The 121896-nt window shown below is 48.2% G+C and overlaps 2 protein-coding genes and 2 long non-coding RNA genes across 6 annotated transcripts; 1 reads left to right on the top strand and 3 right to left on the bottom strand.

Moving 5' to 3' along the window:
• The first annotated feature begins 243 nt into the window (after positions 1-243).
• Cdc42 (cell division cycle 42) lies at positions 244-40611 on the top strand. Of its 3 annotated transcripts, none has more exons than XM_028875383.2 (6): positions 244-352; positions 23405-23559; positions 26616-26688; positions 30897-31006; positions 31109-31306; positions 37669-38536. In XM_028875383.2, exons 2-6 carry the CDS (start codon positions 23455-23457, stop codon positions 37756-37758), a joined length of 576 nt encoding a protein of 191 aa, XP_028731216.1. In that variant the 5' UTR covers positions 244-352; positions 23405-23454; the 3' UTR covers positions 37759-38536. The 3 variants fall into 3 exon arrangements, with proteins under 3 accessions (XP_028731216.1, XP_028731213.1, XP_028731215.1); XM_028875380.2 differs by lacking the exon at positions 37669-38536 and adding an exon at positions 39125-40611 and having other exon boundaries at positions 258-352; XM_028875382.2 differs by lacking the exons at positions 244-352; positions 37669-38536 and adding exons at positions 6022-6044; positions 39125-40611.
• LOC119087469 lies at positions 13975-15702 on the bottom strand. Its single transcript, XR_005090942.1, has 2 exons — positions 15473-15702; positions 13975-14450 (listed from the first exon to the last, which is right to left on the bottom strand). It is a non-coding gene; the product is annotated as an uncharacterized LOC119087469 (long non-coding RNA).
• Positions 40612-47567: 6956 nt separating the features above from the next.
• Positions 47568-52440, bottom strand: LOC119087468. The gene is made up of 4 exons (XR_005090941.1): positions 52361-52440; positions 52129-52240; positions 51383-51441; positions 47568-47927 (listed from the first exon to the last, which is right to left on the bottom strand). It is a non-coding gene; the product is annotated as an uncharacterized LOC119087468 (long non-coding RNA).
• A 10062-nt stretch (positions 52441-62502) lies between these two features.
• Positions 62503-84903, bottom strand: Wnt4 (Wnt family member 4). Its single transcript, XM_028875384.2, has 5 exons — positions 84760-84903; positions 72474-72709; positions 66255-66386; positions 66025-66167; positions 62503-65424 (listed from the first exon to the last, which is right to left on the bottom strand). Exons 1-5 carry the CDS (start codon positions 84834-84836, stop codon positions 64957-64959), a joined length of 1056 nt encoding a protein of 351 aa, XP_028731217.1. The 5' UTR covers positions 84837-84903; the 3' UTR covers positions 62503-64956.
• Between the last annotated feature and the right edge of the window lie 36993 nt (positions 84904-121896).

Genomic DNA, 121896 nt, shown 5'->3' with positions numbered 1-121896 from the left:
TACAACGCTTTTCTTCATAAAGTTTCAAGGATTAAAATAAACTTTAGTGACAACATTGTGAACATTTCTGTTCATAGTTTTATTACGAATAAAATCACTGTTAAATGGTGCAGAGAATAAACCTGACCATGGGAGGAACCCACAACCCGCGCGAGCGCAACACGACACGGGCGGAGCTATCGCTAAGCCCCGCCCACCAGGGCCATACCGGCCCCTTCTTTCTCTTTGCCCCTCCCACTTCCGCGGGCACCCAACTGTGCGTCCCCTGCGTGCTGACGTCAGGCGCGTGCCCCTGTCCGGCAGCCGAGGAGGCCCCGCGCAGTGCTGCCAACGCCCCGGCGGAGAAGCTGAGGTGAGTGCGGGGCCCGGGTAGCCTCCCCGCGGGAGCGTGTTGTGCACCGCCCGGCCCCAGTCGCGCGCCCCCCGCCCTCCCTCGGTCCTCGAGGATGCTCGCGGTCGGGGTCATCCCGGTGCCTGCGGGCCTCGAGGGAGGGATTGCCGGGTTCGCGTGCGGCCGCGGGCCCGGGTTCTGAGGGGGACGAGGCGGGGTCGCGGAGAGGCTTGGGGCCCGAATGGCAGCGAGGCGCGGCCGGGGATGGCGGCGGCGGAGGGCGCAACGCCGCCGATCTGTCAGTGGCCGCGAGTTTACCAGGCACACCCATCCCACCCGCTCCCCTCCCCCTCCGGCCGCCCGCGGGCCCCGGGGGCGCGGGGACGCGGGACAGCGGACGTAGGGCCGGGTCTCGGGTCGGAGGCTGGGGGCTGCCGCTACGTAGTCGGCCTGGACTTCCTGCTTCCCGGGCCCCGCCGAGGACGCGTTGCGGCGGGCGGGGGAGGGGAGCGGAACTGCGGCCGCAGGGCCGGGCCGGGGCCGAGGTGACGGACCGGGCGGCTCTGCGCCTGCGCCCCTCGGCGGTCCCCAGCCCCGCGCCGTGCCCGTCCTCTCCTGCCCGGGGCTCCCGGGGCTTCCACAACTGGGCCGGCCTCCTTCCCTTCCGGAACCTGCCCAAGTGCCTCCCGAAACCCCGCCTGGCCGCTTGCTCGGTTCCTCCTTACTAGCAGGAAATTTTTTCTTTGTTGGTTTTTTTTTTTTTTTTTTTAATTCCTCTTTCCTCCCCTTTAAGTCCGGGAGAAATGCAGTGTGGAAGATTACGTCATCGCAGCATAAGGGGTGAGAGTTTTAACTCCTACAAGTCAGGGCTCACCAAATTAAGACAACACCTTGCAGCCTTAGTGGGTGACTCCACTCAGCACATCGGTTCAGAATAAGGTGGTGGGTTTTTTTTTGTTGTTGTTGGAAGTCATGTTGCCTGCGTTGATGGCTGCCTGAGATGCACCTGAAGTACGAGAAGGTTTAAAATCCTAGGTTATTTTTGGCCAGGGGATACACACTGCAGCCACTTGGTTAGGCATGAACTTTAAAGGGTCCCTTGGCTGTACTCGCATGAACTCTCTTGTGGGAGCAGTTCTTTGCCACACTGACTAATGTGACTTAACTTGACGTCAGGAACTTAAATTCCGTGTGTGGTGCTAAGAGTGAGCCGAAAAGAGAATTTAATTATACACCTGATTAGTCTTTGTTAGAATTGCATGCTTTAGTTTTACCATTAAAAACGGCTTTTGGGTTTATTTTTTATTTTGAAACAGGGTCTCCATATTTAGTTCTGGCTAGCCTTGAACTTAAAGGGACATTCCTTCCAAGTCTCTCTTTACAGGACTTATTTATGTTCTGTCAGGGGAAACTGACAGAAGTAGTCTCTGCCTCCCAAGTGCTAGGATTACAGGCACAAGCTACTTAAATTACCACCCTTGGTTTTAATTTTTAACCCCCAAAACTTGAGTAATATTTTTAGGCTTCTTGTATCACCAGAGTTGGGTCCTTGGATTATAAAACGCAGCAGTGTTGAATATTAACGTTGCAGACTAAATGAGCTCCAGTTGTGTAATGCATCCTTGTAAGGGTGGCTCATGTTTGAGAAAGAATTTTCCCATTACTGCTCGTTTGTATAGAAAATGGCATTGTTTGTTAAGAAACACTAGAGTGCTGTATCCAAATTGGCTTTCTGTAGTTTGTAGGTATGGTGCTAAATCTTCCAAAATACAGTTAGCTGTAATGTGACATAGGAGTATAAAATTGGAGCACTTATCTACTACTGTATTTTTTAGTCTTCTATATTTAAAAAAGTTTGTGTGGGCCAATTTGTATTTATTTATAAAGTTTGTATGTGTACCAATTTGCGGTTTTTTTTTTTTTTTTTTTCTTTTTAATTAAGTAACTGGGTTGGTGAGATGGTTCAGTGGATAAAAGCACTTGTCAGGCAGGCCTGACTACCTTAGTTGGATCCTCAGAACCCATGGTGGAAGGAGAGAAGCCTGATTCTCAAAAGTTGTTATCTAGCCAGATTGAGGGTTCATGACTTCAATCCTAGGTCTTGGGAGGCAGAGGCAGGTGGATCTCTGAGTTCAGGGCTCGCCTAGTCTACATAGAGTTCTAGGACAGCCAGGGCTAGAGAGTCCCTGTCCTGAAAATAACAAAAGTTGTCCCTGATAGTCATACTCTTGCCATCGTGCATGTGTACACACTTAACAAATACATACAGTAGTAGCCGGTCAGTGGTGGCGCACACCTTTAATCCCAGCACTCGGGAGGCAGAGGCAGGTGGATCTCTGTGAGTTCGAGGACAGCCTGGACTACAGAGGGAGTTCCAGGAAAGGTGCAAAGCTATACAGAGAAACTGTCTGGAAAAACAACAACAACAACAAAAACCCCCCAAAAAACCAAACAAACGAAAAAACAAAACAAAACAAAAAAACAAATACACACAGTAATAATAAATAAAAATTAATAATTAGTTTGAATTTTTTAGTTTTAGACTGAGGCAAGGAAATAAGAGATGGTAGTTAATTGAGTATTAAAAAGGAACTTTAAAAAAAGCATATATATACCCACACACACACACACACACACACACATACATACATACATATATATGCACAGTAATTTGTTCAGGACCCAAAGGTGTCTTGTCTTCTGTTAAATTCTCTTAAAATATTTTCATATTGTGACCAACCCCCTGTGCTTAGTAAACATTTCCCCTCTCCAGTAATCTGAGCAAGCTCAAGACTAAATCCTGAAGTTTACAAAACGTCAAGATTTATTTTCTTAGTTTTTTTTTGCATTTGAAATATTTTTAAAAATGTTTTTATTCTTTTATATTTTCATTCCTGTATACAAAGTGTTTTATATTTTGATCATATTCATCCCTATTTCCCTCCTCTGCCACCCAACCCTCTCCCCAACATGTTCCCCTCCCAACCCTCCCCATGTGTCCTCTTTTGTGAGCTGCTGAATCTAGTTAAAGCTGCTCCACTTGTCATCTCATGATCTATGAAAGAAGCATTTCTAGTTATTTTTATGTGTGCCCTGATAAAAATATTTTATCTGAAAGCCATTAAATTTGGAAAATAATGTACTCTTGTCTTTTTTGGGAAGGAGCACTAATAGGGGCTTGGAAGCTCAGGTCAGACTGCACTTTGATTTATAGTGCTACAGTTTAAATGGAGTTCTCATTTTAGCTTTTTTTTTTTTAAAGGATAAGAAATATTTAATCATTTTAGGCTACACGATCTCTTATGAAGGGGAACAGTTCATATTGGGTGCATTTTTCTCCCATAAACAGCTCTCTTTGTCCCTCAATGTTAAAGGGCTATTCTGTATTTCTATGATAGTGCCGTTTCAGTCTTTGCAAATGTTTGCTCTAAGTTTCCCCTGATAGAACATAAAATTCTGTGAATCAAGGGCTTTGACTTGGTATGGTCATCCTGTATCCCTTTAATAAATATTTGTTGGAGGAGTGAGATTGGTAATGTCTGAGGGTTACCATTCTCATTTTCTGCACATCCTATAGACCCTCTTGTTTTGTTTCCTGAGAGTACTTTATTTCCCTGGCCAACCATATCCTGTTCTGGACTCACTGAAACTATTGCTAAGCTCCTTGCTTGACCTCATCTGTCTGCTCAGTGCAGTGTCTTCTGCAGCTGACTATCTGGAAAGTTTGCCATCAATTAGGAAATCTCTGGTAATTATTCTCTTACTCTCCTAAAATGTATCCAGACTTAACGCCTGTTTCCTCATCTTCCTGTATTTCTTTGTTTGCAAATAGTAGCTTATTTCGGCTTCCCTCTTCCCCCTTGCAGTGTCAAGTTTCCTGGTCATGTGATGTTTTGCCCCTCCTGAGTTTCTACTTTTAGTCCTCATCTCTTCTGTCCAAAGTATTTTACTGAAGCATTTTTTAGTGTTTATTCATCTTTGTCTGCCATTGCTGGTGTTGTAAGTTCAGGGTGTCAGAGTTCCTCTTCACTAGTTACCCTGAAACATTGGTCTCAGACTGTATTTATTCCATGAAGAGACTACAAATATTTTGTCACCTAAATGTGTCCTTCTTGCAGTTGAGAAAAATTAAACTGGTCAAGGTAGCACATTCCTATAATCTTAACACTTGGGGAGTACAGGAGGGTGTAGAAGAAGTTTAAGGTCAGCCTTGGTGATATGGAGTTCTAGGCCAGTCTGAATTATATGAGATCATGTCTCAAAAAAAAATTAAGTTTTTAATTTTAAAAAATTAAGAGTCTCATTAAGTTATCAAGTTGGCCTTGAACTTGCCATACTCTTCCTCAGTTTCTCTCAGTAGTTAGGATTACAGATTTGAGCTACCTGACCCAGCTGAGGGGGGGGGGGGGGAGGGGGAGAGTTAGCGAGTTGGTTTATTTATTTTGTGTGAATGAGTGTTTTATCTGCATTTATGCTTATATGTGCACCATGGGCATGCCTGGTGTCCACAAAGGCCAGAAGAGATGGTTGGATCCTCTGGAACTAGAGTTAGGGCTGGCTGTGGGTGCTGGGAACCAACTTGGGTCCTCTGCAAGAGTAGCAAGTGCTTTTAACAGCTGGGCCATCTCCAGTTTCTTTTTAAATTGAGTACCTAGGCTGCCATGTTGGTGCACTGTCACAGGAAGAGAACCTCTGACTTGGCTGTGTTGCTCATTATTTTCTTTAACACTTCCTGCTTTAACACATCATTTTCTTGAGGCTCTTTATTTCCATCTGCTGTTTTAGTTCTGCTGCGGTGATTTCTGGAGATGCTGCTGCTTAGAGGGGTTAGAAGCATAGACTTTGGAGCCAGACTGCCTGAGTTGAAATCTTTGATCTGTCATTTATTAGCCATGTACAATCTTATGTCATGCTTTGTGACTTCAGTTTATCCTTTGAAAAGTGAAGCTAGCAAGCCTGTCAGGTAACTCAGGCCTGTAATCCCAGCACTTAGAAGGAGGGTTGGAAGATCTGGAGTTTAAGATCATAAGCCTTGGCTGTAGAAGTTAGATGCCAGGCTGAGCTACATGAGACCTGTTTCAAATAAAAATCAAAACAAAAAATAAGGCTAGTAACAGCACCTGCCTCACAGTGTGGAAGATTGTATCAGTTAATGTATATGAAATGTTTTAAGACTCATCACCTGCAGGCAGAGCTGTGTAGGTGTTTGCTCTCACTATTACTACCTCTTAGGCCCCACCCCCTGACCTTAGAAGCTGTGTTTACTTCACATCTAAATGTTTTTATAACAATCCCTCCCACAGACTAATCTATTGAATCCTAAAAATTCCAGGTGGAGATTGTTATCTCCTTTACATTTTTATTTTCCCTACTGTTACAGAACCAAATACTGCTGGGGCTGGTGGTGTGGCCCAGGATAGTTATTAATGTGGCCCAACACAAAATCATAACTTAAAATCTGTGCATGTGTGTGTGATTTAAAATTGTGTGTGTGTACACTTCTGCCACAGCTCATGTGAAGTTTAGAGGACAACTTTGTTGAGTCTGTTCTTATACCATTAATGTGGGTTCTGGCTATTGAACTCAAATCATTAAATTTGCATAGTAGAAACTATTTTCCTTTGAGCTATCTAGCCAGTCTCAGTCTCAGTCAGTCTCTGTCTCTGTCTCTCCCCAGAGCTGAGGATTGAACCCAGGGCCTTGCACTTGCTAGGTAAGCGCTCTACCACTGGGCTAAATCCCCAGCCTCTCTCTCTTTTCTTTCTTTCGCTCATGAATCCCAAGTAGGCCTTGAACTCTTTTTGTAGTTGGGGATGACTTTGAACTTCTGGTTTTCTTGTTTCCACCTCCCAAGTGCTAGAATCAGGGGCATGCACTACTATGCCAGATTTATGTGGGTTTTGGAGATCAGGGCTTCATGCATGTTGGGCAAGTACTCCGTTAACTGAGCTACATCCCTAGCACAGAGCCCATTTTAAAACAACAAAACAAAACATATCTACTGTTTGTCGTGGTACAAGCCTTGATCCTAGCATTTGGGAAGCGGAGGCAGGCAAAGCTTCCGGTGGGTGCTGCACACAACACACAAGGTGCAGGCAAAATACACATATACACAAAGGCAAATAGTTCTAATGTGTCTGGTTTAAAGGGATTTAGGGACTGGGCAAATAGATGAATGGGTAAATCAAGTGTGAGGAAAGCCAGTGGTCATGATATCCTTACCTGTAATACCAGCTTGAGAAGTCAGAGATGGGATTCCCCAGAGCAAACTGATGAGCAAGACTAAGCATGTTGGTGAACTCTGTATTTGACTGAGAGACCTTGCATTAGTGTACAAAGGTAGAAGAGAGAGAGAGAGAGAGAGAGAGAGAGAGAGAGAGAGAGAGAGAGAGATTCCCAGATAACAACCTCAAGTGCTTGAACACACATGAAACATACATAGGCACATACGTACATACCACATACAGGAAACAGAAAAGAGAGCTAAGTATATGTTGATGGTGGAGAGGGAGGAAGATAGAAATGAATTTGGGTTTCCCACATCAGAAGGCATTTGTGCTGAGATTGGCATTGTGTCAACATCAGGGGATCCCTCCTGAGAACCAGCAGGGAACAGTGTGCTTTCCTCCCACATTAGTAAAGTTTGGGAAACAGTCTGTTAGTGACGCATGCTCTTTCCATCCAAAACAATGAAGTGTTCTGTGTGCTGTCAGTGTATCTTAACGCAAATGCAAAATTAAGTTCTGCATTTTTATATAATTTGTTAAGGTATATGACAAGTCACTAGAAGTACACAATAACCAAAAAAAAAAAAAAAAACCACACACACACCACACACACTTTTTTCCCCATCACCAGTGCCTTCAGCTTTCTGTGCTTGGTCTGTTTGGCATCTCCATTTTTTTGTATTGTTTTTCCTATTCCATTACAAAGAGGTACTTTCTCCCCTCTTTGTAGAGGACTTGTAGACAGCCCCATGTGTCTTTTAGCTCTTGTTCTTCACCTCTGTACTTTGGCTTTATCACCTTCAGCATTCCCATCAGCCTTTGTTTGGGCAACACCATGATGTAGATGTTGAGCACAAGATATGTGCATGACTTCGATTTATCTGAGGGTAGTTTTTTTTTTTTTTAACTGCTGTGTCTAATTTCTTTTCGATTCTTTATGCAGATAGTAGTAGATCAGGAAGCTAGAGGAGTATATTATAAAGAGTTTATTTTGAGTTCAAAGAACAAGTTTTGACTTGATGCATATCTAAACCACACTCATTGTCTTACTAATTTAGGAACTTCAGGACCCTTTGTGTGCTTGCTTTGTGACAGTTATAGTTCCTAGTGTTGGTGGTGGACCAGCGACTAAAGAACAAGACAAATCTGTCATAAAATTTACATCGGAGTTACAGATAAGAATTTGAAGAAAATGAAGAGGTGGCTAAGACTTGGTAGCATGTGTCTTTATCCACTGAGCCATCTAGGCCCAAGTATGTTCCTCCCTTCTTCCCTCCCTCTTTCCTTTTTAAAGGAGAGGCACAGGGTCTCATGTAGCCCAGGTTGACCTCAAGTTCACTGTGTAGCCAAGTTTGAACTTGAACTTCTGACTTTGCTGCCTCCACCTCCTGAGTGCAGGGTTTCAGGTTTTCACAGCCATGACAGGTTTTCTGTGGTGCTCAAGATAGGGAGCTTGAACTCAAGCTTTGTGTGTGCTAGGCAAGCACACTACCATCTGAGCCTTGTCCTCAACCCTTAGTTTTCTTTTTATCTGTAGCCTTTACCTGTTATTTCATCTAACTAGAGATTTATTCTTTCTAGACTGTCTTCCATGTCTGCTACTGTTTTGAACACCTTTTAGCACTTGTTGATAATGTAAATTTTTAGCAATCTGAGAATAATAATTTAACAATTTTGTTTAAAGCCAGTAAAGGTGATATATTTTGAGCATTCTAACATTATATAAAGTACAGTCTGTCTATTCAGTAAGTTACTGAAGTTTCTGTCTTGCTCAGTATACTGCTATAATAGGCATTTAAATGTCTTGCTGACTTTCGTAGTTAATATAACAGAAGCCCATTACAAGAGAGGTTGTTGTTCCTAACTTAAATCCTGGTAGATCAGATCTTAGTTGCTTAGATTTTATTTATTTATTTTTGAGACTTTTTTTTTGTAATTATTTTTTTCTTTTTGGATACAGTTTCAATGTGTAGCCCTGGTTGGCCTGGAACTTGCTGTGTAGCCCAGGCTGCTGCCTACCTCTGCTGGAATTAAAATCGTGGGCCATTAATACCAAGCCTGTGTTACCATGTTGATATTCTTCACAGTTTAAGAACGTGTAACATTTAATCTTGTTGTGTGGTATTACTTATTTTTCTGTTGCATCAGCTGTCTTGCTCTTACAGTATTCCATTGTAAGTGTATGTGTTTAACAAGGAGTCATGCAAGATGGCTTTGAATTTCTAATTCTCTTTCCTCCACATTTGGAGTACTGAGATTACAGGTGTCTTCCACTGTGCTGGGTTGATACCCTTCTAGGGATTGAGTTTAGTGCTCTGTGCATGCAGGATACGCTACCAAACAAACCTTACCACTAGTCCCTTTGTCTCTTTTTAAAAAATTTAATTATTTTTTTTAAAAATTGAATGTGTATGAGTATTTTGTCTGCATGTGCCTGGTCCCTGCAAAGGCCAGAGGAGGGTGTCGGATCTCCTGGAACTTCAGTTGCAGACTGTTGTGAGCTTCCATATGGGTGCTGGGCATCCAACCTGGGTCCTCTTGAAGAGCAGCCAGTGCTCTTAACTGCTGAGCTATCTCTCCAGCCCCCCATTGTTTCTTGATAAACTATTCTTCCTTTTGGAAAAATGATCTGAAATAGAATTACTGAGAGGAATGCTATGAATATTTTTTATGGCTCTTAAGATATCTTTAGGGGCTGGCCTTGCAGCCTGCTTCTTAAAATTTTATGTATTAAGAAATTCTAGCTGGGCGACAGTGGTGCATGCCTTTAATCCTAGCACTCGGGAGGCAGAGCCAGGCAGACCTTTGTGAGTTCAAGGCCAGTCTGGTCTATAGAGCGAGATCCAGGACAGGCACCAAAATAACACAGAGAAACTCGAAAAACAAAACAAAACAAACAAACAAACAAAATTCTAATGACACTGTAGAGGTTTCAAGGACTACCATGAAAATATCACAGATTTATCACTAATTACAGTTCTGGAGGCTAGTGGTCTAAGATTGTATTAATATTGGTTGTTCTCTTTTGAGGGCTTTTCCTTTATAAATGGCCAACTTTGAGTGTTATCACACTGTTGTCTCTCCTTCCTCTCCCTCTCCTGTGTGTGTGTATATGTATGTATGTATGTGCACGCGCACTTGCCCCTGTGTATGTACATTCCTCTTAGTGCTCGCTGCTCAACCTGAAGCTCACTGATTGGCTACGCAAGTGGTGTTGCCCCAACACCCCCACCCCGTCCCATTTTACTTTCTCCTCTCCCCAGCACTGGGAGTACAGATGCACTCCTTTTTTTTTTGTTTGTTTGTTTGTCTGCTTTTTGAGACAGTTTCTCTGTGTAGCCCTGGCTGTGCTGGAACTCACTCTGTAGACCAGGCTGGCTTCAAACTCAGATCCACCTGTCTCTGTCTCTTAAGCACTGGGAGCAAAGGCATACGCTACCACTGCCTGGCCAGATGCACTGCGCTTTTAATGTGGATTCTGTGCATCCAAACTTGGGTCTTATGTGTGAGCAGCAAAGCACTTTCTTTCTTTTTTTTTTTTTTTTTCCGAGACAGGGTTTCCCTGTGTAGCTTTGTGCCTTTCCTGGAACTTGCTTGGTAGCCCAGGCTGGCCTCGAACTCACAGAGATCCACCTGGCTCTGCCTCCTGAGTGCTGGGATTAAAGGTGTGCGCCACCACCGCCCGGCGTAAAGCACTTTCAAAAGTAAGCCATTTCCTTATCAGCACCACCACCTCCAAACACACACACACACACACACACACACACACACACACACAGATGCAGGGTTTCTCTATGTAACAGCCTGACTGTCCTGGAACTCCTGAGTGCTGAGATTAAAGGTGTTGTCACCACCTCAGGGCTACTTCCTTCCATCATTTTAAAGACAGTCTTACTCTTAGTCATGGCCTAGCCTGGTTATTGCTATGTTGCTCAGACTGGCCTTGAAGTTGCAGTGATCTTCCTGCTTCAGTTTACCAAGTGCTAGGATTACACATGTATTCTACCATGCCAGTTTTGTTGAGGGAGTGTGATGTCTGTGCTGGGAATCATACCTACACTTGGTTCTGCAAATGCTCTGTCACTGTGTCAATGATAACCTTGTTTCTAGTCTTCTTTCCTTATAAATATACTAGTCATGGATAGGGCCCACCCATATGGCCTCATTTTCTTTAATTACCTCTTTAAAGGTAATGCTACTAAAGACTTTTTTCTTTTTTTTTTGAGACAGGGTCTCACTCTGTATCTCTCTGCCTGGCCTGAATTCCCTTCATCAGTCTGGCCTTGAATTAACAGAGGTTTGCCTTCCAAATGCTAGTATTAAAGGCATGTGGCACCATGCCTTGCACAGAACAAATTCTGAAGTAGTAGAGGTTGACTTCAACATACACATTTTGGTGAAGACCTCGTTTTCTCCATAGCAGTCAGTACAGTTCATGCCTTAAAAAATTTTTATGGCATTTCTTTATAACTTCTGTACAGTTTTTTGGTTTTTCGAGACAGGGTTTCTCCGTGTAGCTTTGCGCCTTTCCTGGAACTCGCTTTGGAAACCAGGCTGGCCTCGAACTCACAGAGATCCGCCTGCCTCTGCCTCCCGAGTGCTGGGATTAAAGGCGTGCGCCACCACCGCCCTTCTGTACAGTTTTATATTGGGTGTATAGTTAGTCTTGCCTTTTGCTCCTATAAGCAAGGCTGATGTGTGAACTCCTTGTTTTATAGACTATTATTATTATTTTTTTTGAGGTAGACTTATCAATGGAATTTCCAGGTCAAAGAATATATGAAATTTGGATTTTTTGCCCTGGCATGGGAGATTTCTTGTTGGTTTTGACATACATGTAAACACATGCACAAAAAACTTATTTTTACTTTTAGGTGTATGGGTGTTTTCTTGCATGTGTATCTGTATACCACACATGTGTGTGGTGTCCCACAGAGCCCAGAAGGCATTGGATCCTCAGGGACTGGAGTTACAGGTGGTTATGAGCCCAACAGATGGTGATGGTAATTGAACCCGGATCCTCTGGAAGACCAGCCAGTGCTTTTAACTGTTGAGCCATCTCTTCAACCTCTCACATACTTTGAAAATAAGCTTTGGTTAGGTGCACACACGTTTAATCCAGCAGGCAAATCTCTTGAGTTACAGGCCAGGTAACTCATAGTGAGAGCCTGTCTTGAAACAAAAAACACCCAACACCACCACTACCAACAACAGTAACAAAAACAAGCTCTGGCAGATATTATTTTAAAAGGTTTCCCAGATTTCTTTTTCTCCCATCTGTTCTGACATGCTTCTCATATTGGAATGGACTGATTAGGTAGCCATGTTCTCCTTCTGTAATATTTTCCACATACTGTGCCCAGCTTAGTATTATTGCTCTTGTAGTGATGGACACTAGTTTTGGTCAACACAAAACAGTATTCTGTTTCAGATTTCCTCACTGTTGAGACACTTGTTGGCAAAAGTGACCCAGTTTGCTCTGCCCTTTCTGGTCGTCTTCAGAGTCTGCCTATACCAGCTTATATTTTGCACTTTGCATAGCAAGTTGGAGCCTAGAGTTGACCCACTCTGGAGACGTTTTTGTTGTCTTTGTGGCTACCATTTTCCTTCTTAGGTGTGGATGGCCTTTAATCAAGGCTGCTGCCAAGATGGCTGAGAAACTGAAGTCTGGTCCTGGTATTTTTTTAAAGCAAGTGTTTGTGTAGTAGGCCCTAATAGTTTGAGGACAGTTCTAACTGTAATCTCCTCATCAAATAGTTTGTTAATATTTACTTCATTTTCAGGAATGTATATTTGTCTTTTACTTCATGGTATAAAATCCATCTTGCTGTGACAGATTGCTTAATTAAGAGTCTTTTAAGTTGTTTTTTTTTTTAAATTAAAGATTTATTTTTATTTTATATGTATGGGTGTTTTGCTTGCATATGTGTCTATGTACTATGTGTACATTGCCCACAGAGGCCCCTGGAGTTGTAGTTATAGATGATTTTTAGCCACCATATGGGTGTTGGGAGTCAAACCTGGGTCCTGGAAGAGCAGCCAGTGCTTTTAACCACTAAGACATCTTTCCTGGCGCCGTTTGCTTTTTGAGACAGGGTCTTACTCTGTAACCCAGGCTCTCTTAGAATTCACTATCTTGCTCATACTGGTCTTGAGCCCACAGCAGTCCTCCTTCCTCAATTTCACACGTGCTGGTGGATTATAGAATGCCATTGTGGCTGCTCTTACCTGAATTATTTCACACGGGTAATGGGCATGCATACCTGAGGGTTAAGTACTGTATATGGGAGTAATCCAGTTAATTCTCACCGGCTATATGGTGATACCGCTGTGTTCCTTCACAAATGAAGTGATGACATTCGCATTGTACAGTCACACACATGTGGCTAATGAGTTTTATGCCATTTGATTTGAAAATTAATGATGCAGCTGGTGGTAGCGCACGCCTTTAATCCCAGCACTGGGGAGGCAGAGGCAGGCGGATCTCTTGAGTTTAAGGCCAGCTTGGTCTACAGAGTGAGTTCTAGGACAGCCAAGGCTACACAGAAAAACCCTGTCTTGAAAACAAAACAAAACAAAAAACCAACTCATGATGTTTGCTGCTAGTCTATCCTTGGGCATATATGGGAACTAGATTTTTGTGACTAAATAATACTGTGTCCCGTCCCGTGTCCGGCCCCCCCCCCAGTAAAATAGACTATAATCCTTTCTATACCACTCCTAGTCATTCGGCTACAGATTACAGATACAAAGTTTAAGTTGTGTCTGAGATCAGAATGAGATTTTCCAAAGGAGTGGTCAGATTTGACAACCTTGGCAGGTGCAAATAAGGAGAGTTTTGAGTTCTCCTTATTAGTAGTTACAGCTATAGCATAGGGCTGTTTTGGTATCTGTAAGTTTAAATTGGGGATAACTATAAGGTTCCGGTTACTTAGCCCTGTGCTGGTGCTATACTAGTTGCTTTATATGTATTAGCTTGTTTCTTTTTGTAGCAATTCTGTGAAGTAACTTCATGGGATATATAGGACCCTATCAGGAAAAATAAACAGGCTGGTGAGGTGACCCGGCAAGCCTGACACCTGAGTTTAGATCCTGGAATCGATGGTGGAAGGAACAAACTGAGTGGTAAAAGTGGCCCTCTGACCTCCTCGTGCACCATGGCACACGAACACATTGTACACACATACATACAATTATAATAAATAAAAAAATCTAAAAAGTTAATGTTATTTGTCTTTGAAAATTTCATGCTTCCCCAGTATTTATTACTTTAGATAACAAACATTTTAAAGGTATTAAACATTTTAAATTTTTTCTTGCTCTGTATTGCATTAGATGCTGTGAGAGGGAGACAAAGAGGAGCCTAGTCCTTTCAGAGAGCAAACTTGTATTAGAATGAATGAAAGTGCCTGGGGATAAGGTAGCTTGATTGTGTGATTTATTCAGTGGGTGAATACCTACTATGTGGCCAATATTCTGGACATAAAGCAGAGTCCTTGCCCTTGAGGATTTAGTGGAAAGTATCTTATTTTTAGTACCTTTGCTCCTTCCACCATCATGTGGATCCCAGGGATGGAACTCGAGTTGTCAGACATGGTAGCAAACACAATTTACTCAACCATCTTGTTGGATCTGTCTCTCTTGCTGCAGCAGTATAAGTAAACAAGATAATTAAAAATTACAACCATATTATAGGGAAAATAAACAGTGCTATAGAGTGTAAGGAGGAGGTATATTAGTTACTTTTCTATTGCTGTGATAAAACGTCATGATCAAGATCACTTACAGGAGAAAGGGAGTATATGGGCTTCTGTTCCAGAAGATTAAGAGTCCACTGGGAAGCATGGCAGCAGCAGGCATAGCATCCGGAGCAGGAAGCTCAGAGCTCACGTCTTAAACCACAAGCAGGAAGCCGAGAAGGAGAAAACTAGGAAAACTCAAAGTTTCTTCCCTGCACCCCAAAAAGACTTCCTCCAGCAAGGCTACATCTTCTAAATTTACCCAAACAGTGCTACCAAGTCTTTAAACTTCTGAGCCTATGAAGGACATTCTCATTCAAACCACCACTGGAGGAAACTATGACTTTGGATCAGGTGGTCAGGAAAATTTCCTGAATACGTGATTTAGACTGAGATATGGGAAATGATGAGAATCATCTGCCAGACCAGTGGGAAGGAGGTGGGAGAGTTGACTCAGTGGTTAAGAGCACTTGATGCCGTAGCAGAGGACCTGGGTTCAATTCCCAGCACCCAAGTGGTGACTCAAGACTACCTAATTGCAGTCCCAGGGAATCCAGTGTTCTCTTTTAGTGCCCATATTCACTTGCACACGTGGTGGTACACATACATGCAGACAAAACATGTATACAAAAAAAAAATCTTAAGAAAGTTATTTTGAAACGAATAGTGAGAAGCCGGGCAGTGGTGGCGCACACCTTTAATCCCAGCACTCGGGAGGCAGAGCCAGGCGGAGCTCTGTGAGTTCGAGGCCAGCCTGGTCTACAGAGTGAGTTCCAGGATAGGCACCAAAACTACACAGAGAAACCATGTTTCCAAAAAACAAACAAAAACAAAAATCAGTGAGAAAGGGAATGTTGTTAAAGACAGGCAGCCTGGCATGTCTGAAGACACAGGAGGCCTGAAGCACGGAGAACAAAGGGTCAGGGGAAAAGATGAAAGATTTAGAGCCAAAAAGGGCCTTGCTGTGGAAACTGTTTGGGCTGTGATAGTGAAATACCAAGGACTAGGTAACACAGAAGCTAATTTCTCTTAGGCTGGAAGGTGGGATATTCAGGATCAAGGCAGATTGTTTCTTGTGGGGCTGAGTAAACAAATGATGCTTTCTTGTTGCTCTTTTATCCACTAGTTAGTACTTAATCCTCTTCCCAGAGGTCCCTCCTGATGCCATTACTTACCACAGGATTTAAGGTTTTGTCATGAGATTTGGAGAGGGATTCAAGCATTCAAACCATAGCAGGAGGTCAGACAGCTGGCAGCTTTTGAAATCTAGAAGAAGTAGGGGAGGTTTTGCAGAGGTGAGGTTTTGGGTGGAAGGAAGGTTGGGTGATGATTTGAAAAAATCCTCCCGCCTTATATTCCTTTCTCTGCCTAGCCACATCACCTCCTGTCTCAGCCTTCCTAGTGCTTGGATTAAAGTGTATGCCACCACTGCCTGGCTCTGTTTCTCTTTTAGACTGGATTAGTCTTGTGTAACCCAGTGTGGCCTTGAACTCAGAAATGCAGATGGACCTCTGCCTCTGCCTCCCAAGTGCTAGGATTAAAGGTGTGTGCCACCGCTGCCTGACCTCTGTCTGTGACTAACTCTGGCTGGCTCTGTCCTTTGATCTTCAGGCAACTTTTATGTCTTAGATTACAAACAGTGTATCACCACACTCAAGGGTTTATCTCAGCTGAGGAAATAGTCTTTCCACCTTCAGCAGAAGATGTACTCACTTCCCACCCCCTAAAATACTGCCTTTTCTACCTTTGACTGGGGAAATTAATCTGTCATTGTCTGCTAAACCAGCAGTGACTTTCCCCGAAGATGATGCCAGGCAAGACAATACTGATGTCCTTCAAGGTTACCAATTGTGCCTCTTGACCTATAAGCAAATTAAAGGCTTGGAACTTTGGGCTGGAAAAGCCATTAAGTGTTCAAGGCTCAGTGTTCAAGGCTTGTTCTGTAGAAGCTTTGAAGGTAAGAATGTTAAGAGCAATGCAGACAATGGAGGCTTGCCTGTGAAATTTCAGAGGGAAGTTTGAGAGTCCCTTAATGACTCTGTCAGGGCTGTTTGCTATTTTGAGTTAAGAATTTGTGATTCTGCTTTGCTGGGGCTGAAGAATCAGCTGTGATTAACAAGATAGTAGAACCACTAAAGAAAAACCTTTGTTTTGTGGGATATTTGATGCTGGTCAGCTGGGGAATAGTGCATATTTGGGGCTCAGTGTTGGTCTCTGCTGTTGGCAGATCTGGCACTCAGCAGCAGCTATAGCCAGGTCAGCCTTGGTGAGTGGAACTCCATGTTGTCTATCCTATGCATAACCCCCATCTCTGTCACCATGGCCACTTTGTTCATGGGACCATTGGGCAACAACAGGGATGGCTAGAGAAAGAGGCTGACTGTCCAGAGAATGGACCATCCTATCTACTTGATTATCCTCTGCTGAAGTCATCTTTTGATGAACATTTACATGGGACACAAGTGTCTTCACATCCTTTGTCCATTTGGAGAAGTCCATTACATCTTCACCAGATGTTTTCTCATCAATTTTCCAATCATTCTCTTTCTAGTCCCTAACCAGCCAGCCAGTCTATTGGCTATAACAAATGAATAATCTTAACATCTGGTCATTTTTCCTTCCAAACAAAATGAATGACCATGTGTACTGCTGGAAGTTCTGCCGATGGGATGATTTCCCTTCACTGGTGTTTTTCAGGGTTATCCTGAAAAAGGATATCCAGAAGGGTTGCAGCTGTCCACTTCTGTGTGGAGCCTATGTAAGGTGTAGAACCATTAGTAAACCAGGCCCAAGTCTTCCTAAGAGAGTAGAATTGTTGCCTCCCTTCTCTCTTTTGCTTAGTGGGGATTGAACCTGAGAATATGCAAGTTAGGCCTGTGTTCTACTTCTGAGTTCCTGTTGATCTTTCTGAATAACTGCTGAGAAAGGCATCAGTCATCAGTGATGTCAGGAAGAATATATGGAAGTGATAAATCCATACTGTCTGTACCCAGTAGGCTTGTTGTCTCTAGGGGGCATGAACTTTGTTCCATACATTAGAGATGGCTTTGTATGGTATAAAGTTTGGCACATATCAGATTCTCAATAAAATCTGTTGAATGAGTGAAAAAAATTATAGAGGGAGAATTTTAATTTCCATTCTCTTAATAAAATGTTTTATGGTATCTTCATACATTATTGTGTATTGTTTTCTTTCTTCCTTCCTTTCTTTCTTTCTTTCTTTCTTTCTTTCTTTCTTTCTTTCTTTCTTTCTTTCTTTCTTTCTTCCTTCCTTCCTTCCTTCCTCCTCTCTCTCTCTCTCTCTCTCTCTCTCTCTCTCTCTCTCTCTCTCTTTTTTAAGATTTATTTATTTAGTATACAGTATACAGAAGAGGGTGCCAGATCTCATTATAGATGGTTGTGAGCCACCATGTGGTTGCTGGGAATTGAACTCAGGACCTCTGGAAGAGCAGTTCAGTGTTCTTAACCTCTGAGCCATCTCTCCAGCCCTGTGTATTGTTTTCAAACTGTTTTGAAATACCAAGTTGAAAATTATATAGCTTATTTAAATATTTAACAATTGATTTGAAAAAAAAGTGCTGGGGATTGAAATCAAGGCTTTATGTGAAGCACATTGTCTACTACTGAGCTGTACTTATTTAAGCAAGCCCCCACCCTCCCATTTTATGGTAGCCCAGGCTTGCCTCAGATATGCAGCTGGGATGGCCTTGAAATTCTGACATACATGCTTTTGTTTTCTTAGTGCTAGGATTATAGGCATTTGCTATCATGCCTAGCGGGTTTTGTTTGTTTGTTTGTTTGTTTTTTGTTTTTGTTTGTTTATTTGATTTTTTTTTTTTTTTTTTTTTGAGACAAGGTTTCTCTATGTAGTTTTTGATGCCTGTCCTGGATCTCACTCTGTGGAACAGGCTGGACCCGAACTCACAGAGATCTGCCTGGCTCTGCCTCCCAAGTGCTGGGATTAAGGGTGTGCACCACCGCCATCTGGCAAAAGGTTTAATTTTTTTAAGTATATGAGTGCTCTGTCTGCATATACACCTGCATACAAGAGGAGGGCCATCAGATCCCACTGCAGATGGTTGTGAGCCACCATAGGGTTGCTGGGAATTGAACCACTGAGCCATCTCTCAAGTTATGCCCAGCTTTTTGTTTTGACTTTTGAAGAATTCCTGTTTACTGATGGTTCTGAAAACTATAAAGTTAAAACAACTCTATGTGTGACATAAATATGCATGAATGTGCACTCACATGTACATTTTCATTATATAGCCTAGATTGGCATCAAATTCACGATCCTTTTGCTGAGATGACAGACATGTACCACCATTTGTGTAAAGTTTAGAGTTGGAAAAGAATGGCGTGATACATATATATTAGCTTTCTGGCTTTGAGGCAAGTCTTTCAAGCCATACTTTTCTCCTTTCCTCTTTTTCTCTATGGAGCCTAAGGGCTATACAGAACACTGTCCTGGAATTTGCTGTAATGTTCTATTCCTGCCTCTGCCTCCCAGGTGTTGGGACTGTGGGTGTGAGCTGCCTCACCTAGTGCTTATTCTTACCTAGACCTTCCATTCTAACTTTCTCATTCTTTGTCTTGGTTTTTTTGAGTAATATTTGGAGAATTAATACAATAAGTTGAAATATGTAATCCAGTGTTCAAAAACAGTTAACAGTGTATTTCTTGTTTTGGGAAAAAAGGTAGCTATGGTGGAGGTATAGAAGAAACGTTTGGGAACTGAGGATGTAGTTCAGTTACCTAGCATGTACAAAATTCTGGCTTCTATCCCTGTCTCTGAGGCCAGTTGGGGATACATGAGACTCTGTCAAACTTGTTTTTTTTTTCAAGACAGGGTTTCACTGTGTAACAGTCTTGGCTGTCCTGGAACTCATTCTGTAGACCAGGCTATCCTCAAACTCAGAGGACTCTGCCCCTACCACCCAAAAGCTGGGATTAAAGGTGTTGTCACCACCTTCCGGCATCAAGCTTTTTGGGAGGAATTCCCAAGCAGTGTTGTGTTCTTAGTAGGATATTTGCACCACCTCACATGTTGTGTGATGTAGAGCCAAAGAGGACAGTGTGCATGCATGTAAATTTGGACTGTTTTATAGTATGAGCACTTTGTGTGTGTGTTTATGTGTACATGTGTGAGGCCAGAGGTGGATGTCAAGTGTCTTTCTCACTTTCCATCTTTTATTTTTGGTCCCCCACCCCGGGGTTTCTCTATATTAACAAGCCCTGGCTGTCCTGGAACTCACCATCTAGAGCAGGCTGGCCTCCCTCCTGAGTGCTGGGATTAAAGGTGTGCACCACCATGCCTGACTGTAAAAAAAAAAAAAAAAATTTTAAAGCTGTATATAGATATCTACCACAATTTATGCTAAGGTTATGTAAACTGCAGTCTCCAAGGATTAGACAGGAGAGAGAGAGACAGAGACAGAGTTTTGGTTTTATATATTCTACCTAATCTGGTAGCCAGGCTAGTTGGATTGGCAAGAAAGACTTGTGGAATTGAATAATTATTTTCTGATTTCCTGTAGTGTCTCCTCTTTCTTGTACCTAGATAAAATGGAGTGCTTTAGGGTCAAGTGTATTTAAAATGAAAACATTTAGTAGTATTTTGGGTTAGTGTGAATGTAATATCTTTTTCTCATGCCATGTCAGTTAATGTAACTTTCCTAGCATACTAACCTATTTCACAAAACTGCCCTCACCTCAAGAGCTAGCTGCAAATGGGGTGCCAAGACTGTTTACCTCTTCCTATTTGACTATGGATTTGGTGGTCACCATGGTTCAGTGTTTTGGTACACATGTCTGAAACTCACCAAATAGGCTAGTATGGCTAGCTAGTAAGCTCCAGTGATCAGCCTTTTTCTACTTCTTTAGCTCTGGAATTGCAGATGTGTACACCATGCATAGGTGTGCTCAGCTTAAAAAGTTTTTTCATTCATTCATTCATTATTCATTCATTCAGTGTGTGTGTGTGTGTGTGTGTGTGTGTGTGTGTGTGTGTGTGTTTGTGTGATTTCATAGAGTGTCATGTCACATGTGGAGATCAGAGGACAACTTGGAAAATTGGTTCTTTGCTTCTATGTGGGCTCCCAGTGTTGAACTCAGGTCATCAGAATTAGTGGCAGTTGTCTTGACCTTTTGAGCCATCTTGCAGACCCCTAGGTGTGTTCTGGGAAACAAACTCGGGTCCTTGTGCTTAAAAGGCAAGCATTTTATTGACTGAGCCTCCCTTATCTTTTGAGACAGTCTTGCCTATGTAATCCTAGCTGGTTTGGGATTTATTCTGTAGCCCACATTGTCCTCAAATTCAATATTTTCCTACTTCTGCTTCCCAAGTGCTGAGATTATTGTTATGACCATGTCCAGCCCATATTTCTGTGAGTAATGGGGCAGTTTATATCGCCTGTGACTGCTGTTGTAGTTTTATATTTTATGTGAGTTTTATATTCATTCATCATCTTATAAACGTGTCAGTCTGTTCTAAGTGTTTAAAGTACAGTGATGTGTGAAATGTTCTAGGCACCTGTACAGAAGTATTAATGAACATTTCTAAATTGTGATTAAATGTTGTGAAGGGAACTAGATTTAGAAATACATAGACATGGCATCCAACCCTTGGGTTTATATTTGAATTAGTAGAGATATCTATCTGTCTTTTTTTAAATTTATACATTGATTGGTTGTTTAGGGGGGAGGCCTATATGTGCCATGCATGATATACATGTGGCTGTCAGATGACAACTTGTGGAAATCACTTCTCTCCTACCATGTGGGTCCCATGGATTGAACTCAGGTCATCAGGCTTGGTGGCAAGTGTTTTCTTTGGCTGATCTATTTTACTGGCCCAGAGGACTATCTTTTCATGTTTAATAAGATGGCAGCTCTAACCGGCAAGAAATTGTAACCTCCCCCCACCAGGGATTATGCAGATGATTTATTTATTTCTCTCCAAGCCGTTGGAAGTATTTGTTCCTTTGTGGTTGGGGGAGATTACTCAGTTGGTAAAGTACAAGCATGAGGACCTGAGTTCAATCTCCAGAACCCACAAAAAAGTTGGTACTCGATGCTCAGTTTATCTTTTCTACTTGGTGAACACAAGGCCAATAAGAAACCCTGTTTCAAAAAAGCAAACTAGGCCATGTGGTGGTGGTGGCGGTGGTGGCACACGCCTTTAATCCCAGCACTTGGGAGGCAGAGGCAGGCAGATCTCTGTGAGTTCGAGGCCAGCCTAGTCTCTAAAGTGAGTTCCAGGAAAGGCGCAAAGCAACACAGAGAAACCCTGTCCCCCCCCCCCCCAAAAAAAACACCCAAAAATAAAACAAACAAATAAATAAAAATAAATAAATAAATAACAAGCTGCATGGCAGCTGCAGAATTACACTTGAGCCCATCTTATGGCTTCCACACTTTTGCACACAAGTGCATATGTACTTATATACAGATATACACACGTTCACAGACACACAAGGATTTCATATCTTGATTTCGCAGATGTCAAAAAAATTGGAGGGGCACTGAAGAGATGTGCTCAGTAGTTAAGAACTCTTGTTCTTGTAAAGGATCTGGCTTCCATTCTAGCCCCATGTGGCGGCTCACAACTTTCTCTTCTGACTTTCCTGGCCACCAGACATACATGGTAGGTGCATGGGCATACACATGAGCAGAACACTCATAACAAATCTAAAATATTTTTTTGAGGGGAAGTATATCTCAGAGTTAAGTGTAACAAATTCTTTGTTGTTGTTGTTTTGTTTTGTTGTTTGAGATAGGGTTACCCTATGTAGTCCTGGCTGTCCTGGAATTCGCTCTGTAGACTGGGCTGACCTTGAACTCAGATATTGGCTTGCCTCTGTCTTCCAAGTGCTGGGATTAAAGGTGTTCACCACCACTGCCTGGCAAAATTTTAATGCCATAGCCACTTGCAATTTTTTTTCTTTTTACAGTAAATTCTTGGCACATTTGTAATAATGTGTTTGCACTGCTGTGGTGTATTAGTGAAGGTCTGAGGACAACCTTGAGTAGTAGTCCTTATCTTTTACCTTGTATTTTGAGTCAGGGTTTTTCTTGTTCACTGCTTTGTGTACCATCTAGGCTGCAAGCTTCTGCCTCCCCCTTCCTGGAGGGGCACTCTGGGATTACTGGCACTTTCACTACTGCACCTGACTTTGATGTGGTTCTGGAGATCTGAGCTCAGGTTGTCAGGCTTGTCTGGGAAAGTGCTGTGCTCTCTGAGCTATCTCCTCAGCCCATGTAATTATATTTTTAAATAAATCACTATAGTTAGAAGAGCTGATATTTTCATTTTTAAAATGTAGGTTGAAACTCTTCAGGCCATGAGTAATAACTAGGCTAACTGATGCTACCATGGCTGCTGACTAGAGATTACCTGATCATTGTCCAGTTCCTAATGCTCACATATTCTGGGGTTAATGGACTGTGCTGCTTGGTACTTAGGTTCCGGGATGCTGCTGCTCTAAGGCTGGGTAATGAACCATTGTTTACAGTGTTCTTTGTGTTGCAATTGATCTTGCATATAGTACATATGTGGTCATACTAAAGTAAGCTTTCACAAAATTCATATATCACATGGGACTCTTTCTCCTATCTCTTCCTTTTTTTTTTTTTTTTTTTTTTTTTTTTTTTTTTTTTTTTTTTTTTTGCTTTTTTCGAGACAGGGTTTCTCTGTGTAGCTTTGCGCCTTTCCTGGAACTCACTTGGTAGCCCAGGCTGGCCTCGAACTCACAGAGATCCGCCTGGCTCTGCCTCCCGAGTGCTGGGATTAAAGGCGTGCGCCGCCGCCGCCACCCGGCTCTTCCTTTTTGTTATTAGAAAAAGTAATTAAAAAAAAGAAATATACTGATTACTGTTCTACTTTGGATTTTGATACTTAAGACAAAACAACCAGGTCCAGAAACTTAGCAAATGGACCCTTGCAACTGCTGCTCTGAGCAATTGCTGTATTTCTTTTTAGAGGTTTTTAGCTATATCAGTAATGCTAGTTCTTTTCTTTGATTGGCTGAACCTGTTACTAGTTGAGAGGAAAAAAATATGTATATAAATAGAAGTCAATAGAATAATTGTCTTTAATTTCTTTGTAGGTCAACATCTAATTTGAAATATTAAAAGTGGATACAAAACTATTTCCGCAATGCAGACAATTAAGTGTGTTGTTGTCGGCGATGGTGCTGTTGGTAAAACATGTCTCCTGATATCCTATACAACAAACAAATTTCCATCGGAATACGTACCAACTGTAAGTATAAAGGTTTTCTGATGGTGAAAGGAATTTTAATGTCATCTCATTCGAAAAAAACTTTGCCTGCCTGAACTGAAATATTTTTGCCCTTTAAAAAAAAATTAAATTTCATTATCTTTATTTACTTTGTGGGGTGTGTGTATGTATGTACATACCCCACCTGCCTTGGCACTTGTATGGAGGGTTGAGGACAACTTGAAGGGATCTCTTTTGATCATGTGGGCCCTGGGATTGAACTCAGGTTGTCATGTTTGGCAGCAAGTGCCCTTACCATCTCAGTTATTACACCAGCCTATTGTTTGCTATTTTTAAAGGTTTCTGACTTCTCATGGGTAATTACTTACACTTTAAAATTGAAATTAAACAGCTGAGGGTGGAGGGATAGCTCCACAGGTAAGAGTACTGGCTGCTTGCTTTTCCCAAGAAAGAAGAAGTTTCTTTGAGGGGTGAGAATTTAAAGATATAATTTGATAGCTGGGTGGTGGTGGCACACACCTTTAAGTCCAGCACTTTGGAGGCAGAGGCAGGTGAATCGCTGAGTTTGAGGCCAGCATGGTCTACAGAGTTAGTTCTAGGACAGCCAGGGCCACACAAAGAAACCCTGTCTCAAAAAAATCAAAAAGAAAAAAAAAGTAGTTTGGTACTAAAACTACATTTTTGAGTTGGCCCATTAATCAGAAGATATTTTGAAGTTACAAGGGTCTTTATGAGATAAGATGTAAATCTTAGGGGCTGGGGAGATGGCTCAGAGGTTAAGAGCACTGGCTGCTCTTTCTGAGGTCCTGAGTTAAGTTCCCAGCAACCATGTGGTGGCTTGCAAACATGTGGTGGCTCACAACCCTCTATAATGAGATCTGATGCCCTCTTCTGGTGTGCAGGCAGACATGCAGGCAGAACACTGTATACATAATAAATTTATTAAAAAAAAAAAAAGATGTGGATCGTGTCTCAGGATGAGACATCCATTGGGAAACTTGTGTCTGAGCTTTTACTTGTAAATGTGATTTCCAAATCTTTCAGGACTTTATTTGATGTGAGCTTCTGGGTGTTTTGTATGTATGTGTATCGTCAGGGAAAGATCAGCAGTGGAGTAAATTTTTTAGATGGGCCTGTTTAGGTAAATAGGCCAAAGTATATTCTATATCTGTGGTGTCTACATGGAAATTGATTTGGTATACAGTGCATGTTTATGCCCATCTGTGGACTGAGTTACCAGTTAGAGGACAGAGATTAGAGCTGAAGAATTTTATACATCATCTTATCTTCCATGGGAGAGAAAAGTCAGCTCCAACCTGCAGTTGAGACTTGGAAATCAAGCTTTTCTGATACCTGTTTTTTTTGGAGACTGGGTCTCAACTGTGTAGCCCTGGCTTTCCTGGAACTTGTTGTGTAGACCAGACTGGCCTTAAACTTACCGAGGTCTGCTTGATATCTCTGTCTAATGCTTCCTGATTTCTGAATCCCCCCCACCCCTCCAGGCAAGGTTTCACTACATTGTTCATGTTGGTGTCTAGGATTCAAGTGATTCTTCTGCCTTAGCTTCCCAAGTGGCTCATCTGGATAGATGCTACCTGACACATTCGGCATATTCCTGTTTTTTTGTTTTTTCCTTTCCTTTAATCAATTACTTACTTACTTATTTTTTTAAATCTATTTATTTATTTATTTATTTATTTATTTATTTATTTATTTATTTATTTATTTATTTATTTTTGAGACAGTGTTTCTCTGTGTAGCTTTGGTGCCTGTCCTGGCTCTCACTCTGTAGACCAGACTGGCCTCGAACTCACAGAGATCCACCTGGCTTTGCCTCCTGAGTGCTGGGATTAAAGGTGTGTGCCACCTCCGCCTGGCTATTTAGTTACTTTTTAATTGTGTGTGCATGATGTCCATATGCCCACAGAGGCCAGAGGTGCTGGATTCCTCGAGCTGGAGTTACAGTGGTTGTGAGCCTCCTCATGTAGGTTCTGGGAACTGAATTCTGAAAGAACAGTATGAGCTCTTAACCACTGGGTCATCTCTCCAGCCCAGTTTCAGTTCTGAATTAAAAGTAGCTGTCTGTGAATAAATAATTTCTTTCTGTTTTTTTTTTTTTTTTTTTTTTTTTGATTTTTCGAGACAGGGTTTCTCTGTGTAGCTTTGCGCCTTTCCTGGATCTCGCTCTGTAGACCAGGCTGGCCTCGAACTCACAAAGATCCGCCTGGCTCTGCCTCCCGAGTGCTGGGATTAAAGGCGTGTGCCACCACCACCCTTCAGATTGAACATTGTTGAAGCAAAGCACTGTCTTAAGTTTTTTAGACTTGAAGGGGATTATTTGAAAATTTTTATTATTTATTTTTGAGACAGTCCTTAAATTCACCAAGTAGGTCAGAGTGACCTTGGTTGGTTTTTCTTGCTGCTGCTCGTGGCTAAGTGCTGGGGATTCTGGGGTGTTCCACCATACCCAATTTGCTTTTTCCTTTTTCTTTCTTCCTCCCTCCCTCCCTTCATTTTAAGATTTATTTATTTATTTTTTATGTATGAGTGCTCTGTCTGCATGTACGTCTTTATGCTAGAAGGGCATCAGATCCCACTAGAGATGGTTGTGAGCCACCATGTGGTTTCTGGGAATTGAACTCCTGACCTCTGGAAGAGCAATAGTGCTCTTCACCACTGAGCCATCGCTCTAGCCCCCTCCCCTTTTTTTTTAAAGCTAGTTTATTTTCATTTAGCAAAGTGTTTTATTCAAAAGCTTCCCAATACTACTAGTTGTCAGAAAGAATGAAAATCACCTTTTATTTACTGCCTAATCTCATTGAAGATGGATGGAAGGGTCCTCTAGAGTTGGATGCCTGGTTTCTGTGATACCACTTATGATTTTGTGTTCCTCACGTAGTAGGACATCCCAGGACACAGTCTCTCATTTTGTTATCAAGAACCATTCAGCTCATGCAAGGGCGTAGTTGGTGAGATTGGTTACATAGAAAGATGAATTTTCTTCTTGGGAAGGAAATAAGTGGCTAGGAATTGTACTATCTCACTTACTAACAATGTTGTATTTGTTTTGTTTTTAGGTTTTCGACAACTATGCAGTCACAGTTATGATTGGTGGAGAGCCATATACTCTTGGACTTTTTGATACTGCAGGTGAAAACTTAATGTCTCATAATATTTTGATCTGTAACATTAACAGTTGCTACTGGATGTCTTCTTTGTACACCATGAAATTAGTATATTAGTAATTCACTTATTTTTTGTTATTAGCAAGGGGATTTAATCTAATCCCAGGATTTAGGAGGCAGAGGCAGGTAGATCTCTGTGAGTTTGAGGCCAGTCTAGCCTACATAGTGAGTTCCAGTACAGCCAGGGCTGTGTAGAGACCCTACCTCAAAAGACCACACTCAGAAAGATAGTTGACCCTGGACGGCTAATAGGAGTTTGGAATACCCTGGGTGGATGGTATGGTAGAGGATACAATATGGTCTGAGAGTCATTAGGTAAACTCTAATGGGTTTGGAGGCTGGAGAGAGACTAGGGGACTGAGCTCAGAAAACATGTCTGCTGATTATTTCCTTTCATCCCCTTGTTCAAATCTCACAATTGAGGACTAGAGATGTAGCTTAGTTGGTAGCATACTCCCCTTGCATGCATGAGGCCCTGGGTTCAATCCCCATCATTACCACATAAATTTGGTGTGGCTGTAGTCACAGCAGAAGCTTCTCTGGGCAGAAGCAGGAGGATCAGAAGCTCAAAGTCATATATAGCAAATTGAAGGCCAGGCTGGGCTACATAAGACCCTGAAATGAAGTACTCTGTTTCCTAAATATGACCAAGGTTGTAAATGTCATATTTATTATTTTTATCTATCTATCATTCATTCATTCATTCATTGTTTTTTTTGAGACAGGGTTTCTCTGTGTAGCCTTGGCTATCCTGGAACTCTTCTTTGTAGACCAGGCTGGCCTCGAACTCACATAGATCCACCTGCGTCTGTCTTCCATTGCTGGAATTAAAGGCATGTGCCATTATACCTGGGCAGTTGTAAGCATTTTGAATCAGACCTTCAGAATGTGTTTTACTTTTTGAGACAGTATTCTTGTGTAGTCTAGGTTAGTCTTGAATATAAAGTCTCCCTGCCTCAACTTCCTGACTTTGGGATTATAGGTGTGTTCAGATAAAAAGTTGTTGAGTATAACAATAAAATTCATTTTGGTAAGTGTTAAGTTTGATGAATTGTATTGACCTCCACCATAATCAATATATCTACCTTATCTGTGGGTCTGTTTTATCCATTCATCTATATCATATCTATCTATATCTATCCAGCCACCCACTCACTCATCCATCCACCCACTCACCCATCCATCTGTCCATCTATTATCCATCCATCTATCCATCCATCCATCCATCTAATTTTTAATATCCTAAAATTTTGCTTGTGCTTTTACAGCTTTTTCTTGACCTTAACAGCCACAGATGGACTTCTAGGTTCCCACTATTTGGCTCTTCTAGGATTTCTTGTGAATCTTTTATGTTTGACCTGTGAGAGCCATCCATGCATGTATATCATGGTTCTTTGTTTTTGTTGCTGAGCACTATCCTACTCTGAATTCAGCATAATTGTTTATTCACATGTGAGCTAATGTGTTTGGGTTCTAGATATAAGCTCTTATTAACATTGGTGCTATGAACTGCTTATGTTTTATCTGATGTCAGTAACGTTGATGAACATAGGTTTACAAATCCCGCTTTCAGTTCTTTTAGTTGTGTATGCCTGTAATTGGAGTTGCTGGATAGTGTGAAAATTCTGTTTTTAGTTATTTTAGGAATCTCTTTTCAAGAGCTGTCCCAACTTATGTTCCTGCCAATAATGTGTGAGGGTTGTATTTTCTTTGGAGAAATGTGAGTCCTCTGGCTTTTTAAATTTTTTTTTTATTTTTTTTTTTACTTTTTCATGAATTGGATTTGTTTGTAATTTGGTTGAATATTAGGAGTTCTGTAGATAATAATCTCTCACTCGTATCAGGATTTGCAGGCTATTTCTCCCATTCTCTGGATCGCTATAATTTTTTTTTCAGATTTTATTTTTATTTTATGTATATGGGTGTTTTGCCTGCATGTGTGTCTCTGCACCACATGCATGCAATGCCTATTGAAGCCAAAAGAGTGTGTTGTATCCTCTGGAACTGGAGTTACAGATGGTTGTGAGCTGCCATGTGGGTGCTGGGCACCAAATTCTAGTCCTCCAGAAGAGCTGCCAGTGCTCTTAACTACTGAACCATCTTTCCAGCTCCTGGATTGTTTTTTTACTGTGCTGATACAGTCCTTTTGAGGGATGAGTTTAGATTTGAGCCTAGGGCCTGATACAGATGAGGTAAGCACCTGCCAGTAAATTATACTGTTCTGCTGGGTGGTGGCACATGTCTTTAACCCCAGTACTCGGCAGAGGCAGGCAGATCTCTGTGAATTTGGGGCCAGCTTGGTCTACAGAGCAAGTTCTAGGACAGCCAAGGATACACAGAGAAATAAATATGTACTCTCTTGATACTCCTTTATATATATAAAAAATTTTTTTCTGTGTAATATTAGGTAAGGACCAAACTTCATTATTTTTGTGACTACCCAGTTTTCCTAGTACTTTTTATTTACTATTGGATCCTTGTCAAAATTGTTTTGTATTATTTATTTCTGGGTTTTCTTTTTCCTTGGTCTATTTGTCTTTAACTCAGTATCATGTTCTTTTGCTCACTGTAGCCTTTTAGTAAAGTTTTTAAAAATTAGAACTATTCATTTTATGGTGTATGTGGGTATTTTGCCTACATGAATGTATGTGCATTCTTAGTGCCCCCAGAGGTCAGAAGCTGGCATTGGATCCCTAGAGCTGGAGTTACAGATGGTTGTGAACTACTGTGTGGTTGCTGGGAATCAAACCCAGGTCCTCTGGAAGAGCAATAAGTGCTCTTTACTGCTGAGCCCCTCTCCAGCCCCATTTATTAAGCTTTGAAATAAAAAAAAAAAAAAAAAAAAAAAGGGTCTTCTAGCATTGGATATGTAGGGTAGAATTGATGGTATCTTAATATTTGATCATCTAGCATATGAGTATAGGATGTCTTTCCATTTCTTAGGGCTTCTTTACTTTTTGCCCTTTTCATTTTCCTGGTTAATTCCTAAGTATTTTATTCTTTTTTTTACATATCTATTGATTCTTGCCAAGTTCGTTTTTCTTAGGCCTTTCCAGTTTCAGATATGGGCTTTAACATGCATGTGGCAAGTATTTGGCTTAGTTTGATTGTTATTATGGATAGTGGTTGTCTTCACTAAGAGCTTTATTGAGATTAGTATTTTGTTAGGTGGTTTCACTGTGATTGTTACATAACCAGAAGTAGATTTGAATTTTCTTTTGAATCACACCTGTAGCAGTAGTTTATTGTTACTACATTTTTTTTATTGATTTACTAATAAAGAACTAAAAACTGGAAATAAAAGCAAATAATACTCCAGTTTCCTTGCCGTTTAAGTTATTGACACATGTAAATAGAATTACCTCAGGAGTATTGTCCAAAGAGCATATAATACTAAGCCACACCTTTGAGTAGGTAACCTTTGAGTTTTGTTGCTAATGGCCAGTATGCTGTGAACTGTATGTACACTTGAAGTATTGACAGAGCTGTGATTCCCCCCTCCCCCTCTTTGTTTTTTGAAATAAGAGTTTTGCTATGTCATTTTGACTGGTTTGAATCTTGCTTTGTAGACCAGGCTGGTCTTAAACTTGTGATTCTCCTGCCTCTGCCTCCTGAGTGCTGAGTTTATGGATGTGTGTTCCACTATCCATTTCTTTTCCTTTTAAATATTTAAATTTTTTTCCTTATGTGGAAGTACATGCCATAGCATATGTGTTTGAAGGTCAAAAGGGGGTAAACTTAGGGTCGTTGGTTCTTTCCTTTTACTATCTGTTTCCTGGGGATGGAACTCAGTTGTTAGGCATGGTAGCCTAACTCATGGCACTACCTTTACCCACTGAGTGATCTTGCTAGCTCTGCCCTATCCATCTTTGACTTTTTTTGTGGGGGTGGTGGTACCTGGTCTCATGGTCTCATGTTGCTCACACTGGCACACACTCAACCTTCCTGCTTCTGTCTCCCTAGTGCTGAGATTATAGTTTTGTGTCAACCATGCCTGGTTTTAATGTGGTATAGGGTTGAACCCAGGGCTCTGTGCATGCTAGGTATTCAATACCTACTAAAGAGCTATTGCCTTAGCTCTTGACCTGCAAATTTCCTTTTCTTAGACCTGTGATTTTAATGCCACGTGGCCATCAGATTTCAATTGCTGACTTCTCCTAACTTTTTCTTTAGGGCAGGAGGATTATGACAGACTACGACCACTGAGTTACCCACAAACAGATGTTTTTCTAGTATGTTTTTCAGTGGTTTCTCCATCCTCATTTGAAAATGTGAAAGAAAAGGTGAGTTAGACTCTTTCCCCTGTACAGATGTTCTTTCTGTTGTCCTGTTACAGTTTAAGAGGCTTGCGGATTGACAAAAGCATTTTGAAATCTTCCTTTTAGTGGGTGCCTGAGATAACTCACCACTGTCCAAAGACTCCTTTCTTGCTTGTTGGGACCCAAATTGATCTCAGAGATGACCCCTCTACTATTGAGAAACTTGCCAAGAACAAACAGAAACCTATCACTCCAGAGACTGCCGAAAAGCTGGCCCGGGATCTGAAGGCGGTCAAGTATGTGGAGTGCTCCGCCCTCACACAGGTAAGGGCTCTGGAACCCATATCTCCCTGTAGTTGTTCTTTTTATTATTATTATTTTATTTTTTGAGTATTAGGATAGCAGTGGCTCTTTTCCTTTTTTTCTTTCGTTTTCCCTTAAAAATTAAGAAACAATTACGTCTGTGAATGTATACTGTGAGTGCAGTTCTGCAGAGTGTGTAAACTGACAACATGACCATGCAAGGCATGACTGAGAGGAAGGTTTTTATTGTAGATATGAGGGAGAGTGTAGCCAGAGGCATCTGGATGCATCCAGAGCAGAGAGAGAAAACTGTAGGCTGAACATGGCCAGCAGATTAGACTTGGTCATGAGAAGAGAGAGATGGGTAGAGTGAGAGAGAAAGAGAAAGATGACCAAGACAGGGGGTCAAGAGAGGACATAGTGGAAAGAGCAGTTGAAGCTATGGGGAGGGAAGCTTCTAACTGGAGAAGTTTAGGGTAAGCAGTGGGGTGAGAAGAGCCAGGATGCTAGCATAGACTCTGAAATGTGTAACAGGTACTTGTGATAGTGAGGGAACATGTAGATGGGCATGTGCTTTGATATGCTAAGGAGCACCATAGATTGCTGCTTGTCCCTTCTGCCTTTGATAAGGAATTGACTTCTTTGGTAGAGGGGAACTGCCAGAATTTGAACCTTATGTTCCAGCCTTTTGTTTGTGATAAGAGGCAATATAATCTCTTCTGTAACTGCGTCTTAGCTGAAATTAGGACATTGTTGTCGGAGACCAAGAAGGCTGGAATGTTGGTTTAAGGCTGGGGGAGTAGGGGAGGCTACGCTGCTTTGAGGCTGGAATGCTAGTCCAAAGCTTGAGCCTATCAGAAATTCTGTCAGCAGTGTTTAGTTTACATCAGCTTTCAGCAAGTCCAGGCTTTGCTGGTTCTGAAGGACTGCCTGAGGCTGGCATGTTTGGAGCACTTTGCATTCTGTAGTTGTTTGGAAATCTGCGGGGACAGATAGAGGCTAGGAACAGAAGGGAGAGATATGGAGCTTAGGGGAGAATCTTTATCTTGGGTATAGACTTGAAACTTCCAGGCCTATGGTCCTGGTAGTTGGGGGCAAGGGGTGGTGGTGGAAGGAGTCGCAAGACCAGAAAGAGAGAGCCCATCCTCAGGTGTAGCTGGAGTTCTCTCCAGTCCTGCTCAGTCTCAGACCCTCAGCCACTCAGACCCAAATAAACACACAGACACTCATATTATTTAAACTGTTTGGCCTAATGGCTCAGGCTTCTTGCTATCTAGTTCTTATATCTTAAAATAACCCATTTCTATTAATCTATACGTTGCCACACGGCTTGTGGCTTACTGGTACCTTACATCTTGCTTCTCATGGCAGTGGTGGCTGGCAGCGTCTCCTGACTCAGCCTTCCATCTCTCAGAATTCTCTCTCCTTATCCCGCCTACATTATACTTCCTGCCTGGCTACTGGCCAATCAGCGTTTTATTTATCAACCAATCAGAGCAACACATTCACAGCATCTCCAGCACTCAGGGATAGGCAGTAGGCAGGAAAGGTTAAGCTGTTGATTGACAGGAATACTTATTTGGAGTCTGGTTGACCTCTGATAGGTGGATCCAAGTCTTGACTCCATGAAGCTTACATGAATTTTTTTTTTTTTTTTTTTTTTTTTTTTTTTGGTTTTTCGAGACAGGGTTTCTCTATGTAGCTTTGCGCCTTTCCTGGAACTCACTTGGTAGCCCAGGCTGGCCTCGAACTCACAGAGATCCGCCTGCCTCTGCCTCCCAAGTGCTGGGATTAAAGGCGTGCGCCACCACTGCCCGGCGAATTTTTTTTAAAGTTTATAAAAAGATGAAAGTTTTAGCATTACAACTATTTATAATCTCCACTGAAGTCCTCCTTGTAGAAAAAAGCAGTTAGCAAATGTCTATAAGCCAAAGATGTTTAAGCTCAGTGAGAAATACTTTTAAGTCTATATTAGGAAACAACCAAAAGAAGTTAAAAAATTTGAGCCTGTGACTATAATAGCAGCCAGTGCTTTACCAGGTCTAGGTCAATAGCTTATTAGAACTCCGCTGATTAATATTAAAATTTCTAATTTTTGAAGTCTTCCCTCCCACCCTCCCAAGACAGGGTTTCTCTGTGTAGTTTTGGTGCCTGTCCTGGATCTCTCTCTGTAGACCAGGCTAGCCTCGAACTCACAGAGATCCTCCTGGCTCTGCCTCCTGAGTGCTGGGATTAAAGGCGTGTGCCACCACTGCCTGGCGTCTTTTTTTTTTTAGCTTTTAGCTTCTCTGGTGTGTAAGGATATCAGATCCTCTGGAACTGGAGTTATAGACCGTTGTGAGCTGCCATGTGCTGGGAATTGAACCTGGGTCCTCTGAGAGAGCAGTCAGTGCTCTTTAACTGCTGAGCTCTCTCTCCAGCCCCCAAATTTTTGAAGTCTTGATATAACAAATAGTATATTGAGAGGGAAAGAAATCTGAAACATTTCTCATTTTTCATATACCTTAAGTCACTTCCTCAGACTTTTATAACTTGCATTTACACACCTTAAATCACTTTTTTTAGACCCTCACAACTTAAGCTTTCACATTCTCAGACCTTTACAACTTGTACTTACTGGAGTTTCAGAAGTTGTGAACCGCCTGTAGTGGGTGCTGGGAATGTAACCCCAGTTCTCTGGAAGAGTAGGAGGCTCTATTAGCCACTGAGCCATCTCTCCAGCCCCCTTTTTCTTGAGGTAGTGATTTGCTATGTAGTCTACGCTAGTGTGGAATTTGTGGCAGTCTTGACTCAGTCTCCTCAATCCTGGGGTTACAGAATTGTACCACCAAGCCTGGCTTTACAGAGTGGTGTTCAGCCGTAATAGTGCTCAAAGCTGTCCAAGAAGAACATGCCTGGCTTCAGTATGTTGTTTTGTGAGAGGGCTGTGTTTATGGAGAGCCTTGTTAGTCTCTTACAGATCTGGCATTGTTTCTCTTCCATGTTGTACTCTTGTATGATTTGGATAGTCAAGATGAGTGCATTTTTTGTCTGTCTGTCTGTCTGTCTTTAGATACTAAAATCTTTCTTCCTTCCTAGTTCTGACAAGTGATATAGGGTAATTCAACTGGGACAGAAAATTAATAATAATATTTGAGGCTTTTGAGTCAAAGGAGGTGTGGCTACTGTGTAGACTACTTTTGTCATAGTCCTCAATCATTTATTATCTATTATCTCCAATTCTGTGGTTTGTTTTTTCCCCCCTATGATTTATTTTTATCTATTTTATGTATATGGCTGTTTTGTCTGCATGTATGTCTGCACACCAGAAGAGGGTATCTGATCCCATGGGACTACATTTACAGATAATTGTGAGCTACCATGTGAGTGTTGGGAATTGAACTCAGGCTCTCTGAAAGAGCAATCAGTGCTCTTGACAACTGAGCCATCTCTCCAATTTCCAGTCCTGTGTTTTGAAGGGTATTATTTCCCTTTTGGAATTTTTCTGACATTTCTGAGTGATATGACTAGAAGTATTCTTAGAGACAAGTTCAGGGAGCAGTGAGTGAGAGTTTAACATGCGTGTGCATTTCAGTCTTCTGAGGCTTTAGAGCATTGTGTCTTAGTTCCTTTTCTTCTTGCTCTAGCAAAATACCTTGACCAAAGCAACATACAGGAGAAAGGTTTCTTCTGGCTCACAGGGTAAAGTACAGTTCATCATGGCGGAAGCCAAGGTACAGGAACTTAAGCAGCTGCTCACATGCATTCAGTCAAGAGACAGAAAAAATGAATGTGCTAGTTAGTGCTTAGCTCACTTTGTCCTTATTGAGTCCCAACTCCTCTGCCCAGGGAATGGTTCCACCCACTTTAAGAAGGGTCTGCCCACATCAGTTAATGTAATTAAGTTCATCCTCCACAAGCATACCCAGAGGCCATTTCCCAGGTATGTCTGGATTCTGTTAAGTTGATAGTTACTAATCATACATTGTCCATTCCTGGTTTTAAGTGTGGTTTTAGGAACAAAGGAAAGAATTTGGAAATAATTAGCATTGGACTCACTGATTTACATACCTAATTAAAATAGAGGTTACTAGTATATTATTAAATCCAATTATATTCATTGTGCTTTTTTAGGTATTGGTCATTTTTAATACTGTTGGGTTCTTGATCAAATGTTTTTTTATCAGTGATATATGTATAATTATGCATACTTAGATTTTTATGAGGAATTCAGTGTATATAAGACCAGATGCATAATTTAAACTCCAAGCTTTTTGCTTGATTTTGTATTTAAGTGTAAAGCTTTTGTACTTAACCAGATTTCTGTAGGGTAACTTGAAGGCACAATTTCTTAGTTCTACATCCCCCAGCCCAGTTTAGTAGTTGATCTTATTGTAGAAGCAAATATTGAAAAATTCATAAAAACTTAACCTTTCCACAGAGTACAGACTGAGACAATAACCAAATAGTGTTCTAGTACCATCCCTTGACAAGTGAAGGCAGACATAGGGTGTGTGTCTGGTAAGAAGTGTGTGGAACCTGACAACATATATCTGAGGTATGCTCTCTGTTCCTCAGATGTGGGTTCCTTTGGGGAAGGAGAGAAAAGTAGGCCATGTGGACCAGTTTTAGGTCACGGGTGAAGCTTATTTTAGACAGTTGGATACTTCATGTAAGATTTCCACAATGTGAGCAGATTATCAAGTTATTTAGAACTGGAAGCATGTGGAAGATACTTAGGAGGAACATTTTTCTTTCCAGATTCTGAAGTTAGGAGAAAAAAGATAGAAAGGGGGGGCGGGGTTGTGGGTTTGTGTAGTAGTTTAAACTTCAGGTTCTGTTTGTTGACTCCTCTATAACTAAAAGTTTTATGTAACAAGGTACTAGTAAAGCCAAGATTAGCCTTGTTTCATAAGGTATTTGTTGATCTTTTCCTGAAGTAATTATACAAGAAAGGATTGCTGTTTTGATTGTTAAAAAATTTTTTTTGAGACAGGTTTCACTCTGTGTAGCCCAGGCTGGCTCCAAGCTCAGCGTCTCCTCTCTGCCTCCTAAGTGCTGGGATTAAGCCACTTCACCTGGCTAGGAGTTCTTCTTCAGTGGGGTATACCCTACTTTCTAGCAGTCCTCTTCCTCTGTTTATGTCCTTGCAAGTATTTCCCTCCCACCGTCTCGTTTCTTCTTACTTGCCTGTGAGTGTTCATACAGATGTGTGGACAGATAGCAGAGGTACTTTAGTGTTTACATAGTATTTCTACCAGAAAAAGGAGGTAAAAGAAGAAAACATTCAGATCTCATTTTTTGATTGCTCTCATTTATTTTGTATTAAATGGATTGTGTGGGTATGGTCCTCTGGGGTTAGGTAGGGTATAAGGAGGGAAGCCTGGGTAGTCCAGTAGATGACACCACTGGGGCTATGTTCTGGAACTTTGGGGACATTTTTTACCTAAGATCAAACTGACCTAAAGAACACGTGAAACTGCTCTGGGTAGTAAACCTGTGGCCTCAAGGGTAGGAGCTGTCTGGGTTCGAGAGTTCCACTGCTGCCAATTGCAGTATCCTTGGAGTTTCTGGCAGAGCTGTAAGTGTATTTGTAGTCTAGTCCCTGTAGATGTCAGGACGGTCTGTTTTCATTCCATGCTACATGCGCTGGACTCATGCAGACATCTGAAAGCATTGGACTGCTTGCTGACTCTCATTCTGAGACCCCATTCTTTGTTTCCTTATGACTTGGGTGGTGGTTCCTTGCTCTAATAACATTGCTGAGTACCTGAAGTGCATGCTGTTTCTGGGGTTCATTCTTTATAAACTCCTTCCAGTTGCTGCTGCTGTTGCACAGGGAATCCTCCTGAGTGGCTGGGAAACTGACTTACTAAATCCCGATTAATCCCATCCAGATATGTCACTGGACCTAGAGACATGTAGCATGCCTGTTAGTTGCTGTTTGTGCCCTTCAGTTATTCAGGGGCTGAATTCACAAAAGCCTGGAATTCTAATAGATTGATTTCCAAAATATGTATGTCATCATCATCAATAGTAATGTTGGGGGAAATCTCACTTTTTCCAACACATCTATCTTGTGTTTAGATAGCTATTTTTCTCTTCTTGAGATTTTTATACCAAAATGTAATATTAGATTTCAGTATGTGATTCTTTAGAAGTTTACATACTGTATTTTTTATTATTTTTTTCCCTTGCTTAGTTAACTTTTTTTGAGGTGACATTTCTGTCCAGTTATCTACCCTCTCAGTACTCTCTCACTCAAGAACGAACATTCTAATGTCTCCTTTCCTTAAACACATTGCTTCTGTGAATTCAGCTCTTAACCCAGACTGCTATTGTATCTGCTAGTCTCTAATCCTCTAACCTGGCTGCTATTCTCTCTCCTCCCCTCTGTCTTGTAGAGAGGTCTGAAGAATGTGTTTGATGAGGCTATCCTAGCTGCCCTCGAGCCTCCGGAAACTCAACCCAAAAGGAAGTGCTGTATATTCTAAACTGTTTTCTCCTTCCCCTCTTTGCTGCTGCTTCCTGTCCCACTACTGTAGAAAGATCATTTAAAACAAAGGAATAAAACCATCCTGTTTGAAAGCCTCTGCGTCTTCTTACTCAACACATTAGAGCAAACTGTATTCATTTTTGATCATGAATGCAATATCTTAGAATATTTTTTGTGATCAGTAGTCACATTAGACTTGTTTAACTTTCTGCTGCTTGAGTTGCCTGATGCTCAGAGCCTTTGGTTTGAATTATTATTGCGAAAAGGAATGTGGTTTGGCATTAAGAATGATGTCTTGGAGAAAATAAGAGTTTTAACACTTCTAGATGTTAGTTCTAGATGGACAAAGTATTGCTAAACATCACTTTACTCAGTAATTACTGATTGTTAATTGTAATTGCATGACAAACTATGAAAAAGGTTGACTTGCTAGTAGAGTGTATTGGGGAAGGGAGGATTCTCCTGTGGTTTTCCTGTGTGCAGTGAAACTTTGTGTTGCTCTTGCTTTGGCTGTTTGTGCTGTAGGTGGAGTGTTTGTCATTCTGGGATGGGGACAGTATCCATGTATCTGCTACTGCTTTATGAGTTCATTGTTGTTACACATTATCTCCTAATCCTAACATCCATTCAACAGTTGACTCAAGGTTTGCTGATGTTGAAATGTAAAGCTACTGCCTTTATATATTTCTGCTTTTGATTTTACTGTTGTGAGGGAAACATACAATTGTGGTTATCTTTACATTTTGAAATTAAAAATATACAATTGTTTGTATAAATGCCTGGTGAAGCTTTATTCTTACTGCACTGACCGGCTCTAACTTCACTTTTGTATCAGGTACTCACCTCTGCTTACCTGAATCCCCTTGGCTCTGTCTAATTAGTGGGATAAAGGGAGTTGAAAGTGAATATATTTATAGCTGCCATACCCTTGCTGCCCACCCCCTGCCTTTCATGTAACATGGATGCCACTGCCTAGGTGTATTCTCTGTTTACATACTGCTGCTCCATTTGAATGCAGAGCTGCTTCCCTTGTTCCTATGTACAGTATTCTAGCAATACATCACACAACTCATCGAATGGTCAAATGACATGTGCTTGTTTGCTTCTTGTGATACATACTGATTTGCAAAAAACTCAGAGGACCACTCACGAGTATCTGCTCATCTGTGCCAGCATTGCTGAATCTCTCCTGTGCCCTGACGAGACAACTGGGTGAAGCAAGATTGTTAGGTCAAGTTTCAGGGTTATTAATATTTCTTTGTTTGCCCGCTGTCTTTGGGGTTTGTCTGTTTTAAACATGAACTCCAGCTCTGTTGTTAAACTGAAAATCAGATTGCCCATTTCTTCTTTCTACCCCTTTTCAGAAAGGCCTAAAGAATGTGTTTGATGAAGCAATATTGGCTGCCCTGGAGCCTCCAGAACCGAAGAAGAGCCGCAGGTGTGTGCTGCTATGAACGCCTCTCCAGAGCCCTTTCTGCACAGCCGGTGGTGTCCTCATACTAAAAGCAATGTTTAAATCAAACTAAAGATTAAAAATTAAAATTCGTTTCTGCAATAATGACAAATGCCCTGCACCTACCCACATGCACTCATGTGAGACAAGGCCCATTGGTATGCCCCCCTCCCAGTAATAGTTAATTTTGAATAATTGTGTATTGTCTGAAAAGTGATGAGTGCTAGTTTTTGTTTCCTTGTTTAAAAAAAAAACAACAAAATCCCCACCAATGTTTTGTTTTGTTTTTTTTTTTGTTTAAAAGCAAGGCATGCTTGTGATGACTTTGTAACAGACTAATTCAAATTGTCAAAGCTGCTCCCTGGTTCCATTTTGGAGAGTAATCTGGGGCATCTTAGGTCCCCGGAACCCCAGCTCTTCTCTCCTTTTGGGGTGTGTGTTTCTTAGTCTTGTTTTTTAAAATTTGTTAACCAGTGGACAGCCCTTAGGGAGAAGGACAGATTATTTCCACATTCCACTCCCCAGGTGTAGTTTAGCAAATGTGTCCCCACCTGGTGCTCTTAGGAAGGAGTGTAGAATGCCTCGTTTAATAACATACTCCTTCTTGAAAGTTGCCTTTTCTCTCCACCCTTGAGTGGATCCAGTCTTTGATGAAACTCATGAAGGTGGATGGAAGCTGTCTGGCCTCTCTTTCTAGGATGCACTCTATATGTAACTGTGACTTTCAAGGGGGTTTGTTTGCCATTTGCTGATTTGGGGAGGGGGGATAATTTCTAACTTCTTTCATTGATAAATGAAAAAAAAGTATTGCACCTTTTGAAACACACCAAATGGATTGAGTTCCTAATTAAAAAAAGAAGTTCTTTTGCCCCTGTCAGTCATTTTCTTATATGCTTAGCATAGATTTACAGCTCACTGTAGTGTTCCCAGGTTCAGCTGAAGACCTGGTACATAGGGTTCCTGAAGGGATGGTGCTAGAAGACAAGTGGTTCCTGATGATCACCATCTCCTTTCAGGTGATGAGGTTACAGGCCTGCTTCATTAAGAAGCCATGAGCATGTGGGGTGGGGAGCACAGCATACTTAATCAACATGGGGACCAGTCAGGGCTATCCCCTTTTTTTCTTCCATGCCTGTGAGGAACCCTTGAACAGCTGGCTGAAGTTCTCTCGCTCAAGAAAAATGGTAAGAGTCTCAGGACTCTTCATAAGTGTTAATAGAGATTTTATCAGATTATTTTGTTTGCAGGTTCCAATTTTAAAAAATGTTTAGGTAATCTCCTTCCCCAGTCCTAATCTTGTGGATTCGTCAGTGCTGAACCAATGCTTTCTTGTGTCTCAGTTCTTTGTATATGAATTCTTTTCAGATGTATTAAACAAACAAAACCCTTCACAAGCCAGCCTGAAGGTCGTTGTTTTCCCTCGCCTCTTACTTTTCAGGTATTTAGAACCGAGGATGTGATTGTTACATGACATCAACATCAAACAGATTTTGGGATAAAATTTTAAAGCTTTAGTTTTGTTTTCTGGCAATAAGCTGGTGTTGTTTTCCTCCATACGTTCAGGTTTATTCCTTCCCTCCTAAATTGTTAGCTAGCTCAGAAACTCCTCACCTTGTATGCTGAGTAGGTCAGAGCAGTTGTTAGTGCAGAAATATTTGTGAAGATTTCATCTCATGTTGGAAGGAAGCACTAACATACTCCTATAGTGCAGTGGGAAAGTAGACCATTTGTCCCAGCCTGTCTGCACTGGTGGCTTTCAGATTTGATTACTTAACAAAGTACAACTTGCATAGTGAAATCTACAGATAGTGTTCCAGGCATTTCTAAAATGCAGTCAAGTTTGAGTTCCTAGATAGTTTTTCCTCTCATATTAGAAAATTTTGTTTTGTCTATATGATTCATTTTCTTTGGTCGGTAAGAATGATATATTTACCTTAGTTGCATTATATCTATTTGTTTGGGTAGCTTAAACTTGGTCCAGTTCAAGTTTGGCATGACTGCATTGTGTTAAAAATAAGCAGGGTGGGGTGGGAAGGAGTTTGAAAGAGGCACAGTGAAGCTTTACTAGTTTTTGGGTTTTTTTGGTTTTGTTTTTAATTACTTTTTTTTTTTTTTTTGTAAGTATATGTATGAGCATGGCATGGCACATGAACTCTCCTTCATAGGTAAATCCCATGATTAACCTCAGGTTGTCAGGCTTGGCAGCAAGTATCTTAACCAGTTGAGCCATTAGCTGCTTTCTTGCTGACTCCTGCTTTGCATGTTTAACCAGTGCACCTTGCTTTTTGACCAGTCTAGGGAGGGGTAACTGGATTTTGCAATGATATTTTGGAGAGCAGAGATGTCTGTCCCAGTATCTTAGTACAGTAGCTATGGGTCCTCCATTGTGGCTCTGTACCTGTCTTAGAATGGTACTTAGCCCAAGATTTGGCTGAGGATAGTTATTGGATAAGTAAATCCCCACCACCACCACCACCACCACAGACACAGTTTCTCTGTGTAACTTTGCACCTTTCCTGGAACTCACTCTGTAGCCCAGGCTGGCCTCGAACTCACAGAGATCCGCCTGCCTCTGCCTCCAAGTGCTGGGTTTAAAGGCGTGCACCACCACGGCCCAGCAAGTACATGATTTTAAGAGTGAGTACACAAAAGCAGACCATGTGATTGAGGAAAAAAAAAACATTTTTTTCCCCCTGGTTTTATATTTTGGGACAGGGTCTTGCTATGTGGTCCCAGCTGGCCTGGAACTTGCTATGTAGTCCAGGTTGTATTGAACTCATAGAGATCTACCTGCCTTTGACTCCTGGGTGCTGAGATTAAAGGTGTGCACCATAGCTCCTGGCATTGATGGTAGATGTATACACATGAGAAGAATAAGGGTGACAGGTAATTGAAGTTAACTTTAAGTACTTTTCATTCTGGCTTCTTCATCTTAGAAGACATGTATGGGTAGCAAATGGATGGAGATAATGTGGTGTTTTTTTTTTTTTTTTTTACTTAAATACTGTTTTCTTTGACTCAAGAAAACAAGTATTTGTTTAGTCTTTATGAGTAATACTGCTCTGTAGTGTGTGGTGGGTTAGACTCATGGCATTTTCAACACTAAAGACAATTTAAATTTGTGTGTATGTCTATGTGGCTGTGTCTTTGAAGGGCTATACATACAGGAGTGCAGATAACCTGTTCAGGCCAGAAGAGGGCATCAGAATCCCTGGAGCTAGAGTTACAGGTAGTTTTGAGCTACCTAACATGGGTCTTGGGAATTGAACTCTGCTATTTTGTAAGAACAGTGCTCTGTCTTAACCACTGAGCTACCTCTCCAGCCAGTTGACAATATGGCTTGATCATCTGCAAATATGTTGGCAAATTCATAGATATCCTGGGATACATAATAGCAGACTTAGCTTGTAGCAGAATTTACAATATTAATACATCACTCGTGTTCTAAAGAGTAGTTTACTGGGGCTGGGGATGTAGGTCTGTTGGTAAAGTGCCTGCTCTATATGCATGAAGCCTTGTGTTCTATCTCCAGCATGGGAGGTAGAGGTCGGAAGATGAGGTGTTTAATGTCATCTTCACCTGCCTATAGTGAGTTCCAGGTTAGCCTGGGCTACAGTCTCAAAAACAAATACTCTGTATACAGTGGTCCTCCCTAAAGATTGAAAATCAAGAATGGTGGCATATGCCTGTAACCTAAGCACCCGGGAGGTGGAGGCAGGAGGATCAGAAGTTCAAGGTCATCCTTGGCTATATATTAAGTTTGAGACCAGTCTGGGCAAATGAGGTCCTGAGACCTCACTCCTGCCCCGACCATACCTTAAATTCCCCCATACCCAAACAAACAAGCAAAAATCAAATTCAAAATTTGATCCTTGCTGATCCTGGCTTTCCTCTTTAGATGAAGTCTCTTATGTAAATAGGGAAGGTACCATCTTATTTGGTAATAACAGCTGTAATCTTTGAGGAATGACCAGTTAATCAGACTATCTCTGACTGAGTATGAGGAAAGGAGCTTCCAATCACACTCCTATTTTAGCTTTCCTTGTTCTTTGTAAATCATTCCCTGTGTTCACCAGCTTCAGAGCATGGTGACATAATTATACATAGAAGCTGAAGACCTCACCGTGTGTGTTCTTTTCTTGCCACTGCCTTGTAAGGAATTTCTCTGAGTCTCTTCAAAGTGCCCCACTTCTTTTTAAAGCCCATTTTAGTAGCTGTGGCCATGGTAGTGTGCTGTAAACCACAAGGAGGATATAGTTTAGTGTTTACTTTCTCAAGTTGGATCATTTGCACACACCTCCAGTTTCAGGTTGTATTCAGCTGGGTCCTATATTTCTCACTCCAGAACCAGCTCTAGAGAGCAGTGACTGCCTATGAGGGACTTAATCATGAGCAGCATGTGGGGGTAAAGGGGGCCACATTTAAGTACATTGAATTGTTCTTACTCTGTTGATTGGAGGTTGCCAAAGTGCTAAGCTAGCTCAAAAAGTGCTGTTCATTCATTCTCAGCAGTCATTGGTAAATTTAATAAGTAGCATATTTAAAAGCACTTCATGCAAGCTAGGTGTAGTGGTGCACACATTTAATCCTAGCACCCAGGAAGCAGATCTCTGTTATGAGGCCAGTCCGGTCTACACAGAGTTTCAGGACAGCCAAGGCTACATATACTCTGTCTAAAACACAAAACAACAAAAGAAAAAACCCTTAATGCACTAGAGAATATAACAGAATTAAGTAGCTAACACCTGCCTTTTGGTTGGAAGTTTCTTTCCCTTATGGTTTTGACAGCTGCCTCTTCTTGAATAAGCATATGCTCTCATCCTCCTTTGAACCGCTCCCAAGACAGTCCAAGGCTTGCCTGTGTACATGCCATGATACATTCATTTTCCAGTATCTAGTGAGGATGTGTCCCATTTGGGGCACTGGAAACACTGGAAAATGAGTGCCAAGCAATGCCTATGTAAGCTGGCAGGGTAAAGATGTCAGTACCCCATAGGTTGTTATCCACTGTATTTGCTGTACATGTGCTGCAGTACCCATAGTTCTCTGCAGGCCATGATTGGCATGTGGCCCGCTGTCAACCCCCTGTAAGACTTTGAAAGACACTGGGTAACTGTACTAGTAATATTCTTCCCTCCCTCCGTCCCTCCCTCCCTCCCTCCCTCCCTCCCTCTCTCTTTCCACACTGGGATTAAAGGTGTGTGCCACATCAGGCTTTTCATTGTATTTTTATGTGTTTGGGTGTTTGCCTGCATGTGTGTTTGTGCACCACATACATGTAGTGTCTGGGGAGGCCAGAAGAGGGCGACAGATCCCCTGGGCCTAGAGGAATGGGTGCATCACCATGTGGGTGATGGGAGTTGAATCTGAGTTCCCTGGAGGGGTAGCCAGTGCTCATAACTGCTGAGCACTGCCCTACCCTGCTGAAGTGGTTGTTACTTTCTGTCAAATTTAGGTAGGAGAATTTAAAGCAAGTTAAGGACAGCTGGGTGGGTGAACAGTTTTGTGATTCTTTCATAGTCCTTGTATTTTGTAATCACAGAATTGAGAGTGGTTCATATAATCCCTTAATTGTGTGTGTAGTGAAGAAAATGAGACAATTTAGACATCTTTTCCCTGCACAGCTGTGTGACAGCTGGGTCCACATTCCTGGCTTCCCCTTTATAGTGTTTGCTTACAGTTTATTAGTCCCAGGCTTGAGTAGTAGGGCCCCATCCTAGTCCTCAGCACTGAGTACTGCTTTCCATCTCTGCTTTTTCCTAGATTCTTCCTACTGTCTTGCTGCCTTTGGGTACTATGGGCATTAGAACTAGCTATTGACAGAATTGTTAAATTTTGTGACGGTGGATATTTGGCTATTGAAACTATATACATTCGAGTCCTGGGTTGCAGGAAGACTGAGATATATGCCTGAAGGGGAGGTTTAAAATAATTGTGCAGATTAGTGAGGCCAGGATGTAAAGAAAGCCCTGCAGTAAGTGGCCCTCATTGCACTCTTTCTGAAGTAGAAGGGACAGGTTTTGAAGGGAAAGGTGATATAGTAGTCTGTTACCTATTAGAGTACACACCAGAAGCAGCCCTGGCTGCTCTTGTCACATCCTGTCTAGCCACATTCTCTGTGAGCTCTGGTCTCTGGCCACTGTTCTCTGTAGGAATCACTGACCCTCAGGCAGAAGCGCATCCCTGTGATGAAGCTATTTTGTTGATCCTATTGAGTTGCCCTCTGGCTTCTGAGTTGTCTGTCTTGCTTATTCTGCTCCTTTCACTGGAGTATACCATCAGAGACCAGGGGCCCCAGTATGCTGAGCCTAGCCACTCACCCCCAGTATACCAACTAAAGGGATGAGTAGTGCCAAAAGCCAGCAATTAAGCTAGCTGGTGAATACTGGAAAGGGGGTACAATGACTCCCAAGTCCTCCTTGCGGGTAATGACTTAAGCTTTATAAAAATAGGAAGGATTGGGCAGGGTCCAGAGGTACGCATAATTAAGCCACTGGTGTGGTCTGCTTGGTCAGTGAATCAGTTCAGGTTCTGCTGGGTGATTTGGTGAAGTTACTGCTTGAGGCTCTGTTCTGGTTCCCAGGAGATTACAGGTCCTGTTGAGGGTGATCTCATTATGGTGTGATCTATTTGGGAGGCTCTGATGGTCTGGAATCTAAGGTAACTTAGATTGAGACAGTGACTGAAGCTTCCTGGTGCCTTTATGGAGGTCTGGAATAGGACACTAAAAGCTGACAGTGAGGTGCCTTAATTACCCTTATCTTTGTGTCTTTAGCCTCAAAGGAGAGTGAGATAGGTATCACTGGCAGGTCAGTGATTAATGTGCCTGTAGCAGAGTTAAGCATCACTTTGACCTGAAAAAACCCATACAGCTGAAAGCAAGCTGACTTCTGTCCTGTCTTAGTTAAGTGTGGTGTAAGTGCTTTAAGCCAAAGCACCTTCTAGAACCTGACAGTGTGCTGTGAATTTTCATGGAAGTTGGTGTATTTTCTACTCAGGAATATTTCAGTTCACTCCCAGAGAGAACACAGTAGCAAATTCCTGGTCGTGTGAATTAGGGTTAGAAGTGAATATGAATTAAAGCTGTTCTCATAGGCTAAGTTGGGCTTCTAGGAAATTCATGGAAGCAATGGTTCGTTCCTTTGCTGAAGATCTCATCTCTGTTATCTGTCTCACCTTACCTCGGCACAATGGCAGGCCCATCATGTTCCATCAGCTGGTGGGAAATTGTAGGTGGCTTGAATTTTTTTTCCTGATTATTTAGGGTTAATAATTTTTACTTTCTTTGTTCTTCCTATTTTTGTTTTGTTTTGATTTTTGATTTTTCAAGACAGGGTTTCTCCGTTTTGCCTTGGCTGTCCTGGAACTCACTCTGTAGACTAGGCTGGCCTTGAACTCACAGATCTGTCTGCTTCTGCCTCCTGCTGGGATTAAAAGGGTACATTACTACTGCCCCCCAGCTAGGATTGATTTTTAGTTGTAAAGGATTAAACAGGTAGTACCTGTTTTGTGGTAGTACCACAAGAGTGGATTAATTTGTGAGCTGTAACTTAGGTATCTGGCATAAACTGGAGGGTGTTACCGAGCTAGTTCTCATCATGAGCTTTGGAGCAGCTTTAGGAAGGGGGGAAGGCCTCTGCTAACACCACACTGTCTAGCTCTTTAGAATGATTCCTAGAGAGACTTAGCTCAGAACCTAGACAAGAGTTTCTGATAAGAGCTTCTTGGATGGTTGAGATTAGCACCATCTAGTGGTAAATTTAGGTTAAAATGGTGGTTGAATCCAAATTATAATTTGGATGTGAGTTCTTCCTTATGGGTGTTTTTTGTTTGTTTGTTTGTTTGTTTTTAAATCAGTGACAGAAAGTAATAGAGCTGCCTTTAGTGACTTGCTGGACTGAGAAGACTAGTGAATTGTTCAAGATGTCAAGAGTTAGTTTAGAAATTCCATAGGCAATCAAATGTAAAATCCATGGAACTTCTAATGTAGGAAAGTTGTGCAGAGCCTTGACTGTGCTGTTTAGTCTTGGCATAGTGTGTGAGTGTCCCCGATACTTCAGTAGGTTGTTGAGAGATAATGGTTGAGTCTGTACCTGAGTGTGAGGACTAAATGAGATCATAGCTTTTAGCAGTGTGTAGATTTGCATTGCAGGGGGAAGAACATGGTGTGTGAAGTTCTGGCTGGCGCCACTGTGGTGTGTCAGAAATTTTGTGTTTTCTCTAGCTAGCTATAGACTCACTCACTTGTTCTTCCTTGAGTCAGAATCTCATTAATTCCAGACAGGAACTCTTGTAGCCCATGCTGACCTTGACCTTTTTTATATAGCTGAGGATGACCTTGTCCACCTGCATGCTATGATTTTAGGCATGAACTGCCACATTGTTTATACAGTGCTGGAGGTCAGACATGGGGGGTTGTGCATGGTAGGCAAGCAGTCTACCAACTGAGCTATACCCTCAGCCTCAGTCTTTTTTTTTTTTTGAGAAGAATGTTAACAGTGCAAGGAAATTCCACTTCCTTTAGGAAGAGCCTGATGAGAGGTGGTATTTCTCTCTAGCTCTTTAATAGAAGTACTTCATGTGCACAGTATTTAGTTGGCTTCTGTCCTTTTTGGTGTCCCTGGATAATCAGTGTCTGAAGATCAGACAAGCTGTGTGGTATTCTGTGTCTCAGAATGGTAAGGACCGTCTTCAGGATGGCTAACACAAGGATTCTGCTGGAAAGAATAAGAAATGCTTAAAACCACACGTCTCCTAAATGCCTTTTGTGTAGAGAAAATGTATTTTTAAAAAATTGCTGAGAGGTCTTTGGGATAGAAACTGGGATGAAAGCTGTCAGAATGAAAGTAAGTGGAGAGTTACTGAACACTGTAGGAGAAATCATGGTTGGATATATGGAAGGGGGTAAGATGAACCAGGAAGGGCTTCTGCAAAAAATGAACCGTCAGCTCTGGAGATGACATGGTTGTCGCTTGTACCACTGCTCCCACCAATGACATTTCATTGTCCTTTTAGTTGACATGCAGAAATAATGTGATGTATGAGTGTGTAGGTATATGAGTAAGGTGCATCGCTAAGAATTTCTGGGTGGGAGCCTGAACAAATGGGGGAGAGCCTGGGCATGTTGAGGGGAAGCCAAGAGTTTTGCTCCACCACCACATGAGGACAGATATGTGTAGTGGGGAGAGCTGACTCTCAAGGGCCTGCAACTAAAGAGGGGAGTGGCCCTTAACATTCGGGACCGTAAGAGAAACAACACGCGTTTGCTGTAATAGCTGTGTTGACTGAGTGCAGAGTATGCATCACACTAAAGTTTATAACAGCCGGTGAAGTTGATAATGCAGATACCTTCATAGACTAGAGAAGGACTCTGATCTGAAATTCCCTAATGTCTGCAGCCAGAGTTAGAACAGATCTTTCTGACTTGGAACATGTGGGTTTGACTAGTGTTCTGTGGAAGTAAAATCCATGTGACTAATCACACAGCTGAAAATTTAGCCTGAGCATCTCACAGTGGTCAGGGCCGACAGAGCGCTGGAAAAGGCTTCCTGTGCAGGGCAGGTAAATAGGAAGCAGCGTTTTAGAGAAGGAACCATAGGGCCAATGCTAGAGCAGGGCACCCTTTCCTTTCCCTGGCTTAGAGCAGTAGTTCTCATCCTGTGGGTCATGACCCTTGACAAACTTCTGTCTTCAAAGCATTTACAATTCATAACAGTAGCAAAATTACAGTTATGAAGTAGGAAGGAAAATAATGGTGTGGTTGGGCATCACCACAACATGAGGGACTGCTTTAAAGGGTCACAGCATTAGGAAGGTTGAGAACCCTTGGAATAGAGGATCTTGAAAGGGCTGAAGGTGTAGCTGAGTGGAAAGCAATTGCCTAGCATACCCAAGGCTTTGGGTTGGTTTGATTCTCAGCACTGGGGAGGTAGGGATGAGAGCAGGCCGGGCCTAGGTGAGTCCCCGAGGCTGGGAATGGAAACCTGGCCCTAAAGCCTGCTTGCCTCCCTCCCTTCATTTGTTAGCCCCGAATTAGGTTGACAGTTGGGCTCTAGCTGCATGTTTCCCAACAGAGGCTCTCAGCCATTTTTGGTTTACTTGATCCTCTCACATCCCTGAGGAGAGAGGCAGGGGTAGTCGGTGAGAGTGAAGTTAGACATCGTGGCATTGTAGTGCTGTGCAGATTGCATACATAGGCTTGGGGCTTGATTTGGCTTGATTACTCCTCTGATCTCGAATTTGAGGCCAGTAAACATTTCCCATGCAAAGTGGAAGTAGTTATGTTTTGCTGAGGGTAGAGAATTGCTTTCTGTAAGGCTGGAAAGTGGGTAGCATCCTCACTTTTCCTTGTCATTGTCAAGCAGGGCCAGAAAGGTCTGTTGACTGACTCCTGCCCTTGGGCTACTCCGTGAATGAGGGATCCTTGTGTTTGTTCTTTCTCTCCCCCCAACCCCATCTCCTCTCCCTATATCTTCCTCTCATCTCTAACCAGTTTTGGAGGTGTGGGGAATGTGCCTGAAGTTTTAGACTTAACCTGGAGCCCTGATGCCAGCTGTCTGGCTTTTGTGGAGCATCAGAGGACTGTCCTGTCCTGGTCTGATGGAAGGGGATTTGAGGCTTCCTTTCTGAAGCACTTGTAAAAGGAAGCCCTTTCTTTATTAGTTAAGGGAATAGGGATAGTGGAGTTAGTTAGAGCCATCCCTCTATCTGAATAGTAGACAGTACCTGCCTGGCCTCTGGGGAGCTGAACTCAGTCCACACTCACTGCTTTGCTGCTGTAAGGACTCTGTCCTCACTGCCAGCTTCTTCCAAGACCCCCAGCAGCCTCAAGTGCTGGCTATGCTTTCTGCTGCAGTGTGGTTTTTGATGTTCCCTGCCACTTCTCCCACTGTGCTGACAATACCACTGGAAAAAGCTCTGGGAGTTGGAGACTTTTTGATTTGTGTGGTAGAACCCCATTACAGATACAAAAGCTAGTGTGAAGCAGCTCATGGAGGCTCATCACTTTTGCTCTGCACTACTGCCCCAAGCAAATTGAGCTGTGTGCCCCTGTGCATGGGATTTTTTTTTTTTTATATATATTTTTTATTTTACAATACCATTCAGTTCTACATATCAGCCATGGGTTCCCCTATTCTCCCCCCTCCCACGCCCTCCCCTTACCCCCAGCCCACCCTCCATTCCCACCTCCTCCAGGACAAGTCCTCCCCCGAGGACTGTGATCAACTTGGTAGACTCAGTCCAGGGAGGTCCAGTCCCTTCCTCCCAGACTAAGCCAAGTGTCCCTGCATAAGTTCCTGGTTTCAAACAGCCAATTCATGCAATGAGCACAGGACTTGGTCCCACTGCCTAGATGCCTCCCAAACTGATCAAGCCAATCAACTGTCTCACCTATTCAGAGGGCCTGATCCAGCTGGGAGCCCCTCAGCCTTTGGTTCATAGTTCATGTGTTTCCATTCATTTGGCTATTTTTTTTCAATAATTGAGTAAAACTGAAATTTATTATATGCCACAGTCGTCCTAGAGACCTCCATGCTATATATATATAGCCTTTATGGTTCTATGGGTTGTGGTCTGATTGTTCATTTTATATCTAGAATCCACCAATGAGTGAGTACATACCATAACTGTCTTTCTGGGTTTGGGTTACCTCACTCAGGATGATTTTTTCTAGTTCCATCCATTTGCTTGCAAATTTCATGCTTTCATTGTTTTTCTCTGCTGAGTAGTACTCCATTGTGTATATGTACCACATTTTTTTCATCCATTCTTCTGTTGATGGGCATCTAGGTTGTTTCCAGGTTCTGGCTATTACAAATAGTGCTGCTATGAACATAGCTGAGCATGTATCTTTATGGTATGTATCAGCATTCTTTGGGTATATGCCCAAGAGTGGTATGGCTGGGTCTTGAGGTAGTTCGATTCCTAATTTTCTGAGAAACCGCCATACTGATTTCCACAGTGGTTGTACAAGTTTACATTCCCACCAACAGTGGAGGAGTGTTCCCTTTGCTCCACATCCTCTCCAACATTGGTTGTCATTGGTGTTTTTGATCTTAGCCATACTAACAGGTGTAAGAGATTTAAATACCATTGGTGTAGGCCTTACTCTAGCTTCTTAGTTACCCCCACCCTCTGTTTTAATAGCTTGGGTTAGCCTGGAACTCACCATGTAGAGAAGTCTGGCCTTGAACTTATAGAGATCCAGTTGCCTCTGCCTTCCAAATGCTGGGATTAAAGGAGAGAATGAAGAATATTTACTAGCTCTGGATAGATAGCTTCTGATACTGCTACTTCTACTCCCAAGCAGGCATATGCTACCATGCTTGGTTTATGCTGTGCTGGGAACCAAGCTTGGGGCCTGGTACATGCCAGGCAAGTACATGCACTCACGAATATTTACAACCACAGCTGTTAGGGAAGTTTTTGTTTGTTTGGCTTTTTGTTTGTTTTGTTTTGTTTTGTTTTTTGAGACAGGGTTTCTCTTTGTAGCTTTGGTGCCTGTCCTGGATCTTGCTCAATAGACCAGGCTGGCCTCAAACTCAGAGATCCCCTGGCTCTGCCTCCCAAATATTGGGATTAAAGGTATGCGCCACTGCCTGGCTTAGGGAAGGTTTTACATACTTAGAAGAGACCCAGGCTTACCTTTAGTCCCTCAATTTCTGAAAAGACAGCTTGAATTTGAATAATGCTCATTTAGGGGTAGGACTAACTTGGGTCATGCAGCCCTGATTAGGGGACAGGACTGTGGGTTCTCCTGAAGGAGGTTTTGCTATTAAGAACTTAGTAGAACTTAAACCTATCACAGGAAACAGGAACTCTGGGGAATTTCCCCTGACTACGAAGGCCAGCTAGACTCCACCCAAATCTTTGGAAGACTGAGGTGAGGGCAGAATCAAGAGCTGGGACTGTTACCTTGCTGGGCACTGAGGCTGTCTTCCTGATGTCTCGCTCTGGCCTGACTTAGCACATTCAGATGTTATCCCCACTAGTACACGGTGCTTCTGTTAGAGTGGACAGAACACACCTTCAGGAAAGCGAAAGATGGGGTAAAGAAACAGTAATGTGATAGTGTTCAAAATTCATAGTAATTCTAAAATCATACAAAGTCAGGATCATGAGAAACATCCCCAATCTACCCCATTACCTTTGGAGACTCAGCCTATCTGTAATCCTAAGTCTAAGGCATCAGCTGGCAAGAAGCCCCTTTTCTGCTCTGGGTTTTCTTCATACAGGCATTCTAGAACATTGTACCTCATAAAGAAGCTCCAGAGCCCTTGAGCTATTCCTTTCGAAGCCTCTGCCCCTTCTTTGTAGTCTTAAACAGCCTCCAGGCTGTCTATTACCATAAGTTTTCTCAGTTTGGAAGTTTTATGTATGTATACAGGGTGTGATGTATTACGTAGTGTTTTGTGTTTGGCTTTCTCACTTAGTGTGTTTTCAAGGGCCCTGTGTATTGTAGCATGTGTGTGTGCCTACTTCATCCCCTGTCTGCATGAATTCAAGGCAAGCTCTGCTACTAAGTCCTAGGCCCTGCCTGCTTCATTCTTTACATCTGGCCTGTGACTGTCACGTTTTGCTTATTGATCCATGAGTGGGTAACACTATTTCTATCCGTTGTGAACCCAAGTACACATTTTTGTATGGCTTTTAATTTTCAAATGGGGAAATTGAGTGGGGCGATATGCACATGTGTATTTGGGGCTGGAGGAAGCTGGTGTCATCTGTTTGATGACACTGGCCAGAGGGATCAGCAACATGTAGGGACTTGAAGAAGAACTAAAATTGCTGTGGGTTTGGAGCCTCCTTTCTCTTCAGAAGCAATTGTGTTGCCTGAGGGAGACTTTGGCCATGTGTTTTCTGCTGTCTTCTGCACCCTGGGATGACTTTCCCTAACTCAGCCATTCTCAACCTATGGGTAGAGACCCCTTTGGGATCACAATAGATATTACAGTTCATAACAGTAGCAAAATTAGTTATGAAGTAGTGATGAAATAATGTTATGGTTCGAAGGGGAGGTCACCACAACATGAGGAACAATTAAAGGGTCACAGTATTGGGACCGTTGAGAACCACTACCTTAACTGAAAAAGGGTATCTGCCTGCTTTGCAGTGTTGTGAAGTAATGAAGGTCAGACATCCTCAGTACCCCTGTCTGAATGGCCTTGAAGTAGCTCTGTAATGATGCAGAATATCCACTAGGTGGCAGAGAAGCAGTAAGAAAAGGCTGGCCGCTGTTGCCCAGGTCTCAAGCTTACTAGTTTGTTTTCTCATTTCTAGTGAGAGCACAGACTCCAAAACTACTGTGAAAAGAGCCCCCAGCCGTTCTTTGACTTCTGAGGAGCCCCACTATCCCCCCCCAACCAAGGATCCCATTTCCAGTTCTCAAACAGATTGCTTGCCAATCCTCTAGTCCCCAGTCTGCGTGATTCTTGTGAATTAGTTTGCCTTTTAGGTAACTTGCAGCCAGGATCATCTTTTTTTAAATTGAGTCATGCTGAGTTTTTGATGTCGACTGCCCCTGGGGAGCTTTTTGTCTGAGACAGCCTCTGTTGTAGACAGACTTAGGAATAATGAAATGTAGGTGGGGATTTAGGAGGAATTGGTTTATTTCAGGGCTGGTTGGAATGTGCATGCAGGACTCTTGAGAACATGCATTCAAACCCTCCGAGCAGACAGCTTCTGTGTTCTGTTTCGGTTCAAAGCCAGAGTGGGGAAAATAAGGAAGATGCTTAGCCTTATTTTCTTGAGCCACTCAGGATTTCCTACAGTTTGGTTTCTCTTAGTGGCCTTCTGCTCTCAAGGAGGGCAGTTGTGTACCTAATAGAGTGGAAGCTCCCTGGTTTGCAAAGTCCTGTAGATGGAGGTTGAGAAGAACAGGGATGAGTCTACATGGCTAGATCTGCAGCTGGAAGCAGCCTCAAGATAGCAATGGTCCCATGAAGAAGGGTTGGATTAGGGAGACACTAAATCTCTACCGCCGAGGCTCTGCTGTCAAGTGAACTGAGAGTGTCTGGGCAGCCCTGGAGCTTAGACTGACAGAAGTAGACAGATCTTGGCCCTTTCTGTGCCTCAGCAGGTCTGCTCCTGCAGTGCACCAGGAACCAGCTGGCTCTGGGCTCATGCTGTGTGATATGTCTGTTGTCTTAGCAGGTGTTTGAGCCTCTGCTTGGCACTTTTTAAAAATGGCTGGACTAGGAGGATCATTCCCAGGTTTTTGTGCATGTTGAACTAATGTGATTTTGAACATAGTGAGTTCAGATGTTTGACAAGAAGAAAAGCAGGGAGAGGGGGACATCAGGAATGCAAAAGAAAACAGCAAGGAAAAAGCACATGTGGGCCGTGATGTCATCTGTTTATAAAGCTGTCACAGGCTGCTTTCATGTTCATCTTTGCAAGGACTGGTATGGCCAATGGAACAGGTGTTTATTTTGCAAATGAGAAACTGGCTTAGAGTTGAGCTTTACAAGATTTTACAGGTTGAACCTGGGCCTGTAGGTTTTGTGCCTAGCTCTCCCTCTCCTTATACATGTGTGTGATGTGATGCCTCTTTCCAGCCCCTGAGGTTAGAGGGTCAGGCATAACCTTTCAAGTCACAGTGTGCCAGATTCATCCTTGGCTCTTCTCATGTCTCCGTGTTCCCTTCACAAAGTTGTCACTCACCCTAGTGACAGGCTGTTGCCATTACTTGGTCAGATTGAGGTGGAAGTGACTCATGGGCGACCAGGCTGTGGCTTTGGCTTCTGGATTTGCCTCCCTTGTATGAATTTTCTCCTTCAGATGTTAAAGAGGAGCCTCCCTTGCCACTGAGGTTGAGCCATGGGAAGCTAGGGAAGAGGGAGCATCGGGAAGAGGAAACAGCATTGGAGTTACTTCAGGAGTTACAGGCTTCAGAGTAAGGCGCTCTGAGTTAAAAGCATGGCAAGAATGGGTCCATAGCTTCAAAGCTGGGCAAAATAGTGTCAGGTGTCTGCCATCCATAGGTAGGACTTTAGAAAAGCCTGTTTACCTCTTGGAGGTTTTGTTCTTCATTCCTGAAAGTTAGATCCTATGGTGTAGGGCAGTTGAGAGCAAGAGACCTGTGTGCAGAGAATGGTTGTCATGCCATAGTTGTGGCATGAGTGATCACTCTAGTTAGCCACCCTTTCCTGTGCATTGCTAAAGGCTGGGCCCTTGATCACCTCATGCTCTGCTGAGCTGGGAACAGGAGTCCAGCCCAGGCCTGGCTCTTGGGAAGCTAACCCCATGGGCTGTAGAATCTGATGAAACTGTACTTTCCCAGGAGAAGGGGGAGGATGTCTTTAAATTGCTGGCTGCTGAGTCCTGGGACAAAGGGGAGACAAGCCCCAGGGCTGAGACAGTCATGTCTTTATTATCTCAGATGTCTCAGGCCTGTCCCCCCTCCTGGAGATATATGGCCGGGAAGGCTAGCTTCATGGCCTCGGCGTGATTCCAGGTCCTAGGAATGTCTGGCTGTTTTATAGCAAACGGGATCACGCACAACAGCCCAGCATCCAGGCATCTCCACCCTAGCAAGCTCATTCTCCCTGCCAACTTGTAAAACAGTGGGACCTACAGCAGTGACACAGGCCCCATGGCTCATGGGGGTCCCTGCAGCTTGGCACAAGACAACAGTCCTGGGCACTAGTGCGCCCATCCGAGGCGATGGGCACAAGGCCAGCAGTGAAAAGCCTCATTGAACCTCGGGCCCCCTTTAAGGCCAGACCCTGCTAGCTCAGCTCTCGCTTGTAAGCTATAGGCTGCCCTGACTCTAGCCTTTTTCTCCCCCTTTTTGACCCCTCGGGAAGCAGCTGCAGGGAGCCACTGAGAAGGCGTGTTTACAGATGCACTTGGCACAGGACGAGGAGACCAACTATAGTCCTTGAGTTCCAGTGTCCAGCTGCTTCCAGGTGCTGGGGAGCTTTCTATTCTGGGCCCCAAAGAAACAAGCCCACACTGTTGTCTTTGGCTGAGGCTTCAGGGACTTGGAGATGAGGAGGCCAGGAGACAAGATGGGTCAGATGGCCATTCAGGGCGTCATTTATAATAAAGCCATGTGGGCTGGCCTCCAAGGAGGCCTTATGCAGGAACCAGGGGTCACCGGCCAGGCCAAGGTTCTCTTTTGGGGCCCTGAGGGGGAATTACTGGGTCCTGGGCTTTAGGGAGAATGATGAGTGGATTCACTTATTCTGGAGGAGGAGAGTCTAGGGCAGTGGTTCTTAGCCTATGGGTCGCAACCCTTTTTGGGGGGATCACATACCAGATATCCTGCATATCAAATATTTTATGTAATGATTCATAACAAGCAAAATTATAGTTATGAAGTGGCAACAAAATGATTTTATGGTTTGGGGTCACCACCACATGAGGAACTATATTAAAGGGTTGCAGCATTAGGAAGGTTGGGAAGCTCTAGAGTAACAGGCAATTGGTTGCATTGTAGAGCTGTGACAGACCGGACGGAGCCCACTCTCCTGCTTTCCCTTCTCAGCTCAGTCTGCCTTGTCCCTGTTTCCTGCTTCAGTTGACTGGCTAGCCTTTTCCTAGCTTCCTGCCTCAGTTCATTTGACCTTTATTCAATGCTCCCTTCCATGGACCTGAGGCACCATATCCTACTCTGAAGGATTGCGTGGTTCACCGTGCAGATACAGATGTATAAGCAATAAACTGTCATGTCCCTGTGTGTCCCCGGCGATGCGTTAGTGTGCTTTTATCTTCAGTGTGGGCACCCTTCCTCCAGTTTCTCTTCCAGGTCCACAGCTAGGAAGTCAGAATTGGGGTTTGCTGATTCCAAAGCTCTTTGCCACTGGATAGCCCTGAAGGGGAGTGACAGAGTAGCTGATGGCCAGAAGAGACATAGCATTTAAAATGTCTACTTGGAAACTGCTGTTGATTTGTCTCCCTGGATCCAGATCCTCTTGCTCCAGCAGGAAAGCTCTATGGGACTCTGGCTTTTGAGAGGGAATTGGATGGGAGTCTCTTCTCATTCCCCTCCTTATGCTGGAGCTCTTTTTAAACTGGGGCCTGCTGTGGTTCAGATGGATATCTGAGCAGTTTGGGGACTAGCAGTAATGTGTTCTGTTGAGTATACCTCAGATTCTCAGAGACTATTAAGGTTCTGTATGTGGAGTGCCACCATCCATGCCGCTGACTGCCCACTGGCCTGAGGTGGAGAGGACAGTGCATGGCCCAGGGCAAAAGAGGACAACTTATTGGATACCGACTTGCACTGCAGTTCAGTTCTCAGAGCAACCTTCAGCTGCTCCAGATGGGAAGGCTGAGGCTCACAGGAGCTAACCTAGCTGAGGTCACCTGGCCAGGGTGGGGCTCAAAGGGCTGCAGACCAGATCTCTGCACCTGAGACTCCCAGGCTGCTCTTAGCACTCCACGCCTGTATTTTTGAAGGGTGAGTAGGTTCCCTCTTCTTTTCCCTTCTGATTTGAATTTCGGAACTGCCCTGCTCTCAGCCTCTTTCTCCGTCAGTCTGACTTCAGAGCAGCCCCACATCATTGCAGCTCCACAATGATCAGGGTAGCTGCCCGCCCTGCCCCACCTGTGAGAACCAACCATCAGCCATTCCTGAAGCATCACAGGCGGCTCTGCCTCTGTCCAAGAAAGGGATGGGGGAGGAGTGCGTGCTGCAAGAGGTGCTGGAAGGTAGGAGGAGGGTGAGGGAGATTCAGAGAGAAGGAAGACCCAGCAGGGCCGAGTGCCTGCTGAGCCTGCGGGAGTCTGGCCTGCCCTCCTGTCCTGTGCTACCCCTCCTGTCCCACCACACACTTCCTGACTCCTAAGGAAAGGGTCAGGATACTTACTGGCTGGTGACTGTCATCTGGACCCTAGGGTCCTTCCCAGTCTGCATGCAGACTCCATCGTAGCCTGACTTGGTCTTCCATAGTAGAAAAGTGGAGTTTGGGCGAATAGACACAAACTTAAGACCCAGTCTGGCCCTGACTCTGTGGCTTTCCCTTGTTTTCAGGAGGGAGCCAGAGGTTACTGAATTGCTTCAGGGTCTGCGGTCTGCTGGCCGAGGAGCTGTCAGGAGACAGACAGCATGTCTCCACAACTCTGGTTAGGTGCTAGTTGAAGTCAGTCCTGTTGAGGATTTGCTTGTTTATGTGTGCTTATATGCTTGCTTTTTCAGTTTCCCAGTGAAAGATCTGTTTTGGAAGCAATCTCCTTGTTTGCATGAACTTTAGGGGAAAGGACTCCTCATCCCTTATACCTTGCTCTGTGCTGAATGTTCTAGGGAAGTGGTTCTCAACCTTCCTAATGCTGTAACCCTTTAATACAGTTCCTCGTCTTGTGACCCTCAACCATATAATTATTTTCATTACTGCTTCATAACTGTAATTTTGCTACTGTTAAGAATTGTAATGTAAGCCGGGCGGGTGGTGGCGCACGCCTTTAATCCCAGCACTCCGGAGGCAGAGGCAGGCAGATCTCTGTGAGTTTGAGGCCAGCCTGGTCTACAAAGGATAGCCATGGCTACACAGAGAAACAATGTCTTGGGGGAAAAAAATCATAATGTAAATATCTGTTTTCCAATGGTCTCAGGTGACCCCTGTAGAAGGGATTGTGACCCCCACAGGTTGAGAAGCACTGTTCTGGATCTAGGTATCATGTAGCTCAAAAAGGTTTGGATGGTCGGTTATCAGTCACTGTATATCATTCTAGCAAGAACCTGGGAGCTCATCTGGCAGGCTTGGAGCAAGGCCTAGAGTCTGCCATACCATCTGGGCGGGGGCTGCCCCAGCTTCCTCACTCTGCCTTGAGGAGAAAGCTGTTGCAGGTTCCCTTGTGGAGACAGTTAAGTTCACACAGCCATAGACACTGCTGTGTTAAGGTGAGGGGTGGACTCAAGGCTCTCTGGCCCCCTGGCTAGGAAGCGAAAGAAGCAAGTGTAGGGCACTGGCAGTTACTGGAGAGGCTGGGAGGACTGGGCAGGGCCTCTGCTGACACTGGCACCTGACCAGAAAGCCAAAGATCTGTCCTTAAGCAAGTGTCTTCCCTTCTGTGGGCCTCAGTCCTCAGCTTTAACATGCACATAAATGATACATGCCTCTGAGCTGGCTTGTCTGACAGGAGATCCTTATATGTTCAGCTGTTGCTTGTGTCTGTGACAGATGCGGGAAGGTGGTTTTCACGTGGACCTGATCCCCAGTGGATGAGGTGCCCTGAAGATGGCAGTGTTGAGCACTCAGTGACCCGAGGGGACCTGGCCCACTCAGAGGCATGGCTGTTACTTTCCCAGGTGGAAGCTCCAAGGAGGCTCTTGTCCTCCACAGTTCATGTGTAGCCTTTGTGTCTTGCAGGAGGCCTGTGAGGACTCAGTGGATGGGGGGTGGGGGGTGGGTAGGTAAGGAACCAAACTGAAAGTAGGGGGCGTGGCTCTGAAGAGATACCCCAGGCTTAAGTAGGACTGATGAAGGTGAAACCTGTATGGAATCAAGAAGTTAGGTCTAAGAGGGGCCTTGTCTGTCCCATTGATTGCTGAGCTGTCTAAACTGACAAAATACCCCCCTACCTTACTCCCACCTCTGATCTAAGCCAGCTTATGGCTGCCTTCCTTGGCCCCATCTCCTCCATTTGCCAATTTTTGGGTCTCCTCTTGTTTCTTCTCATGTACCAGCACTGCCCTCCCCTTGTCTTGGGGATCCACCTGTAACCTCACCAGGTCATGAGGATGCTGATGGGGCTAGATTTTGGCTGTGCTTCAGGATCCAGTCTGTTCTTTCACTAGACTGGTGACAACTTTATGAAGGTAAGGGCCTGGTCTGACCTGCCTTTTGGCTCCCGTAGCCTTCATGGAGCCTGCATCCTTGGGCCAGACCAGAGTGTCCAGCTCCTGTTGGCCTCAGTTGTTGAGTTGGCCAAGATGGCACAGGCCTTCTCCCTCACAGGTGGCATGGGTGGAGGAGTGTGCTACATCAGAATGCATGGCTCCCTGTGTCCAGCTTCCTCTTTCCTGCTGGCCCAAAGCTTGGGAACAGTGGCTGTCTTTCTGGGGCAGCAGGGCATCTGGCCAGAGCATGCTCTGTTGGGCACTGTCAACTCTTCAGCAAGGCAGGGTCCTGCTTTTAACCTGGAGAAGGCCCTGGGTTACTGATGTTGTTCTTGGCGGACCACCGGGCCCCTCGGCAAACAGGGAGGCGAGTGTACACCCGGCCTGGGCCTGTTTGTGTTGGCCCTGCCAGGCGGGGGATTAGCTCAGCTGGGCTGCTAATTGCCTCCGAAGTGCCGGCCGGCCGGGATGCTGACAAGGGCCGGGCCTTCAGTTCCCTCCTCCCTAAGCAGGCACCATGCCAACCTTGGGGGCCGGGCCCAGAAGGGCCCCTTCTCTTCTCCCCTGTCAACGCCTGCTTGGCCTAGACCCTTGAGATAGGGGTAGGGGGTCATCAGTATTGACTCAAGAAGAAATGAGGGATGCCTATGAAATCATCGCCTGGACAAGGCCAGGCTACACTCCTCACCCTTCTCCTGCATTCTTAGACACCTCCACCCCACCCTGAATCAATGCTGAAGCTCAGGCTTTCTGCTCGAAACTAAGAAGCTGCTGGGCTCTTTAGCTCAGCCACCACCCATGGGCCTCAGTATCTTCTCACACCTTCCTTCTCCTGTGTGTTCTTCATCCCCTGCCTTTCCTAACTCAGCTTCCAGCCCAGCTTAGCACCTCACCCGTCCACTCCCTCTCTTCCCTCTTGCCTTCCTTCACAAGTCCCAAGTCCTCAGCCTTGTGTGGCAGAGCTGACCAGATCCGCCTCTGCTGTCTCCGGACTTCCTGGGGAGGGCTCGTCCTCAAGGTGTTTTCATAGTGTCCCCAGAGACCGTTGAGCCTGAGTTCCCAGGACATCTACCCAGGATGTGACCCAACCCAGGGCTGAGAGCTGTCCCACTGCATGCCCGCCGTGCATGCCCGCCGTGCATGCCCGCCCTGCAGCTCTGATGCTCACACGCGGCTTCTCACTCTTGTCCTGGTTCTTGACCACTGTGGAGTGGGGTGACTCAGAGCAGTCCCTAAGCTGCTCGCTGGTCCCAGGATTCCCTGCTCCCCGACTGTCTCAAGCCTGGAAGACTGGCATGTTTGTGACCTCTGGGATGAGGCCAGGAGTAGGGTGTTTGCCTCAGCCCCTTACCTATTCCACACCTCTGCCTTTTCCATTTCCAGCCTCAGCCTCCTTCATCTGTCTCCCTGAACTGCCTATGTTCCTGAGAGATAGGTAATGGGCATACTCTTTCGGAGTTACCCTTCATTTACTTTTATATTCTGCTGTCTGTTAAATAGCCCTAAAGGAAGTGTGTATGGTGGGAAGCTCCATATTACAGATGAGGAAATGAACTTCAAAAGGACAGTAAATTGGCTAAGGGTCCACACAGTGAAAACCTGGCAGCATGGTGGTTCTGACAAGTTTGTGGCTGGGACCTCCTCACAGTTCTAAGAAATGGCTCCCCTCTGCTTCACCATCCTAGGTCCTCACATCTCCAATCCTACTTCCTGCCTTCGATTCTGATTTGTCCTTTTCTGTCTGTCCCTGCCCCGACCTCATCTTGTCTGTTGGTCACAAATGCACATTGCCCCTGCCACCCAGAAAACACACTCTTTCAGCCTCTACTGTCAGCGGGTATTTAGAAAGCCAGACACATAGCCCAACTGTCCCCAGGCTGCTGGGCATTTGTTTCATCGATGTGAGTGGGGACAGGCTGGTGAAAGATGAGGAATTTACCAGCTAGAATGGGGGGATCCCCAGGGTGTCTACATTGCAAGGATCCTCAGTTGAGGATTTGTGTGTGTGTGTGTGTGTGTGTGTGTGTGTGTGTGTGTGTGATTGTCTTGTAAAACGCCCCCCCCCCCCATTATGACTGTTTCTTTCTTGAATTCTCTAGCCACAGGTCTTAGGTGCCTTTTGTCTCAGGATGGGAATGTGGTCTTTTCCATTGTCCCCTGTGTCCCGCATCAACACCTGCTTTGTCGGGTCCCTATCCCCACACAGACACTCGAAAGGGATGATAGGTTCAATCAGGGCAAAGTTCACATAGCTTGGTCATGGCTTAATGAAGTGTAGACCAAGCTGCTGTTGATGGATGATTGCAGACAGCATATATAGATAGGTCCTGGTGGGTCTCAGACCAGTTCTTAAGAAGCAAAGAGGCAAGGATGGGATGTTCCCATACTTAGAATTCACTTTATAAATACTTACTTAGCAAATAGTACCTGCTTTGTCCATGTCCTTCTCGAAGTCTCTCTCTTCTCTCTATTCTATAAAAAAAGTCACAGCTACAATTGCCAGATAAAGAAATAACCATTTTATCGTGCATCTCAGACTATGCCATGGGGATGTCACAATGCCAAGGAGCCTTGTATAAAAATTGGAGGATGGGAAGGGGCAGCAGAGTAGGGTAGCAGCATCCAGAGCTGGGGTTTATCCAGCCCTGGCCTTGGAGGAGTACCACTTTTGCCTCGTGATAGGAACAGTGGAGAGTGGTTCAGGTAGGATGCGGACCTTCTGTCCAGTTCCTGGGTCCTTTGTGACCCAGGTGTGATGAGCTCTGTCAGCCCTCTGCCAGCTCTTTGTAGTTGAGACAGTTTGGAGCTGGACAAGTCCAACGAAGCTCTTTTTCTGTGGCTCTGGATTCCTTTGTCCTTGGCAGTGGTTTGAGCCTGTGGTCTGATTCACCTAGTCACAGCCTGCAGAACCCCAGGAGGATCATCTTAGGGGCACTAGGTACCCTCCTTCTTGGAACAGTGTCCAGCAAGCCAGTAAGCAGTCTGGACCCCACTGCTCTTGGATGGGGTTCCTGGCTCAGCATTCTCTGAAGGGACAGCTCCCCTGCTTCATTTGACTGGGCCTGGCTCTCTGGAGGGGGCTGTATCTTCCTCGGTGCTGAACTAAGTCTACTAGAGGAGCAGTGGGCCCAGCTGGGCAGCTGTGGGGACCCTTGGTCAGCTCAGCTTTCATCCACATCAGAGACAGCCTGCCCAAGATTATCCCTGCATTTGAACGTGGTTCCAGCATCTCACTTGGTTTTGGCTGCCTCTTCAGATGGACAGTGAGCAGGGAGCTTGGATGGGGGCCAAGGGTGTTGACCCTCTCTTCGTGAGGGAGCCAATGCCAGGAGGCACAAACCACAGACTCAGAGGAGAGTTTGTGCAGGCCTGAGCCCATGTTCAGAATCTTGGATTTTGCATTCACACCACCCAATAGCAAAGAGCTTGGGTTTCAGAGTCCCACAGGGGATCTCAGAGCTGAAGATATCAAACCTGGAGTCCTGGACATGGGAGCAACTTGGAGACCATGCTGGGAAGTTCCTCTGAGCATTGGTCACCCACCTGAGGAGCAGTTGGGTCTGTATGTGTCCTGTGCACAGAACCCTTGGTAGGTTCTTGACAGTTTGGCATTGGACCAGGCACCAGCTACTGATGCTGCCCCTTGGGGAATCTTTTGTCCTTACTGTACTGAAGGCCTTGGGGACCTGAGGTCCTGGGGAAGGAGGTGCCTTGGATTCTGAGACCTCACTAATCAACCTTCCAGCTGTTTCTCTTCTTGCCTCAGCCTCCTAACCCTGTGCAACCATGTGGGCTCCAGCCCAGCCTGTGGGCTCCAGCCCAGCCTGTGGGCTCCAGCTCCTACTGCCTCCCTGTACCTTTTCTTCTATCCAGAGCCTCTGTCCCATTGTTCAGGCCCAAGGAGACCTGTTGTATTTCTGTCATTGGATACAGGGACTAAGGAGGAGCCTGGCTCTTCCTCTACCAAGGTCTTGTGGGGCTGACAGGCATGACTACCTGCTGTAAAGAGGGTGTGTGCTTCTATGTCTGTTCCCAGGACAGATGTGGTCACCAACGGAGATACCCCAGGACAGGGCCTGAAAGTGTTTGCTCAATAAATTTTGTTATGTGAGTGAGATATCATAGGGTGGGATCTCTGCACAGCCCTTTCCTGTCTCTCTGTGTGACATTTCCATTCTCAGAGTCACAGAGGACAGCACTGTGAGGTGACTCACAGGGATATGACTTGCTAGGCCCAAGCTAGGATCTGATCCAGGATGACAGCCTGCCCCTGCCTGGGAGGGTCTAGGAGTAGGGGCAGTTTCCCTTTCCAAGGAGGAGACTGAGGCAGGCTGGCCTAGGGTGGGCATTCTCGCCCCTTCCTCACCTGTGTGCCTGCCTGGAATCTAGCTGCTCACGTGAGGGCTGAGAGGAGGAACCCTTAGCCTTTGACCTGGTACTTGTCCATTCCCTTCCTAGGGACTTGAAGAGTCAGGGTTCCCAGACGCAGATTTCCAGCGGTCCCTGGGTATGTGTGGTGTGCACAGGTGCAAGCTCCTTTATTGCCGGTGATAAAAATTCCACCAAGATGGAACCTGCTGTCCCTGCCACAGGGCCATCTGTTTCCCTGGATGGTGGGTACACAGGCACTCCTTGTTACCAACTTTTTAGTCTACATGTAGAAAAATAGACACCAACAGCAGCTGAGTAGTCAGCAGTGGTCAGTGTAGACAGCCAGAGGCATAAACAAAGTCCCTTTGGTCAGTGGCAGCCACACACAAAGGCTCAGGCTTGGGGAGGCCCTGGTTGGTGCCCTTGGGGTTGCCTGCCTGTTTTTGGCAATAAATAACTTGAGGACCCGAAAACCAAACCAAAACAAAAAATACAACCAGTATCTCTTGGGGTAGGTGGTGGGAGACTGTTTAAATTATTGGCCTTCCCTGGGCCGTGCAGGTGGTACTGGGCACAGGTGAGAGCAGTCACCGGCACGTGTGCATCTCCACGAGCCGCTGGCACTGACGGCACTTGACGAAGCAGCACCAGTGGAACCTGCAGCCGCATCGCTCGGCCAGCTCCACCTGTGCTGTGTGGAAGCCACGGCCGCAGCACAGCAGCTCGCAGCCATCAATGGCCTTGGATGTCTTGTTGCACGTGCGGCCCCGCGTGCCCAGCACACCACTGCGCATGTCCTGCTCACAGAAGTCTGGACTGGGCTCCAGGTACACCAGGTCCTCATCTGTATGTGGCTTGAACTGTGCATTTCGTGGCACCAGTGCCCGGGAGGAGCCCACTCGACGTGGCTCCACCTCTGTGGCACCATCAAACTTCTCCTTTAGGGCATGGCCCACCTGGCGGAAGGGCGGCACAGCTCGCCAGCACGTCTTTACCTCACAGGAGCCCGACACCCCGTGGCACTTGCACTCCACCCGCATGTGCGTCAAGATGGCCTGTTGGGGAGGGGGCGAGAGGGGTGATCAGGGACAGTGGAGGTGGGAGAGGGACCCCTGGGGACCAACACACGGACCCCACAGCTGATGCAGACTCAAGGGGTTCACTGTTGTGCCTTCCAGTAGAAATACCTACTGGGTGCTATGCTGAGCTGGCAAGCAGTGTTGGGGACAGACTAATGAGGTGCTGTCCCTGTACTTGGGGGCACTTGGAGTTGCCGGGGGCCACAGTAAAGGGCAGTGTTCTAAGAAGCATTTGAGTGAGTGACAGGTGACCTGATGGGAGCTGTGCTAAATCTCCAGAGACCTTGGAAGTAGACATCAGGGAGTCAAATGGTGTCATGGGTGTGTGGGTGAACGTGAGGGTCCAGATCCCAGATCTGCTTGTCCCAGAGCCTGAGACAGGACTGGATCCACACAGATATGTATGGACAAGGCCACTTACACTGCTGTATAACACCTGCTCCCCCCGTATAATACCAGCCCTTGACCTACAGAGGTGCCTGGTGACATGAGCCTATCCAGAGTAGCCATGGGCTGTTGTAGGGACTCTGCCCATGCAGTCCTACCCCGATGCCAATGGGATTGATGCCACTCTACCTTCCTGCCGGCCTCGTTGTTGTGCAGGTTCATGAGTGCCCTACTGGAGGAGGCCCCCTTGCTTCTCTCCCGTACGTCCACAAAGGACTGTGAGAAGGCTACACCATAGGCGATGTTGTCCGAGCATCCTGACCACTGGAAGCCTGGGGTATGGAGGGCATAAAGAGTGCTGGGGTGAGTTTGGGCCGGGGGTTAGGCCCCTGCCCTCCCCTCCAAACACCCGTGCTTACCCTGTGGGCTGACCCCGTGCACTGTCCGGTCACAGCCACACTTTTCCAGCTCTCCACTGCTGCACGCCCTTGTCACTGCAAAGGCCACACCTGCCGAAGAGATGGCATACACGAAGGCCGCCTCCCGGGTCCCTGTGCGAGGCAGAGGGAGAGAAGGGCTAGGTCCCAGGGCACCACATCTGTACTTTGTTTGCATACAGGAAGAGGTATGTGAAGGCTGCTGAATGCTGGACGCCAAGGAGGGTCAAGGCAGGTGGAAAGCCTGCATGCCAAGCACACAGTAGGTCCTTGTTCTGGTCACACCAGTAGCTGAACCTCCTTCACACGTGAGGACCAGTGCAGCCCAGCAGCCCAGTGAGGCAAGAGCTGTGGTCATCCCCATTTTACAGAGGCTTGGCAGCTCGTCACACAGCACGTGGCTGGACCAGCAGACAGCCTGATCATTCAGCTGTTCTCAGCCTCCTCCAGATGGCAAGCGATAGTCGTATGATTTTGTGACGGTCCGGGGAAGTGAGATGGCTGTGGTGCCGTGAAGGGGCACAGCCACACTGGCACTCCAGCTCTACTCCTTTGTTGAACTGTTCACTGGGCTTTAAGTTTCCCCTTGTGACCCTCTGAGCTCTTTCTCTGAGGCCAGGTCTGCAACTCACAATGTCTCCTGCTTCCTTGAGACCCGAAGAGCAAGCTACAGTATTGGCAGCTCCTAACACTGAGCCTCTCCTGCTGACGGGGGGATGGGAGGGTATTGTACACAAGTCCTCTGCCCCTGCCAGTTTGATCTGTCCCCAGTGTCCAGAGACTAGCCAGCAGGTTCCTGGAGGGGGAGAGTTTTTCGTCCCATAGCCACAGCCAGGAGGTGATGGAAGCAGGAGTCGGTAGCACAGGTCTGCCCGCCTCTGCGGTGGTTGCATCTCCTGCCCATGACTGCTCAGCAATTCTATTTTGGTGACAGCCCTCCTCCCCTGCCTGAATGGATGTTTTTATCCTCCTAGGAACTGTGCCTGGGGGTGTAGCTGTTGTGGAGTCTTTTTCTGGGGGTGAGCTGGGGCAGTGTGTGAGCAGAGTGTGCATGCTGGCTGGGTGTGTGACCAGACAGCGGGGCTTGCTCCTATCCGAGACCCTGTGAGGGCCTCTGTGTGCTGTGACTGTCCTTCTGTCTCTTTGATGCAGGGTCTGTGTCCACAAGAGGGTTGGGGGTAGGCTTTGGCCCCGTGGTTGGCAATTACCTCTGCGACACCCAGGCTTGTGCTCCCAGCTGCCCTGGGGAGCAGTCACCATGGTCAGATGAGAACAGTCACCTCCACTGTGCTCGTCTGTGGACAGAGGCAGCCCAGCCTGGGCTCTGGAGTAGGAGGCAGCTCGGCCCCCAACACTCGGGACACCCTGTTCCCCGGGCAGTCCTTGAGCGGGGAGTGTACCACCCACCGTTCCTTTCCACCGCCCACTCTCTGCTTGGCCATTCTGGGCCTGCATTGAGGGGCTTGGCTGGAGCAATGGAGCCTCGACAGTCTGGGATGGAATCTTCTCCAAGCTAATTGAGGTTAATAGCAGGCTCATGTTGGTTGGTTTTATGCTGTGGCCGCCCAAAGAGAGACAACTTCAGTTTCTGGTATTTCTGGTATTTCCAGGCCTGAACCAGCACAAATCTTTGCCCCAAAGACCAAGGGGGAAGGGAAGTCCCAGGAGGTAGGGCTGATGGGACTGGTGGGCGGCTTCAGCCCTTTGCCCGGGGAGGTCCCTTTGTTTCTTTAGCTACAAGGCAGTCCTTGCCCAATCCTGGCTCTCATTCACCTCTGCCCCCTAGTGCCAGTGTTCTTGGGGATACTAGTCTCCCCATGGGGTTGCTCAGGAGACCACTGCCTCGTTCTCTAAACATCTGTCTGCTTGGACTGAGGCCGCCATAATGTCTTCATTTTCTGAGTGACTGAAGGAAGAGGCTCTCCAAGGCCATATTAACCAAAGCTCCAGCTCACAGCCAGCCTACTGTGTGCGGGCGTTGTCCAGCACTCAGTCCTTAGCTGAGGTGCTTTCCACACTGCGATAGGAATAGATGCTTGTCCTCACTTTACACAAGGCGCTGAGCAGTAAGGAGAGAGCTCGTCCAGTGTTACCCAGCCAGGGTGTGCAGTAGCCAGAACTCGAACTCATCCTTTTCTTACCGACCCTGGCTTCCAGCCATTTGGCTTCAGTAGTATGGACCCGATGGCTTCCCAGGTACCCAGGCTAGAGCCTTGGTTTCTAGATAAGGACATACCAGGGCCTAATTTCCTCTAAGTGCATTGTGGTGGGTCTGGGAGTGCCGTGGTGGGGTGTCCTGGGGAGGCAGTAGATACTTCACCCTGATCATGCTGTAGTTGCAGGAGGAAGGCATCTTTGCCTGCTCCTGCCCCGGGGCCAGGGGAAGGCATAACTCTCTAGCGCCCGCCCTGCTGCCTTCTTCCCCTTCCCCCCTACCCTCCCCCTCCTCACACCCACAACTCCATTCTGCTGTTTTTCTTCCCTGAGTACCCCAAGTCTCGCCCCCACGGGTCTGGCCTCAATGCTGCCTGGGGGCTGGGGGTTCAAAGTGATCATATAGGTCCAACAGCCGTTATTTCTGAGGACCACTGTGTAGAGGGGTCTTTTGTGTCTGACCAGGACTCCCAGCAATCTTAGATTGACCCCTTGAAAACATAAGGCACGTCAGGGCTCTCCAGCAGCAAAGGGAAGAGCGGGAGCTGGAGGCTGTCTGCCCCAAGGCCTGGGAACACATCACAGTGACATCTCTCCAGACGGTGGGAGGGACGCCAGTCCAGCAGAAAGGAGCTGGAACCGGGCAAGAACTGGCTAGGGTGAGCTGGGTTGGCGAGGAGGCCCTGGGTGTGGTAACCTTTGGGCACGAGGTGAGTGTCCCGATGGAGGCCGGGGAACGGGCCCAGCTTCATCCTGGCCCCATGTACTCTCCAGATATCTCAGCAGGTGGGCCCTGGGTTTGTCCCCACTTTCTAGGAAGGACACTGAGTTACAGAGAGGGCACGGACCTTGCCCAAGTTCTCATAGCTGGCAGGGCCAGGATCTGGGTCATCCCTACCCTTGGCTCCCTCAGACTTCTCAGCTGTGACTTGGGAATGACATAAACTCAGAGCTGTTGGGAGGAGGATCTGGGCTAGATAGCACAGGATAGGCCAACAAACAACACTCCTTTCTCCACTGACTACAGTCTGGACCCAAAGGGGGATCTTTTCTGTCCCCTTGTATTCCTGAGATCACTGCTCCAACCAGGTAACTCATGTATGCAGACACCTGCTCAGTTTCCCCCAACCCCCATAGCTGGGGCAAGAGGCCTTCCAGACTGGTAGTCACTGCTGAAGTGACCGTGAAGCCCCTGTGAAGCCCTTGTGAAGCTGGCTTGCTCTCAGGTCAGGGCCTATTTGAAGTAGTTACTGCACAAGCCGCTGAATGTCAGCAACAGCCCTGAGAGTTACGCACAAGATAGGGAAGGACCCAGAGGAATGAAGTCACCTGCCCTAGGTTTGCCTGTCTCTGCTGTCCTTCAACTCGTGGGCCTCCAAGGCCAGTGCTGTGCTCCCGACAATGAGGCCCCTTCCCCCTGGCTCAGTGGAGACTGACCAGGTAAGTGTTCCAAGAGAAATTTTACTAGTGAAGAAAACCAGATACAAAATGGAGGAAGGTGGGTGTGTGCCATGAGCTCAGACTTATCCCCCAGACATGGCTAGTGTCTGCTGGTTGTGACTGGCCTGGTCTTAGGGTTCCTTGATTTAGCTCCAAGGGGACGGGATGCTTGTCCAGGCCACTCGGACTTTAGAACTCTCGAACAGTTTCCACTTGGCCTGACAGGGTTCTTGTGTTCCCCATACTTGCTGACAGGGCTAGTCCCTTCCTTGGCTCCTGCTCCCAGGTGAGAGACAGACTATTTCACAGGGTCCTGAGGTCCCTCCTAGCTTCAGGCTGGCACTCACCAATCATGCCTCTCTTTCCTTGTGCTTTCAAGTCCTTATCTTGACCTGCTGTCCATCACTAGCAGACACCTGCTGACTGTCCTCCATGCAAGGTTTGGAGGTATGCTAGTGACAGGGACATGAGCCATCACTGCTGCTTGGGGATGGCGTGATGGGGAAGGGAGCGTGGGCGGGAGTTGTTACACTTCAGTGTGAAGGTATAAAGAAGCAGTGTGAGCACACGTGGTTTCCATAAAAAAGAAAAATGTGTATCTAGATACATAGTAGTGAATCAGCTAGATTAAAATGTCCAGTGATTCTAATAATGAATATCTAGGAAACACACCCTGCAGCTTGTTTTTTTTATATATATAAACATGGAATTATATCAAAACAACAACAAAAACCACAAAATATACCGCCCTTTAAAGAATATAGAGCCTGGTTTAGGCCTGTAAGTCACCCCAGCACTTGGGAGGCAGAGGCAGAAGGATTGCCAAGTTCAAGGCCAGCCTGTGCTACATAGCAAGTTCAAGGCTAGCTTGCCTGTGTTACATATATCTTCAAAGAAGTGACACTACAGAGGCACAGATCCCAGAGGGAAGGGCTGGGACAGAAGGAAGGAGGGGCTGGGTGGGGGCCCGCTTAGCTGGTGGAGAAATGGTTGGGCATTTTGGGGAGGAGGACACAGCATGTGATAGCCTATCATAGGAAGCCCTACTGATCTATCTGTCAAGTCGGTCTAGAGCAGTGGTTCTCATCCTGTGGGTTGTGACCCCTTTGGGGTTGCTTATCAGATATTCTGCATATCAGATATTTACATTACGATTCATAACAGTAGCAAAATTACAGCTATGAAGTAGCAACAAAATAATTTTATGATTGGGGGGTCACCACACAAGAGGAACCGTATTGAAGCATCTCGGCAGTGGGAAGGTTGAGAACCACTGCTCTAGAGGACACACCCATTGTGCGAACCTCCCCAGGGCAGCTCTGGGCCCTGGGCAGCAGCACCATCCCCACCGTGAGCCTTCACCACTGGACTGCTCATTGGGCATCTGTCTCTTTCTCAGAACAGCACAGTTCAGCAATGCCAAGTGTGCTCATGCCTGCTGGCCCCTGCCAGCTCCCAGGAGAATGGCTTCCAAATTTCAATCACAGTTGGTTTCCAAGAGCATCCGAATACTCTGCCACGAGCCCAGCAGCCGGGGCTGTCCAGGCCCACAGGTGCCAAGACAAAGGTTGGCCCAGGCAACCTCTTCCTGAAGCTTGAATGAGCCAAAGAGCCCGGTCGACTTGGTGGCTCAGATGTGTCAGCTTCGTGCTCAGAAGGTAGAAAGAAAGCTGGCTTTCAGCATCCCCGTTGAGGACAGGGGTCTGACCTCCGTGCAGCCAGAACCTCCCAGTTCCACAGAACCTCAGCTGGGCCCGGCCTCACCTGCATTTAGCTTAATGCTCTCTCTCATGTTACCAGTCTTCAGCTGTGGCCTGATCTCCTTGGGAAAGCCTTTCTGAGCGCCCAGTATTGGCCAGAGGAGACCTCCATTTTCCTTTCCTGTTGCTCTTGCGTTTATTGGTAGTGACAGTGTAGACCCTGCCTGGACACGTGTTCAGATCCTTCCATCCTCTAGTTCTGTGACCCCAGGCACGTTATGTAACTGCTTTGTACCCCCAATTCTGTACTTGCTACATGGAAGCTGGACTCAGAGGGCAGATGAGTTAGGTGGAGTGATTCTCACGGTCCTTAAAACAGTGCCTGACCCATGGTTAGTGCTGCGGGTGTGCAAGCTGCCTCTGTTGGGCTGCCATGGATGGTCTGGTCCCTGATGGGCTGTGAGCCCTAGAGGACAGGAGCTGGCCACACTAGAGGTGTTCTAGAGACCTGCCACATACGGGTTCACAAATGGGTTCCGGGACCCAAGGCCTGGGGCAGAGGTCAGCAGAGCACCCCAGGTTGAAGCCCGACTCTGCTCCTAGTCTTTGAAGAGCCTGGAGCAGGCTAGTCCTGTCTCTTCTTTGAGCCTCAGTTTCCCTCTCTGGAAAACAAGGGCCACTCCAGCTTATCCTGGACCAACTGCACTTGAGAGTGCTTTGTGATCACAGACCACTGTCTCACCTCCTCCCCGCTCATCCCCTCCAGTCCCCTCCATTGCATTCTTTATCTGCTGCCCAGACCCTGTGGGGCTCCTGTCCATGAACCCTCTTAGATCCGCCTGGCCCTGGAAGTGCCATTCCCCAGACAGCCCCCCCCCCCGCCCCCCACCCCGAATCCCCTCCTCACCTTGTGTCACCACCTTCCCGAAGACGGGCAGGGAGTCCAGCGTGGAGCAGTTCCAGCGTCGATTCCGGAACTGATATTGGCACTCCTCAATGGCCAGCTGGGCGCCACGGCGCACTGAGTCCATCACCTCTAGGTTCCGCTTGCACATCTGCACCTGCCTCTGGATCAGGCCTTTGAGCTTCTCGCACGTCTCCTCTTCGGAGATGCTGCCCACCGATGACAGCTTGGCCAGGTACCTGGGGACAGGTTGGACGTGATGCACACAGCTGCCCTGATGCCACTGTCCTCTTTCTGCACTCAGGGTTCTGGGGACTGCCTCATCTCCTGGTCTGGGGACAGCTCCCCCAGCTCGTGGATTGGGGGTCAGTATGGAGCCTGACACGGGCTTGAAGCAAAAGACGAGAACTTGTTCTGTTTACTGAATGAGGGAATGATCAAATTGGAAAGCACACAGAAAGTCTTATATGGGACGGTTTTACTATCATGATAAGAGCTAAGTTTTATGGAACCTAGTTAGACCTGGGCGAAGCACTTTACATTATTTCATTTAATCCTCTCAGTGAGTCAATAAGCCTCCATTTTTAAAAAAACATTGGTGGATTGTGTGAGTGTGTGTGTGAGTTTATGTGTGTATATGAGTGTGTGTGTGTGTGGGTAGGTGTGTGTGTGCGTGTGCGTGTGCGGGCACGCCTACTTGTGTGCACGTCCCTGTGAGGTTAGAGGTAGGCCTTGGGTATTCCCAAGGAACTAGCCACCCTTTCATTTTTTCCTACTTTTTTATGTAGCCAAGGATAGCCTTGAACATCTGACCCTCCCACGCCCACCCCTCCAGTTGCAGGCATGCAGCATCACACCTGGTTTCCATGGTGCTGGGGTCTTGTGTATACTAGGCAGATCCTTGACTAACTGAGTCACACCCCAGCCTGAGCCCCCATTTAAAAGTGGAGAAGACTGAGGCAAAGAGAAGTTGTTGCCTTGGGTCCAAGGTTCACAGCTGGTGGGAGGTAGAGCTTGCTTCTGTGCGACTTCACAGCCTTTGCTAGATTTTGTGTGACTTAGAGATTGACAGCCTGGGCAGCAGCTGCTGGGAACTGGGTTCACTCAAAGCATGCTGGGAGAGGTGTAGTCTGGGCCTCTCTGCCCCTGGAGATATACAGGTGGCATCCAAATTTTGCTGGTCAGGCCAGTGGGTCAGATTAGGGTTAGTTCTTGAATCTGACTATGCTGGCTGGGAACATCTATGGGGTTATGGAAAGGACAGGCGCCTGGGCCCCCACCTCAGAATCTTAGTGTTAGTGTCCTCTCAGCTTTGGGCAGGTCTCGAGGTGCAGCTGGGAAGCTACTAGCCTAGAGAGTAGTCTTGAAAAACTATTGTGATGTTTTCTGCTGAGTCCCAGAAGGCTCAGCCTAGGACATCCTTGTCTACACTGTGGTCTTGGCTCACAGAGAAGCCCCCCACCCCCACACGGCTGTAAGGTTGAGTCTAACTTTCCTTATCCATACTGGAGTCAGTCATAGTTTCTATTCCAGAGGGCTAATGTGAGGGTTGAATGTGGCAAGGTGTGCTAATGCACCTAGCTTAGCTGTGTGCATCTTAGGATCTGTCTCCAGCAGCTCCCCGTGGGCCAAAGGAGATGGGTAGTCTCCAATCCAGACGGATCAACCTCCCTAGACATTCATTCTTGGTCTTCCAGGGCCCCTTTCAGCCCTCACAGCCTCACTAACAGGCCTGGCTTTTTATGTGGGTTCTGGGAATCAAACTCAGCTTCTCACACGTGAATAGCAAGCTCTTTGTGCATACCCCAGGGCTGAGGGAGATGGCTTAATAATCAGCAAGCCGACTAGCAGCACTCTGGCTAATCCATGGAGGAACTCGAGTCTCTTGGAATGGGAGAAAGGAAAGGAAAGAAGGGACATCCGGAAGTGGGGAACCTGGCTCCAGCCCTGCCTGGCTGCATCTTGCTTCCTTTACCACATGAAGCTGGGGGTCTTCAACAGAACCACACCCACAAGTCACTCTTGGCCTGCAGGGGGCGCCAAGAGCTCAGCTACTGGCGGTGGGCCAGGACTCTGTGTCTTTCCTTGAAGAGTCAAGGAGTTAAACCTACCATTGGCTATTTTCCTGTCCCCGCTCAGGCTAGGACTCTCAGAAAAGGGTGGAGACCCCATTCCCTCCGAGATTTGGGGGCACATATCTTGTCTAACCTTATCTAGACCTCTTTTTCCCCTCCCTGAAGCTAAGCAGGTCAGGTCTGGCTGGATTGGGCGCTGCCTGGTCTCTGGGGAAGGGGCACATTCCAGTCTTTGGCCAAAAGGAACAGGCAGCGAGGTCTGGTTGAGCATCAGTCCATTGTGACTGGAGGCAAGTCCTCTTCCACATGGAGCTGGCTGTGGGCACAGTGAGCTAGCTGGTAAGTCTGTGTGGCCCTTCCCACTTTCCGAGTTTGAGTGCTCCTTCTCTTGGCAGAAGAGGGCCTGCTGGTCCCGTGCCACCCAACGGGAGTGATGGACTCGAGGAACTGAGCATTCCTCCCTCCCTCGGGCTCCGAATGTAATAGGGAGACAGGCCGAAATGACTGTGGTAGGGACACTGCCCGGCTGCCATTGCTGTGAGTCACTGGGAAGAGCTATCCCAGTCACATCCCAGGGAGATGACGAGAAACTGCCTCCAGCAGCACCATGCCCACCTACCTACCAGTCCTGCCTTTACTTGACACGACAGCGGCCCCTCCCATGTATGGAAGGCCTTGCCATCTCCGCGCCTGCTTTCTGAGACCCTAGGGGTTTGTCTGGAGGGTGCCAGGGCTGGCATGGGCCAGAGAGAGTTGGCACCCTCGTCCTCAGTGGCCTTGGCCTGTTCTCCTTCCACGTGTTTGTCCTGGAACCTGGCTGGTACCTGACCTCACTTCACAGATGAACCAAGCAAACGGAGGCCCCCAGAGGTGAAGCGACGTGGAAGTCCCAGAGCTGTCTAGCGGCAAACAGCTCTGGGCTCCCAACTCTCCTCTATCTCTGGCTCTGGATTTGCCCCACTGGACAGCTGGGGAGCTGACTCCTCAGGCTGCATCTCTTTGGGCCTCTCCCAGGGCACGGCACACAGAAGGTATTCAGTAATGTTTGCAACTCGGCTAGGGGGCTTTGTCCTGATGCCTTCCCACCCCCATGGCAGAGTGTATAAGGGAAGGAAGAACAGGAGGGAGAGGAAGATGGGGGCGACCTTGTGGTCCCTTCTAGTGCCCTATGGGATGGCTCAACCTTTCCCCCAGAGACACATGTGCCATTCACTGACCCGGGAGCTGGGTCAGGCTCAAATATCGACTGCACAGCCGTTTCTGGAAGAGGCAGAGCCAGGGCCTGACGGCTGTCTGGGGCTGATCATCCCTGCTTTTCCCGGCTTGTTATGCTGCTCCTGTTTAGGCTTCTTCCTGCTGTTGCTGAGCATGGACTTAGCAATTTGCCACCTGCTGCCCCGGTCACCCAGGACTCCAGCCATGGCCGTGCCATCGATCAGGTTACCCACCAGCCCAGGGTGCCCCTGCTGCAGCCGCTGGCCAGCTCGTGCCCAGTTTCTCGAATGGGGCCTGTAGGTCCTGCAGGCTCCTCCCAGGAGGCCCTCCCCTTTCGTGCTTGCAGCCTACGAGGAGGCCTGAGGGCCCTGGCCCTGCCAGGGAGATCAGATCCTCTCAGCCACCTGCTGTTTTCATTAGAAACTAAAATTAGCTGGGCTTGTCCCAAGCTTTTCCAGGTTTGCTTGCTTTTTTAAACAAAATATACAAAATTGGAGAGTCTAATCCACACCTCTGTGGCTCTTCCCTGGCACGCCCTGGACTCTAGATGAGAGGGGGCCGGGAAGGCGTGGCCGTGGTGGGGAGCCAAGCAGGTCAGTGGCACTGGTCCTGGCCCTACAGTGTCCAGGTGGGGGCTGGGACACCAGCCCGGGCTTCTCTGCCCCCTCCCTTTGGCCTCCCTGCCTGCCCAGGCCACATTTAGAGCCTCCTCAGGAGTAGTTGTGCCCTCCATACCAGAGAGGAAGGAGGCCAAGTTGGCAGGAGGGGGTGCCCGGAGGGGACTGTGCAGAAGCAAGAGCGACTTTCAGCTAGTGGATGCGGCAGGGTGGAAGGAAGGGGCCACCCACGCCATCTGGGGCAGTGCTTTCGGGGAGTGAGAGAGGCGTGCAGCTCTCCGGGAAGGACCCTCGCTACACAAGCCGGCCATTCAAGCCGCCCACTGTTTCTTTAACCAGTTCGAGTGGCTGTGGGACTGACCTCCACTGCGATCCTGTTCTGAGACCTTTGTCTCCTCTGGGCAAGCAGAGGGGTAAACAACCTGGGTCAGACTCCTATCTCCGTGTCACTCAAGCCAAATTAGTGAACATCTTGGAGCCTTGGCCTCAATGTGCTCCTCTGTAAAATGGGGAGATCAGTTGTTCTTACTGTAGGGGGTAGAGATGAACTAAACACATCCCAGGCCCAAGCACCGGGAAACTTCTAACCTCTGTGGCCCTTCCCACCTCTGTACCCAGCTGGGCCTGTGGGAGTCTGAGCTGGTCTTAGTTCAGGCCTTCTCCACTCTCACAGAGCCAGGCCCTGGCCTTGTTCCAGCTACGCGCCCCACCGGGGGATGACGGATCCCTTTGGTACGATTTGAACTGTAGGTTTCGGAGAGAATCTTCAGGTGCATGTGCGGAGTTGGAGAACAGGTCCCCAGTTCATCTGTTCGACACTCCCAGGACCAGGGGTGAAGGGGGGTGTGGAGGAAATGTCTCCACAGGGAGATCCAGAGCTGGGGACTCATGTCCGGTGCAAGCTTAAGTGTGCCGAGGGGGCATGGGGACTGTCGGGGGAAGGTGACCCGGAGCACCGCCCCTACCACACCTGTCACCTGTGTCACCGCTCAGTAGTCACATGCTTCCGCATGGCCATGTCACCGCAGAGCAGGGCATCTTACCCCTGCTCTCTACAAGGCACCAAGGCTCCAAGGCTTGTACTCAAGCTAGTCACGGGGTGTGTGTGTGTGTGTGTGTGTGTGTGTGTGTGTGTGTGTGTGTCGGGACTTGAGCCGGGGCATTCTGCCCCATCCCAGCCTGGGGGCTGGATGCTTAGGCACCAAAGATGGCCCGGGGCTCCGAGGGTGGGACCTGAGCAAGGTGGCCTGATTCTTCCCTGGACGCATCCTTCCAGAGACTTGTGTCTGCAGCAGGGGTATTGGAGTATTGTTAGGAGTGAAGGATGCTGAGGTGATGAACATCCCCATAGTGATGCGGTGTTGTCTGTGGTCTCTGCAGCCACTGAAGTCATCAGAAGGAGGCACCACCACTGGCTGGAACCCTGAGGGCAGCCAGTAGGGAATGGCCAGCACCAGAGACACTCAGTGTTCTGTGGGGATAATGGGTGGCCTCTGTCCTGCCTCCATCCTTCCTGACAGGACTCTGAATGCCAAGGCCAACTCTACTAGGCCCAATGGTTGTTTTCTAAGTTAGAATGAAATGCTGACCTCCTTTGGAGCCCACGCTTCCTGGTTTCTAGGATTCCTAACTCCTCTTACCCGAGACCCTCAGGTGTACACCCTTCCTTCCTTTTTGATTTTATTTATTTATTTGTACAGTTCTAGGGAATTGAAGCTAAGGCCTCATGCATGCTGGGCAAGCATTCTACCACTATGCTATATCCTCTCCCCCTTTAAAGACAGAGTCATGTAGCCCAGGCTAGCCTTGAACTCACTGTGTAGCTGAGGCTGGCCTTGAACTCCTGATTCTGCTGCTTCTAGCTCTTGAGTGAGCATTTTGCTCCTGAGGGGGCTCTAAGTCCCTCCTAATGGAGGGGCTTGGCTCCCTCTTTCAGTTTCCATACTCAGTCTTCCAGAGGAGGAAGTAGCTGACCTGGGGCCAACAGGGAGCCGCTAAGATGGGAACAGGGATGACCCCACACTCTGCATGTACATTTTTTTTCTTCTCTCCCTGAGTCAGGTGTCTTTCTGGAGTGAGCAGGTGTTAAGTTTAAAGTGCCCCATGACCCCACCCCCTCCCGGGTCTCCCTAAATCACTAGCACTCTCCACGTGTCCCCTGGCCACTGACAACATCGAAACATCCTTCCCAGATGGCTGAGGGAACCTGGAGATGAGGAGTGAGGAGAGATGAGGAGATCCCCAAGGAGAATTTCAGCACAGACTGGCTGCAGCCAGGGACCTCCGTGGTCTAACCCAGTCTTGCAGGAGTGGAACTGTCGATGAACCTCGACTCCTACCCAGCAGGCAGTTGGGCAAACCTGGGTTCCTCCCTTGCCCTGGTTCTTCATTGGCCACGGGGCAAGCCCAGCTTTACTGTGAGTATTCTGTAGGCTCTGAGTCTAACGCAGACAGTGCCAATGCCAGCAGGTGCCCGGCATGTTTTTAAGGGGTGAGCCCACCGCTCCCTTTTATGGTAGCTCAGGGTCCCTGAGACCTTCCCCAACAGGGATGTCTATGATTCATCCTTAAAGCTGGGGGTGCCAGGGGCAGTACAGCACCCATGACTCAGGAGGGAGTGCTCTGCTATCTCCAGCTTTGGGAGAGAAACTCCTGGGATCTTATCCTGGGATTGTAGGGCTGCTGCTGGGAATAGCATCCCTGCAGGTCAGAGGCTCCTCTAGACATCAACAATCCCCTGCTGGGAGAGCAGCCCCCTCCAAGGTTGCCTATGAGCTTTGGGGGGTGGGAGGAACCGCTCTAGGACAAGGGCAGGATGCGTCCTTCCTGCTTCCATCCCTTCTCTCCTACTCTCTGTGAAGACCGAGTCCCTTCCAGGAGCTGTAGGGGTTCTGACTTGGAGGGGAACCTCTAAAACATAGCTTGATGTCCAGTTTGCCAGAAAATGGGGGAGGCAGAGAGGGGCGACAGGAGAAGGGGGGCTGGCGGGGTCACAGCAGGGAGTGAGCTTCCCCTCGGGCTGGCTGAATCACCGCTGAAGATGCAGCTCGGGACTCAGAGATAAAACCTGGCAACTCTTGTGGAAATCTGGGAAGCAACTGTGGGTCCTGGCTCAGCTCCGCCTCCCAGCTGCTTGCAGAGCAAACCGGGAGCCCGTCTTGCAGGCTAGCTGGGAGCGGAGGGGTGACCAGCGGGGCCAAAGGCGGGTGCTGTCACCCTTGCCAGCAGCTCCCTGATCAATCTGTGCCTGGTTGGCTCAGCCTGAGCCCTCCCTCCCCCAGGAACGAAGGAGAGGCAGAGGCTTGGTGCAAAGGCTCAGCTTCCTGAGCGAGCGAGTGAGCGAGCGAGCGCACCCACAGGGCCCTAGTTGGGCGAGTTTCAACAGGTTTGGGGAGCACTGTCTTGTCGGATGCTTGCTGAGTTGCTCAATGGCTAATCCGGGGTGGAGGGAAGAAAGTCAAACCATAGCAGACAGCTGGGTCCCGGCTGCCTCCCGCCCGCCCGCCCGAGCAAACCCCTCGGGCAGAGCCTGGTCCTGCCTCCCCCTGTGTGGAGGGGTGGGGAAGATTCAGGCCGGCTGGGAGGCTCTGCTCTAGCTGGTGAGGAAGGGCTCAGCCTGCAGATCTGTCCCGCTGCAGGACTTCCAGTATCACCTGAGCCCCAGGAAAGTGGAGACCGACCTTCCTACTTCCAGGCCTCCAACCTTTGGTGACTGAGCCCCTCTTTCACTGACCCGTTGCTGACCGAGCACCCTAACCTGGCAGGTATGTGTCCAGGTACTAGAGGGACGCTGAGAGGTGTGTGTGCCATAGCCTTGACCTCCCAAGCATCAGAAGCCACATAACCCATGTCATATGTAGTAGAAGGTGATTACAGGTATATATATATCAGAACTTGAGACTTGGACTTGGGTCAAGCCCTGCTTCCTCCAGACTTCTGAATGGGGCTGGAGCCCACCCACATACCTCTGCCCTTGGTGGTGGTGGTGGTGGGGAGTTAGGATAGTATGTGCGAAGTGCCTGAAGCATCCGTTCACCAGGTGTGCCGGGGGAGCCTTGCTCTCTCACCCCTCACACCCACCTCCCCTCCCGCCCCTGGGACACATTTGGGTTATCTGTAGATACTGGGTCATCAGCTGGCACTGAGTTAAGTGTGTGCTACTGTTTTCTAGGATAGAGGCTTCATATACTGCTAAATGCCCTACGGTGTCAAGGACTGACCTAAAATAAAAATATCCACAATACCAAGGTGGGGAGGGGTCCCAGTGTAAACTGTAAAGTACTTCGTGTGTGTTAGTGACTGTGACTCACTACCCATGGGAGAGGCTCCAAGGACATGGGCTTTTGCTATTTAAAGGGGGAGGGAGGGAACCAATGAAACATTCCTGGGGGAGATGGGCCACTTCTTTACCTGTAGGTACCCATGCCAAGACTGGCGAGTCACACCATCTCTCTTCACCTGTAGCCTGGGGAGTTATACATCCCTGCTGGGCAAACAGGCATGTGTGAGCTTGGCTCGGGGATGCGCACCTGTGGGGACTTGGAGCCAATAAGGTACTTGATGCCTCCCTTTATTCCCCCAGTGGCACTGAAGTGTGTTTCCGGTAACAACCTTCTGGCCAGCAGGATGCCCACAAGCCAGGCTGGGTCTCCTGGCTCTGGGAGGCTACTGACGGGGCAGCCTGGGCTTCTATCTTTGAAAAACTGTAGGATCTGTCTGGACAGCACTGTTTAGGACAAATGGAGCTTGGGAGCACCTCAAGTACCTCTTCTTTTCATCATCCCCATAGACAAAGACCCAGTTCTGCAGCTCAGTGACAACAGTGCCCAGCCTCTAGCAGCTGCCAGGGCCCCCATCTCTATTAGCATGCCTGGCTTGGCACCTCGCATGTCGCATGCATGGGCTCACTCCTTCTGAACACCACTGTGAACCATCTGCACCCATGAGCACTACTTTACAGATGAGAGGCAAGGCACTCGTCCAAGGTCCCTCAGTGGGGTAGTGGCAGAGCTGGGGTGGAAACCCTGGGCTGTCTGTCCCAGAGCCCCAGCTCTGAGCCACTCTGCGGACCCGAATCTGAGTACAGTAGAGGTTTCTTGTTTTACTCACTGGGGTTCTGCTAACATCCCTGCTCAGCGCACCCCTCTGCTCTTCCCTAGAAAACACACAGTAGTGATACCTCAGTTTTTCTGCCATTAACTCTTCCTAGTTCTTCCATTTGGGGTTCAGAACAAGCCCAGAGGGAGGAAACAGTCCACTCAAGGCCACCCAGCATGTAGTGTAGAATTGTGACCTGAGCCCAAGTGTCCCTGACCCCCTGGTGTCGCCTTGGTGCTAGGGCATGACTCAGACATAGCAGGGCAGTTCCTTGAGGGCCAAATACAAGCCTTCTACCATGAGCCATGTATCCCCCCCATCCCCCCTTCATTGCTCTAGATACCAGACTCCAGCCTATTCAACAGCGCCCAGCTTCTCTGGGCTTGCCCAGCCTCACACTACAGAGCTCTCCCAGCTCCAGGCCTGCAGGCAGAGGGACACCTGGAGGGACACTTCTCCAGCACAGACTCTGCAATCAGCTGTCAACCCACCGTGGATAGAAGCCTGCCTCTAGTACACCCAGGCCTTGTTCCCTCAGCACATGCTGCCTACTGTCCTTTTGGGGCCAGGCCTGCAGCTTGGCTCATCCCCTTTTTGTGTTTATTTATTTGTGCATGTGTGCATGCGTGTGGAGGTCAGAGGACAACTTGCAGGGGTTGGTTCTCTCCTACGTGTGGGTCCTAGGGATGGAACTCAGGTTGGCAGCCTTGGCAGCAAAGGCCTTTACCCACTGAGCCATCTCAATGGCTCTTGGCTCACCCTTGAAAAGACACAGTGCCACCACCATGCCTGAATGGACAGCTGCCAACCCAAAGCTGTGGCTTCTGGAGGCTGACTTGGGTTGGATAGCTCTGCCATGTACTAGCTAAGTAATTCTGGGTTAACCTCTGTGGCCCTCAATCTTCTCATCTGTAAAATGGGGTTCCCGTGGAGTGAGGGTTCAGACAGTGTAGTGGGTGATCAATGTCATTAAGCCATTGTTCTCCAGTCTCCAAGCTGAGTGCCTGGGACAGCCACAGCTGCAGTTCCACGCTGCTCTGGAGCATGCACACTGTCCTGCCCATTCCAGCTGTGGCCTCTCCTGTGTTCTTTTACGAAGACCTAAGCTGCTGGGAGGCTAGACTGTGGCACCTGTTTCCCTAGGGGCTGGTCCAGTTTCTGGCTGAGGATGGAGGTGTTTATACACAAGGCGGTGATCCCAGTTTGGGGTGTGTGCCTGGGGCCTCTTACCCTTCAGAGCCTCTCTAGTTTGGTAGGGTCCTGGGAAGCCCCTTCCTCCTCCCTGAGTTGTATAGAGAGACCCCCTGGCTTGAAGCCCTGGTGGAACAGGAATGAACTGAGTTGACTAGAGCCAGGCTGCATGGTAACAGGAACCATCACAGTTGCAGAGAACAGGTTTGCCAACCTCTCCAACCCCAGGCCTCCCCTCCTCACCCACCCCCCACAGTGCCGGCAGGAGCAAGGCTCAAGAACAGAGCTCTGGAATTCCCCATGCTTTGCAAGACCTGAAGCGGAGGCTGCTCCCCTAGCTGGGACCAGGGTGTGGTGGACCCGGCTGGAGGCGGGTGGCAATTCTACCTAGGTGTACTGGGTCAACTTCGGGACAGCCTCGGGCAAGAAGTAAATTATCATTGTCTGGAAAGTAAAGCATCTGGGTTCGGTCTTCAGCTCTGAGTTTGGTATGTAGCTCCCTTCCCTGTGCCTCAGTCTCCTCATCTATAAAGGGAGCTGAAGAGCCTTTCTCTGGCAGCCGTCAGTGTTTGCGGCAGGCCTGGCTCACACACTTGAGTTCCCACTTGTTTCTTCAGCTTCTTTGGGTAGTGCTTGGTGCTGGGCAGGTCAGACTCACTTCTAGTTCCCCCTGATGGGCATGCCTGTGTTACAGCAGCCCATCGAAGAAGCATCTTCAGAGACCCCCTACTCCTTCAAGTCCAAAGCAGTTCCCTTCCTGCAACCCGGGTCTGCAACCCGGGCCCCACAGGGGGCGGGGGCAGCCTGCAAGAAGTGGAGGGGGCGGTGGCCGTGCCCTGGTTTCTGTCCACGCTGCCACTACCCCTCAAGTGTTAATCAAATTAAGACTCCAAGAAAAACAAAGGCTCCGCAGCCACTTTGGGCCTCGGAGTCGCTAGCGCTCTGAACAGCTGGGAGAATTCCACATCACCTCAGTCTCCCAAGCTCTGGGTGGCTTTGACCCCAACGAACACACTCCTTTCCAGTCTACAGGGCCCTGGCTGGCCACAATGACCTCATAGCAACAGCCATTGGACACTCAGGGCAATTTCATGGGAGATATTTGTTCTTTGGTCTTGATGCAGAGAGAATTTTTCCTTTCCCACTGTCTCCATGGAAACCCCAGCTACACTGTTGGCTATCCCCCCCCTTCCCACCTCATGCTTTTCAGATCAATACTGGAGCTTGGCTCCCCACTGGCTGCCCACAGTGGAAGGCGGCAGCGCTCTGGGCAGGAGAAGTTGGGGCCAGGGTTAAGCCAGGGCCATGGGGAAGGAGGGATGAAGGAGCTAAGGTCTAGTTCCTTGTTCTCTTAGTCACTAGCTCATCTCTTTAGCTCTCCTCCTCCTTCCCAGGGATCCTCCCGAGCGCAGACCCAGTCAAAGAGAAACACACAGGTCACCAGCGGTTTCCACCTCCTTCCTTCTTAGGCAAGACCCTTAGAGGTGGATGGGGGCGGTCGCCTTCGTTATTAAAGGTTGGGAGAAGTTTCTTCCTGCCTAAGGGAACAGCGAGGTCCTGCCAGAGCCAGCCTGCGGGCTCTCAGAGGCTCGGCGTCCGGGTCCTCACCTTCTTCGCCTGGCTCCCGCCCCCCAAGCAGAAACAGGTCCCTGCACGCCTCCAGCCCAGCCCGCAGCGCGGCGCGGCGCAGCGCGGGGAGCTCGCGCCCAGACTCCTCAGGATTAACCTGCTATTATGCCCGGGACTCCTTCCCTGCAGTGGGCTTCCTCGGCGACTTGTCAGCCTGCCGGATTGCGTCCCGCACCGCTCCGGGGACACCGCCCCGCGCTCGTATCCCCTCGCGCCCTCGAGCACTCAGGGCCGCCTCCGGGTGCAGACGCGCTGCCGGCCCTGCTGCCCCGGGCCAGGAAGCCTGACCCGGGGCAGCGGGGGTCCCGGGACCTCCAGAGGGAAGCCCGGACAGTGGTGGTGGCCGGCAGAACGAACGGGCGGGAGCGCGAGCCTTGGGTCCCGTGGCCGAGACACCTGCCGGGAGCCCCCTGTGCCCGCTGCCCCAGGGTCCGCCCCGCCCGCCCGGTCCCCGGCCGGACTTACAGCCAGTTGCTCGCGGCGGCCGAGAACACGGCGAAGACCAGGAGTCGCAGCGACCGCAGGCACGAGCGGGGGCTCATGGTGTCTCGGGCGCCCGGCCCCGGGCAGCGTCCGCGAGGCTCCCGTCGGGGCGGCAGGTGGGCGCCGCGCGGGACGGGCTGGGGCGCCGGGCCGGGGCGCGCGGCGGGGCTCAGCCTCCGAGCAGCCGGCCGCGCCGCCCGCTGCTGCGCCCGCTGCCCGGCGGACCCGACTGTCAGCGCCGCCCCAGAGCCGGGATGCGGCGGCAGCGGCGGAGGCGGGCGGGCGGCCGGCGGGGCGGGCCGGGGGCGGGCCGAGGATGGGGTTACCTGGGCGGGTCCAGCGGCGCGGGACACCCCCCCTCCCACGGGGGCGGGCCTGAGCCCGCGGGACTGGGCTTCTCCTGGGGGGCCTCCCCGGCCCGGCGCCCGGGCGCACTCGGAGCCCCAGCCCGCTGCAGGCACGCCTGGCCGCACGCCGCCCAGTTGGGCCGAGCTAGAGGCGCGGCGACCCAGCTGCTGGGTCCCCGCCCGGGGCCTTTGGGACGGGCGGGCACAGCTCCCCCAGCCCGCCGCTGCGGGCACTGCAGCGCCGCCCTGGCCGCGCCCCGCGGCCCCCCGCCGGCGCCTGGGAGCCGGGATCCCCGGTCGACCCCGGCCGGCCGGCGGAGCCATCCGAGCGCGGCTGCCACTCGCGCGCACACAGGCGCTAGCGCTCCGGGCGCACCAGGCTGCGGTGCCGCCCGACTGTCCCCGCCGGACCCCTCCAGGCCCTCAGGCCCCCGCGTTCTGCGGTCCGGCCCCTCCCTAGCGCTCACCTCCCTCCAGCCTTCCCGGAGCTGGACAGGGGCCTCCCTGCTTCGGGCAGCTTGGGACAGTGGCCTGAGACTCCGGGAATCTGAAACCTCGCTTCTGGATCGCCCTGGGTTCTGGCGCGCTCAAGGCAGCAAGGTCTTGAGTGAATCCCTCGCCTTTCTAAGTAGACCTTCCACGTAGGGACTGAAAGGCTGCGGAGGTCTCCTTTAAGTACGGAGGTCTCCTTTAAGTACCAATCCTAGCTGTGTGCTTGGGTTTCTGTAGGCTTCTTTTATTTCTTCTCCCACACCAGGCAGATTCAGCCCTTAGCTTGGTGTCTGGCACAGAGTGAGTGGGTGCCACGTTTGTGGGATGAATGGATCGAGTGAAGTTATTGCTTAAAAACCTATGCTTGGCTGAGTAGAGGGAGCTCAGTTCCGTATTAATAGTTACCTGCCACGGCAGGGCCACCCCCTCTCCAGGTCACTGATATAATCCAGGCTCCTCTGGCCCTGCCTGGGGCTACATCTCACGAGCTAGAGGAACCCCCTGTCTAAACAGGGAAGCAAAAGCCCAGAGACCCTGCTCCAACTCACTAAAAGCAAAGGGTAGAGAAAGGGACCCCGCCTCTGTTCTTGCAGAACCAGCTGGTTTCTCTGTGTGAGTTTGGCTGCCCACCCCCACCATGGCCACGTTTGACTCCAGGAGTTGTCTGGGTTAACACAGGAGGGGCTTGATAAGCTTTTGGCACGGAGACTGGGCAGAAGGTGGTAGGGATCCGTGGAGCCCGGCAAACGTGCAGATGCGAGCTCATGTACCACATGTCTAAATATTTGCAGGTTATAAATCAAGCTAACAAAATGAGGAATAAAATATGTTCTAGTCTGCTCTCACAAACACGCTTTCATAATAACACGCAAAGCTGCTCTGAGTGTAGGCTGCTCACACTGCACGGATCCTGCGTGGTGCAGCAGCGAGGTGCATAGAGGGGGGCCCTGGTGCCTGGCCCTGAGTCTCACCTCTTCCCACCTCTGCCTCTCTTGCCCTCCAGGGACTCTTGCGCACACATGCAAACATCTCAGCTTGCACAGACAAACTCTGTCTCCCTGCCCTCTCCACCCCAGCCCTCCACCCACCTGAAAGCTGACCCTCGGCCATCCCTCAGCCTTAGGGCTAGACACACTAGTGTGCAGCCGGTCCTCTCTGCTTAGATCTGCAAGAGAGACTCACCTATCCTGGAAGTTGGATAGAGTCACCTGTGCAAGGAAGCCTGGGGGCCTGGATATCCAGAGTGAGACCCAGGGAGGGATCCAGGCTCCAGGTGAGCACATCCCCTCGGCCCCATGATCGTCTGTCTCTCCCTGTGTTGAGTCAGTGAGCTAGTGAAGGGCCCGACTGTGGGATGTTCAGGGCAGGGCCACTCTTAGGCTTAAGGGTGGTGCAGAATTCCTAAGCTATTTTGAGGCAATCTGGAGACCCAGTATAGCGATGGAAAATAATAAGTAATGATTGAAATGCCAGTAGGCAATTAGTTTAGGGTACCTATTATAATTCCCTTCCAAATCGGAACATTTATGTTACAGGCTTTTCTGTTGTCATTCTACAAACTCATCTTTAAAAATATTTAAGTGTATTTATTGAAGTTCATATTAAAATTATGTACCTCTGTGTGGGTATGTACAAATAAGGTAGGTACCCAAAAGAGTCCAGAGGCATCCAATCTCCGTGGAACTGGGATTATAAGTGGTTGCAACCTGTCCACTATTGGTGCTGGAAACTGAGCTCAGGTCCTCTGCTAGAGCAGTGTACAATCTTAACTGCTGAGCCGTCTCTCCAGCCCATTATTTATTATCTGTATGTGTGTGTGCGTGTGTGTGTGTGTGTGTGTGTGTGTGTGTGTGTGTGTGTGTGTGCCAGGGTGCACTCCTGTAGGTCAGAGGACAGCTTGTAACAGTCAGCTCCCTCCTTCCATCATTAGGTTCCGGGATCAAACTCAGGTCATCAGTCTTGGCAACTGGTGCCTTTACCAATGAGCCATCTTGCCGAGTACAAATCATGACATTTAAAAATGGTGATAGGGGACCCTAACCTGAAGGTTTGCTGGAAGATCAGGCAGAAACCAGGACCATGCAGGCAGCCTTGGATGTATTGTTCTGAGATCGTGAGTCCTTGGTGCTGTGCACTGTTCTGGGGTCTCTGCCTATGTTTTCCACTGGAGCCTTGCAACACACAGATCCCGAAATGACTGTGGTTATTTCCTCCACTTTATAGAGGAGGAAGCAAGAGAAAGCGGTGGTCTTGGCAGGCAGGGAATTGGACTTCCAGTGATATTCCGTGGCCCCTTCCTCCTCCTCTTTCTGAGTGTTGGGCTAGGCACCCCACCCGGAGCAGTGGGGTGAATGAGCCCTGTGAGCTGGAAAGAGCTACCCCAAGAGAGGAGGGTGCTGGGGCCAAGGCCAGGGAGGCTCGCCCTGATCTGTGATAAGCAAGGGAGGGCCTCCTCTGAGTCAGTGGAAAGCTTACTGGGAAAAATCTCTTTGAGGAAGTGTGCTCTCCTAACTTTCAAGGCCCGTTCAAGCGTGAAGATAGAAACACAAACTAGTTAAAAAGTTCAATTGCCAGTCACCCTTCAGTATCAGTGGCAGCCATTGTCCTGAGGGATTTGCCTTCATGAACTTTTTGTTTATTTAGTGGTACTGGGGATGGAGCCCAGGGCCTCCCACATTCAGACAAGTGTTCTACCACTGAGCTATATAGCCCAGGGCCCCAGTAGTTCTTTGTGTATGTGTGTGTGTGTGTGTGTGCACATGTATGTGTGTGCACATGTATGTGTGTGCATGTGGAGACCAGTGGACGACTTCAAATGTTCTTCCTCAGGAATATCATCTTTATTTTTGAGACAGGGGCTCTTATTGTCCTGAAGTTTGCCAGTTAGACTAGATTGCCAGGCTATGAGCCCGAGGCATCTGCCTGACTCTGCCTTCCCAGAGCTGGGATTTCAAGTGTGTGCCATTATGCTTGTTTTTGAAAACAGTGTTCTGAGGATGAACTCAGGACCCCATGCTTGCTTTGCTGACTTTACTGAGAACAGCCTTGCCCTCACGACAGGGCTTTACCGTCAGAGCCAGCCACTGTCAAGGGGTTAGCTCCTATTAATCTGTTTGTTCAGTAGAGCTGGTGGAGGTGGAACCCAGGGCCTTGCACACAACTGGGAAGGCTCCTACCACTGAGCTGCAGCCCAGCCCTACTGACTTTCACTCTGGGCCCAGCCCTGGAAATAGATACTGTTAGTCCTGTGTACAGGGAATGAAGCCCCGTTCTAAAGCGCTTTAATGTAGGCCAACAGCCCAGGGCCTGTTCCTGCTGTTTCTGTTTGGATGTGAAGATCGGTGTGTCATTTCACATGGCCAGAAGGGCCACAGACAGAGTTCAGAACAGCTTTGACATCCTGGTCCATATGTGAGGGTCAGTGTCACAGTCTGGAAAGGGAGGGCGGTGTATGTGTGTGGGACGGTTGTGGGCTCCTTCTGGAAGTAACCAGTAGTTCTCACTCAAGGCTTAGATGTTGCTAGTCAACGTGGTAGGTCCTCTCTATGACCAGAGCTTTGAGTGCCCTACATATAACAGGACACGAGCATCCCCTTACTTTCCACATGGCCCATTTAAATGTACTTATTTACTTTTTTGTTTTTGTTTTTTTGAGACAGGATTTCTTTGTGTAGCCCTGGCTGCCCTGGATCTCACTCTGTAGACCAGGCTGGCCTTGAACTCACAGAGATCCTCCTGTGTCTGCTCCCAAATGCTGGGATTAAAGATATGCGCCACCACTTGTAGCACGAATCTTAAAAGGTCTTATTAATAAAAACAAACCCGGTGCCAGGTATTGGGGTGAATGCTGGGAGATCAGAGAAGCAGAACAAGCCACAGCCACCTCACCTTGCCAATTCCTCAGTTGGTCCTGTTTCCTCAGACTGGAAGCCTCTGAGTCCTCATCCGAATGAATCTCAGCTGAACTGTGCTGCTCGAAAGCCTGAAAGCTTAACCAGGCCAAAAGCTTCTAGTTTCTGGCCTTCACGCCTTATATACCTTTCTGCTTCCTGCCATCACTTCCTGGGATTTAAAGGCTCTTGTTACCATGCCTGGCTGTTTCCAGTATGGCTTTGAACTCACAGAGATCCAATGGATCTCTGCTTCTGGAATGCTAGGATTCAAGGCGTGTGTGCCACCATTTTCTGGCCTCTATATCTAGTGGCTGTTCTGTTCTCTGACCCCAGATAAGTTTATTAGGGTGCACAATATTTTGGGGAGCACAATATCACCACAACCACTGCCTGGCATTATTTACTTATTTTTTAGTAAGATTGAACATAGAGCTTAGTGCATGCCAGGCAAGTGTTCTGTCTCAGAGTGACAACTCGGACCCCTTTATATTTTTAAATTTTTATTTCACTTTTACTTGTGTGTGTGTGTGTGTGACATGAATGCTGGTGCCTGTGGAGGCCAGAAGCATCAGATTCCCTGGAGCTGGACTTACAAGCAGTTGTAAGCCATCTGATGTAGGTGTTGGGAACTGAACTTGGGTCCTCTGGAAGAGCAATACACTCCTAATCACTTTGCCTTCTCTCCAGTCTGCCCTTTTGTATTTAAATTTTGGAACAGGGTCTCATTAAGTTGCCCAGGTTGGCACTGAATTTGCCATCCTCTTACCTCATGAGATTACAGACCTGTGCACAAGACCAAGCTGAGTGGCCCATGTTTAGAGGGAATTCTTTTTACCCTATTAAGTTTATTGAGGAAAAGAAGCCAGATTTTATTTTAATTTTAGTTATTATTTTCTGTACTGGGGTGGAATCAGGGTCTCCAAAACATGACACTAGTACTTTACTACTGAGGCTAGCCTTTGACTGTGTGAGTGTGTGTGTGTGTGCGCACACACGAGTTCCTGTGCAGGTCAGAGGCCAGGCGTCTTCTACAGTCACCCTCCACCATATGACAGAGTCTCATTGAGTTAGGAGCTCATAGATTTGGCTAGGTGGGCTGGCCAATGAACTTCACCTGTTTCTACCTCCCCAGTGCTCAGATGACAGTCTGGTTTTTATGTGGGTGCTGGGGGTGGGGTGGAAGGGTGGTCCTAACTCAAGCCCTCATGCTTTTGAGGCAGGCGCTTTGCCCACTGGTCAGTCAGCCAGGTTTTAGTCGGAAAGAGTCATATGCCTGTGTGTGTGCATTCTCTCCAGCTCCCAGGGAAGGGTTCCAAACCCTGTGGTTGGATCTGTCTTTAGCCCAGTCCTGGAGGCACCTGATAATGGAGCAAGTGTCTGTAGGGCTGGTACCTGGGGTTTTTAGCCTAATTTCAAGCATTTTTGAAGTGGAGAAAGTGAAGGCCTCAGCTGGGGGCAAGAACACGTTCATGTCTGTGCGTGCATTTCAAGGTGTCGGGAGGAGGGGAGTTTTCCTGTTTCTGTGGCCTCACTGCCCAGGGTGGAGCTGTGTGGATCTGTACAGCAGTGCCATCCAAAGTTACCCAGTCTGGGTCCCCAACCAGGAAAGGAATGGAAGACCTGGCCAGTCCAGCTACTCATTCACATTGTCCAGCCCTGGGCAAGTCCCTGCTCCTCTCCTACCTGGCATTTGCTCCCTAAAGGCCCTTGTGAGCCTTGAGTCACCACAGACCCGAGTGACGGGTTCTTGGGAAGACTGGCACGTGGTCTTGGCCTGGCCTTTTTGAGCCTCAGTTTCATCATCTGTCCTAAGCACTGTGGTGGGGCCCAATGAGGTGTTCTGGATGAAGCCACTGGGCTAGGCGGTGTGTGTGTGTGTGTGCGCGCGCATGGTTGTGGGGGGGTGAGTAAAAACCCCAGGGATGTCAGCTCTTTGTCCTGTTCCGAAGTGACACAGGTCACTCTCATATGCTCTGCAGAGGGGTTTGGTTCAACTTCCTCAGGACTTTTAAACACTCATTTAAGATAGATGGAGAGGTTTTTGCAAAGGGTGCTAGAACCTCGATTTCTCTTGAAAAAATGGGGACATTTGCCAATTTGGGACCCCCTGTTTTGGGAGAAGTGGAGTGTGCCTACCCAGGGCCCACTTTTTTCTCGAGTGCTGGGAGGTCAAACCCAGGGCCCCGCCCATGCTGGCTCTACAACAGAGCTCCACCCCCAGGGCCCCGCCCATGCTGGCTCTACAACAGAGCTCCACCCCCAGGGCCCCGCCCATGCGGGCTCTACAACAGAGCTCCACCCCCAGGGCCCCGCCCATGCTGGCTCTACAACGGAGCTCCACCCCCAGGGCTCCGCCCATGCTGGCTCTACAACAGAGCTCCACCCCCAGGGCCCATGCTGGCTCTACAACAGAGCTCCACCCCCAGGGCCCCGCCCATGCTGGCTCTACAACAGAGCTCCACCCCCAGGGCTCCGCCCATGCTGGCTCTACAACAGAGCTCCACCCCCAGGGCCCATGCGGGCTCTACAACGGAGCTCCACCCCCAGGGCCCCGCCCATGCGGGCTCTACAACGGAGCTCCACCCCCAGGGCCCCGCCCATGCGGGCTCTACAACAGAGCTCCACCCCCAGGGCTCCGCCCATGCGGGCTCTACAACGGAGCTCCAGCCCTGGTCCAAGAGGCCTGCTTTAGAGCGCTCACTGCCTTCCCTGCAGCCCCTGACAGGGCCCTCAGCATTCCCTTGTATTATCCAAGGTATTCCCTTGTATGTCAGTGCCAGGGAAGAAGGTGGGCCACCTCTGCCTTCAACCTTCAGAAGAAACCGTCAATAACCTCCTGTCATTAACTAAGAAACCAGGGCTCAGGGTTGGGGAGAGTTGCCCAACAACACATTCTTGGCAGGTGGCACCCCAAGGATGTCCAGTCAGGCCCCAGGTGGCGTTTCTTTGGAGGCCATATTTCCATTCTCCATCTGGTACAGGGTCTTATAACCGGGATAAATCTTGGCTCATGACACCCTGAGGGCCGGAAGATGGATTTAGGCAGCGATTGCAGTCTCCATGGTTCCCTTCCTTCCTTCTCAGACCATAGGGGGAAGTGAGGTTCCAAAGGGCTCGGGGATCAATGGGCACAGCTACAATTCTTGGAACAAAAGTTTCCCTCTTAGGTATGTATGTGTGTGTGTGTGTGTGTATTGTGTATATATTAATATATATGTGTGTGTGTATATTGTGTATACACACACACATTAATGTGTGTGTGTGTGTGTGTGTGTGTGAGACAGTCATGGATTTAAATTCTTACTATGAAAATATTTAAATATACACAATAGAGGACAGTGCTAGTAAATAAAGCCCCCCCCCCACATGAACCATCCAGATTTGATAGTGGTCAGTACTTTGTTTTGTCTGATTCCTCTAATTTTTTTTTTTTTTTTTTTGAGGCAAGGTTTCTCTGTGTAACTCTGGCTGTCCTAGAACTTACTCTGTTAACCAGGCTGGCCTCGAACTCAGAGATCCACCTGCCTCTGCCTCCTGAGTGCTGGGACCACCACCACCTGGCTACTCCCTCTTTTTTTTTTTTTTTTTTTTTTTGTAACTTTTATTTTGAAACAAAGTCTGCCTATATAGCCTAGATTGTCCTAGAACTCAACATGTAGCCCAGGCTAGCCTCCAGCTCAGAGAGGTCTTTCTGCCTCAGTCTCTCAAGTGCTGGGATTATAGGTGTGTGCCACCACACCTGGCTGCCTCCTCGAGTTTGAACTTTTTTAAGATTTATTTTCTTTTAAATTCTCTCTCTCTCTCTCTCTCTCTCTCTCTCTCTCTCTCTCTCTCTCTCTCTCTCTCTTTCTCTGTGTGTGTGTGTGTGTGTGTGTGCAGGTGTCTGTGGAGGCCAGAGGCACTGGATCCTGCTGGAACTGGAGTTACGGATGGTTTGAGCCGCCCTGCATGTGCGGACTGAACCGGTGTTCTCTGCACAAGCAGCGCATCCTTGACAGCTGAGCCATCTCCCGAGCCTCTCCTCTAGTCTTTAGAACCTTGGCTGGGACCCACATACACATCATTACAAATGTTAAAGGTAACCTTGGACGGGTTATTTCACAATACCTGCCAAACCTCCTGCTGTCTCGCTCATCCATCTTCAGAACCAGAGCTGCCAAAACCAGCTAGCTCTGGCAGCTTAGACCTGACTGCGCAGGGATTCTCTCAGCTCCCAGTTCAGCGACATCATGGTGATGGTTTGGAATCGTGATGGGAATATTTATGCCATTGAAATGGGTAGATACCAACATTCCAGAAGCCTTGATGTGCCCATGGAAGCATAGGCTAATCAAATGCCCTAAATAATTAATTAGAAGCATAGCGTATTAATCAAATGTCCTAAATTACTGTAAAGACACCTTTTAACAGGGGAGTGTCTTATCAGGACTCAGAAAAGACACACCAATGACATCGACATTTGCTTGGTATGTGCCTCACTCCCGGACATGATCTCACTTCATAACCTAGCCTGGCTTTGAACTTGGTTCCTCCTGCACCCCGCCTGAACTTACTATAGGTCTTAGTTTTCCCTAATAAAGAGCAGGGTCCTTCTCTCCACCTGTCAAGGGCTGTTTTATGCCTTGATGGCTGCAGATTGCTAGTTGATCTGAGGGTCCCTATTCTAGATGCCCTTTGTGATGTTGGCTAGCATGTCCCTCTTCCCTGTGACTCCTGTGTGTGTCCTAAATTTTGTATGGTTTCAGACTCATCTTCTTCTTCAGATTTGTAGAGAGGGCAAGGTTTAACAACTATTTGTTTAGAGACTGAACTCTGTCTCTCTGTGTAGCCAAGGATAACCTTGAACTTCTGATCCTCCTGCCTTTACCTCTTGAGTCCTGGGATTACATGTGTGTGCCACCATCCCCACTTCATGTGGTACTGGCGACTGACCTAGGGTTTTGTGTATGCTAGGCAAGCACACTACCAGCTCGCTACCTCTCTCACTCGGATTTTCCAAATACGAACTCAGGAGAAAGTGTTCTGAGTTTCAAGCTTTCATTCTATTATATAGTTCAAGTGCACGCACTATGAAATCTTTTGCTGTTTGGGAAGGGTGGTCACATTTCTCTGGATGTTTCTGCTTGGCTCTCACCAGCCAGGGCATTCCACATTTGCCTTCTGGAGTTCGTACCAGGATGCTGCCACTTGGATGGCCATGTATTCCTTTCCTGTGAGAAAAAATGAATCAACTAACTCCGGATCACAGGATTCCTAGTCCTGCAGGCTAAGTGACAGTCATGGTTACAAAGCTTATAGTCATAATAGAGTCTACAACAGAATCCCAGTAGCCATTCATGATTTTTAATAAGGAAAGGTTTTTTTTTTTTTTTTTGATACTTCTCCTGGCCACTTGTTTCCAGCTCCTGCAGAGGAGAAGCTGAGCACACCTCCCCTGAACAAGGCCAGGGGCTTTCAGAGGTTAGGGCAGAGGGCGTTCACCTCAGCCCATGGTCTCCCTGTGCACCTCAGTTGGCTCATGTGGGGTCTCGTCCACTGACCCAGCCTCTGGTCATGCTTGTGAACTTCTAAGAGGGGTGTGGTGCCATCCTTTCTTGTCTGCCAGACTGGACTGAATCCTGGTCCCAGTGGGCTCCATTCCCTTGCTGGAGCAGGGAGTCAATTTGAGTCTACTGCTGGGCAATGGCTCATTCTTGCCTTCTCGGCACCAGGCTGTGGGAAGCGGGTGCACCACCCTTGGGGCAGTCGAGGGGCATGGGGGGGGGCGGGGGAGCACAGACCCCCAGGTCTAACTGTGCTTAAGCTGCTGTTAGGACAGATGTGTTCAGTGGGACTCCACCTAGGAAGAAGTGATTCAGGGGGACCCAGTCACACTCACCCTTTCAAAACATGGCAGAACACAATGAAAATGGTTCATCACCTCCCTCTTTAGGGAAAGGAACCAGGGAACACCAGCTTGTAGTGACTACCAAGAGGGACACAGCCAGCCTTGGGAGCCTCTGCCCGGAGTCTCCGAGAAAAGTCTAACGTGGCCATTCTGCCAAGCTCACCTGGTGAGTGACAGGTAAGGACTGCCTTAGATGTGCCAGGGTGCGCTTAGCTGACTTTCTGTTCCCTCTGCACCCCCTTATTTTGAGACAGGATCTCCCTGAACCTGGATGGAGGTCATTGATTCCACCAGGTTGGCCGGCCAATAAACTCTGGGCATCCCTCTGTCTCTGCCTCTCAATATTGAGGTTCGGGTGTGAGCTGCTTTTATGTGGGTGCTAGAGATGAAGCTGTGGTCCTCAGGCTTGCGTGTAGTCACTTGAATGAACAAGTCCCAAGTTCTTTGACTTGTTTTTCTGACATTCTGAAAGGAAATGGGCTGCTAAGGCGTTTTGAGGAAGACTCAGTTTTCTCAGTCTTTCCCGAGTAGAATGTGCGGTGCTGTCCGTCACACTTAGGGCTGAAAGTCAACTTTCCAGACAAGGCAGTCGTGATGGAGGCCAGCTTTTGGTAGCACCCTCCTATTGTAGAAGCATGTACAAAGGGTCTGTGGTCAGTCAGCTGGGAGGATGGCTCTGGCCTGTTCCTCGAGGGCTGTCTGGCTGGCAGTTGTGGATCCTGTCTGTGGCTTCCCCTCCAGTCTTTGTACATGCTGTCTCCTGGGACAGATGCTTAACTTGCCCCTGATGGCTCGGTTTCCCTTTTTGACATGAGTGTGTAACATTCCTTCATCAGCTTCTCAATGACTGGGGCTAGCATTTATTTATTTTCTTATTTACTTACTTATTTAGTGTGTGTACATGCACCATGATGCAAATGGAGAGGTCAGCAGACAACTTGCAAGGGTCCGTTCTCTCCTTGTACCATGTGGGTCGTCAAGGATCAAAGTCAGGTGAGCAGGTTTGGTGCCAAGTGCCTTTACCTGCCGAACCATCTCGCCAGCCTAGGATCTTCCTTTCAAACAGGAATAGATACATGCTCGGGGAGCAATGGTTCCTCTTTCATCCTTGCCTTTTGAAAAGACCTCAGAAGAAATAAATGGTCTTTTGAATTGCTGGTCTGAGGATCTGACAGTTCACAAGATCAAACACGGAGCTGGCGTTTCAATTCTCGAATTAAATTCTTTAATTCATGAGTGAATGAAATGTCCTTAAGCCCTGCATCAGGAGATGGACTAAACGGCCCTCTCTGGCCCTGGGCGAGGGAGCACTCCCTACTGGGGATGAGATGGCTGTTTGTCCTGTGTCTGTAGGACCCCAGGCAGGGCCAAGAGGCCTGTGGAATGATAGCTGTCCCATCCTGGTTGTGCCCTCTGATCATCCCTTGACTTTTGAGGTGGAAGGTGGACTGGCTTAGAGCACTTGATCCCCTGTGCCGGTCAGGAGGGATTCCTGGAGGAGGTAACACTTGCATCTAGGACTGAGGTATTGGGAAGGTTAGCTTGGAGAATGTTGAGAGCACATTTCTAGACTGAGGGAACAGTGCTGTGCTGGCTGCTTGTGTGTGTCAACTTGACACAAGCTAGAGTCATCAGAGAGGAAGGGGCCTCAGTTGAGGAAATGCCTCCGTGAGATCCAGCTGTAAGGCATTTTCTCATTTAGTGATCAAGTGGTGGGTGGTGCCATCCCTGGGCTGGTGGTCCTGGGTCCTAAAGAAATCAGCCTGAATAAGCCATGGGAGGCAAGCCAGTAAGCAACACTCTTCTATGGCCTCTACATCAGCTCCTGCCTCCAGATTCCTGTCCTGTTTTGAGTTCCTGTTCTGACTTCCTTCAGTGATAAGCAATAATGTGGAAGCGTAAGCCTAATAAACCTTTTCCATGCCAACTCACTTTTTGGTTATGGTGTTTTTGTTGCAGCAATAGAAACCCTAACTAAGACAAATTGGTATCAGGAGTGGGGTATTACTGTGATGGACCTACCATATTTTTGGGAGGATTGTGGAAGGACTTTGGAACTTTGGGCTAGAAGAGCCATTGAGTATTAAGATCTCTGGGCTGTTCTGTGGGAACCTGGAAGATAAGAATATTGAGAGAAGTGCAAAAGATGGAGGCCTGACTTGTGACGTTTCAGAGGGAAGTTTAAAGACTCATCAGGGCCATTTGTTATTTTGAATTAAGATCCTGTGGTTCTGGTTGGCTGGGGCTGAAGAATCAGCTGTGATTAACAAGAACTACTAAAGTGAAACTTCGTTTTGCTGGGATACTTGATGCTGGTCGGCTGGAGTTAAGAAATTAGCGGTGATTAAGAAGAGACCAGCATCACTGAGGTAAAATAAATATTCTGGGAAGTGTTTCCTGGGAGCACAGAGAAGCTGTGTTCCAGAGGTGGGCAAGGTTGTACCTCATGTCTGCAGCAGGACTTGGTAGTGTGTAAGAGTCACCCAGGTGGTACTGGTTTTGAAGGCATGAAGGGGTCATGGAGAGCAGCTGAGGCTTGGCACTGTGAGAGGCCAGGAGAGGCCATTGGTGAAGGTGCAGCCTCAGTGGCAATTGAAGGACCAGGACTGAAGGGGTCATGAAGAGAAGTTGAGGCTTGGCACCATGAGGAGAGCCTATGGGAGGCTATTGGTGAAAGTGCAGCCCAGCTGCAGCGATGGACCCCAGCATTTTGGAGGTGCCTGTCCCATGGGATGACCACCAGGAACAGCAGCAGTGGAGCCAGCCAGAGTCTAGAAGACAAGCTGTGTGTGTGCAGAGGGCGGAGCTGGGGAAGTGACTCAAGCCCTTGGGAGGAGTCCAGAAGATCATAAATGAATCTCAAATAATTGGGCATTGAGTTATTTATACTGTTGGAATTTGGTTTTGCTTGGTTCAGATTGTGATGGTGCCCTGGTTCTTCTCTCTTGAAGAAGGTACTTAATTTGATTTTTAAAGGAGCCCACAGATGAAAGACTTGAACTTTTAAAAGAGATTTTGGATTTTTAGAGAGATTGGATTTTTTAAAGAGACTGAAATTTTAATGTGTTTGAATTTGTAAAGACTGTGGGGCTTTTAAAATTATTTATGGTGCCGGGCGTTGGTGGCGCACGCCTTTAATCCCAGCACTCGGGAGGCAGAGCCAGGCGGATCTCTGTGAGTTCGAGGCCAGCCTGGGCTACCAAGTGAAACCCTGTCTCGAAAAACCAAAAAAAAAAAAAAAAATTATTTATGGTTTTAATGTGAGGTTTGGGGGATGAATATAAAAGGAAGGGTGGTTTATTAGCAATGCATTATGTGTTAAGTTGACAAGGGGTTAGTTGTGCTGGCTGGTTTTGTGTATCAACTTGACACAAACTAGAGTCATCAGAGAGAGAGGAAGGAGCCTCAGTTGAGGAAATGTCTCCATGAGATTCAGTTGTAAGGCATTTTCTCAATTAGTGATTGATGGGGGAGGACCCAGCCCATGGTGGGTGGTGCCATCCCCTGGGCTGGTGGTCCTGGGTTCTATAAAAAAGCAGGCTGAGCAAGCCATGGGGAGCAAGCCAGTAAGCAGCACCCCCTCCATGGCTTCTGCACTAGCTCCTGCCTCCGGGTTCCTGCCCTGTTTGAGTTCCTATTCTGACTTCTCTCAGTGGTGGACTATGGTGTGGAAGTGTAAGCCAAATAAACCCTTTCCTCCCCAACTTGCTTTTTGCTCGTGGTGTTTCGTCATAGCAATGGAAACCCTGACTAAGACAAGTGCTCACCTACCTGGTCTGTTGACGAGGTGATAGGGGTGGGTCTGGGTATAGAAGGGGCTGAGGGTGGTGGGGAGCAAATGAGGGGGAGGGGGGGTCACATGATGGAGCTGGAAAAGGGTATCAGGGACCAGGATGGGAGCCAAGAGAAGAAGGCAGTCCCACATCACCAACACAAGGGAAACACGGGAGGAGGCCTGTATGCATTTGCCTGTGCGTATGTATACGTATGTGCATTCATGTGTGAATGCATGCATGGTCAGATGGAGGCAGGGCCAGCATCCTCAGCCTCCAGCCAGGACCCATGTGCACAGATGCCCAGTCGGGCGTCCCCACAGACGTAGACACCCCGGCACTGGGGTGTCAGAATCCAGTCGGGGGCAGGAGCAGCTGCTTCTAAATCAAGGCCAGAGGCAGCCGAGGGGCCAGGCTGGGTTTGGTGGCTCTGCCTGGGCCGCAGTGGGGGCAGGGGCTGAAGGGGGCTCTCACAGAGGGATCCCAGGCCAGAAGGAGCTCCACTGGTTTGGGGGAAGTTTATTTTGGAAGCTAGGATGATGCAAATTCAGTGGGGAGGAAAAAATAGACGAGGCGGCTGCGAGGGTCTGTCTGTGGCTGGCTGGCCTGCGCCGGGGGAACAGCCTGGGTGGGTAAATAAATGGGGGTGGGGGCAGGTTCTCTGCAGGGGCACAGCTCATTGCCCCTGATGGGCTTTCCTGGAACTACGGGCCTGGAGGCCAAGGTGCAAACACCGGGGACTTTTGAGGTGTGGAGGGTGGCCAGGCTGCCGCTGCCCCTTCCAGACCTCTGGGTACCCTTTGGAGGGTGGGGACAGCCTCGTATGTTGCTGTGGGGGTGTGGGTCTTAGCCTGTTTTCCTCCACGAGCCTTAGTTCCCACTCCTGTGAGACGGGCCAGAAAAGTGTCACTTGGGCAGAGGGCTGGGTGCCCGTGGACGCTTAGGACATGCTTGCTGTCTTGAGCTCACATCTCTGAGGTGCTGTATGACCTGGGGGTATTCTCTCATCTAAAATGTAGAGGGGCCGATTTGGAACTGGGGGCACAGGCAAAGTCTGCAAGATGAGTGTGATGTGGGGACACAGTAGGCCTCGCTGAGGCCCTCCCCCTCCAGTGGCCCACAGGTCCTATCACCGAGGCCGGCCTGTAAACAGGAGACTGAGCCTCACTCTGGAGACAGAGCCATGCCTTTCCTGAGAGAAACTTGCCAGCAGTGGCCCTGGGAAGTAAATTGCCCAGAAAGGCCACAAGTCCATTTTTCTGGGTACCCTCATCCTTAGCAGGCCTCAATGAGTGTTCATTTTTGGGTTGGGTTAACCTAGAGATGGGCCCCAGTACTGAGGAGCCAGCCACAGCACCCCTAGAGCTCAGAGTGGCTTTGGCACCGTGGAATCACCTGAGACTAAGACCGCAGTGGAGGGATTATCTAGATTGGCCTGTGAGCATGTATATAGGGGATTATCTTGATGGTCAGTTGAGGCGGAAAGACACTCTTTGAGTGTGGGCAGCACCATTGCATAGGTTGGACCTTTGGCTCTTTGAGAATGAAGAAAGAAAGCCGAGCATCCGGAGTTGCAGGCAGGCAGCGTGGCTGAATTTGTGTCTCTGCCCCTGACTGTGGTTTTGATACTTCAAGCCCCTGCCTCGACTTCTCTGCGATAATGGACTGTAAGCCAAATAAGCCCTTTCCTCCTCTTGGCTTTTGGTCGCAGCAACAGGGTGAAATTAGAACACAGACCAAGAGCCTTCCTCAGATGAGGAGGCCGCATCTCTACCCTGTTCTCCTGGTGGTCCCTCAGGTATGGGGGCTCATGGCAGAGGCAGGGCATGCTCCACACTAGCCTGGACTTGCTAGGATGGCCTCTGGAATGCTTGCCGGTGCCTTGTGCCAGGCTGGCTGTCCCAGACACTGGTAGTGTACCTTCCTGTTGTGGTTTGACCTTGCAGAAATGCTCTGGCCTTGAACCCAGCGCCGGCCGGCCGGCCCCGTGTGAAGCTCGAAGTTTGTTCAGCCATTTTGGGCTCCTGGTGGCTGGGAACTCAGCTTTAAGCAAAGTTGCAGCTGACCGCAGGTTTCCAGAGTGACTCTGGGGTGGACAGGCCTGTTTACATGTGGCTGTCCCATTACCACCTCCTCCATGCTTTGCTGGTGAAGGGTTTTGTCTGATGGAGGAGGCTGGGACTCTCTGTCCTTGTCCCTACTCTCTGTCCTGGCCCCTCAGAGCCCGGCCCCTATGAGACAGAGGGAGGCAGTGCCACCAAATGGCTAGTTCTGCAACTGACTCCTTCAGCTCTCGGCCCAGACATTACCTCTCGAGATACCTTCCTTGATGACCCTCTTGTCACATTGTTCGTTTGTGAACTCTGTCACTGCCATGGTGGATGGCCCTGCGGTCTGGTCAGGGGCTGCATGTCCTCATACATATTCTCAGTGCCCGGAGCAGAGTAGGTACTCAATAAAAAGATATTGAATTAGAGCAGGAATCAATATGTCTCTTTTCACAGTTGTTTCCGAACTTCAAGGTGCCCTGGAATGCCTTGAGGAACTTGTTAAGGGTGCTTCTGGGTGCTTAGGCATCTCAGACTCTGACCTGCGGGTCTGGGGGTGGCCAGGGACCCACAGACAGAATGGAGCTGTCTTCTAGGAAGCAGAGCTGGCTATGGGGGTTCCAGCCTCACTAGGGTCCAAACCATTGCAGGACCAGGGAAGGGCTGTCAGTGTGACTTGGGGACCATCACTGGTGACAGGGTGAAGGGTCTGAGAAGCCTTCGCTTGGGGTATGAGAGGGTGGATCCTCTGTTCTCTTCCCAGCCAGGCAAAGCTGTCTCCCTTCCACTGGCATTTGGAACAGGGCGACACCCTCCAGCAATTCTCTGTGTAAGGCATGCTCTCTCTGCTTGTGGTCTGAGAGTGGGGATCAGCCGATTTGCAGCTGCCCTAGATCTGGGCAGGCCGGGCCTTCAGCTTGGGCCTGGATCCCCTCTGGGGATGTGCTCCCCAGTGCTTCTGGTGGACACCACTCAGTCCCAGCTAGCCTCATCCTGGACCTGTTCTCCCAGGTGGGCTGATTAGATAGGGATAGCCATGTAGGATCGGGGAAAGGCACACAGTGAACTTCTCCTGAGTGGGGCAGGAGAGGACAGGCCATAACTGGGGCCTTCATGGCACTCTTGCCTTGATTCTGGAGGTCCTGCCTTGGCACTGCCTCTCCTTGCTCTGCCCTGGGATTGCAGACAGCACCTTAGAAAGCAACAGGCCCAGGCTGGGAGAAGACAGGTGTGTTATTTCCTTGGTCCCTTGATGGCTCGGTCCATTTATGCCGCTATGATAAAAGAGCTGAGGCTGGGTTGTGTCTAAGGAACAGAAGTTCAGGGGTCTGGCAGTGGCCTGTGATGAAGCCCGCATGTTGTATCTTTGCAAGGTGAAGGATTGTGGTACAAGGAGTTAAGCCTCATCCTCCTGTGGTAGACAGAGCAAGCCCACTCTTTGGGCCCTCGAATAACACCCCGGATCCATCTGTAAGTATAGGGCTATCTGAGTAACCGCCCCCCCCCAAAGGCTCTATCTGCATTTTTATTTATTTTTTTATTTTTTATTTTTTGAGACAAGGTTTCTCTGTGTAGTCCTGGCTGTCCTGGAACTTGCTTTTGTAGATCAGGCTGGCCTCGAACTCACTCTATCTTCTAACATGTGCCTGGGAGTGGAGTTTCCAGTGTGGGCCATCTTGGGGTGGGGAACCCTTTCACCAAAGCATCATGTAGGCTCATTTTCACGGAGGCCTGCTCCTGCAGCCAGACCTTCCTCAGTTTCTACACTTGGTCCTCCCATGTCCAGGCTCAGGTCACATTTTCCTATCCTAGGACTCTCAGTGTGGGGATGTGATGCACCTTCACCTTCGGCCACTGGACTCAATTCTCAGAAGACAGTAAGGTGCATGTGCAGCTGGAGGCCAGTTCCAGAGGGACAAATACAGTTAAGGGGGATGGAACTTGTCCCCAAGAGAGTGGGGATGGTCCACACAGGAGGACTGTGGCCACCAGGACATCACCAGTATCAGGGGACTTAGAGTGTGTTAAGTCATAGCATATCATATAAACAGGAGGCAGCCAGCAAAGGTCTGCTGGCTCTGCCAGTGTGGCCTCAGCATGAACCCTCTGCTCTTGTCCAAGCAGGTGGCTGTTCCCCAGAGAGGGATGCAGTCCTGGGTGAAGCAAAATCTTCCAGCACAGTGGGGGATAGGATGTCAGGAAAGGGGTGAGGTGCTCAGGGTCCCCTCAGGACCAGTGAGTCCTCCAGTGAGCGAGGATGTAATCAGGCCTACATGTGACATCACGTAGAGAAGGCACTTATCTTAAGGCTATCTACAGAACATTGAGGCCCAGAGAGGTGAAGCGACTTGCCTGAGGTCACACAGCTGCCAGAGAAGGTAGGATTTGGTGGCACATTTCTCTGAGCTCAGAGCCCAAGGCTTCATCCTAGGCCTGGATGTCTGCTGGTGTCTTGGCCATTGCGTGTCTGAGCAGCTGGAGAGGTGAGTTTTGACTGTGGCTGTATGCTTGGCTCCCAGCCAAAGGTGAGAGAGTGCAGCCATGGGGATCTGGGTAGACAGAAGGGTCTGGAAGGGTCGGAACCCCAGCCTGGCAGATGCCAACGCCTGCAGGAAGCACCTTTGCTTGTGTGGCTAGGCTGTGGGCAGAGGCGGCTGTGTGCAGTGGCTGTGCCACCGCCGGAGACGGTTTCTAAGGGCAGAGGGTAAACAGTCACCTTGGTGACTCGGGCGTGCCCCAGGGGTGATGGGTCTTTTCTGGAATATTCCAGGAAACAAGGAAGGAAACTGGAGGCCTCAGGTTCCAAGAGTGGGGAGAGCCAGGCGCTACGGACTAGGGGGGCCTGTTGTTCTAGAAGCTGCCCACCCTTGAGAGAGCTGGGATTGTCTCCTCCCAGGAAGACGGTCCAGGCAAAGGGATGTGGTGAAGGTTTGCTGTGGTCCGCCTAGCTCATGGCAAGAGAGAAACAAGCCGTGTGTGTGTGTGTGTGTGTGTGTGTGTGTGTGTGTGTGTGTGTGTGTAGGCCAGAGGACAACCTCTTATGTAATTCCTCAGGTGGCATTTACATTTATTTATTTGTTCATTTGTTTATTTACTTATTTATATGAAGTAGTCTCTCACTGGCCTGGAATTTGCTAGGCAGGCTGGTTAGTGAGCCCCAGGGACCTCCCTGTTCCATCTCTGATATTACAACCATGCATTACTACACCTGGCTGCTGCTTCTTCTTCTTCTTCTTCTTCTTCTTCTTCTTCTTCTTATTATTATTATTATTATTATTATTATTATTTTGGACAGGGCTTTGGCCTCATATAGCCTAGCCTGACCTTGAACTTTCCATGGCCAAGGATGACTTTGAATTCTTGATCCTCCTGCCTCTACCTCCTGAGTGCTGGGATTACAGGCTTGTGCCATGATTTATATGTTGTGGGGGAGTTGAGCCCAGGGATTTGTGTGTGCTAGGCAAGCACTCAACCAACCGAGTCCCCCTGCCCCCACCTCAATTCCACACCTGGGGATTGACCTCAAGTCCTCGTGCTTACAAAGCAAACACTTTACTCCCCAGGCCATCTCTCTATCCCTGGCACCCAGCTTCTTAGCAATTGTTGTTCTGGCCTGTGAACTTCCTGCCTTCCACTTCAGCTGTGCGTCCAACCCTCGCCAAGCTGATCACTGCTGTTCTCCCAAGACCTCATGGCGCTCCAAGGAGTACTCTTAGCCGCTGCCATCACTGGCTTGGGTCCCTAGAGGGTTAGATGGGTCCCTTCTATGTTTTCTTTGAGCTCAGTCACAGTGAAATAAAACACAGGTCAAGGGCAGGCGTGAGTTGCAAAGGCTTTCAGGCATGGCTGGCTCCAGGTGAAAGACCGGCTAAGAGTTTCAGGCTTAGCTGTCCGCTGGCTCTTCTCTCTCTCACTCCATTCTCATCTTGGCATGCTCCATGTGGTGGAGACAAATGGTTTTCCGAGCCCCTGTCCCGACAGCTACAGCTATCACTGTCCCATTAACATGTGTGTGTCCTGTCTTCATCTAGGCCCACCTCTAGGAACAAAGGGCTTATGGAAGGCTATCGCTCTTTTGGAGTAGAGCAAAAATGTTTTCCTGGGGCTGAAGAGATGGCTCAGTGGTTAGGAGCACTTGTTGCTTTTGTAGAGATCTGGCTTTGTTTCCCAGCACCCACATAGTGACTCACAACTGTAACTCCTGTTCTAGGGGATCCAACACCCTCTTCTGGCCTCCATACATACTGCACCTACATGCTACCCAGATGTACATTCAGGCAAAATGCTCATATGCATAAAATAAAAATACATTTTTTTTTTTAAAGAACATTTTCCTGACTGGGAAGACAGAGTGGGGTGAGATCAGCAACTGGGAAATCTGATTGGATGCTCGAGGTAAAGGGTTTATGTGGCTTCTGAGCAGAGACCAGGAGTCCAAGCAGGAGACACTGGCTTAGGACAGGAGGAATGCCCCAAGCAGGGGCAGCAGACCTCACCAGGCTGGGCACCAGGGGCCAGGAGAGAGGACAAGAACTGAAGGGTCAGGCGGCTGACAGCTCAGCCATGTGGGCCTCTCTGTGGAGGCAAGAGTAGGGGGTTTTGTGTTTCCTGAACGGCATCAGGGAGCCCCCGAGGACTTTGAACTGAGGAGTAGTGTCATCAAAAACACGTGCTATCCAGTTCTCTGGCTGAGCTCCACCGGATGGAGCGAGGGGCCAGGCAGGGACCAGGAGAGCAGGTTGTGGCCATGGCGGCAGCCAGGTAAAGCTTGAATGAGGGGAGACGGCTGAAGAGACAGAGAGAGGTGAGTGAATTTGAAGTGCACTTTGAGGATAAAGTGAATAGGACCTGGTGACTGGTAGGTTGTAGGGAGAAAGAATGTTTTAAGGGAAACTTCTAGATTTCTGATTTGCAGGTGTTGAGTAGGGAGGATTGGCTTCTTTCTCACCCCCCCCCCTTTTTTGGCAGTATTCGTGTTGAACCTGCACACATGCATTGATCAGGCACTCTCCTCTTCAAGTCACTGCATTCTCAGGGGAAATCAGTCCTCAGGGCATGATTATAAAGTGCGGCCACAAATGCCATGGCAGAGGAAGGAGGAGCCAACCACTCACTGTTGAGGCTTCCTAGAGGAGGGCGTTCTGTCTAAGCTGCTGCTAAAAGATGAGCAATTGGTGGGCAATGAAGGTGGCAGAGGACAGGATGTCCAAGGGGAACACAGAGCATGGAGAGGGACACATGTGTCTCAGAATGTCTTGTAGACTAGGTTCAAGAAAAAGGCAGATGGGGTGGCTGAAGAGGGGCAGGAGAGAGATCTCCTGATGGAAATTTCTGTGCCACATGAAAAGATTTCTTCCTAAGCAATGCGAGAGATGATTGGGCTATAGATTACCAAGAGCCATGACCACGTTTTATTCCTAGAATTAAGGAGAATGCCTGGCACACAGTAGGCACGTGAATATGTATTTTCAGCATATGCATTTTTTTTTTTTTGTTTTTTCGAGACAGGGTTTCTCTGTGTAGCTTTGCGCCTTTCCTGGAGCTCACTTGGTAGCCCAGGCTGGCCTCGAACTCACAGAGATCCACCTGGCTCTGCCTCCCGAGTGCTGGGATTAAAGGCGTGCGCCACCACGCCCGGCTCTGCATATGCATTTTTGAAAGGCCTTGAATCGAAATAACTATGATCATGAAGTGTTCTGTGAGTCTGGAAACAGTACTTGCTATTGGGCATGTAGATTCATCATGAAACTCTAGAGAGAGTTATGTAAGAAGTAAGCACATTCGTCGTTGTCGATGGGATATAGAGTTAAGTGGTAGGATGGGCAGTATGCGTGTGGCCTGAATCACCAGCGGCTCCTGGAACAAATCCCACCACAGAGGGACCTTAGTGCTGAGTTAGAAAAGTCTTGGCACTGTGCAGCAAGTGGTAATGTGTGCAGAGAAACAGGACAGCATGTAAGCTAGAAACAGTGTGCCAAGTGATTTTCCTGGGCTCTTTTCTATGCAGCGGGAACAGGAGTGAAGCTCCAGGGCTGCCTTGTACATGCCAAACAAGTATTATCCAGCTAGATTAGATTTTATCTATCTATCTATCTATCTATCTATCTATCTATCTATCTATCTATCTATGTATCTATCTATCTATCGTGTGTGTGTGTGTGTGTGTGTGTGTGTGTGTGTGTGTGTGTGTGTGTGTGAACTTGAGCCATGGTGCCCGTGAGGAGGTTAGAGGACCACTTTTAGGTGCCAGTGGGTTCTGAGGATCAAACTCAAGCGCTCAGGCCTGGTGGCCCACTCTCTTGCCCACTGAGCCGAATTGCTGGCCTCCTCTGCCAATTTTTCTTGAAAAGCATTTTTATGTGGATAGAAAGGGTCCACATTTCCCAGGCTGGCCTTGAACATCGGCTGTAGGTTTGTTCTCATTCAGCAATCCTGGATACAGGGGGCTGAGACACAGACGCTGTGCCTCGGCTCACACAGCACCTGAGTGTCTGGATTGTAGGTTCAACCTCCAGTCCACCTGTTTCTGAAACGTATGCTACTTGTTTCTGCAACTCTGTGTCTTTGTCTCCTTCACGAAGCCTCGGAGAAATGAGTGGCAGGTTTAGAGAAGCCAGGGGAGCCGGTTCTCTGTCCTTAGGCAACTGAGTTGTGAGAGTCCCTGAAGTCTACAGCCAGGGACCAAGGTGAGAGAGAAGCTTTGGGGGAGGGGAAGGTGGCTGAGGAAGCCAGCAGGGTGAGCCACCCTGAGGGAAGAGTGTTCGGGATTGGGTGTATATATGCATGTGTGTGCACATGTGTGCAGTGTATGCATCTACATTGTGTATGTGTGTGCATGTGTATGCATCCAACATGCATGTGTACGTGTGTGTGTGTGTACCTGTGTATATGTGTGCCCAGGGCCAGGAGCTGTGTGTCTCAGGACAAACCAGGACTCTGCAGTGAGGCCTGCGGCTTGGGTCCTGGCTCCCTGGCCTCTAGGCAGTGGTGCTTTCCTGGATTCCTTGATCTGGGCACCTGCAGAGCCCATTGATAGGGTGACCATCAGGCTGAGCTGCCAACCTGGGGTTGGAGTGACTCCCAGAGAGTCACACAAGTTTCCCTATTAGGGACTGTGGGTCAGGAATTCCTGGGTGTGCCAACCTCAGAGGTGAATCTCTGAGCACCCGTGGGAGGTGGTCGGCGTGTACTGCCCTGGGAAACTTGCATTCTGAGCCTGTGCGTCCCACATTCCAGCTCTTCTCCAGCAGCCCCTCCCTGCTTGCTGTACCCCCACTGCTGGCCTCCCTCTTCTGGGCATGGACTCCCAGCCCTCCTAGGCTGGGCATAGTGGCCTCCTTGGTAATCAAACCTTCCCAAATGCCTTGTTAGTCCCCAGGAGGCGAGGCTGGGTGGAGCTGCCCAACCTGCTGAGTTTCCTGGAGTTACTCAACCTTGCCATCACCTGGGGATCCCACAGAGATAAAAGATCTGGGCTCCATGTCCCTGGAGCTTGTCAGGACTCCGAAAGGCAGTGCACACAACACAGGGGACTTCCACCTGGTAAGGCTCCTAGACCCCAGCCTGACAGAAGTTAGCATGATTCCTAATGACTCCTGGCTTCTTGGAGTGCAACACAACGCTCAGCCAGAGCTGTGGCAAATAAATAAGTAAATAAATAAATAAATAAATAAAAATGTTCCTTCCCCAAATCCCTGTAGGGCCTTGCACTGGCTGCAGAGGCAGGCTGAGGGTGAGGTCAGAATAGCAAGGTGGGTTCACTTTATTTTTTTCAGAACTCATCTGTAGCAGGAATCTTAAAAGTTCTTATTAATAAAATCAAACCTGAGGCCCGAGTTATTGGGGTCCATGCTGGTAGATCAGAGAGACAGAACAAGCCACAGCTATCTCACCTCGCCGGATCCTCAGCTGGTTTTGTCTCCTCAGACTGGAGGCCTCTGAGTCCTCATCCGGAATGGGTCTCAGCTGAATTACTGCTCAAAAGCTTGAATGCTTAACCAGCCAAAATGCTTCTAGTTTCTGGTCCTCACGCCTTATATATCTTTTTGCTTTCTACCACCACTCCCTGGGATTAAAGGCTGGCTTTCTGGGATTAAAGGCGTGTCACCATGCTTGGCTATTTCCAATGTGGCCTTGAACTCACAGAGATCCAGAGGGATTTCTATCTCTGGAATGCTAGGATTAAAGGTGTGAGTGCCACCATTTTCTAGCCTTTGTATTTAGTGGCTGTCTGTTCTCTGACCCCAGATAAATTTATTAGAGTACACAATATTTTGGGGAACACAATACCACCACACTCATCATTGGTCAAGGTGGGTAAATATTGATTGGCAGTTTGACAGGAGCATCACCTAGAGACAAGTCTCTGGGCTTGTCTGGTAGGGAGTTTCTAGACTAGGGTAACAGAGGTGGGAGGAACCACTGTTAATATTTGTGGCATGTTCCATGGACTAGGGTCTCAGATTGAATAAAAGGCAAGCTGAGCACCAGCATGCATCTCTCTCGCTGCTGCCTGACTGGATGCAATGTGACCAGCCGCCTTGCAATCCTGTTGCCATTATGAACTGTGTACTCTCAAACTGTGAGCCAAAATATCTTTTTTTCCCTCCATTAAGTTGCTTTGTCAGGCAATTTGTTACAGCAATGAGAAAAGTAACTGATATATCTTGGTGATCAGATAGGCCTGGCATTGGTCCTGCCTCTGCTTCACCCACTTCTGACGCTGCCAGCCAAGTCTCTTAACTTGAGCCCTTATCTACAAAATAGGATTGGCAGGCTACCTCTAAGAATCTGCAAGAATTCACAAAATTGTGCAACTCAGGCATTCACTGTCCTCAGGACAGAACTGTGATTCAGGACACAGAGGAGGCAGGAGCTCAATGACTCCAGCTCCTGGCTTTAGTGATTGGTTTAGATGGGGGCATGGGCTTTGTAGGATTGAACCTAGACCCTTGTACATGATAGAGGAATGCTCTGCTATTGGGTAACCCCCCAGCTGGAAGCCTGCGGATTCCAGGACAAAGATGTTTCTCTGAAGTTGCTAACTTTGTCTTGAGAGCTCCTGGCAGATGTCTTGGTAGGATAAGGACAGTCAGTCTTGAAAATGGCAATCCAAAGGAGAGAAAACAATTGCCCATCCCCCATACTGTTAAGCTAAACTGCTGGATCAAGCTTCTCCTGAAGGGCTTTTTAATCATGTAAGCCAGTAAATCATGCTTATTGTTCAAGGTGGTCTAAGTAGGCTTTCCTATCCCCTATACCCAAAGTCACTAGGTCGGGGATAGCCCATAGATTTCCCCACACTGGCTAGCTGTCACTTCCTTTCTGTGGGTGGGGTGACATCGGCTCAGGCCACATTTCCTCCATGAGCACATGGACTGTGAGAACCAGATGACGCTGCTGCCTGTCGGAAACCAGACCACCCAGAAGCCTCAAGATTATGGAAACATAAAGAAAACCAGAGCAGGGAAAATCCAAGTGAATGCTTCCAGAATAACCAAAAAAAGAAAGAAAAGAAAAAAAAAAAAAAGGCCAACACGGTGGCATTTCTCTTAATAAAATAACTAACTCAGAACTTACAGAGGGGGACTTTGGATGGTGTGGGGTATATCCCCATGGGAGCCACTGGCGTGTCCTTCAAGGACTGTATTGGCCTTGCCTCCCAACACCCACTCCAGCAGCCAGGCCTCTCATTTCCTGGAAATATCTCAGGGGTCTCGTTGCTCAAGGTGGGCTCAGGTGGGACCCACGCTTCCCTGTCCTGGTTGTGAGAAGGTTGTGCCTGCTGCTTCTCAAGTCACGTCTGTGGCTCTCGGCTCCAGCCGCTGTAGGTCCCAAGAGCTCCCAGCACCTCCCCATGCAGCTGAACTTAGCAAACGCTGTTTCTGTTGCTTCCATGCTGAGTCCACAGTGAAACACCTGCTGGAGACGCTGGGACAGGGGCCGGGCTGTCATTCAGGGGAGCCTTGTCAAGTGTAGATTAGCTATTTCCCCCGAGGCCCTGGCTATATGCCCAAAAAGTGAATTTGTGGGAAGGCCAACCGGAGGGGTGATGAGAGGACTCGCACTTCTCATGGTGCTTCAGGTTTTGTCTGCCGGCCAGCCCCCCCCCCAACACACACTCTAAAATGATGAATAAAACAATTTCAGAGTTAATATATATATATATATATATATATATATATATATATATATATATATATATATATATTACATGTTCACATAATCAGGCAGTTTCTCATGCCACCTGTAGTGAACCAACTTTCTAAGCAAATGTCCACAGAGAAGTGGTGAGCTGGGGTGTGTCTTACAAGACCAGGTGGTCATCTGTCCTGAAAAGCAAGTTGAGGAGGAAAGGGTTTATTTGGCTTACACTTCCACACCGTAGTTCATCACGGAAGGAAGTCAGGACAGGAACTCAGACAAGGCAGGAACCTAGAGGCAGGAGCTGATGCAGAGGCCATGGAGGGGTGCTACTTACTGGCTTGTTCCCCATGGCTGCTCAGCCCACCTTCTTATAGAACCCAGGACCACCAGGCCAGGGATGGCACCACCCACAATGGGCTAGGTCCTCCTACATCACTAATTAAGAAAATGACCTACAGCTGGATCTTATGGAGGCGTTTTCTCAATTGAGGCTCCCTCCTTTCAGATAACTCCAGCTTGTGTCAAGTTGACATAAAACTAGCCAGGACACTCTCCCTCTAGGACCTACCCTGATCACGTGCATGCGTGTATTTGTATGTATGTATGTGTGTGTGTGTGCATCCCATCCACTGGAGCCAGTGACTCCCATCTTCCAATCAGAGCATTGGATTTCTCTGGGCTGGGCTTAGGGCTGAAGAAATGGCCCATGGGAGCCAGTGAGAGACCAGAGAGGGCTGCCTGTCTCAGCCAGGCCTCACTTCACAGCTCTTGCAGGGAGCATCTGTGCATGGCATGGAGAATGCCTCAAGGAAGCTTCTAATGTGGTTTCCTGACATGGTGGCCTTGGGCCCCATGGGAATCCAACCCACGCTCACAGAACTGCCCATGGTCAAGTCCCAAACTAGGTCTTGAGAGGACCCTAAGGTGACTCTTCTCTTGAGAGGCTCTCAAGGTGGAGGGTAGAGCCTTTGAGAGCAGGAGCTGTGTCTTGGTGTGTAGGGAGGAAGGGGTGGGAAGAGGAGGGTTCTCCAGGGACAGGGAGGAAGACCCTAGCTCTGTCTGGTGGATTGAGGAGGGCTTTCTGAAGGAGGTGACTCTGAGGAGGTCTTCCCAGAGGAAGGCAGTGGATGTGTCATATGAGGTGAGCACAGTACCTCAGGAATGTGATGAGGCTGGGTGACGGGCTGGGGCTTGGGACTTGTCTGTTTGATAGGTAGATGAGGCTTGGCCAAGGAGGGAGACTAGCTCCTGTGGTCGGATGAAGGCAGAACCCCAGAGATCTTCTGGATCTGGCTTCTATTTTCTTAGAAGGGCAAGCATCTATTCATGGCTCTCTACCTTTAAAAGATCCAGAGACCTTTGTACTCACACGGGTCAGAGGCAGAAGGATTCGGGGCAGTGCCGGCTTCACACCCACCGCACCATACACTGATCTATGGTTCCTAGGCAGGGAGCACGGTCACCGAGTTGGAAATAAGAAAAATCTAGGTGTTGTGCCGAAAGCTTACAAACCCCAGCATTCAAGGACCGGGGTACAAGGGTCTTGAGTTTGGGGCTAAGTCTGGGCTACATAGGGAGATCTTGTCTCAAAAAAAAATGAATAAAATAAAGAAAAAAAGAAAGAAACGCAGCAATGGCTAGAGATGTGTTTAAGTGGCAGTGTTGTTACAAAGCTAGACGGAGTCCTGGGTTGGGTCCCAGCACTGACAAGAAAAACAACCATGTGTCATTTTCTCGAAAGTGTAGGATCATTATGCCCCTCTCACTACTGACGCAATAAAACGCCTCCAGTCAACACCCTTGTCCTTTTGTCTGCTCAGCACCCCTTCCTCCCATTGGCAGTTCGGCCAGGTGACGCCAGGGCCTGGGGCTCTTCTGGCCTGGTGCTGGTGTGTCTGTCTGGCCTTCCAGGGATGGCCCGAGGCTGGGCCCAGAGGAAGGTCCTGTCAAAGGAGGCTCTGAACTCCAGTGCCAGGCAGTTAGTTGCAGAGCCGTGGGATCCCAAGCACAGCCTCGCTGGGGAGGCCCCAGTTTGTGGGGTACCTGGGGTGGAGCCAAGTAGCCGGGACACTTCAGTGCATGCTCAGCCCTTGGTCTAGCTTTCCAGGCTGTCTTAGTTAGGGTTTCTACTGCTGTGAAGAGACACCATGGCCACGACAATATTTCTTTCTACTTTCATTGACTCTTTGCAGATTTCACATCATGCATCCTGATCCCATTCATCTCCCTGTCCCTCCGCATCCATCCTCCACTCTTGCAACTCCCTCCCAAAATTTAAAAGAAAACCCAAAAACCAAGCAAAGCAAAACAAAAACAAACTAACAACAAACAAAGCACAAAAGAAAAAGAAAGGAGAAGACTCTCCTTGTGGAAGCGGTAGTGTGGACCGCTGAGTTCCGCCATTAACCCTTTCATTCTTCTGTCTTCTCTTGTGTTCGCTGCCATGAGTCATTGGTCTGTTCAAGGTCTCTGGCATTGGCTCACTATCGACGAATGAGCTCTCCCTGGGACTCCTCTCGGATATCCTGTTGTTGTCCTGTGTCGGGGGGATCCTGTAGTTTGGGATCTGTAGGTTCATCCCCTTCACATGCTCCAACAGTTCATAGATGAGGTGGATGTTGGCTTGGGCCAGCCCATAGCCCTGGTTCTGGGCCTGGGTGGTAGCTGGGCTGCTCAGTCTGCCAGCTTCCCCCCATTGTCACCACCCGGGTGAGCTCTCCAGCACTGCCTTGGCCAGCTCACCCCACGCAGCCTGCAACAAGGAGTGAGGCCAGTTCTCTTGATTTCAGGCCCTTGGGTCCGGCTCACCCATGCTCACACTACCAGGGCCAGCTCCACTGTCTGGCCCAGGCAAAGTGCAGGGCTCCTCTCTCTCTCCCTCCCTTCTTCTCTCTCTCTCTTTCTCAGTTGCTGTAGGGGGGCATAGGAGAGGGGGCTGGTCAGCTCTCCAGCTCTCCTGCCCTCAAGGCTGGCTCACCTGTGTCCCTGACAACATGGTTAGCTGCAGTGTGCCGCAGCTGCCAAGGGGCAGGGCTACTTCTCCCACTCGTGACCCGGTGCCAGCTTTCTTGACTGCATAGCAACTCTTAGAAAGGAAAACATTTAGTTGGGAGTTGCTTCCAGTTTCAGAGGTTCAGTCCATTATCATCTTGGTGGGACCTGGCGTGCAGGCGGACGTGGTGCTGGAAAGGGGGCCGAGAGTCCTACATCTTGATCCGCAGGCAGCCGAAGGAGAAACTGTGTACTGGGTGTAGCTTGAGCATCTATGAGACCTTAAAGCCCGCCCCCACAGTGACACACTTCCTCCAACAAGGCCATAGCTGCTCCGACAAGAACGCACCTCCTAATAGAGCCACTCCCTATGGGCCAAGCATTCAAACACATTCAAACCACCACACAGGATTTTCCCAGTCAAGACCCAGTCTGCCCCTACTTCTTCCCTGGCCTGCTGCACCCCTGCCCCCATAGCCTCCAGCCATGAACCACCCAGTAACTGTGTCACACCTTCAGTCCACCGCTGCCTGTAGGATAACCTTCCCTGAGTGACTGGCTACCCTGTGAGAGAGTGCCCAGTGCGGGACCAACCACAGCCCACTCTGAAGAGCTCCATGCCTACTGTCCTCCCCCCAGGAGAGTGCAGTTCTCTTACCAACCCTGAGGCCTCTGGAAGGAAGCAGCAGGGGCCCCTGGGAGAAGCCTCGGTTTAGATGGGTACCAGGGATGCCTAGAGTCCACAGCAGAGGCTGAGGGCTGGGCTTGGACTGTCCAGTGTCCCAGCCAATGGGCTGTGATAGCAGCTGAGAAGCAAGGAGAGTGTGGCTTCTCCTCCTTCTGCAGGCACACTGGCTCGACCCCCACCTGTCCGCTAAGCTGTGAGTTCGGCAGCCTCCAGAAAACACCCCTTGGGCACAGAGGGCTCTGAGAGCACACACCTCCAGCCAGGTACTGGGCAGAGTTACCAGATGTCACTGAGAGTCAGACCTGATGGAGAGTGCAGGTGTGTGGCCAATGCAAAGATGAAAGCCCAAGAGGTCAGAGCTAAGAACCTTACCCTTCACTGCTGCAGCTATCTTCTTCAGCCAAGGGACCTACTTCCTGTGTGTTTGTCTTTATATAGACTTTCTGTTCTGTCTTCTCATTGGTTGTAAACCCAACCACATGACCGCTTTGTCACTGCCTGTCTGTACAGACCTCCAGGTCCTCTATGGTTGGTATTGAGATTAAAGGCGTGTGTCTCCATGATGGCCGTATCCTTGAACACATAGAGATCCCCCTGGCTCTGCCTCCCAAGAGCTGGGATTAAAGGCGTGCACCACCACCGCCCAGCTTCTGCGATGGCTTCCTATTATCTCTGACCCCCAGGCAACTTTATTTATTAACATACAAATAAAATCACATTTCAGTACAAATAAAATATCACCATAGGGGAGCCCTATCCTGGCCCCAGCAAACAACTGAGTCTGTCTAGGAATGCTGCCCAGTGAGGCTGCAGTCCTGAGAGGACAGACAGACTGTCCCCTGGGTGGACATCACAGGTAGACACGTCTCCACTAAATGGAGTCACACACGATGATGGGAGAGTCAGAGGGAGAAGCAGTCTGGAGTCACGTTTGTCTTTTCCATACATAAAGGAGGTCAAGATCCTGGGGGAGGAGATGCAGATGAGCATTGGCTTTGACCTTGAGGCTCCACACTGGCCAGACAGGACCCTCTAGCTCCTCACTCTCCCCGTCCTAGTGTGTGAATGGAAAGGGTCCCCCCCGTCTTCTGAGACTGTTGTTGAAGATTAAATAAAAAGCATGTCAAATATCAAAGCAGAGGGAACCCAAACGTCGGCTTTTATTGTCATGAAGAATAAGAGCCTTGCTACGGAGCCTGGCAGATCCATCCTTAGCCAGGTTCAGTGGTGGGAGTCTTCAGGCTTCTCTGTGTCTGAGGCAGGAGGAGTCTTTGAGAACAGGAGTTCAAGGCTAGACAGATATATGGACAGATTCAAGGCCAGGCACTATGGTAACATATGGACAGCCTATCTCTAAAGGAAAAAATAAAAAATAAGACATCTGGCCTTTGCTGCGGCTCTGAGCCTGGAATGTCTGGGCACGGACTGGCTTCTTCTTGGGTGTCAGTTACTCCTCTGAAAAAGAGACGGCAGAGGTGTTGGCACGACAATCACCTATCTCAGTGTATCCAGCAGGCGCCTAATAAATTTCCTTCTCTTCACTGGCTCCAGAGCTGGGAGTGAATAAGCAGGTCTTATAGCAGCTGAGAAGCCCAGGTCCCAGTTTGGGGGTCTGAGCTCTGCCCCCGGCATGCCCTGAATGGCTGGGCTGTCTTCAGTGAGATGCTGACCTCTGGGTTGACAGTGGCCTCCTATTTGTCGAGTGACTGATGGTCTCACCTTTAACTCTAAGGTCCCACACTTTGAAGGGAAAACCCCCGGGAAAGCCCCTGTGACAGCTGCTGTTCATCTGCAGGAGGCTACGACAGGAGGAGACTGTGCCTGGCTTGGGGAAAACCCTCTGAAACACCTTTTGGCTACGGGAGGCTGGATACTGCCCCAAACACAGGATGTGCAGAGGGAAAAGTCACAAAGTGAAGGTCAGGTTATGGCTTGGCAAGTGTGTGGTGGTGATGTCTGGCGACTGGGTGGGGAGACGTGGGGACAGAACCCTGAAGATGAGCAGGGCTCCTCACAAGGAGCTCAGGGGTGGATATGGGAAGGGCCAGGAGCACCCCAGATGGTAAATGCCACACGGGGAATCAGAAGGGGGTGGTGGGTACTGGAGTTCTAGGCAGAGATCAGCACAGGCATGCTCAGAGTCCCCGGGGCAGATGCCAGCTGCCTTTTTATAAAGGGAGCACCATAGTGTCCAGGGAGCACCATAGTGTTGGGTCCTGTGTCACTGGGTCACCTTCCTCCCATGACTTCCCCAAGACTCAGTCTTCTCAGTCCCCAGGACCCAAAGCCGGCTTTTGAGAATTTGGAAACCCTCCGTTTTCTGAAGGGCAGGCTGGGGAGGGGGCTTCGCAGCCGAGAGCTTTTGTGCGCACTCCCCAAACCTTCTAGACACCACATCGACCCACTCTTTGTACAGATGGGAAAACTGAGGCCTGGGGAGGGGAGCAGCTGTGCAGGCTGTGTGGCCAAGACCAAGTCCTGTATCTGTGGACCCCAGGGAAACTTCTGGGCTAGCCAAACCCATCTCAAGCTCATCGCTGTCCACTTCTCCTAGGTCCCTGCTATCGCTGGGGATTCTCAGTTCTATCCTGTCAGGCCGGGTGCTTGCTCTCTCTCGTCCTCACCACCACCCTGACATCCATGACATCCTGTGAAGACACAGAGCCTCTCGCTGTCCTCTACCAACTCGTCATCCTGGTGGCTTTAGGGGCCTCATGGGTGCCCATCTGAGAGCTGGCTGGTCTTTCTCCCTGGATCTCTGTCTCTAACCACCTCATATTCTTCACTGCTTGTGGCCACGCTGGGTTTGGCTACCCTAGGGCTGCCTGCTCTGAGCCCTAGTACCGAGCATGGCCCCTCAACCCTCCCCTCTCCTCTACCTCTGTGCCCTATGGGCCCCATAGACTCCAGCCCCATTACCTCAGGGACCCTGTGTGGTGGCGCCTTCTCTGCCCCGTGGGACACAACTGCCCCATTTCCTGGCTGTAGACAACTGCATCTCCATCAAGCACCCTCCTCACTGTGTGGAGTCCCACTCCCAGGCCATTGTCACCGCTCTCGGGCCCCAGAGGTTTCCTGGACACTAGAGAAGTGACTGCTGAGACCCCAGACCCCAGGGTCACGTTCCAACCTCCCGTCTTCATCTCTCCATGTGAATGGCTCCCATACTTCTGGGGCCTGGAGGAGCGCTCAGCCATCTCAGGTACGTGGGCCCTGCCCCTCCCTGGGGTCCTTTCTGGAGCCTTGGTCCTGCAGAGACCCCCTCCCCTCACCAATTTCCTCCTTACTGGCTCACCACTGTGATCATTGTTATAATTTTTTTAAGCAGAGTTGGTATTTACTAAGAGATCTTAATACAGATTTTAAACACTAGGGTGAAAAGAAATGTTCTTTCTTTCCCTACAAGAAAGGAACATATACTCAAGGAGGACATGGGTATGGACTTCTCAAAGGACAGCCACCCCCTTTTTCTTTATTAAGAAAGTTGTCTTTATTTATACCTCCAACAAAGGACCCACTGTAAATGCACACTGTGACTTTTCCCTAGGCATTAAGTTTTCCCTAGCTTGGGACCTCCCAAATGTAGTCAGCCTGCATGTCAATTCCACATTTTTGGCCACCATGCTTTGGTCCTCTGTCACGTCTCCTTGGCCCCCACCATACAGCAGGACAATGGAAGCCTTATCATCAGCTCCAGTAGTTACCATCTTTACCCTTCTGGAAACTTCTTCCTTTGTTAGAGCCACGGTGATCTACCCAACCCCAACTCCAACCCCAGCTCATCCCTAACCCACACCATGCCCACAATCCTGCAACCGCAACCCTAACTCCCACACTCTCTACCCTAATCCAATCTCAACCACAACCTGAATGCAACCCAACCCAAACACAACTTAACAACAACCTGAACCTACCCCTAACCACAACGGAATCCCAACACAGCCAACTCCACCCTAATCCAAGCCTCAACCTCATACCCACTCCCACTCAACCCACCCTCCTCAAGTCTGTTCCTATCAGTGCTTTCCAGAGAATGCTTCGTGACACCCTGAGGCCTGAGGGACTAGTTCTGAGTCCTTTAGTATGGCATGGCCCTCAAGCGCACCCCCCTATCTGTCCTATCTATCTTTCCAGCTGTATTTACTTCTATGTTTTTGGTCCTGCATTCCTCCGGCACCCTCTGGGTCTATAGGCCTGCTCCTCTACCTGTGGCTCTACCTGCCTGTCTCTGTGAGACCTGCTATGGAGGTTTGAATGAGAATGCCCCTTGCCTCTATAGACTCATATATTTAAATGCTTGGTCTCTGGTTGGAGGAACTGTTTGGGAAGGATTAGGAGGTGTGGCCTTGCTGGAGGAGGTGTGCCACTGGGAGTAGGTTTTGAGGTTTCAAAAGCTCACAGCATTCTCAGTGTCTCTCTGCCTCATGGTTGTGTCTCAAGGTGTAAGCTCTCAGCTACTGCTCCAGCACCTTGTCTTCCTGCCTGCTGCCATGCTCCCTGCCAGGATGGTCATGGATTCACCCTCTGGAACTGTAAGCACCCAATAAGTTCTTTCTTCTATAAATTGCTTTGGTCTTGGTGCCTTACCACAGTGAAAAAAATGTAAGAAGTGTTAGCATTCTGGCCCACCCCTTGGGGACCTGCCCAGTGTCCTGATGTCATTTTACCTAAAGCTCCCTTTAAGAGGAAAACTCCCCCTCCCCCCTCTTTCTCTCTATTCCCATGAGGTACTGTGCGGTGCACCTCTCTCTCTCTCTCTCTCTCTCTCTCTCTCTCTCTCTCTCTCTCTCCATCTCCCTCCCCTGCAATAAAACCTTCTACATGGATGTCGTGTCTGCATGGTGTGAGCAACTTTCCACCACACCACACCACCATGTCTCCCTCCTCTGCCATGCCTCTTGACTCCACCCACCAAGGCTCTCCTGTGCCATTCTACAACAAGAAGGAAGTTGGTACCAGGGAGTGGGCCATTGCTGGGACAGGCCGGACCATGCTGTTGTTTTGAGGAAGGTGGGAGACTGGGACTTTGGACTGGGAAACCAGTTGAATGCTATAAGGAGGGCTCAATGGGCAATCCTGGTAGGGACTTGGAAATCAATAGCACCGAGAGCAATCTGGACTACGGTGGTCCCAGAGGGAAACAATATTAGCAGCTGGGATAGAGATCATTTTTTATGGTATTTTGGCAAAGACTATGGCTGTTTTTGTCCTTGTCCTAAGAAACTGCCTCTTCGAGTCTAAATCAAAGTGTTTTGGGCTAATTTCATTGGTAGAGGTGATTTCAAGACAGCCTACTATGGACCATGTCCTGTGGTTATTAGTGACCATTCTTATGTGGATCCACAATGAAAAAAGAGCCAGCGAGGCAAAGGAAATGCAAAATACACAGTTTAAGGGGGAAAGAGCACCAGGAAATTTAATGTTGGAGCCAAGGCTTGTGCTGAAAGAGATAAGGAGGAATGTAGTAAACGGGGTGCCCTCAGGGTGAGACCCTACTCAGATAACCCTACAACTTGTGAAACGAAAAGGCCTGAGGGGTTTTCTAGTTCTAAAAAGCACCAAAAATTAAATCATATACAAACGTAATTCAAGGAGGGGGCCAGGCTCCATCTCAAGCAGGCAGCAGAACCTGTCAGGATCATTCACCATGTGGTTCTGGCTTTAGAGTCAGACGGATTCATGAGGAAGAGGGGTGTGGAATCCTCTTCCGTAGTTAAGGAAAGTTGCCGAGGCCAGGCATGTGCCAGGGGAGTCCCTGCTTGGAGGCCCAGAGAGATAATTGCATGAGACTGTGAAGGGGAAGCCTGGATTGTGATGGAGACCCAGAGAAGCTGGAGATGCCAGAGCTGTGGGGTGTGTGCCAGGGAGAGCTGCAGAACGAATGTTGAGCCAGCCCAAGTGAGAAAGTTTATTGCCCTCAGCAAAGCTGTAAGGGCAGAGACAACTAAGCCCTTTGACATTAGACATGGTTCTTAGTCCTGCTTTGATTCAGTATTTCCTCACTGTGACCCTACTCCTCCCTTTTGGCATGGTAATGTATATTCTGTTTTGCTGTTTGTAGGATGTATATAGTTTGCCTTTTGATTTACAAGGGGTTACAATAGGAGATTGCCTTGAGTTTGACTTTGGACTTTGAAACTATGTTGAGACAAAAAGACTATGGAGACTTTTGGAGTTGTGCTAAATGAATTTTGCATTATGATGTAGCCAGGAGCCTATGGTAGTGCAATGTAGTGGATCAATTGAGACTGGCCCCCATAGGCTCATATATCTGAATACTTGGTCTTCAGTTGGTGGAACTGTTTGGGAAGGATTAGGAGGTGTGGCCTTGTAGGAGGAGGTGTGTCCCTGGGGGTGGGCTTTGAGGTTTCAAAAACCCACACCATTCTTAGTGTCTCTCTGTCTTTGCCTTGTGGTTGTGTCTCACAGTGCAAGCTCCCTGCTACTGTTCCAACCTGCCTGCCCGCTGCCACACTCCCTGGCATGATGGCCATGGACTCACCCTCTGAAACTACAAGCCCCCAACAAACTCTTCTATTAGTTGCTTTGGTCACGGTGTCTTATCAAGGCAATAGAACAGTGACTAAGACACCCACTCGACAGCCGCCTCTGGCTGCTGCTGGGCTGAGCTGCCCTCTGCCCTTCTTACTGTTTGTTTCTATTCTACGTCTGTTGGTCTCTGTGGACGGATAGCTGAGATGTGGTCGTTTGCTGTCATCTGCAGGGATTCTGGGCTTCCCTCAGCACCCACCTCCTTTGGGCACAGTTTCTCAGCACCCGTGGGTGGCCCTGTTGCAGCGTTTGACTATGCCTCATTGTCTTCTGGAAGAAGGGTCTTGTAGCTTCAACAAGCT

The sequence above is a fragment of the Peromyscus leucopus genome, chromosome 2 (assembly GCF_004664715.2).
Source record: "Peromyscus leucopus breed LL Stock chromosome 2, UCI_PerLeu_2.1, whole genome shotgun sequence".
Classification (NCBI taxonomy): domain Eukaryota; kingdom Metazoa; phylum Chordata; class Mammalia; order Rodentia; family Cricetidae; genus Peromyscus; species Peromyscus leucopus.
This window is presented reverse-complemented; position numbering and strand designations above follow the sequence as displayed.

What these genes read in the sequence shown, in the direction of transcription:
- Cdc42 (XM_028875380.2), top strand. Translation starts at nt 23,455, where the DNA reads ATGCAGACAATTAAGTGTGTTGTTGTCGGCGATGGTGCTGTTGGTAAA. An exon ending in TGGACTTTTTGATACTGCAG is followed by an intron (nt 26,689 to 30,896) that starts GTGAAAACTTAA and finishes CTTTTTCTTTAG; the next exon opens with GGCAGGAGGATTATGACAGA. An exon ending in TTGAAAATGTGAAAGAAAAG is followed by an intron (nt 31,007 to 31,108) that starts GTGAGTTAGACT and finishes TCTTCCTTTTAG; the next exon opens with TGGGTGCCTGAGATAACTCA.
- Wnt4 (XM_028875384.2), bottom strand. Translation starts at nt 84,836, where the DNA reads ATGAGCCCCCGCTCGTGCCTGCGGTCGCTGCGACTCCTGGTCTTCGCC. An exon ending in CGGGAAGGTGGTGACACAAG is followed by an intron (nt 66,387 to 72,473) that starts GTGAGGAGGGGA and finishes TGCCTCGCACAG; the next exon opens with GGACCCGGGAGGCGGCCTTC. An exon ending in GCACGGGGTCAGCCCACAGG is followed by an intron (nt 66,168 to 66,254) that starts GTAAGCACGGGT and finishes TCCATACCCCAG; the next exon opens with GCTTCCAGTGGTCAGGATGC.